Source organism: Taudactylus pleione, unplaced genomic scaffold (genome assembly GCF_031769625.1).
Source record: "Taudactylus pleione unplaced genomic scaffold, aTauple2 ptg001129l, whole genome shotgun sequence".
NCBI lineage: Eukaryota > Metazoa > Chordata > Amphibia > Anura > Myobatrachidae > Taudactylus > Taudactylus pleione.
The window spans coordinates 21,555-165,733 of record NW_028285530.1 but is presented as its reverse complement, the minus strand read 5'-3'; the positions used below and the strand labels follow the sequence as shown (position 1 = coordinate 165,733).

The window sequence follows — 144,179 nt, the reverse complement described above, 5'->3', positions numbered from 1 at the left end:
TTATGTACAGCACCTTCCTATATATCATAAATAACCAGGAGAGTACATACCTCCTGCAGTGTAATAATATATTTATGTACAGCACCTTCCTATATATTATAAATAACCAGGAGAGTACATACCTCTTGTAGTGTAATAATATATTTATGTACAGCACCTTCCTATATATCATAAATAACCAGGAGAGTATATACCTCCTGTAGTGTAATAATATATTTATGTACAGCACCTTCCTATATAGCATGGAGAACCTGGAGAGTACATACCTCCTGTAGTGTAATAATATAATTATGTACAGCACCTTCCTATATATTATAAATAACCAGGAGAGTACATACCTCCTGTAGTGTAATAATATATTTACGTACAGCACCTTCCTATATAGCATGGAGAACCTGGAGAGTATATACCTCCTGTAGTGTAATAATATATTTATGTACAGCACCTTCCTATATAGCATGGAGAACCGGGAGAGTATATACCTCCTGTAGTGTAATAATATATTTATGTACAGCACCTTCCTATATATTATAAATAACCAGGAGAGTATATACCTCCTGTAGCGTAATAATATATTTATGTACAGCACCTTCTTATATAGCATGGAGAACCTGCAGAGTATATACCTCCTGTAGTGTAATAATATATGTACAGCACCTTCTTATATAGGATGGAGAGTATATACCTCCTGTAGTGTAATAAAATATTTAACTACAGCACCTTCCTATATATCATAAATAACCAGGAGAGTATATACCTCCTGTAGTGTAATAATATATTTATGTACAGCACCTTCCTATATAGCATGGAGAACCTGGAGAGTACATACCTCCTGTAGTGTAATAATATATTTATGTACAGCACCTTCCTATATATCATAAATAACCAGGAGAGTACATACCTCCTGCAGTGTAATAATATATTTATGTACAGCACCTTCCTATATATTATAAATAACCAGGAGAGTACATACCTCCTGTAGTGTAATAATATATTTATGTACAGCACCTTCCTATATATCATAAATAACCAGGAGAGTATATACCTCCTGTAGTGTAATAATATATTTATGTACAGCACCTTCCTATATAGCATGGAGATCCTGGAGAGTACATACCTCCTGTAGTGTAATAATATAATTATGTACAGCACCTTCCTATATATTATAAATAACCAGGAGAGTACATACCTCCTGTAGTGTAATAATATATTTATGTACAGCACCTTCATATATATCATAAATAACCAGGAGAGTATATACCTCCTGTAGTGTAATAATATATTTATGTACAGCACCTTCCTATATATTATAAATCACCAGGAGAGTATATACCTCCTGTAGTGTAATAATATATTTATGTACAGCACCTTCCTATATAGCATGGAGAACCTAGAGAGTATATACCTCCTGTAGTGTAATAATATATTTATGTACAGCACCTTCCTATATAGCATGGAGAACCTGGGGAGTAAATACCTCCTGTAGTGTAATAATATATTTATGTAAAGCACCTTCTTATATAGTATGGAGAACCAGGAGAGTATATACCCCCTGTAGTGTAATAATATATTTATGTACAGCACCTTCTTATATAGTATGGAGAACCAGGAGAGTATATACTTCCTGTAGTGTAATAATATATTTATGTACAGCACCTTCCTATATAGCATGGAGAACCTGGAGAGTATATACCTTCTATAGTGTAATAATATATTTATGTACAGCACCTTCCTATATAGCATGGATAACCTGGAGAGTATATACCTCCTGTAGTGTAATAATATATATACAGCACCTTCTTATATAGCATGGAGAACCTGCAGAGTATATACCTCCTGTAGTGTAATAATATATTTATGTACAGCACCTTCCTATATAGCATGGAGAACCTGGAGAGTATATACCCCCTGTAGTGTAATAATATATTTATGTACAGCACCTTCCTATATATTATAAATAACCAGGAGAGTATATACCTCCTGTAGTGTAATAATATATTTATGTACAGCACCTTCCTATATAGCATGGAGATCCTGCAGAGTATATACCTCCTGTAGTGTAATAATATATTTATGTACAGCACCTTCCTATATAGCATGGAGAACCTGGGGAGTAAATACCTCCAGTAGTGTAATAATATATTTATGTACAGCAACTTCATATATAACATGGAGAACCGGGAGTGTATATACCTCCTGTAGTGTAATAATATATTTATGTACAGCACCTTCCTATATAGCATGGAGAACCTGGGGAGTATATACCTCCTGTAGTGTAATAATATAATTATGTACAGCACCTTCCTATATATTATAAATAACCAGGAGAGTATATACCTCCTGTAGTGTAATAATATATTTATGTACAGCACCTTCCTATATAGGATGGAGAACCGGGAGAGTATATACCTCCTGTAGTGTAATAATATCTACAGCACCTTCCTATATATCATAAATAACCAGGAGACTATATACCTCCTGTAGTGTAATAATATATTTACAGCACCTTCCTATATAGCATGGAGAACCTAGAGAGTATATACCTCCTGTAGTGTAATAATATATTTATGTACAGCACCTTCCTATATAGCATGGAGAACCTGGAGAGTATATACCTCCTGTAGTGTAATAATATATTTATGTACAGCACCTTCCTATATAGCATGGAGAACCGGGAGAGTATATACCTCCTGTAGTGTAATAATATATTTATGTACAGCACCTTCCTATATATTATAAATAACCAGGAGAGTATATACCTCCTGTAGCGTAATAATATATTTATGTACAGCACCTTCTTATATAGCATGGAGAACCTGCAGAGTATATACCTCCTGTAGTGTAATAATATATGTACAGCACCTTCTTATATAGGATGGAGAGTATATACCTCCTGTAGTGTAATAATATATTTAACTACAGCACCTTCCTATATATCATAAATAACCAGGAGAGTATATACCTCCTGTAGTGTAATAATATATTTATGTACAGCACCTTCCTATATAGCATGGAGAACCTGGAGAGTACATACCTCCTGTAGTGTAATAATATATTTATGTACAGCACCTTCCTATATATCATAAATAACCAGGAGAGTACATACCTCCTGCAGTGTAATAATATATTTATGTACAGCACCTTCCTATATATTATAAATAACCAGGAGAGTACATACCTCCTGTAGTGTAATAATATATTTATGTACAGCACCTTCCTATATATCATAAATAACCAGGAGAGTATATACCTCCTGTAGTGTAATAATATATTTATGTACAGCACCTTCCTATATAGCATGGAGAACCTGGAGAGTACATACCTCCTGTAGTGTAATAATATAATTATGTACAGCACCTTCCTATATATTATAAATAACCAGGAGAGTACATACCTCCTGTAGTGTAATAATATATTTATGTACAGCACCTTCCTATTTATCATAAATAACCAGGAGAGTATATACCTCCTGTAGTGTAATAATATATTTATGTACAGCACCTTCCTATATATTATAAATCACCAGGAGAGTATATACCTCCTGTAGTGTAATAATATATTTATGTACAGCACCTTCCTATATAGCATGGAGAACCTAGAGAGTATATACCTCCTGTAGTGTAATAATATATTTATGTACAGCACCTTCCTATATAGCATGGAGAACCTGGGGAGTAAATACCTCCTGTAGTGTAATAATATATTTATGTAAAGCACCTTCTTATATAGTATGGAGAACCAGGAGAGTATATACCCCCTGTAGTGTAATAATATATTTATGTACAGCACCTTCTTATATAGTATGGAGAACCAGGAGAGTATATACTTCCTGTAGTGTAATAATATATTTATGTACAGCACCTTCCTATATAGCATGGAGAACCTGGAGAGTATATACCTTCTATAGTGTAATAATATATTTATGTACAGCACCTTCCTATATAGCATGGATAACCTGGAGAGTATATACCTCCTGTAGTGTAATAATATATATACAGCACCTTCTTATATAGCATGGAGAACCTGCAGAGTATATACCTCCTGTAGTGTAATAATATATTTATGTACAGCACCTTCCTATATAGCATGGAGAACCTGGAGAGTATATACCCCCTGTAGTGTAATAATATATTTATGTACAGCACCTTCCTATATATTATAAATAACCAGGAGAGTATATACCTCCTGTAGTGTAATAATATATTTATGTACAGCACCTTCCTATATAGCATGGAGATCCTGCAGAGTATATACCTCCTGTAGTGTAATAATATATTTATGTACAGCACCTTCCTATATAGCATGGAGAACCTGGGGAGTAAATACCTCCAGTAGTGTAATAATATATTTATGTACAGCAACTTCATATATAGCATGGAGAACCGGGAGTGTATATACCTCCTGTAGTGTAATAATATATTTATGTACAGCACCTTCCTATATAGCATGGAGAACCTGGGGAGTATATACCTCCTGTAGTGTAATAATATAATTATGTACAGCACCTTCCTATATATTATAAATAACCAGGAGAGTATATACCTCCTGTAGTGTAATAATATATTTATGTACAGCACCTTCCTATATAGGATGGAGAACCGGGAGAGTATATACCTCCTGTAGTGTAATAATATCTACAGCACCTTCCTATATATCATAAATAACCAGGAGAGTATATACCTCCTGTAGTGTAATAATATATGTACAGCACCTTCCTATATAGCATGGAGAACCCGGAGAGTATATACCTCCTGTAGTGTAATAATATATTTATGTACAGCACCTACCTATATAGCATACATAACCAGGAGAGTATATTCCTCCTGTAGTGTAATAATATATTTATGTACAGCACCTTCCAATATAGCATGGAGAACCTGGGGAGTATATACCTCCTGAAGTGTAATAATATATTTATGTACAGCACCTTCCTATATAGCATGGAGAACCTGGAGAGTATATATCTCCTGTAGTGTAATAATATATTTATGTACAGCACCTTCCTATATAGCATGGAGAACCGGGAGAGTTCATACCTCCTGTAGTGTAATAATATATTTATGTACAGCACCTTCCTATATAGCACGGAGAACCTGGAGAGTATATACCTCCTGTAGTGTAAAAATATATTTATGTACAGCACCGTCCTATATATTCTAAATAACCAGGGGAGTATATACCTCCTGTAGAGTAATAATATATTTATGTACAGCTCCTTCTTATATAGCATACATAACCAGGAGAGTATATACCTCCTCTAGTGTAATAATATATTTATGTACAGCACTTTCTTATATAGCATTGAGATCCGGGAGAGTATATACCTCCTGTAGTGTAATAATATATTTATGTACAGCACCTTCCTATATAGCATGGAGAACCTGGGGAGTAAATACCTCCTGTAGTGTAATAATATATTTATGTACAGCACCTTCATATATAGCATGGAGAACCGGGAGAGTATATACCTCCTGTAGTGTAATAATATATTTATGTGCAGCACCTTCCTATATAGCATGGAGAACTGGGAGAGTATATACCTCCTGTAGTGTAATAATATATTTATGTACAGCACCTTCCTATATAGCATGGAGAACCTGCAGAGTATATACCTCCTGTAGTGTAATAATATATGTACAGCACCTTCTTATATAGCATGGAGAGTATATACCTCCTGTAGTGTAATAATATATTTATGTACAGCACCTTCCTATATAGCATGGAGAACCTGGAGAGTACATACCTCCTGTAGTGTAATAATATATTTATGTACAGCACCTTCCTATATATCATAAATAACCAGGAGAGTATATACCTCCTGTAGTGTAATAATATATTTATGTACAGCACCTTCCTATATAGCATGGAGAACCTGGAGAGTACATACCTCCTGTAGTGTAATAATATATTTATGTACAGCACCTTCCTATATATTATAAATAACCAGGAGAGTACATACCTCCTGTAGTGTAATAATATATTTATGTACAGCACCTTCCTATATATCATAAATAACCAGGAGAGTATATACCTCCTGTAGTGTAATAATATATTTATGTACAGCACCTTCCTATATATTATAAATAACCATGAGAGTATATACCTCCTGTAGTGTAATAATATATTTATGTACAGCACCTTCCTATATAGCATGGAGAACCTAGAGAGTATATACCTCCTGTAGTGTAATAATATATAAATGTACAGCACCTTCCTATATAGCATGGAGAACCTGGGGAGTAAATACCTCCTGTAGTGTAATAATATATTTATGTACAGCACCTTCTTATATAACATGGAGAACCGGGAGAGTATATACCTCCTGTAGTGTAATAATATATTTATGTACAGCACCTTCCTATATAGCATGGAGAACCGGGAGAGTATATACCTCCTGTAATATAATAATATATTTATATACAGCACCTTCCTATATATTATAAATAACCAGGAGAGTACATACCTCCTGTAGTGTAATAATATATTTATGTACAGCACCTTCCTATATATCATAAATAACCAGGAGAGTATATACCTCCTGTAGTGTAATAATATATTTATGTACAGCACCTTCCTATATATTATAAATAACCAGGAGAGTATATACCTCCTGTAGTGTAATAATATATTTATGTACAGCACCTTCCTATATAGCATGGAGAACCTAGAGACTATATACCTCCTGTAGTGTAATAATATATTTATGTACAGCACCTTCCTATATAGCATGGAGAACCTGGGGAGTAAATACCTCCTGTAGTGTAATAATATATTTATGTACAGCACCTTCTTATATAGTATGGAGAACCAGGAGAGTATATACCCCCTGTAGTGTAATAATATATTTGTGTACAGCACCTTCTTATATAGTATGGAGAACCAGGAGAGTATATACTTCCTGTAGTGTAATAATATATTTATGTACAGCACCTTCCTATATAGCATGGAGAACCTGGAGAGTATATACCTCCTATAGTGTAATAATATATTTATGTACAGCACCTTCCTATATAGCATGGAGAACCTGGAGAGTATATACCTCCTGTAGTGTAATAATATATATACAGCACCTTCTTATATAGCATGGAGAACCTGCAGAGTATATACCTCCTGTAGTGTAATAATATATTTATGTACAGCACCTTCCTATATAGCAAGGAGAACCTGGAGAGTATATACCCCCTGTAGTGTAATAATATATTTATGTACAGCACCTTCCTATATATTATAAATAACCAGGAGAGTATATACCTCCTGTAGTGTAATAATATATTTATGTACAGCACCTTCCTATATAGCATGGAGAACCTAGAGAGTATATACCTCCTGTAGTGTAATAATATATTTATGTACAGCACCTTCCTATATAGCATGGAGAACCTGGGGAGTAAATACCTCCTGTAGTGTAATAATATATTTATGTAGAGCACCTTCTTATATAGCATGGAGAACCGGGAGAGTATATACCTCCTGTAGTGTAATAATATATTTATGTACAGCACCTTCCTATATAGCATGGAGAACCGGGAGAGTATATACCTCCTGTAGTATAATAATATATTTATGTACAGCACCTTCCTATATATTATAAATAACCAGGAGAGTACATACCTCCTGTAGTGTAGTAATATATTTATGTACAGCACCTTCCTATATATTATAAATAACCAGGAGAGTATATATCTCCTGTAGTGTAATAATATATTTATGTACAGCTCCTTCCTATATATTATAAATAACCAGGAGCGTACTTACCTCCTGTAGTGTAATATAATATTTATGTACAGCACCTTCCTATATATTATAAATAACCAGGAGAGTATATACCTCCTGTAGTGTAATAATATATTTATGTACAGCACCTTCCTATATAGCATGGAGAACCTAGAGAGTATATACCTCCTGTAGAGCAATAATATATTTATGTACAGCACCTTACTATATAGCATGGAGAACCTGGAGAGTATATACCTCCTGTAGTGTAATAATATATTTATGTACAGCAACTTCCTATATATTATAAATAACCAGGAGAGTATATACCTCCTGTAGTGTAATAATATATTTATGTACAGCACCTTCCTATATAGCATGGAGAACCAGGAGAGTATATACCTCCTGTAGTGTAATAATATATTTATGTACAGCACCTTCCTATATATTATAAATAACCAGGAGAGTATATACCTCCTGTAGTGTAATAATATATTTATGTACAGCACCTTCCTATATAGCATGGAGAACCTGGGGAGTAAATACCTCCTGTAGTGTAATAATATATTTATGTACAGCACCTTCTTATATAGCATGGAGAACCGGGAGAGTATATACCTCCTGTAGTGTAATAATATATTTATGTACAGCACCTTCCTATATAGCATGGAGAACCGGGAGAGTATATACCTCCTGTAGTTTAATAATATATTTATGTACAGCACCTTCCTATATATCATAAATAACCAGGAGAGTACATTCCTCCTGTAGTGTAATAATATATTTATGTACAGCACCTTCCTATATATTATAAATAACCAGGAGAGTATATATCTTCTGTAGTGTAATAATATATTTATGTACAGCACCTTCCTATATATTATAAATAACCAGGAGAGTACTTACCTCCTGTAGTGTAATAATATATTTATGTACAGCACCTTCCTATATATTATAAATAACCAGGAGAGTATATACCTCCTGTAGTGTAATAATATATTTATGTACAGCACCTTCCTATATAGCATGGAGAACCTAGAGAGTATATACCTCCTGTAGAGCAATAATATATTTATGTACAGCACCTTCCTATATAGCATGGAGAACCTGGAGAGTTTATACCTCCTGTAGTGTAATAATATATGTACAGCACCTTCTTATATAGCATGGAGAGTATATACCTCCTGTAGTGTAATAATATATTTATCTACAGCACCTTCCTATATATCATAAATAACCAGGAGAGTATATACCTCCTGTAGTGTAATAATATATTTATGTACAGCACCTTCCTATATAGCATGGAGAACCTGGAGAGTACATACCTCCTGTAGTGTAATAATATATTTATGTACATCACCTTCCTATATATCATAAATAACCAGGAGAGTACATACCTCCTGCAGTGTAATAATATATTTATGTACAGCACCTTCCTATATATTATAAATAACCAGGAGAGTACATACCTCCTGTAGTGTAATAATATATTTATGTACAGCACCTTCCTATATATCATAAATAACCAGGAGAGTATATACCTCCTGTAGTGTAATAATATATTTATGTACAGCACCTTCCTATATAGCATGGAGAACCTGGAGAGTACCTACCTCCTGTAGTGTAATAATATAATTATGTACAGCACCTTCCTATATATTATAAATAACCAGGAGAGTACATACCTCCTGTAGTGTAATAATATATTTATGTACAGCACCTTCCTATATATTATAAATAACCAGGAGAGTACATACCTCCTGTAGTGTAATAATATATTTATGTACAGCAGCTTCCTATATATCATAAATAACCAGGAGAGTATATAACTCCTGTAGTGTAATAATATATTTATGTACAGCACCTTCCTATATATTATAAATAACCAGGAGAGTATATACCTCCTGTAGTGTAATAATATATTTATGTACAGCACCTTCCTATATAGCATGGAGAACCTAGAGAGTATATACCTCCTGTAGTGTAATAATATATTTATGTACAGCACCTTCCTATATAGCATGGAGAACCTGGGGAGTAAATACCTCCTGTAGTGTAATAATATATTTATGTACAGCACCTTCTTATATAGTATGGAGAACCAGGAGAGTATATACCCCCTGTAGTGTAATAATATATTTATGTACAGCACCTTCTTATATACTATGGAGAACCAGGAGAGTATATACTTCCTGTAGTGTAATAATATATTTATGTACAGCACCTTCCTATATAGCATGGAGAACCTGGAGAGTATATACCTCCTATAGTGTAATAATATATTTATGTACAGCACCTTCCTATATAGCATGGATAACCTGGAGAGTATATACCTCCTGTAGTGTAATAATATATATACAGCACCTTCTTATATAGCATGGAGAACCTGCAGAGTATATACCTCCTGTAGTGTAATAATATATTTATGTACAGCACCTTCCTATATAGCATGGAGAACCTGGAGAGTATATACCCCCTGTAGTGTAATAATATATTTATGTACAGCACCTTCCTATATATTATAAAAAACCAGGAGAGTATATACCTCCTGTAGTGTAATAATATATTTATGTACAGCACCTTCCTATATAGCATGGAGATCCTGCAGAGTATATACCTCCTGTAGTGTAATAATATATTTATGTACAGCACCTTCCTATATAGCATGGAGAACCTGGGGAGTAAATACCTCCTGTAGTGTAATAATATATTTATGTACAGCAACTTCATATATAGCATGGAGAACCGGGAGAGTATATACCTCCTGTAGTGTAATAATATATTTAGGTACAGCACCTTCCTATATAGCATGGAGAACCTGGGGAGTATATACCTCCTGTAGTGTAATAATATATTTATGTACAGCACCTTCCTATATATTATAAATAACCATGAGAGTATATACCTCCTGTAGTGTAATAATATATTTATGTACAGCACCTTCCTATATAGGATGGAGAACCGGGAGAGTATATACCTCCTGTAGTGTAATAATATCTACAGCACCTTCCTATATATCATAAATAACCAGGAGAGTATATACCTCCTGTAGTGTAATAATATATGTACAGCACCTTCCTATATAGCATGGAGAACCCGGAGAGTATATACCTCCTGTAGTGTAATAATATATTTATGTACAGCACCTACCTATATAGCATACATAACCAGGAGAGTATATACCTCCTGTAGTGTAATAATATATTTATGTACAGCACCTTCCAATATAGCATGGAGAACCTGGGGAGTATATACCTCCTGAAGTGTAATAATATATTTATGTACAGCACCTTCCTATATAGCATGGAGAACCTGGAGAGTATATACCTCCTGTAGTGTAATAATATATTTATGTACAGCACCTTCCTATATAGCATGGAGAACCGGGAGAGTTTATACCTCCTGTAGTGTAATAATATATTTATGTACAGCACCTTCCTATATAGCATGGAGAACCTGGAGAGTATATACCTCCTGTAGTGTAAAAATATATTTATGTACAGCACCTTCCTATATATTCTAAATAACCAGGGGAGTATATACCTCCTGTAGTGTAATAATATATTTATGTACAGCACCTTCTTATATAGCATACATAACCAGGAGAGTATATACCTCCTGTAGTGTAATAATATATTTATGTACAGCACTTTCTTATATAGCATTGAGAACCGGGAGAGTATATACCTCCTGTAGAGTAATAATATATTTATGTACAGCACCTTCCTATATAGCATGGAGAACCAGGGGAGTAAATACCTCCTGTAGTGTAATAATATATTTATGTACAGCACCTTCATATATAGCATGGAGAACCGGGAGAGTATATACCTCCTGTAGTGTAATAATATATTTATGTACAGCACCTTCCTATATAGCATGGAGAACTGGGAGAGTATATACCTCCTGTAGTGTAATAATATATTTATGTACAGCACCTTCCTATATAGCATGGAGAACCTGCAAAGTATATACCTCCTGTAGTGTAATAATATATGTACAGCACCTTCTTATATAGCAAGGAGAGTATATACCTCCTGTAGTGTAATAATATATTTATGTACAGCACCTTCCTATATAGCATGGAGAACCTGGAGAGTACATACCTCCTGTAGTGTAATAATATATTTATGTACAGCACCTTCCTATATATCATAAATAACCAGGAGAGTATATACCTCCTGTAGTGTAATAATATATTTATGTACAGCACCTTCCTATATAGCATGGAGAACCTGGAGAGTACATACCTCCTGTAGTGTAATAATATATTTATGTACAGCACCTTCCTATATATTATAAATAACCAGGAGAGTACATACCTCCTGTAGTGTAATAATATATTTATGTACAGCACCTTCCTATATATCATAAATAACCAGGAGAGTATATACCTCCTGTAGTGTAATAATATATTTATGTACAGCACCTTCCTATATATTATAAATAACCAGGAGAGTATATACCTCCTGTAGTGTAATAATATATTTATGTACAGCACCTTCCTATATAGCATGGAGAACCTAGAGAGTATATACCTCCTGTAGTGTAATAATATATTTATGTACAGCACCTTCCTATATAGCATGGAGAACCTGGGGAGTAAATACCTCCTGTAGTGTAATAATATATTTATGTACAGCACCTTCTTATATAGCATGGAGAACCGGGAGAGTATATACCTCCTGTAGTGTAATAATATATTTATGTACAGCACCTTCCTATATAGCATGGAGAACCGGGAGAGTATATACCTCCTGTAGTATAATAATATATTTATGTACAGTACCTTCCTATATATTATAAATAACCAGGAGAGTACATACCTCCTGTAGTGTAAAAATATATTTATGTACAGCACCTTCCTATATATCATAAATAACCAGGAGAGTATATACCTCCTGTAGTGTAATAATATATTTATGTACAGCACCTTCCTATATATTATAAATAACCAGGAGAGTATATACCTCCTGTAGTGTAATAATATATTTATGTACAGCACCTTCCTATATAGCATGGAGAACCTAGAGAGTATATACCTCCTGTAGTGTAATAATATATTTATGTACAGCACCTTCCTATATAGCATGGAGAACCTGGGGAGTAAATACCTCCTGTAGTGTAATAATATATTTATGTACAGCACCTTCTTATATAGCATGGAGAACCAGGAGAGTATATACCTCCTGTAGTGTAATAATATATTTATGTACAGCACCTTCCTATATAGCATGGAGAACCGGGAGAGTATATACCTCCTGTAGTATAATAATATATTTATGTACAGCACCTTCCTATATATCATAAATAACCAGGAGAGTACATACCTCCTGTAGTGTAGTAATATATTTATGTACAGCACCTTCCTATATATTATAAATAACCAGGAGAGTATATATCTCCTGTAGTGTAATAATATATTTATGTACAGCTCCTTCCTATATATTATAAATAACCAGGAGAGTACTTACCTCCTGTAGTGTAATATAATATTTATGTACAGCACCTTCCTATATATTATAAATAACCAGGAGAGTATATACCTCCTGTAGTGTAATAATATATTTATGTACAGCACCTTCCTATATAGCATGGAGAACCTAGAGAGTATATACCTCCTGTAGAGCAATAATATATTTATGTACAGCACCTTCCTATATAGCATGGAGAACCTGGAGAGTATATACCTCCTGTAGTGTAATAATATATTTATGTACAGCACCTTCCTATATATCATAAATAACCAGGAGAGTATATACCTCCTGTAGTGTAATAATATATTTATGTACAGCACCTTCCTATATAGCATGGAGAACCTGGAGAGTATATACCTCCTGTAGTGTAATAATATATTTATGTACAGCACCTTCCTATATAGCATGGAGAACCGGGAGAGTATATACCTCCTGTAGTGTAATAATATATTTATGTACAGCACCTTCCTATATATTATAAATAACCAGGAGAGTACATACCTCCTGTAGTGTAATAATATATTTATGTACAGCACCTTCCTATATATTATAAATAACCAGGAGAGTATATACCGCCTGTAGCGTAATAATATATTTATGTACAGCACCTTCTTATATAGCATGGAGAACCTGCAGAGTATATACCTCCTGTAGTGTAATAATATATGTACAACACCATCTTATATAGCATGGAGAGTATATACCTCCTGTAGTGTAATAATATATTTATCTACAGCACCTTCCTATATATCATAAATAACCAGGAAAGTATATACCTCCTGTAGTGTAATAATATATTTATGTACAGCACCTTCCTATATAGCATGGAGAACCTGGAGAGTACATACCTCCTGTAGTGTAATAATATATTTATGTACAGCACCTTCCTATATATCATAAATAACCAGGAGAGTACATACCTCCTGCAGTGTAATAATATATTTATATACAGCACCTTCCTATATATTATAAATAACCAGGAGAGTACATACCTCCTGTAGTGTAATAATATATTTATGTACAGCACCTTCCTATATATCATAAATAACCAGGAGAGTATATACCTCCTGTAGTGTAATAATATATTTATGTACAGCACCTTCCTATATAGCATGGAGAACCTGGAGAGTACATACCTCCTGTAGTGTAATAATATAATTATGTACAGCACCTTCCTTTATATTATAAATAACCAGGAGAGTACATACCTCCTGTAGTGTAATAATATATTTATGTACAGCACCTTCCTATATATTATAAATAACCAGGAGAGTACATACCTCCTGTAGTGTAATAATATATTTATGTACAGCACCTTCCTATATATCATAAATAACCAGGAAAGTATATACCTCCTGTAGTGTAATAATATATTTATATACAGCACCTTCCTATATATTATAAATAACCAGGAGAGTATATACCTCCTCTAGTGTAATAATATATTTATGTACAGCACCTTCCTATATAGCATGGAGAACCTAGAGAGTATATACCTCCTGTAGTGTAATAATATATTTATGTACAGCACCTTCCTATATAGCATGGAGAACCTGGGGAGTAAATACCTCCTGTAGTGTAATAATATATTTATGTACAGCACCTTCCTATATAGCATGGAGAACCGGGAGAGTATATACCTCCTGTAGTATAATAATCTATTTATGTACAGCACCTTCCTATATATCCTAAATAACCAGGAGAGTACATACCTCCTGTAGTGTAATAATATATTTATGTACAGCACCTTCCTATATATCATAAATAACCAGGAGAGTACATACCTCCTGTAGTGTAATAATATATTTGTGTTCAGCACCTTCCTATATATTATAAATAACCATGAGAGTACATACCTCCTGTAGTGTAATAATATATTTATGTACAGCACCTTCCTATATATTATAAATAACCATGAGAGTATATATCTCCTGTAGTGTAATAATATATTTATGTACAGCTCCTTCCTATATATTATAAATAACCAGGAGAGTACTTACCTCCTGTAGTGTAATATAATATTTATGTAGAGCACCTTCCTATATATTATAAATAACCAGGAGAGTATATACCTCCTGTAGTGTAATAATATATTTATGTACAGCACCTTCCTATATAGCATGGAGAACCTAGAGAGTATATACCTCCTGTAGAGCAATAATATATTTATGTACAGCACCTTCCTATATAGCATGGAGAACCTGGAGAGTATATACCTCCTGTAGTGTAATAATATATTTATGTACAGCACCTTCCTATATATCATAAATAACCAGGAGAGTATATACCTCCTGTAGTGTAATAATATATTTATGTACAGCACCTTCCTATATAGCATGGAGAACCTGGAGAGTATATACCTCCTGTAGTGTAATAATATATTTATGTACAGCACCTTCCTATATAGCATGGAGAACCGGGAGAGTATATACCTCCTGTAGTGTAATAATATATTTATGTACAGCACCTTCCTATATATTATAAATAACCAGGAGAGTACATACCTCCTGTAGTGTAATAATATATTTATGTACAGCACCTTCCTATATATTATAAATAACCAGGAGAGTATATACCTCCTGTAGCGTAATAATATATTTATGTACAGCACCTTCTTATATAGCATGGAGAACCTGCAGAGTATATACCTCCTGTAGTGTAATAATATATGTACAGCACCATCTTATATAGCATGGAGAGTATATACCTCCTGTAGTGTAATAATATATTTATCTACAGCACCTTCCTATATATCATAAATAACCAGGAGAGTATATACCTCCTGTAGTGTAATAATATATTTATGTACAGCACCTTCCTATATAGCATGGAGAACCTGGAGAGTACATACCTCCTGTAGTGTAATAATATATTTATGTACAGCACCTTCCTATATATCATAAATAACAAGGAGAGTACATACCTCCTGCAGTGTAATAATATATTTATATACAGCACCTTCCTATATATTATAAATAACCAGGAGAGTACATACCTCCTGTAGTGTAATAATATATTTATGTACAGCACCTTCCTATATATCATAAATAACCAGGAGAGTATATACCTCCTGTAGTGTAATAATATATTTATGTACAGCACCTTCCTATATAGCATGGAGAACCTGGAGAGTACATACCTCCTGTAGTGTAATAATATAATTATGTACAGCACCATCCTATATATCCTAAATAACCAGGAGAGTACATACCTCCTGTAGTGTAATAATATATGTACAGCACCTTCCTATATATCATAAATAACCAGGAGAGTATATACCTCCTGTAGTGTAATAATATATGTACAGCACCTTCCTATATAGCATGGAGAACCCGGAGAGTATATACCTCCTGTAGTGTAATAATATATTTATGTACAGCACCTTCCTATATAGCATGGAGAACCTAGAGAGTATATACCTCCTGTAGTGTAATAATATATTTATGTACAGCACCTTCCTATATAGCATGGAGAACCTGGGGAGTAAATACCTCCTGTAGTGTAATAATATATTTATGTACAGCACCTTCTTATATAGCATGGAGAACCGGGAGAGTGTAGACCTCCTGTAGTGTAATAATATATTTATGTACAGCACCTTCCTATATAGCATGGAGAACCGGGAGAGTATATACCTCCTGTAGTATAATAATCTATTTATGTACAGCACCTTCCTATATATCCTAAATAACCAGGAGAGTACATACCTCCTGTAGTGTAATAATATATTTATGTACAGCACCTTCCTATATATCATAAATAACCAGGAGAGTACATACCTCCTGTAGTGTAATAATATATTTATGTACAGCACCTTCCTATATATTATAAATAACCATGAGAGTACATACCTCCTGTAGTGTAATAATATATTTATGTACAGCACCTTCCTATATATTATAAATAACCAGGAGAGTATATACCTCCTGTAGTGTAATAATATATTTATGTACAGCACCTTCCTATATATCATAAATAACCAGGAGAGTATATACCTCCTGTAGTGTAATAATATATTTATGTACAGCACCTTCCTATATATTATAAAAAACCAGGAGAGTATATACCTCCTGTAGTGTAATAATATATTTATGTACAGCACCTTCCTATATATTATAAATAACCAGGAGAGTATATACCTCCTGTAGTGTAATAATATATTTATGTACAGCCCCTTCCTATATAGCACGGAGCACCTAGAGAGTATATACCTCCTGTAGTGCAATAATATATTTATGTACAGCACCTTCCTATATAGCATGGAGAACCTGGAGAGTATATACCTCCTGTAGTGTAATAATATATTTATGTACAGCACCTTCCTATATATCATAAATAACCAGGAGTGTATATACCTCCTGTAGTGTAATAATATATTTATGTACAGCACCTTCCTATATAGCATGGAGAACCTGGGGAGTAAATACCTCCAGTAGTGTAATAATATATTTATGTACAGCAACTTCATATATAGCATGGAGAACCGGGAGAGTATATACCTCCTGTAGTGTAATAATATATTTATGTACAGCACCTTCTTATATAGCATGGAGAACCTGGGGAGTATATACCTCCTGTAGTGTAATAATATATTTATGTACAGCACCTTCCTATATATTATAAATAACCAGGAGAGTATATACCTCCTGTAGTGTAATAATATATTTATGTACAGCACCTTCCTATATAGGATGGAGAACCGGGAGAGTATATACCTCCTGTAGTGTAATAATATCTACAGCACCTTCCTATATATCATAAATAACCAGGAGAGTATATACCTCCTGTAGTGTAATAATATATGTACAGCACCTTCCTATATAGCATGGAGAACCCGGAGAGTATATACCTCCTGTAGTGTAATAATATATTTATGTACAGCACCTACCTATATAGCATACATAACCAGGAGAGTATATACCTCCTGTAGTGTAATAATATATTTATGTACAGCACCTTCCAATATAGCATGGAGAACCTGGGGAGTATATACCTCCTGAAGTGTAATAATATATTTATGTACAGCACCTTCCTATATAGCATGGAGAACCTGGAGAGTATATACCTCCTGTAGTGTAATAATATATTTATGTACAGCACCTTCCTATATAGCAGGGAGAACCGGGAGAGTTTATACCTCCTGTAGTGTAATAATATATTTATGTACAGCACCTTCCTATATAGCATGGAGAACCTGGAGAGTATATACCTCCTGTAGTGTAAAAATATATTTATGTACAGCACCTATCTATATATTCTAAATAACCAGGGGAGTATATACCTCCTGTAGTGTAATAATATATTTATGTACAGCACCTTCTTATATAGCATACATAACCAGGAGAGTATATACCTCCTGTAGTGTAATAATATATTTATGTACAGCACTTTCTTATATAGCATTGAGAACCGGGAGAGTATATACCTCCTGTAGTGTAATAATATATTTATGTACAGCACCTTCCTATATATTATAAATAACCAGGAGAGTACATACCTCCTGTAGTGTAATAATATATTTATGTACAGCACCTTCCTATATATTATAAATAACCAGGAGAGTATATACCTCCTGTAGCGTAATAATATATTTATGTACAGCACCTTCTTATATAGCATGGAGAACCTGCAGAGTATATACCTCCTGTAGTGTAATAATATATGTACAGCACCATCTTATATAGCATGGAGAGTATATACCTCCTGTAGTGTAATAATATATTTATCTACAGCACCTTCCTATATATCATAAATAACCAGGAGAGTATATACCTCCTGTAGTGTAATAATATATTTATGTACAGCACCTTCCTATATAGCATGGAGAACCTGGAGAGTACATACCTCCTGTAGTGTAATAATATATTTATGTACAGCACCTTCCTATATATCATAAATAACAAGGAGAGTACATACCTCCTGCAGTGTAATAATATATTTATATACAGCACCTTCCTATATATTATAAATAACCAGGAGAGTACATACCTCCTGTAGTGTAATAATATATTTATGTACAGCACCTTCCTATATATCATAAATAACCAGGAGAGTATATACCTCCTGTAGTGTAATAATATATTTATGTACAGCACCTTCCTATATAGCATGGAGAACCTGGAGAGTACATACCTCCTGTAGTGTAATAATATAATTATGTACAGCACCATCCTATATATCCTAAATAACCAGGAGAGTACATACCTCCTGTAGTGTAATAATATATGTACAGCACCTTCCTATATATCATAAATAACCAGGAGAGTATATACCTCCTGTAGTGTAATAATATATGTACAGCACCTTCCTATATAGCATGGAGAACCCGGAGAGTATATACCTCCTGTAGTGTAATAATATATTTATGTACAGCACCTTCCTATATAGCATGGAGAACCTAGAGAGTATATACCTCCTGTAGTGTAATAATATATTTATGTACAGCACCTTCCTATATAGCATGGAGAACCTGGGGAGTAAATACCTCCTGTAGTGTAATAATATATTTATGTACAGCACCTTCTTATATAGCATGGAGAACCGGGAGAGTGTAGACCTCCTGTAGTGTAATAATATATTTATGTACAGCACCTTCCTATATAGCATGGAGAACCGGGAGAGTATATACCTCCTGTAGTATAATAATCTATTTATGTACAGCACCTTCCTATATATCCTAAATAACCAGGAGAGTACATACCTCCTGTAGTGTAATAATATATTTATGTACAGCACCTTCCTATATATCATAAATAACCAGGAGAGTACATACCTCCTGTAGTGTAATAATATATTTATGTACAGCACCTTCCTATATATTATAAATAACCATGAGAGTACATACCTCCTGTAGTGTAATAATATATTTATGTACAGCACCTTCCTATATATTATAAATAACCAGGAGAGTATATACCTCCTGTAGTGTAATAATATATTTATGTACAGCACCTTCCTATATATCATAAATAACCAGGAGAGTATATACCTCCTGTAGTGTAATAATATATTTATGTACAGCACCTTCCTATATATTATAAAAAACCAGGAGAGTATATACCTCCTGTAGTGTAATAATATATTTATGTACAGCACCTTCCTATATATTATAAATAACCAGGAGAGTATATACCTCCTGTAGTGTAATAATATATTTATGTACAGCCCCTTCCTATATAGCACGGAGCACCTAGAGAGTATATACCTCCTGTAGTGCAATAATATATTTATGTACAGCACCTTCCTATATAGCATGGAGAACCTGGAGAGTATATACCTCCTGTAGTGTAATAATATATTTATGTACAGCACCTTCCTATATATCATAAATAACCAGGAGTGTATATACCTCCTGTAGTGTAATAATATATTTATGTACAGCACCTTCCTATATAGCATGGAGAACCTGGGGAGTAAATACCTCCAGTAGTGTAATAATATATTTATGTACAGCAACTTCATATATAGCATGGAGAACCGGGAGAGTATATACCTCCTGTAGTGTAATAATATATTTATGTACAGCACCTTCTTATATAGCATGGAGAACCTGGGGAGTATATACCTCCTGTAGTGTAATAATATATTTATGTACAGCACCTTCCTATATATTATAAATAACCAGGAGAGTATATACCTCCTGTAGTGTAATAATATATTTATGTACAGCACCTTCCTATATAGGATGGAGAACCGGGAGAGTATATACCTCCTGTAGTGTAATAATATCTACAGCACCTTCCTATATATCATAAATAACCAGGAGAGTATATACCTCCTGTAGTGTAATAATATATGTACAGCACCTTCCTATATAGCATGGAGAACCCGGAGAGTATATACCTCCTGTAGTGTAATAATATATTTATGTACAGCACCTACCTATATAGCATACATAACCAGGAGAGTATATACCTCCTGTAGTGTAATAATATATTTATGTACAGCACCTTCCAATATAGCATGGAGAACCTGGGGAGTATATACCTCCTGAAGTGTAATAATATATTTATGTACAGCACCTTCCTATATAGCATGGAGAACCTGGAGAGTATATACCTCCTGTAGTGTAATAATATATTTATGTACAGCACCTTCCTATATAGCAGGGAGAACCGGGAGAGTTTATACCTCCTGTAGTGTAATAATATATTTATGTACAGCACCTTCCTATATAGCATGGAGAACCTGGAGAGTATATACCTCCTGTAGTGTAAAAATATATTTATGTACAGCACCTATCTATATATTCTAAATAACCAGGGGAGTATATACCTCCTGTAGTGTAATAATATATTTATGTACAGCACCTTCTTATATAGCATACATAACCAGGAGAGTATATACCTCCTGTAGTGTAATAATATATTTATGTACAGCACTTTCTTATATAGCATTGAGAACCGGGAGAGTATATACCTCCTGTAGTGTAATAATATATTTATGTACAGCACCTTCCTATATAGCATGGAGAACCTGGGGAGTAAATACCTCCTGTAGTGTAATAATATATTTATGTACAGCACCTTCATATATAGCATGGAGAACCGGGAGAGTATATACCTCCTGTAGTGTAATAATATATTTATGTACAGCACCTTCCTATGTAGCATGGAGAACTGGGAGAGTATATACCTCCTGTAGTGTAATAATATATTTATGTACAGCACCTTCCTATATAGCATGGAGAACCTGCAGAGTATATACCTCCTGTAGTGTAATAATATATGTACAGCACCTTCTTATATAGCATGGAGAGTATATACCTCCTGTAGTGTAATAATATATTTATGTACAGCACCTTCCTATATAGCATGGAGAACCTGGAGAGTACATACCTCCTGTAGTGTAATAATATATTTATGTACAGCACCTTCCTATATATCATAAATAACCAGGAGAGTATATACCTCCTGTAGTGTAATAATATATTTATGTACAGCACCTTCCTATATAGCATGGAGAACCTGGAGAGTACATACCTCCTGTAGTGTAATAATATATTTATGTACAGCACCTTCCTATATATTATAAATAACCAGGAGAGTACATACCTCCTGTAGTGTAATAATATATTTATGTACATCACCTTCCTATATATCATAAATAACCAGGAGAGTATATACCTCCTGTAGTGTAATAATATATTTATGTACAGCACCTTCCTATATATTATAAATAACCATGAGAGTACATACCTCCTGTAGTGTAATAATATATTTATGTACAGCTCCTTCCTATATATTATAAATAACCATGAGAGTATATATCTCCTGTAGTGTAATAATATATTTATGTACAGCTCCTTCCTTTATATTATAAATAACCAGGAGAGTACTTACCTCCTGTAGTGTAATATAATATTTATGTAGAGCACCTTCCTATATATTGTAAATAACCAGGAGAGTATATACCTCCTGTAGTGTAATAATATATTTATGTACAGCACCTTCCTATATAGCATGGAGAACCTAGAGAGTATATACCTCCTGTAGAGCAATAATATATTTATGTACAGCACCTTCCTATATAGCATGGAGAACCTGGAGAGTATATACCTCCTGTAGTGTAATAATATATTTATGTACAGCACCTTCCTATATATCATAAATAACCAGGAGAGTATATACCTCCTGTAGTGTAATAATATATTTATGTACAGCACCTTCCTATATAGCATGGAGAACCTGGAGAGTATATACCTCCTGTAGTATAATAATATATTTATGTACAGCACCTTCTTATATAGCATGGAGAACCTGGAGAGTATATACCTCCTGTAGTGTAATAATATATTTATGTACAGCACCTTCCTATATAGCATGGAGAACCGGGAGAGTATATACCTCCTGTAGTGTAATAATATATTTATGTACAGCACCTTCCTATATATTATAAATAACCAGGAGAGTACATACCTCCTGTAGTGTAATAATATATTTATGTACAGCACCTTCCTATATATTATAAATAACCAGGAGAGTATATACCTCCTGTAGCGTAATAATATATTTATGTACAGCACCTTCTTATATAGCATGGAGAACCTGCAGAGTATATACCTCCTGTAGTGTAATAATATATGTACAGCACCATCTTATATAGCATGGAGAGTATATACCTCCTGTAGTGTAATAATATATTTATCTACAGCACCTTCCTATATATCATAAATAACCAGGAGAGTATATACCTCCTGTAGTGTAATAATATATTTATGTACAGCACCTTCCTATATAGCATGGAGAACCTGGAGAGTACATACCTCCTGTAGTGTAATAATATATTTATGTACAGCACCTTCCTATATATCATAAATAACCAGGAGAGTACATACCTCCTGCAGTGTAATAATATATTTATATACAGCACCTTCCTATATATTATAAATAACCAGGAGAGTACATACCTCCTGTAGTGTAATAATATGTTTATGTACAGCACCTTCCTATATATCATAAATAACCAGGAGAGTATATACCTCCTGTAGTGTAATAATATATTTATGTACAGCACCTTCCTATATAGCATGGAGAACCTGGAGAGTACATACCTCCTGTAGTGTAATAATATAATTATGTACAGCACCTTCCTATATATCCTAAATAACCAGGAGAGTACATACCTCCTGTAGTGTAATAATATATGTACAGCACCTTCCTATATATCATAAATAACCAGGAGAGTATATACCTCCTGTAGTGTAATAATATATGTACAGCACCTTCCTATATAGCATGGAGAACCCGGAGAGTATATACCTCCTGTAGTGTAATAATATATTTATGTACAGCACCTTCCTATATAGCATGGAGAACCTAGAGAGTATATACCTCCTGTAGTGTAATAATATATTTATGTACAGCACCTTCCTATATAGCATGGAGAACCTGGGGAGTAAATACCTCCTGTAGTGTAATAATATATTTATGTACAGCACCTTCTTATATAGCATGGAGAACCGGGAGAGTGTAGACCTCCTGTAGTGTAATAATATATTTATGTACAGCACCTTCCTATATAGCATGGAGAACCGGGAGAGTATATACCTCCTGTAGTATAATAATCTATTTATGTACAGCACCTTCCTATATATCCTAAATAACCAGGAGAGTACATACCTCCTGTAGTGTAATAATATATTTATGTACAGCACCTTCCTATATATCATAAATAACCAGGAGAGTACATACCTCCTGTAGTGTAATAATATATTTATGTACAGCACCTTCCTATATATTATAAATAACCATGAGAGTACATACCTCCTGTAGTGTAATAATATATTTATGTACAGCACCTTCCTATATATTATAAATAACCAGGAGAGTATATACCTCCTGTAGTGTAATAATATATTTATGTACAGCACCTTCCTATATATCATAAATAACCAGGAGAGTATATACCTCCTGTAGTGTAATAATATATTTATGTACAGCACCTTCCTATAAATTATAAAAAACCAGGAGAGTATATACCTCCTGTAGTGTAATAATATATTTATGTACAGCACCTTCCTATATATTATAAATAACCAGGAGAGTATATACCTCCTGTAGTGTAATAATATATTTATGTACAGCCCCTTCCTATATAGCACGGAGCACCTAGAGAGTATATACCTCCTGTAGTGCAATAATATATTTATGTACAGCACCTTCCTATATAGCATGGAGAACCTGGAGAGTATATACCTCCTGTAGTGTAATAATATATTTATGTACAGCACCTTCCTATATATCATAAATAACCAGGAGAGTATATACCTCCTGTAGTGTAATAATATATTTATGTACAGCACCTTCCTATATAGCATGGAGAACCTGGGGAGTAAATACCTCCAGTAGTGTAATAATATATTTATGTACAGCAACTTCATATATAGCATGGAGAACCGGGAGAGTATATACCTCCTGTAGTGTAATAATATATTTATGTACAGCACCTTCTTATATAGCATGGAGAACCTGGGGAGTATATACCTCCTGTAGTGTAATAATATATTTATGTACAGCACCTTCCTATATATTATAAATAACCAGGAGAGTATATACCTCCTGTAGTGTAATAATATATTTATGTACAGCACCTTCCTATATAGGATGGAGAACCGGGAGAGTATATACCTCCTGTAGTGTAATAATATCTACAGCACCTTCCTATATATCATAAATAACCAGGAGAGTATATACCTCCTGTAGTGTAATAATATATGTACAGCACCTTCCTATATAGCATGGAGAACCCGGAGAGTATATACCTCCTGTAGTGTAATAATATATTTATGTACAGCACCTACCTATATAGCATACATAACCAGGAGAGTATATACCTCCTGTAGTGTAATAATATATTTATGTACAGCACCTTCCAATATAGCATGGAGAACCTGGGGAGTATATACCTCCTGAAGTGTAATAATATATTTATGTACAGCACCTTCCTATATAGCATGGAGAACCTGGAGAGTATATACCTCCTGTAGTGTAATAATATATTTATGTACAGCACCTTCCTATATAGCAGGGAGAACCGGGAGAGTTTATACCTCCTGTAGTGTAATAATATATTTATGTACAGCACCTTCCTATATAGCATGGAGAACCTGGAGAGTATATACCTCCTGTAGTGTAAAAATATATTTATGTACAGCACCTTCCTATATATTCTAAATAACCAGGGGAGTATATACCTCCTGTAGTGTAATAATATATTTATGTACAGCACCTTCTTATATAGCATACATAACCAGGAGAGTATATACCTCCTGTAGTGTAATAATATATTTATGTACAGCACTTTCTTATATAGCATTGAGAACCGGGAGAGTATATACCTCCTGTAGTGTAATAATATATTTATGTACAGCACCTTCCTATATAGCATGGAGAACCTGGGGAGTAAATACCTCCTGTAGTGTAATAATATATTTATGTACAGCACCTTCATATATAGCATGGAGAACCGGGAGAGTATATACCTCCTGTAGTGTAATAATATATTTATGTACAGCACCTTCCTATGTAGCATGGAGAACTGGGAGAGTATATACCTCCTGTATTGTAATAATATATTTATGTACAGCACCTTCCTATATAGCATGGAGAACCTGCAGAGTATATACCTCCTGTAGTGTAATAATATATGTACAGCACCTTCTTATATAGCATGGAGAGTATATACCTCCTGTAGTGTAATAATATATTTATGTACAGCACCTTCCTATATAGCATGGAGAACCTGGAGAGTACATACCTCCTGTAGTGTAATAATATATTTATGTACAGCACCTTCCTATATATCATAAATAACCAGGAGAGTATATACCTCCTGTAGTGTAATAATATATTTATGTACAGCACCTTCCTATATAGCATGGAGAACCTGGAGAGTACATACCTCCTGTAGTGTAATAATATATTTATGTACAGCACCTTCCTATATATTATAAATAACCAGGAGAGTACATACCTCCTGTAGTGTAATAATATATTTATGTACAGCACCTTCCTATATATCATAAATAACCAGGAGAGTATATACCTCCTGTAGTGTAATAATATATTTATGTACAGCACCTTCCTATATATTATAAATAACCATGAGAGTACATACCTCCTGTAGTGTAATAATATATTTATGTACAGCACCTTCCTATATATTATAAATAACCATGAGAGTATATATCTCCTGTAGTGTAATAATATATTTATGTACAGCTCCTTCCTATATATTATAAATAACCAGGAGAGTACTTACCTCCTGTAGTGTAATATAATATTTATGTAGAGCACCTTCCTATATATTATAAATAACCAGGAGAGTATATACCTCCTGTAGTGTAATAATATATTTATGTACAGCACCTTCCTATATAGCATGGAGAACCTAGAGAGTATATACCTCCTGTAGTGTAATAATATATTTATGTACAGCACCTTCCTATATAGCATGGAGAACCTGGAGAGTACATACCTCCTGTAGTGTAATAATATATTTATGTACAGCACCTTCCTATATATTATAAATAACCAGGAGAGTACATACCTCCTGTAGTGTAATAATATATTTATGTACAGCACCTTCCTATATATCATAAATAACCAGGAGAGTATATACCTCCTGTAGTGTAATAATATATTTATGTACAGCACCTTCCTATATATTATAAATAACCAGGAGAGTATATACCTCCTGTAGTGTAATAATATATTTATGTACAGCACCTTCCTATATAGCATGGAGAACCTAGAGAGTATATACCTCCTGTAGTGTAATAATATATTTATGTACAGCACCTTCCTATATAGCATGGAGAACCTGGGGAGTAAATACCTCCTGTAGTGTAATAATATATTTATGTACAGCACCTTCTTATATAGCATGGAGAACCGGGAGAGTATATACCTCCTGTAGTGTAATAATATATTTATGTACAGCACCTTCCTATATAGCATGGAGAACCGGGAGAGTATATACCTCCTGTAGTATAATAATATATTTATGTACAGCACCTTCCTATATATTATAAATAACCAGGAGAGTACATACCTCCTGTAGTGTAATTATATATTTATGTACAGCACCTTCCTATATATCATAAATAACCAGGAGAGTATATACCTCCTGTAGTGTAATAATATATTTATGTACAGCACCTTCCTATAAATTATAAATAACCAGGAGAGTATATACCTCCTGTAGTGTAATAATATATTTATGTACAGCACCTTCCTATATAGCATGGAGAACCTGGGGAGTAAATACCTCCTGTAGTGTAATAATATATTTATGTACAGCACCTTCTTATATAGTATGGAGAACCAGGAGAGTATATACCCCCTGTAGTGTAATAATATATTTATGTACAGCACCTTCTTATATAGTATGGAGAACCAGGAGAGTATATACTTCCTGTAGTGTAATAATATATTTATGTACAGCACCTTCCTATATAGCATGGAGAACCTGGAGAGTATATACCTCCTATAGTGTAATAATATATTTATGTACAGCACCTTCCTATATAGCATGGATAACCTGGAGAGTATATACCTCCTGTAGTGTAATAATATATATACAGCACCTTCTTATATAGCATGGAGAACCTGCAGAGTATATACCTCCTGTAGTGTAATAATATATTTATGTACAGCACCTTGCTATATATTATAAATAACCAGGAGAGTATATACCTCCTGTAGTGTAATAATATATTTATGTACAGCACCTTCCTATATAGGATGGAGAACCGGGAGAGTATATACCTCCTGTAGTGTAATAATATCTACAGCACCTTCCTATATATCATAAATAACCAGGAGAGTATATACCTCCTGTAGTGTAATAATATATGTACAGCACCTTCCTATATAGCATGGAGAACCCGGAGAGTATATACCTCCTGTAGTGTAATAATATATTTATGTACAGCACCTACCTATATAGCATACATAACCAGGAGAGTATATACCTCCTGTAGTGTAATAATATATTTATGTACAGCACCTTCCAATATAGCATGGAGAACCTGGGGAGTATATACCTCCTGAAGTGTAATAATATATTTATGTACATTACCTTCCTATATAGCATGGAGAACCTGGAGAGTATATACCTCCTGTAGTGTAATAATATATTTATGTACAGCACCTTCCTATATAGCATGGAGAACCGGGAGAGTTTATACCTCCTGTAGTGTAATAATATATTTATGTACAGCACCTTCCTATATAGCATGGAGAACCTGGAGAGTATATACCTCCTGTAGTGTAAAAATATATTTATTTACAGCACCTTCCTATATATTCTAAATAACCAGGGGAGTATATACCTCCTGTAGTGTAATAATATATTTATGTACAGCACCTTCTTATATAGCATACATAACCAGGAGAGTATATACCTCCTGTAGTGTAATAATATATTTATGTACAGCACTTTCTTATATAGCATTGAGAACCGGGAGAGTATATACCTCCTGTAGTGTAATAATATATTTATGTACAGCACCTTCCTATATAGCATGGAGAACCTGGGGAGTAAATACCTCCTGTAGTGTAATAATATATTTATGTACAGCACCTTCATATATAGCATGGAGAACCGGGAGAGTATATACCTCCTGTAGTGTAATAATATATTTATGTACAGCACCTTCCTATATAGCATGGAGAACTGGGAGAGTATATACCTCCTGTAGTGTAATAATATATTTATGTACAGCACCTTCCTATATAGCATGGAGAACCTGCAGAGTATATACCTCCTGTAGTGTAATAATATATGTACAGCACCTTCTTATATAGCATGGAGAGTATATACCTCCTGTAGTGTAATAATATATTTATGTACAGCACCTTCCTATATAGCATGGAAAACCTGGAGAGTACATACCTCCTGTAGTGTAATAATATATTTATGTACAGCACCTTCCTATATATCATAAATAACCAGGAGAGTATATACCTCCTGTAGTGTAATAATATATTTATGTACAGCACCTTCCTATATAGCATGGAGAACCTGGAGAGTACATACCTCCTGTAGTGTAATAATATATTTATGTACAGCACCTTCCTATATATTATAAATAACCAGGAGAGTACATACCTCCTGTAGTGTAATAGTATATTTATGTACAGCACCTTCCTATATATCATAAATAACCAGGAGAGTATATACCTCCTGTAGTGTAATAATATATTTATGTACAGCACCTTCCTATATATTATAAATAACCAGGAGAGTATATACCTCCTGTAGTGTAATAATATATTTATGTACAGCACCTTCCTATATAGCATGGAGAACCTAGAGAGTATATACCTCCTGTAGTGTAATAATATATTTATGTACAGCACCTTCCTATATAGCATGGAGAACCTGGGGAGTAAATACCTCCTGTAGTGTAATAATATATTTATGTACAGCACCTTCTTATATAGCATGGAGAACCGGGAGAGTATATACCTCCTGTAGTGTAATAATATATTTATGTACAGCACCTTCTTATATAGCATGGAGAACCGGGAGAGTATATACCTCCTGTAGTGTAATAATATATTTATGTACAGCACCTTCCTATATAGCATGGAGAACCGGGAGAGTATATACCTCCTGTAGTATAATAATATATTTATGTACAGCACCTTCCTATATATTATAAATAACCAGGAGAGTACATACCTCCTGTAGTGTAGTAATATATTTATGTACAGCACCTTCCTATATATTATAAATAACCAGGAGAGTATATATCTCCTGTAGTGTAATAATATATTTATGTACAGCTCCTTCCTATATATTATAAATAACCAGGAGAGTACTTACCTCCTGTAGTGTAATATAATATTTATGTACAGCACCTTCCTATATATTATAAATAACCAGGAGAGTATATACCTCCTGTAGTGTAATAATATATATTATGTACAGCACCTTCCTATATAGCATGGAGAACCTAGAGAGTATATACCTCCTGTAGAGCAATAATATATTTATGTACAGCACCTTCCTATATAGCATGGAGAACCTGGAGAGTATATAGCTCCTGTAGTGTAATAATATATTTATGTACAGCACCTTCCTATATATTATAAATAACCAGGAGAGTATATACCTCCTGTAGTGTAATAATATATTTATGTACAGCACCTTCCTATATAGCATGAAGAACCTGGAGAGTATATACCTCCTGTAGTGTAATAATATATTTATGTACAGCACCTTCCTATATATTATAAATAACCAGGAGAGTATATACCTCCTGTAGTGTAATAATATATTTATGTACAGCACCTTCCTATATAGCATGGAGAACCTGGGGAGTAAATACCTCCTGTAGTGTAATAATATATTTATGTACAGCACCTTCTTATATAGCATGGAGAACCGGGAGAGTATATACCTCCTGTAGTGTAATAATATATTTATGTACAGCACCTTCCTATATAGCATGGAGAACCGGGAGAGTATATACCTCCTGTAGTATAATAATATATTTATGTACAGCACCTTCCTATATATCATAAATAACCAGGAGAGTACATACCTCCTGTAGTGTAATAATATATTTAAGTACAGCACCTTCCTATATATTATAAATAACCAGGAGAGTATATATCTCCTGTAGTGTAATAATATATTTATGTACAGCACCTTCCTATATATTATAAATAACCAGGAGAGTACTTACCTCCTGTAGTGTAATAATATATTTATGTACAGCACCTTCCTATATATTATAAATAACCAGGAGAGTATATACCTCCTGTATTGTAATAATATATTTATGTACAGCACCTTCCTATATAGCATGGAGAACCTAGAGAGTATATACCTCCTGTAGAGCAATAATATATTTATGTACAGCACCTTCCTATATAGCATGGAGAACCTGGAGAGTATATACCTCCTGTAGTGTAATAATATATTTATTTACAGCACCTTCCTATATATCATAAATAACCAGGAGAGTATATACCTCCTGTAGTGTAATAATATATTTATGTACAGCACCTTCCTATATAGCATGGAGAACCTGGAGAGTATATACCTCCTGTAGTGTAATAATATATTTATGTACAGCACCTTCCTATATAGCATGGAGAACCGGGAGAGTATATACCTCCTGTAGTGTAATAAAATATTTATGTACAGCACCTTCCTATATATTATAAATAACCAAGAGAGTACATACCTCCTGTAGTGTAATAATATATTTATGTACAGCACCTTCCTATATATTATAAATAACCAGGAGAGTATATACCTCCTGTAGCGTAATAATATATTTATGTACAGCACCTTCTTATATAGCATGGAGAACCTGCAGAGTATATACCTCCTGTAGTGTAATAATATATGTACAGCACCTTCTTATATAGTATTGAGAGTATATACCTCCTGTAGTGTAATAATATATTTATCAACAGCACCTTCCTATATATCATAAATAACCAGGAGAGTATATACCTCCTGTAGTGTAATAATATATTTATGTACAGCACCTTCCTATATAGCATGGAGAACCTGGAGAGTACATACCTCCTGTAGTGTAATAATATATTTATGTACAGCACCTTCCTATATATCATAAATAACCAGGAGAGTACATACCTCCTGCAGTGTAATAATATATTTATGTACAGCACCTTCCTATATATTATAAATAACCAGGAGAGTACATACCTCCTGTAGTGTAATAATATATTTATGTACAGCACCTTCCTATATATCATAAATAACCAGGAGAGTATATACCTCCTGTAGTGTAATAATATATTTATGTACAGCACCTTCCTATATAGCATGGAGAACCTGGAGAGTACATACCTCCTGTAGTGTAATAATATAATTATGTACAGCACCTTCCTATATATTATAAATAACCAGGAGAGTACATACCTCCTGTAGTGTAATAATATATTTATGTACAGCACCTTCCTATATATTATAAATAACCAGGAGAGTACATACCTCCTGTAGTGTAATAATATATTTATGTACAGCACCTTCCTATATAGCATAAATAACCAGGAGAGTATATACCTCCTGTAGTGTAATAATATATTTATGTACAGCACCTTCCTATATATTATAAATAACCAGGAGAGTATATACCTCCTGTAGTGTAATAATATATTTATGTACAGCACCTTCCTATATAGCATGGAGAACCTAGAGAGTATATACCTCCTGTAGTGTAATAATATATTTATGTACAGCACCTTCCTATATAGCATGGAGAACCTGGGGAGTAAATACCTCCTGTAGTGTAATAATATATTTATGTACAGCACCTTCTTATATAGTATGGAGAACCAGGAGAGTATATACCCCCTGTAGTGTAATAATATATTTATGTACAGCACCTTCTTATATAGTATGGAGAACCAGGAGAGTATATACTTCCTGTAGTGTAATAATATATTTATGTACAGCACCTTCCTATATAGCATGGAGAACCTGGAGAGTATATACCTCCTATAGTGTAATAATATATTTATGTACAGCACCTTCCTATATAGCATGGATAACCTGGAGAGTATATACCTCCTGTAGTGTAATAATATATATACAGCACCTTCTTAAATAGCATGGAGAACCTGCAGAGTATATACCTCCTGTAGTGTAATAATATATTTATGTACAGCACCTTCCTATATAGCATGGAGAACCTGGAGAGTATATACCCCCTGTAGTGTAATAATATATTTATGTACAGCACCTTCCTATATATTATAAATAACCAGGAGAGTATATACCTCCTGTAGTGTAATAATATATTTATGTACAGCACCTTCCTATATAGCATGGAGATCCTGCAGAGTATATACCTCCTGTAGTGTAATAATATATTTATGTACAGCACCTTCCTATATAGCATGGAGAACCTGGGGAGTAAATACCTCCTGTAGTGTAATAATATATTTATGTACAGCACCTTCCTATATATTATAAATAACCAGGAGAGTATATACCTCCTGTAGTGTAATTATATTTTTATGTACAGCAACTTCATATATAGCATGGAGAACCGGGAGAGTATATACCTCCTGTAGTGTAATAATATATTTATGTACAGCACCATCCTATATAGCATGGAGAACCTGGGGAGTATATACCTCCTGTAGTGTAATAATATATTTATGTACAGCACCTTCCTATATATTATAAATAACCAGGAGAGTATATACCTCCTGTAGTGTAATAATATATTTATGTACAGCACCTTTTCTATATTGGATGGAGAACTGGGAGAGTATATACCTCCTGTAGTGTAATAATATCTTCAGCACCTTCCTATATATCATAAATAACCAGGAGAGTATATACCTCCTGTAGTGTAATAATATATGTACAGCACCTTCCTATATAGCATGGAGAACCCGGAGAGTATATACCTCCTGTAGTGTAATAATATATTTATGTACAGCACCTACCTATATTTCATACATAACCAGGAGAGTATATACCTCCTGTAGTGTAATAATATATTTATGTACAGCACCTTCCAATATAGCATGGAGAACCTGGGGAGTATATACCTCCTGAAGTGTAATAATATATTTATGTACAGCACCTTCCTATATAGCATGGAGATCCTGGAGAGTATATACCTCCTGTAGTGTAATAATATATTTATGTACAGCACCTTCCTATATAGCATGGAGAACCGGGAGAGTTTATACCTCCTGTAGTGTAATAATATATTTATGTACAGCACCTTCCTATATAGCATGGAGAACCTGGAGAGTATATACCTCCTGTAGTGTAAAAATATATTTATGTACAGCACCTTCCTATATATTCTAAATAACCAGGGGAGTATATACCTCCTGTAGTGTAATAATATATTTATGTACAGCACCTTCTTATATAGCATACATAACCAGGAGAGTATATACCTCCTGTAGTGTAATAATATATTTATGTACAGCACTTTCTTATATAGCATTGAGAACCGGGAGAGTATATACCTCCTGTAGTGTAATAATATATTTATGTACAGCACCTTCCTATATAGCATGGAGAACCTAGAGAGTATATACCTCCTGTAGTGTAATAATATATTTATGTACAGCACCTTCCTATATAGCATGGAGAACCTGGGGAGTAAATACCTCCTGTAGTGTAATAATATATTTATGTACAGCACCTTCATATATAGCATGGAGAACAGGGAGAGTATATACCTCCTGTAGTGTAATAATATATTTATGTACAGCACCTTCCTATATAGCATGGAGAACTGGGAGAGTATATACCTCCTGTAGTGTAATAATATATTTATGTACAGCACCTTCCTATATAGCATGGAGAACCTGCAGAGTATATACCTCCTGTAGTGTAATAATATATGTACAGCACCTTCTTATATAGCATGGAGAGTATATACCTCCTGTAGTGTAATAATATATTTATGAACAGCACCTTCCTATATAGCATGGAGAACCTGGAGAGTACATACCTCCTGTAGTGTAATAATATATTTATGTACAGCACCTTCCTATATATCATAAATAACCAGGAGAGTATATACCTCCTGTAGTGTAATAATATATTTATGTACAGCACCTTCCTATATAGCATGGAGAACCTGGAGAGTACATACCTCCTGTAGTTTAATAATATATTTATGTACAGCACCTTCCTATATATTATAAATAACCAGGAGAGTACATACCTCCTGTAGTGTAATAATATATTTATGTACAGCACCTTCCTATATAGCATGGAGAACCTGGAGAGTACATACCTCCTGTAGTGTAATAATATATTTATGTACAGCACCTTCCTATATATCATAAATAACCAGGAGAGTATATACCTCCTGTAGTGTAATAATATATTTATGTACAGCACCTTCCTATATATTATAAATAACCAGGAGAGTATATACCTCCTGTAGTGTAATAATATATTTATGTACAGCACCTTCCTATATAGCATGGAGAACCTAGAGAGTATATACCTCCTGTAGTGTAATAATATATTTATGTACAGCACCTTCCTATATAGCATGGAGAACCTGGGGAGTAAATACCTCCTGTAGTGTAATAATATATTTATGTACAGCACCTTCTTATATAGCATGGAGAACCGGGAGAGTATATACCTCCTGTAGTGTAATAATATATTTATGTACAGCACCTTCCTATATAGCATGGAGAACCGGGAGAGTATATACCTCCTGTAGTATAATAATATATTTATGTACAGCACCTTCCTATATATTATAAATAACCAGGAGAGTACATACCTCCTGTAGTGTAATAATATATTTATGTACAGCACCTTCCTATATATCATAAATAACCAGGAGAGTATATACCTCCTGTAGTGTAATAATTTATTTATGTACAGCACCTTCCTATATATTATAAATAACCAGGAGAGTATATACCTCCTGTAGTGTAGTAATATATTTATGTACAGCACCTTCCTATATATTATAAATAACCAGGAGAGTATATATCTCCTGTAGTGTAATAATATATTTATGTACAGCTCCTTCCTATATATTATAAATAACCAGGAGAGTACTTACCTCCTGTAGTGTAATATAATATTTATGTACAGCACCTTCCTATATATTATAAATAACCTGGAGAGTATATACCACCTGTAGTGTAATAATATATTTATGTACAGCACCTTCCTATATAGCATGGAGAACCTAGAGAGTATATACCTCCTGTAGATCAATAATATATTTATGTACAGCACCTTCCTATATAGCATGGAGAACCTGGAGAGTATATACCTCCTGTAGTGTAATAATATATTTATGTACAGCACCTTCCTATATATCATAAATAACCAGGAGACTATATACCTCCTGTAGTGTAATAATATATTTATGTACAGCACCCCTTCGTATATAGCATGGAGAACCTGGAGAGTATATACCTCCTGTAGTGTAATAATATATTTATGTACAGCACCTTCCTATATAGCATGGAGAACCGGGACAGTATATACCTCCTGTAGTGTAATAATATATTTATGTACAGCACCTTCCTATATATTATAAATAACCAGGAGAGTACATACCTCCTGTAGTGTAATAATATATTTATGTACAGCACCTTCCTATATATTATAAATAACCAGGAGAGTATATACCTCCTGTAGCGTAATAATATATTTATGTACAGCACCTTCTTATATAGCATGGAGAACCTGCAGAGTATATACCTCCTGTAGTGTAATAATATATGTACAGCACCATCTTATATAGCATGGAGAGTATATACCTCCTGTAGTGTAATAATATATTTATCTACAGCACCTTCCTATATATCATAAATAACCAGGAGAGTATATACCTCCTGTAGTGTAATAATATATTTATGTACAGCACCTTCCTATATAGCATGGAGAACCTGGAGAGTACATACCTCCTGTAGTGTAATAATATATTTATGTACAGCACCTTCCTATATATCATAAATAACCAGGAGAGTACATACCTCCTGCAGTGTAATAATATATTTATATACAGCACCTTCCTATATATTATAAATAACCAGGAGAGTACATACCTCCTGTAGTGTAATAATATATTTATGTACAGCACCTTCCTATATATCATAAATAACCAGGAGAGTATATACCTCCTGTAGTGTAATAATATATTTATGTATAGCACCTTCCTATATAGCATGGAGAACCTGGAGAGTACATACCTGCTGTAGTGTAATAATATAATTATGTACAGCACCTTCCTATATATTATAAATAACCAGGAGAGTACATACCTCCTGTAGTGTAATAATATATTTATGTACAGCACCTTCCTATATATTATAAATAACCAGGAGAGTACATACCTCCTGTAGTGTAATAATATATTTATGTACAGCACCTTCCTATATATTATAAATAACCAGGAGAGTACATACCTCCTGTAGTGTAATAATATATTTATATACAGCACCTTCCTATATATCATAAATAACCAGGAGAGTATATACCTCCTGTAGTGTAATAATATATTTATATACAGCACCTTCCTATATATTATAAATAACCAGGAGAGTATATACCTCCTGTAGTGTAATAATATATTTATGTACAGCACCTTCCTATATAGCATGGAGAACCTAGAGAGTATATACCTCCTGTAGTGTAATAATATATTTATGTACAGCACCTTCCTATATAGCATGGAGAACCTGGGGAGTAAATACCTCCTGTAGTGTAATAATATATTGATGTACAGCACCTTCTTATATAGCATGGAGAACCGGGAGAGTGTAGACCTCCTGTAGTGTAATAATATATTTATGTACAGCACCTTCCTATATAGCATGGAGAACCGGGAGAGTATATACCTCCTGTAGTATAATAATCTATTTATGTACAGCACCTTCCTATATATCCTAAATAACCAGGAGAGTACATACCTCCGGTAGTGTAATAATATATTTATGTACAGCACCTTCCTATATATTATAAATAACCATGAGAGTACATACCTCCTGTAGTGTAATAATATATTTATGTACAGCACCTTCCTATATATTATAAATAACCTGGAGAGTATATACCCCCTGTAGTGTAATAATATATTTATGTACAGCACCTTCCTATATATCATAAATAACCAGGAGAGTATATACCTCCTGTAGTGTAATAATATATTTATGTACAGCACCTTCCTATATATTATAAAAAACCAGGAGAGTATATACCTCCTGTAGTGTAATAATATATTTATGTACAGCACCTTCCTATATATTATAAATATCCAGGAGAGTATATACCTCCTGTAGTGTAATAATATATTTATGTACAGCCCCTTCCTATATAGCATGGAGAACCTAGAGAGTATATAACTCCTGTAGTGCAATAATATATTTATGTACAGCACCTTCCTATATAGCATGGAGAACCTGGAGAGTATATACCTCCTGTAGTGTAATAATATATTTATGTACAGCACCTTCCTATATATTATAAATAACCAGGAGAGTATATACCTCCTGTAGTGTAATAATATATTTATGTACAGCACCTTCATATATAGCATGGAGAACCTGGAGAGTATATACCTCCTGTAGTGTAATAATATATTTATGTACAGCACCTTCCTATATAGCATGGAGAACCGGGAGAGTATATACCTCCTCTAGTGTAATAATATATTTATGTACAGCACCTTCCTATATATTATAAATTACCAGGAGAGTACATACCTCCTGTAGTGTAATAATATATTTATGTACAGCACCTTCCTATATATTATAAATAACCAGGAGAGTATATACCTCCGGTAGCGTAATAATATATTTATGTACAGCACCTTCTTATATAGTATGGAGAACCAGGAGAGTATATACCTCCTGTAGTGTAATAATATATTTATGTACAGCACCTTCTTATATAGTATGGAGAACCAGGAGAGTATATACCTCCTTTAGTGTAATAATATATTTATGTACAGCACCTTCTTATATAGTATGGAGAACCAGGAGAGTATATACTTCCTGTAGTGTAATAATATATTTATGTACAGCACCTTCCTATATAGCATGGAGAACCTGGAGAGTATATACCTCCTGTAGTGTAATAATATATTTATGTACAGCACCTTCCTATATAGCATACACAACCAGGAGAGTATATACCTCCTGTAGTGTAATAATATATTTATGTACAGCACCTTCCTATATCGCATGGAGAACCAGGAGAGTATATACCTCCTGTAGTGTAATAATATAATTATGTACAGCACCTTCCTATATAGCATAAATAACCAGGAGAGTATATACCTCCTGTAGTGTAATAATATATTTATGTACAGCACCTTCCTATGTATCATAAATAACCAGGAGAGTACATACCTCCTATAGTGTAATAATATATTTATGTACAGCACCTTCTTATATATTATTAATAACCAGGAGAGTATATACCTCCTGTAGTGTAATAATATATTTATGTACAGCACCTTCCTATATATTATAAATAACCAGGAGAGTACATGCCTCCTGTAGTGTAATAATATATTTATGTACAGCACCTTCCTATATAGCATGGAGAACCTGGAGAGTATATACATCCTGTAGTGTAATAATATATTTATGTACAGCACCTTCCTATATATTTTAAATAACCAGGAGAGTATATACCTCCTGTAGTGTAATAATATATTTATGTACAGCACCTTCCTATATAGCATGGAGAACCTGGAGAGTACATACCTCCTGTAGTGTAATAATATAATTATGTACAGCACCTTCCTATATATTATAAATAACCAGGAGAGTACATACCTCCTGTAGTGTAATAATATATTTATGTACAGCACCTTCCTATATATTATAAATAACCAGGAGAGTACATACCTCCTGTAGTGTAATAATATATTTATGTACAGCACCTTCCTATATATTATAAATAACCAGGAGAGTACATACCTCCTGTAGTGTAATAATATATTTATATACAGCACCTTCCTATATATCATAAATAACCAGGAGAGTATATACCTCCTGTAGTGTAATAATATATTTATATACAGCACCTTCCTATATATTATAAATAACCAGGAGAGTATATACCTCCTGTAGTGTAATAATATATTTATGTACAGCACCTTCCTATATAGCATGGAGAACCTAGAGAGTATATACCTCCTGTAGTGTAATAATATATTATGTACAGCACCTTCCTATATAGCATGGAGAACCTGGGGAGTAAATACCTCCTGTAGTGTAATAATATATTGATGTACAGCACCTTCTTATATAGCATGGAGAACCGGGAGAGTGTAGACCTCCTGTAGTATAATAATCTATTTATGTACAGCACCTTCCTATATATCCTAAATAACCAGGAGAGTACATACCTCCTGTAGTGTAATAATATATTTATGTACAGCACCTTCCTATATATCATAAATAACCAGGAGAGTACATACCTCCGGTAGTGTAATAATATATTTATGTACAGCACCTTCCTATATATTATAAATAACCATGAGAGTACATACCTCCTGTAGTGTAATAATATATTTATGTACAGCACCTTCCTATATATTATAAATAACCTGGAGAGTATATACCCCCTGTAGTGTAATAATATATTTATGTACAGCACCTTCCTATATATCATAAATAACCAGGAGAGTATATACCTCCTGTAGTGTAATAATATATTTATGTACAGCACCTTCCTATATATTATAAAAAACCAGGAGAGTATATACCTCCTGTAGTGTAATAATATATTTATGTACAGCACCTTCCTATATATTATAAATAACCAGGAGAGTATATACCTCCTGTAGTGTAATAATATATTTATGTACAGCCCCTTCCTATATAGCATGGAGAACCTAGAGAGTATATACCTCCTGTAGTGCAATAATATATTTATGTACAGCACCTTCCTATATAGCATGGAGAACCTGGAGAGTATATACCTCCTGTAGTGTAATAATATATTTATGTACAGCACCTTCCTATATATTATAAATAACCAGGAGAGTATATACCTCCTGTAGTGTAATAATATATTTATGTACAGCACCTTCCTATATAGCATGGAGAACCTGGAGAGTATATACCTCCTGTAGTGTAATAATATATTTATGTACAGCACCTTCCTATATAGCATGGAGAACCGGGAGAGTATATACCTCCTCTAGTGTAATAATATATTTATGTACAGCACCTTCCTATATATTATAAATTACCAGGAGAGTACATACCTCCTGTAGTGTAATAATATATTTATGTACAGTACCTTCCTATATATTATAAATAACCAGGAGAGTATATACCTCCGGTAGCGTAATAATATATTTATGTACAGCACCTTCTTATATAGTATGGAGAACCAGGAGAGTATATACCTCCTGTAGTGTAATAATATATTTATGTACAGCACCTTCTTATATAGTATGGAGAACTAGGAGAGTATATACCTCCTTTAGTGTAATAATATATTTATGTACAGCACCTTCTTATATAGTATGGAGAACCAGGAGAGTATATACTTCCTGTAGTGTAATAATATATTTATGTACAGCACCTTCCTATATAGCATGGAGAACCTGGAGAGTATATACCTCCTGTAGTGTAATAATATATTTATGTACAGCACCTTCCTATATAGCATACATAACCAGGAGAGTATATACCTCCTGTAGTGTAATAATATATTTATGTACAGCACCTTCCTATATCGCATGGAGAACCAGGAGAGTATATACCTCCTGTAGTGTAATAATATAATTATGTACAGCACCTTCCTATATAGCATAAATAACCAGGAGAGTATATACCTCCTGTAGTGTAATAATATATTTATGTACAGCACCTTCCTATGTATCATAAATAACCAGGAGAGTACATACCTCCTATAGTGTAATAATATATTTATGTACAGCACCTTCTTATATATTATTAATAACCAGGAGAGTATATACCTCCTGTAGTGTAATAATATATTTATGTACAGCACCTTCCTATATATTATAAATAACCAGGAGAGTACATGCCTCCTGTAGTGTAATAATATATTTATGTACAGCATCTTCCTATATAGCATGGAGAACCTGGAGAGTATATACATCCTGTAGTGTAATAATATATTTATGTACAGCACCTTCCTATATATTTTAAATAACCAGGAGAGTATATACCTCCTGTAGTGTAATAATATATTTATGTACAGCAACTTCCTATATAGCATGGAGAACTTGGAGAGTATATACCTCCTGTAGTGTAATAATATATTTATGTACAGCACCTTCCCGTATAAATAACCAGGAGAGTATATACCTCCTGTAGTGTAATAATATATTTATGTACAGCACCTTCCTATATAGCATGGAGAACCTGGAGAGTATATACCTCCTGTAGTGTAATAATATATATACAGCACCTTCCTATATAGCATGGAGAACCTGGAGAGTATATACCTCCTGTAGTGTAATAATATATTTATGTACAGCACCTTCCTATATAGCATGGAGAACCTGGAGCGTATATACCTCCTGTAGTGTAATAATATATTTATGTACAGCACCTTCCTATATAGCAAGGAGAACCTGGAGAGTATATTCCCCCTGTAGTGTAATAATATATTTATGTACAGCACCTTCCTATATATTATAAATAACCAGGAGAGTATATACCTCCTGTAGTGTAATAATATATTTATGTACAGCACCTTCCTATATAGCATACATAACCAGGAGAGGATACACCTCCTGTAGTGTAATAATATATTTATGTACAGCACCTTCCTATATAGCATGGAGAACCTGGGGAGTATATACCTCCTGTAGTGTAATAATATATTTATGTACAGCACCTTCCTATATATTATAAATAACCAGGAGAGTACATACCTCCTGTAGTGTAATAATATATTTATGTACAGCACCTTCCTATATATTATAAATAACCAGGAGAGTACATACCTCCTGTAGTGTAATAATATATTTATATACAGCACCTTCCTATATATCATAAATAACCAGGAGAGTATATACCTCCTGTAGTGTAATAATATATTTATATACAGCACCTTCCTATATATTATAAATAACCAGGAGAGTATATACCTCCTGTAGTGTAATAATATATTTATGTACAGCACCTTCCTATATAGCATGGAGAACCTAGAGAGTATATACCTACTGTAGTGTAATAATATATTTATGTACAGCACCTTCCTATATAGCATGGAGAACCTGGGGAGTAAATACCTCCTGTAGTGTAATAATATATTGATGTACAGCACCTTCTTATATAGCATGGAGAACCGGGAGAGTGTAGACCTCCTGTAGTGTAATAATATATTTATGTACAGCACCTTCCTATATAGCATGGAGAACCGGGAGAGTATATACCTCCTGTAGTATAATAATCTATTTATGTACAGCACCTTCCTATATATCCTAAATAACCAGGAGTGTACATACCTCCTGTAGTGTAATAATATATTTATGTACAGCACCTTCCTATATATCATAAATAACCAGGAGAGTACATACCTCCGGTAGTGTAATAATATATTTATGTACAGCACCTTCCTATATATTATAAATAACCATGAGAGTACATACCTCCTGTAGTGTAATAATATATTTATGTACAGCACCTTCCTATATATTATAAATAACCTGGAGAGTATATACCCCCTGTAGTGTAATAATATATTTATGTACAGCACCTTCCTATATATCATAAATAACCAGGAGAGTATATACCTCCTGTAGTGTAATAATATATTTATGTACAGCACCTTCCTATATATTATAAAAAACCAGGAGAGTATATACCTCCTGTAGTGTAATAATATATTTATGTACAGCACCTTCCTATATATTATAAATAACCAGGAGAGTATATACCTCCTGTAGTGTAATAATATATTTATGTACAGCCCCTTCCTATATAGCATGGAGAACCTAGAGAGTATATACCTCCTGTAGTGCAATAATATATTTATGTACAGCACCTTCCTATATAGCATGGAGAACCTGGAGAGTATATACCTCCTGTAGTGTAATAATATATTTATGTACAGCACCTTCCTATATAGCATGGAGAACCTGGAGAGTATATACCTCCTGTAGTGTAATAATATATATACAGCACCTTCCTATATAGCATGGAGAACCTGGAGAGTATATACCTCCTGTAGTGTAATAATATATTTATGTACAGCACCTTCCTATATAGCATGGAGAACCTGGAGCGTATATACCTCCTGTAGTGTAATAATATATTTATGTACAGCACCTTCCTATATAGCATGGAGAACCTGGAGAGTATATTCCCCCTGTAGTGTAATAATATATTTATGTACAGCACCTTCCTATATATTATAAATAACCAGGAGAGTATATACCTCCTGTAGTGTAATAATATATTTATGTACAGCACCTTCCTATATAGCATACATAACCAGGAGAGGATACACCTCCTGTAGTGTAATAATATATTTATGTACAGCACCTTCCTATATAGCATGGAGAACCTGGGGAGTATATACCTCCTGTAGTGTAATAATATATTTATGTACAGCACCTTCCTATATATTATAAATAACCAGGAGAGTACATACCTCCTGTAGTGTAATAATATATTTATGTACAGCACCTTCCTATATATTATAAATAACCAGGAGAGTACATACCTCCTGTAGTGTAATAATATATTTATATACAGCACCTTCCTATATATCATAAATAACCAGGAGAGTATATACCTCCTGTAGTGTAATAATATATTTATATACAGCACCTTCCTATATATTATAAATAACCAGGAGAGTATATACCTCCTGTAGTGTAATAATATATTTATGTACAGCACCTTCCTATATAGCATGGAGAACCTAGAGAGTATATACCTACTGTAGTGTAATAATATATTTATGTACAGCACCTTCCTATATAGCATGGAGAACCTGGGGAGTAAATACCTCCTGTAGTGTAATAATATATTGATGTACAGCACCTTCTTATATAGCATGGAGAACCGGGAGAGTGTAGACCTCCTGTAGTGTAATAATATATTTATGTACAGCACCTTCCTATATAGCATGGAGAACCGGGAGAGTATATACCTCCTGTAGTATAATAATCTATTTATGTACAGCACCTTCCTATATATCCTAAATAACCAGGAGTGTACATACCTCCTGTAGTGTAATAATATATTTATGTACAGCACCTTCCTATATATCATAAATAACCAGGAGAGTACATACCTCCGGTAGTGTAATAATATATTTATGTACAGCACCTTCCTATATATTATAAATAACCATGAGAGTACATACCTCCTGTAGTGTAATAATATATTTATGTACAGCACCTTCCTATATATTATAAATAACCTGGAGAGTATATACCCCCTGTAGTGTAATAATATATTTATGTACAGCACCTTCCTATATATCATAAATAACCAGGAGAGTATATACCTCCTGTAGTGTAATAATATATTTATGTACAGCACCTTCCTATATATTATAAAAAACCAGGAGAGTATATACCTCCTGTAGTGTAATAATATATTTATGTACAGCACCTTCCTATATATTATAAATAACCAGGAGAGTATATACCTCCTGTAGTGTAATAATATATTTATGTACAGCCCCTTCCTATATAGCATGGAGAACCTAGAGAGTATATACCTCCTGTAGTGCAATAATATATTTATGTACAGCACCTTCCTATATAGCATGGAGAACCTGGAGAGTATATACCTCCTGTAGTGTAATAATATATTTATGTACAGCACCTTCCTATATATTATAAATAACCAGGAGAGTATATACCTCCTGTAGTGTAATAATATATTTATGTACAGCACCTTCCTATATAGCATGGAGAACCTGGAGAGTATATACCTCCTGTAGTGTAATAATATATTTATGTACAGCACCTTCCTATATAGCATGGAGAACCGGGAGAGTATATACCTCCTCTAGTGTAATAATATATTTATGTACAGCACCTTCCTATATATTATAAATTACCAGGAGAGTACATACCTCCTGTAGTGTAATAATATATTTATGTACAGTACCTTCCTATATATTATAAATAACCAGGAGAGTATATACCTCCGGTAGCGTAATAATATATTTATGTACAGCACCTTCTTATATAGTATGGAGAACCAGGAGAGTATATACCTCCTGTAGTGTAATAATATATTTATGTACAGCACCTTCTTATATAGTATGGAGAACTAGGAGAGTATATACCTCCTTTAGTGTAATAATATATTTATGTACAGCACCTTCTTATATAGTATGGAGAACCAGGAGAGTATATACTTCCTGTAGTGTAATAATATATTTATGTACAGCACCTTCCTATATAGCATGGAGAACCTGGAGAGTATATACCTCCTGTAGTGTAATAATATATTTATGTACAGCACCTTCCTATATAGCATACATAACCAGGAGAGTATATACCTCCTGTAGTGTAATAATATATTTATGTACAGCACCTTCCTATATCGCATGGAGAACCAGGAGAGTATATACCTCCTGTAGTGTAATAATATAATTATGTACAGCACCTTCCTATATAGCATAAATAACCAGGAGAGTATATACCTCCTGTAGTGTAATAATATATTTATGTACAGCACCTTCCTATGTATCATAAATAACCAGGAGAGTACATACCTCCTATAGTGTAATAATATATTTATGTACAGCACCTTCTTATATATTATTAATAACCAGGAGAGTATATACCTCCTGTAGTGTAATAATATATTTATGTACAGCACCTTCCTATATATTATAAATAACCAGGAGAGTACATGCCTCCTGTAGTGTAATAATATATTTATGTACAGCACCTTCCTATATAGCATGGAGAACCTGGAGAGTATATACATCCTGTAGTGTAATAATATATTTATGTACAGCACCTTCCTATATATTTTAAATAACCAGGAGAGTATATACCTCCTGTAGTGTAATAATATATTTATGTACAGCACCTTCCTATATAGCATGGAGAACCTGGAGAGTACATACCTCCTGTAGTGTAATAATATAATTATGTACAGCACCTTCCTATATATTATAAATAACCAGGAGAGTACATACCTCCTGTAGTGTAATAATATATTTATGTACAGCACCTTCCTATATATTATAAATAACCAGGAGAGTACATACCTCCTGTAGTGTAATAATATATTTATGTACAGCACCTTCCTATATATTATAAATAACCAGGAGAGTACATACCTCCTGTAGTGTAATAATATATTTATATACAGCACCTTCCTATATATCATAAATAACCAGGAGAGTATATACCTCCTGTAGTGTAATAATATATTTATATACAGCACCTTCCTATATATTATAAATAACCAGGAGAGTATATACCTCCTGTAGTGTAATAATATATTTATGTACAGCACCTTCCTATATAGCATGGAGAACCTAGAGAGTATATACCTCCTGTAGTGTAATAATATATTTATGTACAGCACCTTCCTATATAGCATGGAGAACCTGGGGTGTAAATACCTCCTGTAGTGTAATAATATATTGATGTACAGCACCTTCTTATATAGCATGGAGAACCGGGAGAGTGTAGACCTCCTGTAGTGTAATAATATATTTATGTACAGCACCTTCCTATATAGCATGGAGAACCGGGAGAGTATATACCTCCTGTAGTATAATAATCTATTTATGTACAGCACCTTCCTATATATCCTAAATAACCAGGAGAGTACATACCTCCTGTAGTGTAATAATATATTTATGTACAGCACCTTCCTATATATCATAAATAACCAGGAGAGTACATACCTCCGGTAGTGTAATAATATATTTATGTACAGCACCTTCCTATATATTATAAATAACCATGAGAGTACATACCTCCTGTAGTGTAATAATATATTTATGTACAGCACCTTCCTATATATTATAAATAACCTGGAGAGTATATACCCCCTGTAGTGTAATAATATATTTATGTACAGCACCTTCCTATATATCATAAATAACCAGGAGAGTATATACCTCCTGTAGTGTAATAATATATTTATGTACAGCACCTTCCTATATATTATAAAAAACCAGGAGAGTATATACCTCCTGTAGTGTAATAATATATTTATGTACAGCACCTTCCTATATATTATAAATAACCAGGAGAGTATATACCTCCTGTAGTGTAATAATATATTTATGTACAGCCCCTTCCTATATAGCATGGAGAACCTAGAGAGTATATACCTCCTGTAGTGCAATAATATATTTATGTACAGCACCTTCCTATATAGCATGGAGAACCTGGAGAGTATATACCTCCTGTAGTGTAATAATATATTTATGTACAGCACCTTCCTATATATTATAAATAACCAGGAGAGTATATACCTCCTGTAGTGTAATAATATATTTATGTACAGCACCTTCCTATATAGCATGGAGAACCTGGAGAGTATATACCTCCTGTAGTGTAATAATATATTTATGTACAGCACCTTCCTATATAGCATGGAGAACCGGGAGAGTATATACCTCCTCTAGTGTAATAATATATTTATGTACAGCACCTTCCTATATATTATAAATTACCAGGAGAGTACATACCTCCTGTAGTGTAATAATATATTTATGTACAGTACCTTCCTATATATTATAAATAACCAGGAGAGTATATACCTCCGGTAGCGTAATAATATATTTATGTACAGCACCTTCTTATATAGTATGGAGAACCAGGAGAGTATATACCTCCTGTAGTGTAATAATATATTTATGTACAGCACCTTCTTATATAGTATGGAGAACTAGGAGAGTATATACCTCCTTTAGTGTAATAATATATTTATGTACAGCACCTTCTTATATAGTATGGAGAACCAGGAGAGTATATACTTCCTGTAGTGTAATAATATATTTATGTACAGCACCTTCCTATATAGCATGGAGAACCTGGAGAGTATATACCTCCTGTAGTGTAATAATATATTTATGTACAGCACCTTCCTATATAGCATACATAACCAGGAGAGTATATACCTCCTGTAGTGTAATAATATATTTATGTACAGCACCTTCCTATATCGCATGGAGAACCAGGAGAGTATATACCTCCTGTAGTGTAATAATATAATTATGTACAGCACCTTCCTATATAGCATAAATAACCAGGAGAGTATATACCTCCTGTAGTGTAATAATATATTTATGTACAGCACCTTCCTATGTATCATAAATAACCAGGAGAGTACATACCTCCTATAGTGTAATAATATATTTATGTACAGCACCTTCTTATATATTATTAATAACCAGGAGAGTATATACCTCCTGTAGTGTAATAATATATTTATGTACAGCACCTTCCTATATATTATAAATAACCAGGAGAGTACATGCCTCCTGTAGTGTAATAATATATTTATGTACAGCACCTTCCTATATAGCATGGAGAACCTGGAGAGTATATACATCCTGTAGTGTAATAATATATTTATGTACAGCACCTTCCTATATATTTTAAATAACCAGGAGAGTATATACCTCCTGTAGTGTAATAATATATTTATGTAGAGCACCTTCCTATATAGCATGGAGAACTTGGAGAGTATATACCTCCTGTAGTGTAATAATATATTTATGTACAGCACCTTCCCGTATAAATAACCAGGAGAGTATATACCTCCTGTAGTGTAATAATATATTTATGTACAGCACCTTCCTATATAGCATGGAGAACCTGGAGAGTATATACCTCCTGTAGTGTGATAATATATATACAGCACCTTCCTATATAGCATGGAGAACCTGGAGAGTATATACCTCCTGTAGTGTAATAATATATTTATGTACAGCACCTTCCTATATAGCATGGAGAACCTGGAGCGTATATACCTCCTGTAGTGTAATAATATATTTATGTACAGCACCTTCCTATATAGCATGGAGAACCTGGAGAGTATATTCCCCCTGTAGTGTAATAATATATTTATGTACAGCACCTTCCTATATATTATAAATAACCAGGAGAGTATATACCTCCTGTAGTGTAATAATATATTTATGTACAGCACCTTCCTATATAGCATACATAACCAGGAGAGGATACACCTCCTGTAGTGTAATAATATATTTATGTACAGCACCTTCCTATATAGCATGGAGAACCTGGGGAGTATATACCTCCTGTAGTGTAATAATATATTTATGTACAGCACCTTCCTATATATTATAAATAACCAGGAGAGTACATACCTCCTGTAGTGTAATAATATATTTATGTACAGCACCTTCCTATATATTATAAATAACCAGGAGAGTACATACCTCCTGTAGTGTAATAATATATTTATATACAGCACCTTCCTATATATCATAAATAACCAGGAGAGTATATACCTCCTGTAGTGTAATAATATATTTATATACAGCACCTTCCTATATATTATAAATAACCAGGAGAGTATATACCTCCTGTAGTGTAATAATATATTTATGTACAGCACCTTCCTATATAGCATGGAGAACCTAGAGAGTATATACCTCCTGTAGTGTAATAATATATTTATGTACAGCACCTTCCTATATAGCATGGAGAACCTGGGGAGTAAATACCTCCTGTAGTGTAATAATATATTGATGTACAGCACCTTCTTATATAGCATGGAGAACCGGGAGAGTGTAGACCTCCTGTAGTGTAATAATATATTTATGTACAGCACCTTCCTATATAGCATGGAGAACCGGGAGAGTATATACCTCCTGTAGTATAATAATCTATTTATGTACAGCACCTTCCTATATATCCTAAATAACCAGGAGAGTACATACCTCCTGTAGTGTAATAATATATTTATGTACAGCACCTTCCTATATATCATAAATAACCAGGAGAGTACATACCTCCGGTAGTGTAATAATATATTTATGTACAGCACCTTCCTATATATTATAAATAACCATGAGAGTACATACCTCCTGTAGTGTAATAATATATTTATGTACAGCACCTTCCTATATATTATAAATAACCTGGAGAGTATATACCCCCTGTAGTGTAATAATATATTTATGTACAGCACCTTCCTATATATCATAAATAACCAGGAGAGTATATACCTCCTGTAGTGTAATAATATATTTATGTACAGCACCTTCCTATATATTATAAAAAACCAGGAGAGTATATACCTCCTGTAGTGTAATAATATATTTATGTACAGCCCCTTCCTATATAGCATGGAGAACCTAGAGAGTATATACCTCCTGTAGTGCAATAATATATTTATGTACAGCACCTTCCTATATAGCATGGAGAACCTGGAGAGTATATACCTCCTGTAGTGTAATAATATATTTATGTACAGCACCTTCCTATATATTATAAATAACCAGGAGAGTATATACCTCCTGTAGTGTAATAATATATTTATATACAGCACCTTCCTATATATCATAAATAACCAGGAGAGTATATACCTCCTGTAGTGTAATAATATATTTATATACAGCACCTTCCTATATATTATAAATAACCAGGAGAGTATATACCTCCTGTAGTGTAATAATATATTTATGTACAGCACCTTCCTATATAGCATGGAGAACCTAGAGAGTATATACCTCCTGTAGTGTAATAATATATTTATGTACAGCACCTTCCTATATAGCATGGAGAACCTGGGGAGTAAATACCTCCTGTAGTGTAATAATATATTGATGTACAGCACCTTCTTATATAGCATGGAGAACCGGGAGAGTGTAGACCTCCTGTAGTGTAATAATATATTTATGTACAGCACCTTCCTATATAGCATGGAGAACCGGGAGAGTATATACCTCCTGTAGTATAATAATCTATTTATGTACAGCACCTTCCTATATATCCTAAATAACCAGGAGAGTACATACCTCCTGTAGTGTAATAATATATTTATGTACAGCACCTTCCTATATATCATAAATAACCAGGAGAGTACATACCTCCGGTAGTGTAATAATATATTTATGTACAGCACCTTCCTATATATTATAAATAACCATGAGAGTACATACCTCCTGTAGTGTAATAATATATTTATGTACAGCACCTTCCTATATATTATAAATAACCTGGAGAGTATATACCCCCTGTAGTGTAATAATATATTTATGTACAGCACCTTCCTATATATCATAAATAACCAGGAGAGTATATACCTCCTGTAGTGTAATAATATATTTATGTACAGCACCTTCCTATATATTATAAAAAACCAGGAGAGTATATACCTCCTGTAGTGTAATAATATATTTATGTACAGCCCCTTCCTATATAGCATGGAGAACCTAGAGAGTATATACCTCCTGTAGTGCAATAATATATTTATGTACAGCACCTTCCTATATAGCATGGAGAACCTGGAGAGTATATACCTCCTGTAGTGTAATAATATATTTATGTACAGCACCTTCCTATATATTATAAATAACCAGGAGAGTATATACCTCCTGTAGTGTAATAATATATTTATGTACAGCACCTTCCTATATATTATAAATAACCAGGAGAGTATATACCTCCTGTAGTGTAATAATATATTTATGTACAGCACCTTCCTATATAGCATGGAGAACCTGGAGAGTATATACCTCCTGTAGTGTAATAATATATTTATGTACAGCACCTTCCTATATAGCATGGAGAACCGGGAGAGTATATACCTCCTCTAGTGTAATAATATATTTATGTACAGCACCTTCCTATATATTATAAATTACCAGGAGAGTACATACCTCCTGTAGTGTAATAATATATTTATGTACAGTACCTTCCTATATATTATAAATAACCAGGAGAGTATATACCTCCGGTAGCGTAATAATATATTTATGTACAGCACCTTCTTATATAGTATGGAGAACCAGGAGAGTATATACCTCCTGTAGTGTAATAATATATTTATGTACAGCACCTTCTTATATAGTATGGAGAACTAGGAGAGTATATACCTCCTTTAGTGTAATAATATATTTATGTACAGCACCTTCTTATATAGTATGGAGAACCAGGAGAGTATATACTTCCTGTAGTGTAATAATATATTTATGTACAGCACCTTCCTATATAGCATGGAGAACCTGGAGAGTATATACCTCCTGTAGTGTAATAATATATTTATGTACAGCACCTTCCTATATAGCATACATAACCAGGAGAGTATATACCTCCTGTAGTGTAATAATATATTTATGTACAGCACCTTCCTATATCGCATGGAGAACCAGGAGAGTATATACCTCCTGTAGTGTAATAATATAATTATGTACAGCACCTTCCTATATAGCATAAATAACCAGGAGAGTATATACCTCCTGTAGTGTAATAATATATTTATGTACAGCACCTTCCTATATAGCATGGAGAACCTGGAGAGTATATACATCCTGTAGTGTAATAATATATTTATGTACAGCACCTTCCTATATATTTTAAATAACCAGGAGAGTATATACCTCCTGTAGTGTAATAATATATTTATGTACAGCACCTTCCTATATAGCATGGAGAACTTGGAGAGTATATACCTCCTGTAGTGTAATAATATATTTATGTACAGCACCTTCCCGTATAAATAACCAGGAGAGTATATACCTCCTGTAGTGTAATAATATATTTATGTACAGCACCTTCCTATATAGCATGGAGAACCTGGAGAGTATATACCTCCTGTAGTGTAATAATATATATACAGCACCTTCCTATATAGCATGGAGAACCTGGAGAGTATATACCTCCTGTAGTGTAATAATATATTTATGTACAGCACCTTCCTATATAGCATGGAGAACCTGGAGAGTATATTCCCCCTGAAGTGTAATAATATATTTATGTACAGCACCTTCCTATATATTATAAATAACCAGGAGAGTATATACCTCCTGTAGTGTAATAATATATTTATGTACAGCACCTTCCTATATAGCATACATAACCAGGAGAGGATACACCTCCTGTAGTGTAATAATATACTTATGTACAGCACCTTCCTATATAGCATGGAGAACCTGGGGAGTATATACCTCCTGTAGTGTAATAATATATTTATGTACAGCACCTTCCTATATAGCATGGAGAACCTGCAGAGTATATACCTCCTGTAGTGTAATAATATATTTATGTACAGCACCTTCCTATATAGCATGGAGAACCTGGAGAGTATATACCTCCTGTAGTGTAATAGTATATTTATGTACAGCACCTTCCTATATAGCATGGATAACGTGGAGAGTATATACCTCCTGTAGTGTAATAATATATATACAGCACCTTCTTATATAGCATGGAGAACCTGCAGAGTATATACCTCCTGTAGTGTAATAATATATTTGTGTACAGCACCTTCTTATATAGCATGGAGAACCTGGAGCGTATATACCTCCTGTAGTGTAATAATATATTTATGTACAGCACCTTCCTATATAGCATGGAGAACCTGGAGAGTATATACCCCCTGTAGTGTAATAATATATTGATGTACAGCACCTTCCTATATATTATAAATAACCAGGAGAGTATATACCTCCTGTAGTGTAATAATATATTTATGTACAGCACCTTCCTATATATCATAAATAACCAGGAGAGTACATACCTCCTGTAGTGTAATAATATATTTATGTACAGCACCTTCCTATATATCATAAATAACCAGGAGAGTACATACCTCCTGCAGTGTAATAATATATTTGTGTACAGCACCTTCCTATATAACATAAATAACCAGGAGAGTATATACCTCCTGTAGTGTAATAATATATTTATGTACAGCACCTTCCTATATATTATAAATAACCAGGAGAGTATATACCTCCTGTAGTGTAATAATATATTTATGTACAGCACCTTCCTATATAGCATGGAGAACCTAGAGAGTATATACCTCCTGTAGTGTAATAATATATTTATGTACAGCACCTTCCTATATAGCATGGAGAACCTGGGGATTAAATACCTCCTGTAGTGTAATAATATATTTATGTACAGCACCTTCTTATATAGCATGGAGAACCGGGAGAGTATATACCTCCTGTAGTGAAATAATATATTTATGTACAGCACCTTCCTATATAGCATGGAGAACCGGGAGAGTATATACCTCCTGTAGTATAATAATATATTTATGTACAGCACCTTCCTATATATCATAAATAACCAGGAGAGTACATACCTCCTTTAGTGTAATAATATATTTATGTACAGCACCTTCCTATATATTATAAATAACCAGGAGAGTACATACCTCCTGTAGTGTAATAATATATTTATGTACAGCACCTTCCTATATATTATAAATAACGAGGAGAGTATATACCTCCTGTAGTGTAATAATATATTTATGAACAGCACCTTCCTATATATTATAAATAACCAGGAGAGTACATACCTCCTGTAGTGTAATAATATATTTATGTACAGCACCTTCCTATATATTATAAATAACCAGGAGAGTATATACCTCCTGTAGTGTAATAATATATTTATGTACAGCACCTTCCTATATAGCATGGAGAACCTGGAGAGTATATACCTCCTGTAGTGTAATAATATATTTATGTACAGCACCTTCCTATATATCATAAATAACCAGGAGAGTATATACCTCCTGTAGTGTAATAATATATTTATGTACAGCACATTCCTATATAGCATGGAGAACCTGGAGAGTATATACCTCCTGTAGTGTAATAATATATTTATGTACAGCACCTTCCTATATAGCATGGAGAACCTGGGGAGTAAATACCTCCTGTAGTGTAATAATATATTTATGTACTGCACCTTCCTATATAGCATGGAGAACCTGCAGAGTATATACCTCCTGTAGTGTAATAATATATGTACAGCACCTTCTTATATAGCATGGAGAGTATATACCTCCGGTAGTGTAATAATATATTTATGTACAGCACTTTCCTATATAGCATACATAACCTGGAGTGTATATACCTCCTGTAGTGTAATAATATCTACAGCACCTTCCTATATATATTATAAATAACAAGGAGAGTATATACCTCCTGTAGTGTAATAATATATTTATGTACAGCACCTTCCTATATATCATAAATAACCAGGAGAGTACATACCTCCTGCAGTGTAATAATATATTTATGTACAGCACCTTCCTATATAATATAAATAACCAGGAGAGTAGATACCTCCTGTAGTGTAATAATATATGTACAGCACCTTCCTATATATTATAAATAACCAGGAGAGTACATACCTCCTGCAGTGTAATAATATATTTATGTACAGCACCTTCCTATATATTATAAATAACCAGGAGAGTACATACCTCCTGTAGTGTAATAATATATTTATGTACAGCAGTTTCCTATATATTATAAATAACCAGGAGAGTATATACCTCCTGTAGTGTAATAATATATTTATGTACAGCACCTTCCTATATAGCATGGAGAACCTGGGGAGTATAGTTATCTGCCCCCTGTTATGTAAAGAATATACAGTATAATTAATTGCTCATAGTAACATATAAAGGATATAGATTTATTTTGTGCACAATGACAGGTGTGACGTATAGTAGAACCCTCGGCTCCTATGACTACTCTCTGGGGTCCCGGCAGTGTATATTGTGGGGGAGGGGGGATTGTATAAAAGAGATTTGCAGTGATGGGAGTATTATGGCAAGGTATCAGACAGGTATCAGTACTCCATGAGTGGAGTGTAGCCTTGGCTCTGGGGTATCATTGGAACATTACTCAGTATGGTGGTCTGGGCAGTGGTGACGGTGGACCATTCACCCCTCCGCTTGATCTCTCTGGCAATCTGACACCAGGTGCAGGTATAGCAGCAGCAGGACCGGACACAGTCATCACAGATGGAGCCCTGAGAGAGAGGAAGGACTAGGTATTATTACTGCATGTACAGTAGGTACCGAGGGTCTCCCTGGGCGCCCAAAAGCAGGGCCACCTGTGGTATAATGTCACGGTGAGTCCTGGTATGGTGTCACGGTGAGTCCTGGTATAGTGTCACAGAGAGTCCTGGTATAGTGTCACAGAGAGTCATGGTATAGTGTCACAGAGAGTCATGGTATAGTGTCACAGTGAGTCCTGGTATAGTGTCACGGTGAGTCCTGGTATAGTGTCACGGTGAGTCCTGGTATAGTGTCACAGAGAGTCCTGGTATGGTGTCACGGTGAGTCCTGGTATGGTGTCACGGTGAGTCCTGGTATGGTGTCACGGTGAGTCCTGGTATGGTGTCACGGTGAGTCCTGGTATGGTGTCACGGTGAGTCCTGGTATGGTGTCACGGTGAGTCCTGGTATGGTGTCACGGTGAGTCCTGGTATGGTGTCACGGTGAGTCCTGGTATAGTGTCACGGTGAGTCCTGGTATGGTGTCACGGTGAGTCCTGGTATGGTGTCACGGTGAGTCCTGGTATAGTGTCACGGTGAGTCCTGGTATAGTGTCACGGTGAGTCATGGTATAGTGTCACTGTGAGTCATGGTATAGTGTCACAGTGAGTCCTGGTATAAAGTCACAGTGAGTCCTGGTATCTTTCTCAGTTATAGGATAACTCTGGGACCCTTTCTAGCTGAATTGTGTACATACACCATAAATACCTGAATTTTGTATCTCTCACGGACAGATGATCTCATCGCTATTGTTATTGGAGGGCAGGTTCCACTGCATACGATATATCCCATCAGCATCGGATCCAATAGGGGGAGACAGAAACACTCTCCAAACTCACTCACTGTGTTACACTGCATGCAAGGGAAGCACCACAAGGCACAGCAACCTGGGGGTACAGGATATACAGTAATGATATAGGGGACACACCACAAGGCACAGCAACCTGGGGGTACGGGATATACAGTAATGATACAGGGGACGCACCACAAGGCACAGCAACCTGGGGGTACGGGATATACAGTAATGATACAGGGGACACACCACAAGGCACAGCAACCTGGGGGTACGGGATATACAGTAATGATATAGGGGACACACTACAAGGCACATCAACCTGGGGGTACGGGATATACAGTAATGATACAGGGGACACACCACAAGGCACAGCAACCTGGGGGTACGGGATATACAGTAATGATACAGGGGACACACCACAAGGTACAGCAACCTGGGGGTACGGGATATACAGTAATGATATACTGGGGATGTAGTTAGCAGATGGGGGGCCAGGATTCCGCCTGTCTAAATCCCAAAGCCAGAATAAATACAAGACGCCAGCCCAAATGAGGTAATTTCCGGGGCATCTTAGCTGTGGTGAGAGGGGGGGGGGGGAGAGTGTTAGGTTTTAGTAGCATAGTGGGGTTAACATTAGGTTTTGGGGGGGTTAGGGTTAGGTTTTGGGGGGGTTAGGGTTAGGCACCACGGGGGGGGGGGTGGAATTAGGCACTAAGGAGGGAGGGTTAAGTTTAGCCACGAAAGAGGGAGACAGGTTTAGGAACTAACGGGGAGGGTTAGGGTGCGGGGTGGGGAGGGTAAGTATACTTTTGCGACCCCTGTTGGGATACCAAACATCGGGATGCCGCAGTTGGTATTTTGACAGGAAGCACCCGCCAGCCGGCATTACATACCCATTCCCTATACCAGGGGTGGGGAACCTTTTTTCTACCGAGGGCCATTTTGTTATATATAACATTATTTGCGGGCCCAGTGTAGGCCACACCCCCTCCGTGTGATGTCACATGGGGAAGATGCCACAATCGCCGGTGATTACAGCAATGCCCGGAGCATCCAGATGATGCTCTGGGAGCTGTAAGGGCAGCGGTGTGAGGACGCTCCAGACGGCTCTGCTGCATAGATTCTGGCTGCAGGGGGACATTCTAGGCCAGATGAGGCTCGTAGAAAAAATCTTAGAGGGCCAGACCAAATGATTCCAGGGGCCTTATATGGCCGGAGCTTCCCCATCCCTGCCCTATACTGAGATGAATGCTTCCTGCAGTATAGCATAGCAATCCATCCCTGACATAACTACATAGAGAAGGGGACACAGAGTCATGAATTAGATAGAAATGTCTCTGTAATAGATACTTTGTACCGGACGCCTCCTGATGTACCAGCGAGAGGTGTGTACTAGGGGAACGGGGCAGCTATAAACAATCTGCTCCACACAGAGGACCTCATTCAGAGTCGGTCGTTGCGGCCGCTCGGTCGTACGCAGCCGATGTTCGCTAAACTGCGCACGCATAAAATTCGCAATGCGCGTGCGCAAACTAGCTGCTACAATCAGAAATTTCTCTCTCCTTGAACTTGGCCAGGTCGTTAGTTTGAGTGACAGGATGAGGCGTTTGTGGGTGGTAAAAGGGGAAGGTGCTTGAAAACGGGGGAGTGGAGATCCGAACGCAGGCGTGCCTAATTATGCGAACAGCGTTTTATGGGAGTGCATAATTAACAAAGTAGTGTCATGGCACATGTGGCATGGGAGGTTATTGCACTGACCTGATCGTAGAGCTTAAGAGAGGGTATGGTCAGCCTTAAGCTCTGCGATCAGCTCCGATGGGTCCTGATGGTCGCGATTAATCCTTATATCCCAGGAGATGACGTGTGTTGTGATCGAGAAGGGGGCGTGATTTAGTCTTACGAACGCTTCTTACCCTCGGTCGTTCAGCGAACGATCTCATCTTAGCGACGCAACTTGCGATCGCTTCATTTGCATATCCGGCCCCTTTCCCCTACGACCGTGTGGCCGCAACGACCCTTCCCTTTCATGCACCTGAAATAAGTACTACCAGATTGATTGAGCAGCTGCCATTTTTTTGTTTGAGATACAGATTAGACTAAGAAGGGACTTCCCAAATCCATAAACTGGCTGCCCGCTTGGGAGTTGGCATTCATGTCATTGAAGGATGCTCTGGTACCAGCTCCAATTTCAGGAGCAGGACATTGCGGCATGAACTAATGCGTCATTGCACAGACTGGGAGCAGTATGGAGCCAGGAGGGGTCCTATCGGCAGGAGCACCCTGTGCCCAGTATGGTGGGAGGTGGGGTATACCACAATTAGAAATTATTGATTGGAAATTGTATGAGCATTGGAACAACTGCAGCACTATTTGTGCAACTGGCCCCCCACAGTGGAGAAAGACCACCAACCTTTTCAGTGGCTGCAACCTACCTTGGGGAGACTGACAGACTGTTGTGGTGGAGCCTCAGACTTCAATGTCCCTATTTAAAATAAAATTTACCCCCCCCAGCACCTATGCCAGCCCCAGCTGCCACCTCCCACTTATGCAGTTCCTTTTATACAGTGCCTCCAGTAGTAGTCCCCTCTATGCAGTGCCTCCAGTAGTGGTCCCCCTATGCAGTGCCTCCAGTAGTGGTCCCCCTATGCAGTGCCTCCAGTAGTGGTCCCCCTATGCAGTGCCTCCAGTAGTGGTCCCCCTATGCAGTGCCTCCAGTAGTGGTCCCCCTATGCAGTGCCTCCAGTAGTGGTCCCCCTATGCAGTGCCTCCAGTAGTGGTCCCCCTATGTAGTGCCCCCAGTAGTAAGCCCACTCTAGTGCCCCCAGTAGTAAGCCCACTCTAGTGCCCCCAGTAGTAAGCCCACTCTAGTGCCCCCAGTAGTAAGCCCACTCTAGTGCCCCCAGTAGTAAGCCCACTCTAGTGCCCCCAGTAGTAAGCCCACTCTAGTGCCCCCAGTAGTAAGCCCACTCTAGTGCCCCCAGTAGTAAGCCCACTCTAGTGCCCCCTGTAGTGCCTCCAGTAGTAAGCCCCAGTAGTAAGCCCCCTGTAGTGCCCCCAGTAGTAAGCCCCCTGTAGTGCCCCCACTGCCGTGTAATGCCTGCGCCTCTGTGTGTACACACCATGTGATACATGCCTCTCTGCGTCAGGCCCCGACCCAGTGTGCGCACCTCTGCGTCAGGCCCTGACCCAGTGTGCGCTCCTCTGTGTCAGGCCCTGTGTGTGCGCTCCTCTGTGTCAGGCCCTGTGTGTGTGCCCCTCTGTGTCAGGCCCTGTGTGTGCTCCTCTGTGTCAGGCCCTGTGTGTGCTCCTCTGTGTCACTCCCTGTGTGTGCAGCTCCTCTGTGTCACTCCCTGTGTGCTCCTCTGTGTCACTCCCTGTGTGTGTGCTCCTCTATGTCACTCCCTGTGTGTGTGCTCCTCTGTGTCACTCCCTGTGTGTGCAGCTCCTCTGTGTCACTCCCTGTGTGCAGCTCCTCTGTGTCAGGGACTGTGTGTGCTCCTCTGTGTCACTCCCTGTGTGTGTGCTCCTCTGTGTCACTCCCTGTGTGCAGCTCCTCTGTGTCACTCCCTGTGCGTGTGCTCCTCTGTGTCACTCCCTGTGTGCTCCTCTGTGTCAGGCCCTGTGTGTGCGCTCCTCTGTGTCAGGCCCTGTGTGTGCGCTCCTCTGTGTCAGGCCCTGTGTGTGTGCTCCTCTGTGTCACGCCCTGTGTGTGCAGCTCCTCTGTGTCACGCCCTGTGTGTGCAGCTCCTCTGTGTCACGCCCTGTGTGTGCGCTCCTCTGTGTCAGGCCCTGTGTGTGCGCTCCTCTGTGTCAGGCCCTGTGTGTGCGCTCCTCTGTGTCAGGCCCTGTGTGTACTCCTCTGTGTCACTCCCTGTGTGCAGCTCCTCTGTGTCACTCCCTGTGTGTGTGCTCCTCTGTGTCACTCCCTGTGTGCTCCTCTGTGTCACTCCCTGTGTGCTCCTCTGTGTCAGGCCCTGTGTGTGCGCTCCTCTGTGTCAGGCCCTGTGTGTGCGCTCCTCTGTGTCACGCCCTGTGTGTGCAGCTCCTCTGTGTCACGCCCTGTGTGTGCAGCTCCTCTGTGTCACGCCCTGTGTGTGCGCTCCTCTGTGTCACGCCCTGTGTGTGCGCTCCTCTGTGTCAGGTCCTGTGTGTGCGCTCCTCTGTGTCAGGCCCTGTGTGTGCGCTCCTCTGTGTCAGGCCCTGTGTGTGCGCTCCTCTGTGTCACTCCCTGTGTGTGCGCTCCTCTGTGTCACTCCCTGTGTGCTCCTCTGTGTCACTCCCTGTGTGCTCCTCTGTGTCAGGCCCTGTGTGTGCGCTCCTCTGTGTCAGGCCCTGTGTGTGCGCTCCTCTGTGTCAGGCCCTGTGTGTGCAGCTCCTCTGTGTCACTCCCTGTGTGCAGCTCCTCTGTGTCACTCCCTGTGTGTGTGCTCCTCTGTGTCACTCCCTGTGTGCTCCTCTGTGTCACTCCCTGTGTGCTCCTCTGTGTCACTCCCTGTGTGCTCCTCTGTGTCACTCCCTGTGTGCTCCTCTGTGTCAGGCCCTGTGTGTGCGCTCTTCTGTGTCAGGCCCTGTGTGTGCGCTCCTCTGTGTCAGGCCCTGTGTGTGTGCTCCTCTGTGTCACTCCCTGTGTGTGTGCTCCTCTGTGTCACTCCCTGTGTGTATGCTCCTCTGTGTCACTCCCTGTGTGTGTGCTCCTCTGTGTCACTCCCTGTGTGTGTGCTCCTCTGTGTCACTCCCTGTGTGTGTGCTCCTCTGTGTCTCTCCCTGTGTGTGTGCTCCTCTGTGTCACTCCCTGTGTGTGCAGCTCCTCTGCCTCCTCTCCTGGAAGGGTGACAGTTAAGCCCTAGACATGTTATAATGATCTGTTATTACGCACATATTCCGCAGTCCTCGCAGCAGTCGCACATGTCGCTGCTCCAGCGCGGCCCCTGTGTCACCGTCACCGTCTGACTGGTGATGAGTCCTGGCTGAGATATGATGGGCTCCATGTCCTACAGGAGACAGAGGGGAAGGCAGCGTCATGGCTGGGATGTAATCAGGGGATAAGGAAATATATAACAGATTACACACATACAGATATAAACTCGTATTCCAGTGACCCCAGGGCGTAGCGAGCATAAACCAGCATCAAGGGGCTTGTATGGGAATATCTGGGAATATTGCTTGTCACCCACGGTGTACATGTACAACCATATGGGGGGGGTCCTTCTCTCCACCCCCAGGATCACAGAGATAATTCATCACCGCAGGATAAGTGGTACATTCAGCAAGGAAAACAGATGGTAATACACAGAACATCGCCCGATTGTTGCGTTCTGCGCAGGTGTATGTATCAGTGTGCGCGCACGAGCTACATCTGCGATGGGAAAGGCGATTGCAGAGGCTGCGCAGACCCCGAGCGCAGTCAGTGACAGGCAGTGCCGCTTGTGGCGGGGGATGGGCAAATGCAGGCGTACCAGTGCGTTGAAACACCGTTGCAGGGGCGCGCATGAATTATCCACCGCGTGGCCATAAGCAGCCTCAGCACTAATAGCGTATGTGACTGGCCGCAATTTCTGAGTAAGGTCAGGGCTTGTGTAAGTGTGCGTATGGGTCCGATGTTACTGATTGTTTAGCTATGTTCCCCTAGTATATGGATATGAGTAAGGTCAGGGCTTGTGTAAGTGCGTATGGGTCCGATGTTACCGATTGTTTAGCTATGTTCCCCTAGTATACGGATATGAGTAAGGTCAGGGCTTGTGTAAGTGCGTATGGGTCCGATGTTACCGATTGTTTAGCTATGTCCCCCTAGTATACGGATATGAGTAAGGTCAGGGCTTGTGTAAGTGTGCGTATGGGTCCGATGTTACCGATGGTTTAGCTATGTTGCCCTAGTATACGGATATGAGTAAGGTTAGTGCTTGTGTAAGTGTGCGTATGGGTCCGATGTTACCGATGGTTTAGCTATGTTCCCCTAGTATACGGATATGAGTAAGGTCAGGGCTTGTGCTAGTGTGCATATGGGTCCGATGTTACCGAATGTTTGGCTATGTTCCCCTAGTATACGGATATGAGTAAGGTCAGGGCTTGTGTAAGTGTGCGTATGGGTCCGATGTTACTGATTGTTTTGCTATGTTGCCCTAGTATACAGATATGAGTAAGGTCAGGGCTTGTGTAAGTGTGCGTATGGGTCCGATGTTACCGATGGTTTGGCTATGTTGCCCTAGTATATGGATGTCAGTAAGGGGAAGTGTGCGTATGGATCCGATGTTACCGATTGTTTAGCTATGTTCCCCTAGTATACGGATATGAGTAAGGTCAGGGCTTGTGTAAGTGTGCGTATGGGTCCGATGTTACCGATGGTTTAGCTATGTTGCCCTAGTATACGGATATGAGTAAGGTCAGGGCTTGTGCTAGTGTGCGTATGGGTCCGATGTTACCGAATGTTTGGCTATGTTGCCCTAGTATACGGATATGAGTAAGGTCAGGGCTTGTGTAAGTGTGCATATGGATCCGATGTTACCGATTGTTTGGCTATGTTGCCCTAGTATATGGATATGAGTAAGGTCAGGGCTTGTGTAAGTGTGTGTATGGGTCCGATGTTACTGATTGTTTAGCTATGTTGCCCTAGTATACGGATATGAGTAAGGTCAGGGCTTGTGCTAGTGTGCGTATGGGTCCGATGTTACCGAATGTTTGGCTATGTTGCCCTAGTATACGGATATGAGTAAGGTCAGGGCTTGTGTAAGTGTGCATATGGATCCGATGTTACCGATTGTTTGGCTATGTTGCCCTAGTATATGGATATGAGTAAGGTCAGGGCTTGTGTAAGTGTGTGTATGGGTCCGATGTTACTGATTGTTTAGCTATGTTGCCCTAGTATACGGATATGAGTAAGGTCAGGGCTTGTGTAAGTGTGCGTATGGGTCCGATGTTACCAATGGTTTAGCTATGTTCCCCTAGTATACGGACATGAGTAAGGTCAGGGCTTGTGTAAGTGTGCGTATGGGTCCGATATTACCGATTGTTTGGCTATGTTGCCCTAGTATACGGATGTCAGTAAGGGGAAGTGTGCGTATGGGTCCGATGTTACCAATTGTTTGGCTATGTTGCCCTAGTATACGGATATGAGTAAGGTCAGGGCTTGTGTAAGTGTGCATATGGGTCCGATGTTACTGATTGTTTAGCTATGTTCCCCTAGTATACGGATATGAGTAAGGTCAGGGCTTGTGTAAGTGTGCGTATGGGTCCGATGTTACCGATTGTTTAGCTATGTTCCCCTAGTATATGGATTTGAGTAAGGTCAGTGCTTGTGTAAGTGTGCATATGGGCCCGATGTTACCGATTGTTTAGCTATGTTGCCCTAGTATACGCATGTGAGTAAGGTCAGTGCTTGTGTAAGTGTGCATATGGACCCGATGTTACCGATGGTTTGGCTATGTTCCCCTAGTATACAGATATGAGGTCAGGGCTTGTGTAAGTGTGCATATGGGTCCGATGTTACCGATTGTTTAGCTATGTTGCGCTAGTATACGGATATGAGTAAGGTCAGGGCTTGTGTAAGTGTGCATATGGGTCCGATGTTACTGATTGTTTAGCTATGTTGCCCTAGTATACGGATATGAGTAAGGTCAGGGCATGTGTAAGTGTGCGTATGGGTCCGATAATACCGATTGTTTCGCTATGTTCCCCTAGTATACGGATATGAGTAAGGTCAGTGCTTGTGTAAGTGTGCATATGGATCCGATGTTACCGATGGTTTGGCTATGTTCCCCTAGTATACAGATATGAGGTCAGGGCTTGTGTAAGTGTGCATATGGGTCCGATGTTACTGATTGTTTAGCTATGTTGCCCTAGTATACGGATATGAGTAAGGTCAGGGCTTGTGTAAGTGTGCGTATGGGTCCGATGATACCGATTGTTTAGCTATGTTCCCCTAGTATATGGATATGAGTAAGGTCAGTGCTTCTGTAAGTGTGCATATGGGTCCGATGTTACCGATTGTTTAGCTATGTTCCCCTAGTATACGCATGTGAGTAAGGTCAGTGCTTGTGTAAGTGTGCGTATGGGTCCGATGTTACCGATTGTTTGGCTATGTTCCCCTAGTATACAGATATGAGTAAGGTCAGGGCTTGTGTAAGTGTGCGTATGGGTCCGATGTTACCGATTGTTTCGCTATGTTCCCCTAGTATACGGATATGAGTAAGGTCAGGGCTTGTGTAAGTGTGCGTATGGGTCCGATGTTACTGATTGTTTAGCTATGTTCCCCTAGTATATGGATATGAGTAAGGTCAGGGCTTGTGTAAGTGTGCGTATGGGTCCGATGTTACCGATTGTTTAGCTATGTTCCCTTAGTATATGGATGTGAGTAAGGTCAGTGCTTGTGTAAGTGTGCGTATTGGTCCGATGTTACTGATTTTTTAGCTATGTTCCCCTAGTATACGGATATGAGTAAGGTCAGGGCTTGTGTAAGTGTGCGTATGGGTCCGATGTTACCGATTGTTTGGCTATGTTGCGCTAGTATACGGATGTGAGAAAGGTCAGGGCTTGTGCTTGTGTGCATATGCGTCCGATGTTACCGATGGTTTGGCTATGTTGCCCTAGTATACGCATGTGAGTAAGGTCAGGGCTTGTGCTTGTGTGCGTATGGGTCCAATGTTACCGATTGTTTGGCTATGATGCCCTAGTATACGGATGTCAGTAAGGGGAAGTGTGCGTATGGGTCCGATGTTACCGATGGTTTAGCTATGTTGCCCTAGTATACGGATATGAGTAAGGTCAGGGCTTGTGTAAGTGTGCGTATGGGTCCGATGTTACCGATGGTTTGGCTATGCTCCCCTAGTATACAGATGAAAGGTCACTGCTTGTGTAAGTGTGAGTATGGGTCCGATGTTACCGATGGTTTGGCTATGTTGCCCTAGTTTATGGATGTCAGTAAGGGGAAGTGTGCGTATTGATCCGATGTTACCGTTTGTTTAGCTATGTTGCCCTAGTATACGGATGTGAGTAAGGTCAGGGCTTGTGTAAGTGTGCGTAAGGGACCGATGTTACCGATGGTTTAGCTATGTTCCCCTAGTATATGGATGTGAGTAAGGTCATGGCTTGTGTAAGTGTGCGTATGGGTCCGATGTTACCGATGGTTTGGCTATGTTCCCCTAGTATATGGATGTGAGTAAGGTCAGGGCTTGTGTAAGTGTGCGTATGGGTCCGATGTTACCGATTGTTTTGCTATGTTGCCATAGTATACGGATATGAGTAAGGTCAGGGCTTGTGTAAGTGTGCGTATGGGTCAGATGTTACCGATGGTTTGGCTATGTTCCCCTAGTATACGGATATGAGTAAGGTCAGGGCTTGTGTAAGTGTGCGTATGGGTCCGATGTTACCGATGGTTTGGCTATGATGCCCTAGTATACAGATGAAAGGTCAGTGCTTGTGTAAGTGTGCGTATGGGTCCGATGTTACTGATTGTTTGGCTATGTTGCCCTAGTATACAGATATGAGTAAGGTCATGGCTTGTGTAAGTGTGCGTATGGGTCCAATGTTACCGATAGATTGGCTATGTTGCCCTAGTATATGGATGTCAGTAAGGGGAAGTGTGCGTATGGATCCGATGTTACCGATTGTTTAGCTATGTTCCCCTAGTATACAGATGAAAGGTCAGTGCTTGTGCAAGTGTGCGTATGGGTCCGATGTTACAGATTGTTTGGCTATGTTGCTCTAGTATACAGATATGAGTAAGGTCATGGCTTGTGTAAGTGAGCGTATGGATCTGATGTTACCGATTGTTTGGCTATGTTGCCCTAGTATATGGATGTCAGTACGGGGAAGTGTGCGTATCGATCCGATGTTACCGATTGTTTAGCTATGTTCCCCTAGTATACAGACGAAAGGTCAGTGCTTGTGTAAGTGTGCGTATGGGTCCGATACTACCGATTGTTTGGCTATGTTGCCCTAGTATACGCATGTGAGTAAGGTCAGGGCTTGTGCTAGTGTGCATATGGGTCCGATGTTACCGATTGTTTCGCTATGTTGCCCTAGTATACGGATATGAGTAAGGTCAGGGCTTGTGTAAGTGTGCGTATGGGTCCGATGTTACCGATTGTTTAGCTATGTTCCCCTAGTATACAGATGAAAGGTCAGTGATAGTGTAAGTGTGCGTATGGGTCCGATGTTACCGATTGTTTAACTATGTTCCCCTAGTATACAAATGAAAGGTCAGTGCTTGTGTAAGTGTGCGTATGGGTCCGATGTTACTGATTGATTGGCTATGTTGCCCTAGTAATACAGATTTGAGTAAGGTCATGGCTTGTGTAAGTGTGCGTATGGGTCCGATGTTACCGATTGTTTGGCGATGTTCCCCTAGTATACGGATATGAGTAAGGTCAGGGCTTGTGCTAGTGTGCATATGGGTCCGATATTACCGATGGTTTGGCTATGTTGCCCTAGTATATGGATATGAGTAAGGTCAGGGCTTGTGTAAGTGTGCGTATGGGTCCGATGTTACTGATTGTTTAGCTATGTTCCCCTAATATACGGATATGAGTAAGGTCAGTGCTTCTGTAAGTGTGCTATGGAATCGATGTTAGCGATGGTTTGGCTATGTTCCCCTAGTATACAGATATGAGGTCAGGGCTTGTGCTAGTGTGCATATGGGTCCGATGTTACCGATTGTTTGGCTATGTTCCCCTAGTATATGGATATGAGTAAGGTCAGTGCTTGTGTAAGTGTGAGTATGGATCTGATGTTACCAATTGTTTGGCTATGTTGCCCTGGTATACGGATATGAGTAAGGTCTGGGCTTGTGTAAGTGTGCGCATGGGTCCGATGTTACCGATGGTTTGGCTATGATGCCCTAGTATACAGATGAAAGTTCAGTGCTTGTGTAAGTTTGCGTATGGATCCGATGTTACCGATGGTTTGGCTATGTTCCCCTAGTATACGGATATGAGTAAGGTCAGGGCTTGTGTAAGTGTGCGTATGGGTCCGATGTTACCGATGGTTTGGCTATGTTGCCCTAGTATACAGATGAAAGGTCAGTGCTTGTGTAAGTGTGCGTATGGGTCCGATGTTACCGATTGTTTGGCTATGTTGCCCTAGTATATGGATGTCAGTACGGGGAAGTGTGCGTATGGATCCGATGTTACCGATTGTTTAGCTATGTTCCCCTAGTATACGCATGTGAGTAAGGTCAGTGCTTGTGTAAGTTTGCACATAGGTCCGATGTTACTGATTGTTTAGCTATGTTGCCCTAGTATACGGATATGAGTAAGGTCATGGCTTGTGTAAGTGAGTGTATGGATCCGATGTTACCGATTGTTTGGCTATGTTGCCCTAGTATATGGATGTCAGTACGGGGAAGTGTGCGTATGGATCCGATGTTACCGATTGTTTAGCTTTGTTCCCCTAGTATACAGATGAAAGGTCAGTGCTTGTGTAAGTGTGCGTATGGGTCCGATGTTACTGATTGTTTGGCTATGTTGCCCTAGTATACAGATATGAGTAAGGTCAGGGCTTGTGTAAGTGTGCGTATATGTCCGATATTACTGATTGTTTGGCTATGTTCCCCTAGTATACAGATATGAGGTCAGGGCTTGTGTAAGTGTGCGTATGGATCCGATGTTACCGATTGTTTGGATATGTTGCCCTAGTATACGGATATGAGTAAGGTCAGGGCTTGTGTAAGTGTGCGTATGGGTCCGATGTTACCGATGCTTTGGCTGTGTTCCCCTAGTATACGGATGTCAGTAAGGGTAAGTGTGCGTATGGATCCGATGTTACCGATTGTTTGGCTATGTTGCCCTAGTATACGGATATGAGTAAGGTCAGGGCTTGTGTAAGTGTGCGTATGGGTCCGATGTTACCGATGCTTTGGCTGTGTTCCCCTAGTATACGGATGTCAGTGAGGTTAAGTGTGCGTATGGATCCGATGTTACCGATGGTTTGGCTGTGTTCCCCTAGTATACAGATGTCAGTAAGGGGAAGTGTGCGTATAGGTCCGATGTTACTGATTGTTTGGCTATGTTCCCCTAGTATACAGATATGAGGTCAGGGCTTGTGTAAGTGTGCGTATGGGTCCGATGATACCGATTGTTTAGCTATGTTCCCCTAGTATACGGATATGAGTAAGGTCAGGGCTTGTGTAAGTGTGCATATGGATCCGATGTTACCGATGGTTTGGCTATGTTCCCCTAGTATACAGATATGAGGTCAGGGCTTGTGTAAGTGTGCGTATGGGTCCGATGATACCGATTGTTTAGCTATGTTCCCCTAGTATACGCATGTGAGTAAGGTCAGTGCTTGTGTAAGTGTGCGTATGGGTCCGATGTTACCGATTGTTTGGCTATTTTCCCCTAGTATACAGATATGAGTAAGGTCAGGGCTTGTGTAAGTGTGCGTATGGGTCCGATGTTACCGATTGTTTCGCTATGTTCCCCTAGTATACGGATATGAGTAAGGTCAGGGCTTGTGTAAGTGTGCGTATGGGTTTGATGTTACCGATTGTTTAGCTATGTTCCCCTAGTATACAGATATGAGTAAGGTCAGGGCTTGTGTAAGTGTGCATATGGGTCCGATGTTACTGATTGTTTAGCTATGTTCCCCTAGTATATGGATATGAGTAAGGTCAGTGCTTGTGTAAGTGTGCATATGGGTCCGATGTTACCGATTGTTTAGCTATGTTCCCCTAGTATACGCATGTGAGTAAGGTCAGTGCTTGTGTAAGTGTGCGTATTGGTCCGATGTTACTGATTTTTTAGCTATGTTCCCCTAGTATACGGATATGAGTAAGGTCAGGGCTTGTGTAAGTGTGCGTATGGGTCCGATGTTACCGATTGTTTGGCTATGTTGCGCTAGTATACGGATGTGAGAAAGGTCAGGGCTTGTGCTTGTGTGCATATGCGTCCGATGTTACCGATGGTTTGGCTTTGTTGCCCTAGTATACGCATGTGAGTAAGGTCAGGGCTTGTAATTGTGTGCGTATGGGTCCAATGTTACCGATTGTTTGGCTATGATGCCCTAGTATACGGATGTCAGTAAGGGGAAGTGTGCGTATGGGTCCGATGTTACCGATGGTTTAGCTATGTTGCCCTAGTATACGGATATGAGTAAGGTCAGGGCTTGTGTAAGTGTGTGTATGGGTCCGATGTTACCGATGGTTTGGCTATGCTCCCCTAGTATACAGATGAAAGGTCACTGCTTGTGTAAGTGTGAGTATGGGTCCGATGTTACCGATGGTTTGGCTATGTTGCCCTAGTTTATGGATGTCAGTAAGGGGAAGTGTGCGTATTGATCCGATGTTACCGATGGTTTGGCTATGTTCCCCTAGTATACGGATATGAGTAAGGTCAGGGCTTGTGTAAGTGTGCGTATGGGTCCGATGTTACCGATGGTTTGGCTATGATGCCCTAGTATACAGATGAAAGGTCAGTGCTTGTGTAAGTTTGCGTATGGATCCGATGTTACCGATTGTTTAGCTATGTTCCCCTAGTATACAGATGAAAGGTCAGTGCTTGTGTAAGTTTGCGTATGGATCCGATGTTACCGATTGTTTAGCTATGTTCCCCTAGTATACAGATGAAAGGTCAGTGCTTGTGTAAGTGTGCGTATGGGTCCGATGTTACTGATTGTTTGGCTATGTTCCCCTAGTATACGGATATGAGTAAGGTCAGGGCTTGTGCTAGTGTGCATATGGGTCCGATATTACCGATTGTTTGGCTATGTTGCCCTAGTATATGGAAATGAGTAAGGTCAGTGCTTGTGTAAGTGTGTGTATGGATCCAATGTTACCGATTGTTTAGCTATGTTGCCCTAGTATACAGATGAAAGGTCAGTGCTTGTGTAAGTGTGCGTATGGGTCCGATGTTACCGATTGTTTAGCTATGTTGCCCTAGTATACGGATGTCAGTAAGGGGAAGTGTGCATATGGATCCGATGTTACCGATTGTTTAGCTATGTTCCCCTGTATACAGATATGAGTAAGGTCAGTGCTTGTGTAAGTGTGCATATGGGTCCAATGTTACTGATTTTCTAGCTATGTTCCCCAAGTATACGGATATGAGTAAGGTCAGGGCTTGTGTAAGTGTGCTTATGGGTCAGATGTTACCGATTGTTTAGCTATGTTCCCCTAGTATACGGATATGAGTAAGGTCAGGGCTTGTGTAAGTGTGCGTATGGGTCCGATGTTACCGATTGTTTAGCTATGTTGCCCTAGTATACGGATATGAGTAAGGTCAGGGCTTGTGTAAGTGTGCGTATGGGTCCAATGTTACCGATAGATTGGCTATGTTGCCCTAGTATATGGATGTCAGTAAGGGGAAGTGTGCGTATGGATCCGATGTTACCGACTGTTTAGCTATGTTCCCCTAGTATACAGATGAAAGGTCAGTGCTTGTGTAAGTGTGCGTATGGGTCCGATGTTACTGATTGTTTCGCTATGTTGCCCTAGTATACAGATATGAGTAAGGTCAGGGCTTGTGTAAGTGTGCGTATATGTCCGATATTACTGATTGTTTGGCTATGTTCCCCTAGTATACAGATATGAGGTCAGGGCTTGTGTAAGTGTGCGTATGGATCCGATGTTACCGATTGTTTGGATATGTTCCCCTAGTATACGGATATGAGTAAGGTCAGGGCTTGTGTAAGTGTGCGTATGGGTCCGATGTTACCGATGGTTTAGCTATGTTCCCCTAGTATATGGATGTGAGTAAGGTCATGGCTTGTGTAAGTGTGCGTATGGGTCCGATGTTACCGATGGTTTGGCTATGTTCCCCTAGTATATGGATGTGAGTAAGGTCAGGGCTTGTGTAAGTGTGCGTATGGGTCCGATGTTACCGATTGTTTTGCTATGTTGCCATAGTATACGGATATGAGTAAGGTCAGGGCTTGTGTAAGTGTGCGTATGGGTCAGATGTTACCGATGGTTTGGCTATGTTCCCCTAGTATACGGATATGAGTAAGGTCAGGGCTTGTGTAAGTGTGCGTATGGGTCCGATGTTACCGATGGTTTGGCTATGATGCCCTAGTATACAGATGAAAGGTCAGTGCTTGTGTAAGTGTGCGTATGGGTCCGATGTTACTGATTGTTTGGCTATGTTGCCCTAGTATACAGATATGAGTAAGGTCATGGCTTGTGTAAGTGTGCGTATGGGTCCAATGTTACCGATAGATTGGCTATGTTGCCCTAGTATATGGATGTCAGTAAGGGGAAGTGTGCGTATGGATCCGATGTTACCGATTGTTTAGCTATGTTCCCCTAGTATACAGATGAAAGGTCAGTGCTTGTGCAAGTGTGCGTATGGGTCCGATGTTACAGATTGTTTGGCTATGTTGCTCTAGTATACAGATATGAGTAAGGTCATGGCTTGTGTAAGTGAGCGTATGGATCTGATGTTACCGATTGTTTGGCTATGTTGCCCTAGTATATGGATGTCAGTACGGGGAAGTGTGCGTATCGATCCGATGTTACCGATTGTTTAGCTATGTTCCCCTAGTATACAGACGAAAGGTCAGTGCTTGTGTAAGTGTGCGTATGGGTCCGATACTACCGATTGTTTGGCTATGTTGCCCTAGTATACGCATGTGAGTAAGGTCAGGGCTTGTGCTAGTGTGCATATGGGTCCGATGTTACCGATTGTTTCGCTATGTTGCCCTAGTATACGGATATGAGTAAGGTCAGGGCTTGTGTAAGTGTGCGTATGGGTCCGATGTTACCGATTGTTTAGCTATGTTCCCCTAGTATACAGATGAAAGGTCAGTGATAGTGTAAGTGTGCGTATGGGTCCGATGTTACCGATTGTTTAACTATGTTCCCCTCGTATATGGATGTGAGTAAGGTCAGGGCTTGTGTAAGTGTGCGTATAGGTCCGATGTTACCAATTGTTTGGCTATGTTCCCCTAGTATACGGATATGAGTAAGGTCAGGGCTTGAGTAAGTGTGCGTATGGGTCCGATGTTACCGATGGTTTGGCTATGATGCCCTAGTATACAGATGAAAGGTCAGTGCTTGTGTAAGTTTGCATATGGGTCCGATGTTACTGATTGTTTAGCTATGTTCCCCTAGTATACGGATATGAGTAAGGTCAGGGCTTGTGTAAGTGTGCGTATGGGTCCGATGTTACCGATAGATTGGCTATGTTGCCCTAGTATATGGATGTCAGTAAGGGGAAGTGTGCGTATGGATCCGATGTTACCGATTGTTTAGCTATGTTCCCCTAGTATACAAATGAAAGGTCAGTGCTTGTGTAAGTGTGCGTATGGGTCCGATGTTACTGATTGATTGGCTATGTTGCCCTAGTAATACAGATTTGAGTAAGGTCATGGCTTGTGTAAGTGTGCGTATGGGTCCGATGTTACCGATTGTTTGGCGATGTTCCCCTAGTATACGGATATGAGTAAGGTCAGGGCTTGTGCTAGTGTGCATATGGGTCCGATATTACCGATGGTTTGGCTATGTTGCCCTAGTATATGGATATGAGTAAGGTCAGGGCTTGTGTAAGTGTGCGTATGGGTCCGATGTTACTGATTGTTTAGCTATGTTCCCCTAATATACGGATATGAGTAAGGTCAGTGCTTCTGTAAGTGTGCGTATGGAATCGATGTTACCGATGGTTTGGCTATGTTCCCCTAGTATACAGATATGAGGTCAGGGCTTGTGCTAGTGTGCATATGGGTCCGATGTTACCGATTGTTTGGCTATGTTCCCCTAGTATATGGATATGAGTAAGGTCAGTGCTTGTGTAAGTGTGAGTATGGATCTGATGTTACCAATTGTTTGGCTATGTTGCCCTGGTATACGGATATGAGTAAGGTCAGGGCTTGTGTAAGTGTGCGCATGGGTCCGATGTTACCGATGGTTTGGCTATGATGCCCTAGTATACAGATGAAAGTTCAGTGCTTGTGTAAGTTTGCGTATGGGTCCGATGTTACCGATTGTTTGGCTATGTTGCCCTAGTATATGGATGTCAGTACGGGGAAGTGTGCGTATGGATCCGATGTTACCGATTGTTTAGCTATGTTCCCCTAGTATACGCATGTGAGTAAGGTCAGTGCTTGTGTAAGTTTGCACATAGGTCCGATGTTACTGATTGTTTAGCTATGTTGCCCTAGTATACGGATATGAGTAAGGTCATGGCTTGTGTAAGTGAGTGTATGGATCCGATGTTACCGATTGTTTGGCTATGTTGCCCTAGTATATGGATGTCAGTACGGGGAAGTGTGCGTATGGATCCGATGTTACCGATTGTTTAGCTTTGTTCCCCTAGTATACAGATGAAAGGTCAGTGCTTGTGTAAGTGTGCGTATGGGTCCGATGTTACTGATTGTTTGGCTATGTTGCCCTAGTATACAGATATGAGTAAGGTCAGGGCTTGTGTAAGTGTGCGTATATGTCCGATATTACTGATTGTTTGGCTATGTTCCCCTAGTATACAGATATGAGGTCAGGGCTTGTGTAAGTGTGCGTATGGATCCGATGTTACCGATTGTTTGGATATGTTGCCCTAGTATACGGATATGAGTAAGGTCAGGGCTTGTGTAAGTGTGCGTATGGGTCCGATGTTACCGATGCTTTGGCTGTGTTCCCCTAGTATACGGATGTCAGTGAGGTTAAGTGTGCGTATGGATCCGATGTTACCGATGGTTTGGCTGTGTTCCCCTAGTATACAGATGTCAGTAAGGGGAAGTGTGCGTATAGGTCCGATGTTACTGATTGTTTGGCTATGTTCCCCTAGTATACAGATATGAGGTCAGGGCTTGTGTAAGTGTGCGTATGGGTCCGATGATACCGATTGTTTAGCTATGTTCCCCTAGTATACGGATATGAGTAAGGTCAGGGCTTGTGTAAGTGTGCATATGGATCCGATGTTACCGATGGTTTGGCTATGTTCCCCTAGTATACAGATATGAGGTCAGGGCTTGTGTAAGTGTGCGTATGGGTCCGATGATACCGATTGTTTAGCTATGTTCCCCTAGTATACGCATGTGAGTAAGGTCAGTGCTTGTGTAAGTGTGCGTATGGGTCCGATGTTACCGATTGTTTGGCTATTTTCCCCTAGTATACAGATATGAGTAAGGTCAGGGCTTGTGTAAGTGTGCGTATGGGTCCGATGTTACCGATTGTTTCGCTATGTTCCCCTAGTATACGGATATGAGTAAGGTCAGGGCTTGTGTAAGTGTGCGTATGGGTTTGATGTTACCGATTGTTTAGCTATGTTCCCCTAGTATACAGATATGAGTAAGGTCAGGGCTTGTGTAAGTGTGCATATGGGTCCGATGTTACTGATTGTTTAGCTATGTTCCCCTAGTATATGGATATGAGTAAGGTCAGTGCTTGTGTAAGTGTGCATATGGGTCCGATGTTACCGATTGTTTAGCTATGTTCCCCTAGTATACGCATGTGAGTAAGGTCAGTGCTTGTGTAAGTGTGCGTATTGGTCCGATGTTACTGATTTTTTAGCTATGTTCCCCTAGTATACGGATATGAGTAAGGTCAGGGCTTGTGTAAGTGTGCGTATGGGTCCGATGTTACCGATTGTTTGGCTATGTTGCGCTAGTATACGGATGTGAGAAAGGTCAGGGCTTGTGCTTGTGTGCATATGCGTCCGATGTTACCGATGGTTTGGCTTTGTTGCCCTAGTATACGCATGTGAGTAAGGTCAGGGCTTGTAATTGTGTGCGTATGGGTCCAATGTTACCGATTGTTTGGCTATGATGCCCTAGTATACGGATGTCAGTAAGGGGAAGTGTGCGTATGGGTCCGATATTACCGATGGTTTAGCTATGTTGCCCTAGTATACGGATATGAGTAAGGTCAGGGCTTGTGTAAGTGTGTGTATGGGTCCGATGTTACCGATGGTTTGGCTATGCTCCCCTAGTATACAGATGAAAGGTCACTGCTTGTGTAAGTGTGAGTATGGGTCCGATGTTACCGATGGTTTGGCTATGTTGCCCTAGTTTATGGATGTCAGTAAGGGGAAGTGTGCGTATTGATCCGATGTTACCGATGGTTTGGCTATGTTCCCCTAGTATACGGATATGAGTAAGGTCAGGGCTTGTGTAAGTGTGCGTATGGGTCCGATGTTACCGATGGTTTGGCTATGATGCCCTAGTATACAGATGAAAGGTCAGTGCTTGTGTAAGTTTGCGTATGGATCCGATGTTACCGATTGTTTAGCTATGTTCCCCTAGTATACAGATGAAAGGTCAGTGCTTGTGTAAGTTTGCGTATGGATCCGATGTTACCGATTGTTTAGCTATGTTCCCCTAGTATACAGATGAAAGGTCAGTGCTTGTGTAAGTGTGCGTATGGGTCCGATGTTACTGATTGTTTGGCTATGTTCCCCTAGTATACGGATATGAGTAAGGTCAGGGCTTGTGCTAGTGTGCATATGGGTCCGATATTACCGATTGTTTGGCTATGTTGCCCTAGTATATGGAAATGAGTAAGGTCAGTGCTTGTGTAAGTGTGTGTATGGATCCAATGTTACCGATTGTTTAGCTATGTTGCCCTAGTATACAGATGAAGGTCAGTGCTTGTGTAAGTGTGCGTATGGGTCCGATGTTACCGATTGTTTAGCTATGTTGCCCTAGTATACGGATGTCAGTAAGGGGAAGTGTGCATATGGATCCGATGTTACCGATTGTTTAGCTATGTTCCCCTGTATACAGATATGAGTAAGGTCAGTGCTTGTGTAAGTGTGCATATGGGTCCAATGTTACTGATTTTCTAGCTATGTTCCCCAAGTATACGGATATGAGTAAGGTCAGGGCTTGTGTAAGTGTGCTTATGGGTCAGATGTTACCGATTGTTTAGCTATGTTCCCCTAGTATACGGATATGAGTAAGGTCAGGGCTTGTGTAAGTGTGCGTATGGGTCCGATGTTACCGATTGTTTAGCTATGTTGCCCTAGTATACGGATATGAGTAAGGTCAGGGCTTGTGTAAGTGTGCGTATGGGTCCAATGTTACCGATAGATTGGCTATGTTGCCCTAGTATATGGATGTCAGTAAGGGGAAGTGTGCGTATGGATCCGATGTTACCGACTGTTTAGCTATGTTCCCCTAGTATACAGATGAAAGGTCAGTGCTTGTGTAAGTGTGCGTATGGGTCCGATGTTACTGATTGTTTCGCTATGTTGCCCTAGTATACAGATATGAGTAAGGTCAGGGCTTGTGTAAGTGTGCGTATGGATCCGATGATACCGATTGTTTGGATATGTTGCCCTAGTATATGGATGTCAGCAAGGGGAAGTGTGCGTATGAATCCGATGTTACCGATTGTTTGGCTATATTCCCCTAGTATACGGATATGAGTAAGGTCAGGGCTTGTGTAAGTGTGCGTATAGGTCCGATGTTACCGATTGGTTGGCTATGTTCCCCTAGTATACTGATATGAGTAAGGTCAGGGCTTGTGCTAGTGTGCATATGGGTCCGATATTACCGATTGTTTGGCTATGTTGCCCTAGTATACGCATGTGAGTAAGGTCAGTGCTTGTGCTAGTGTGCATATGGGTCCGATGTTACCGATTGTTTGGCTATGTTCCCCTAGTATATGGATATGAGTAAGGTCAGTGCTTGTGTAAGTGTGTGTATGGGTCCGATGTTACCGATTGTTTAGCTATGTTCCCCTAGTATACGGATATGAGTAAGGTCAGGGCTTGTGCTAGTGTGCGTATGGGTCCGATGTTACCGATTGTTTAGCTATGTTGCGCTAGTATACGGATGTGAGTAAGGTTAGGGCTTGTGTAAGTGTGCGTATGGGTCTGATGTTACCGATGCTTTGGCTGTGTTCCCCTAGTATACGGATGTCAGTAAGGGGAAGTGTGCGTATGGATCCGATGTTACCGATTGTTTGGCTATGTTGCCCTAGTATATGGATGTCAGCAAGGGGAAGTGTGCGTATGGATCCGATGTTACCAATTGTTTGGCTATGTTGCCCTAGTATACGCATGTGAGTAAGGTCAGGGCTTGTGCTAATGTGCATATGGGTCCGATGTTACTGATTGTTTAGCTATGTTCCCCTAGTATACGGATATGAGTAAGGTCAGGGCTTGTGTAAGTGTGTGTATGGGTCCGATGTTACCGATTCTTTAGCTATGTTCCCCTAGTATACAGATGAAAGGTCAGTGCTTGTGTAAGTGTGCGTATGGGTCTGATGTTACCGATTGTTTAGCTATGTTCCCCTAGTATACGGATATGAGTAAGGTCAGGGCTTGTGTAAGTGTGCGTATGGGTCCGATGTTACCGATAGTTTGGCTATGTTGCCCTAGTATATGGATGTCAGTAAGGGAAGTGAGTGTATGGATCCGATGTTACCGATTGTTTGGCTATGTTGCCCTAGTATATGGATGTCAGTAAGGTTAGGGCTTGTGTAAGTGTGCGTATGGGTCCGATGTTACCGATTGTTTGGCTATTTCCCCTAGTATACGGATATGAGTAAGGTCAGGGCTTGTGTAAGTGTGCGTATAGGTCCGATGTTACCGATTGTTTGGCTATGTTCCCCTAGTATACGGATATGAGTAAGTTCAGGGCTTGTGTAAGTGTGCGTATAGGTCCGATGTTACCGATTGTTTGGCTATGTTCCCCTAGTATACGGATATGAGTAAGGTCAGGGCTTGTGTAAGTGTGCGTATGGGTCCGATGTTACCGAATGTTTGGCTATGTTGCCCTAGTATACGCATGTGAGTAAGGTCAGTGCTTGTGCTAGTGTGCATATGTGTCCAATGTTACCGATTGTTTGGCTATGTTCCCCTAGTATACGGATATGAGTAAGGTCAGGGCTTGTGTAAGTGTGCGTATAGGTCCGATGTTACCGATTGTTTGGCTATGTTCCCCTAGTATACGGATATGAGTAAGGTCAGGGCTTGTGTAAGTGTGCGTATGGGTCCGATGTTACCGATTGTTTAGCTATGTTCCCCTAGTATACGGATATGAGTAAGGTCAGGGCTTGTGTAAGTGTGCGTATGGGTCCGATGTTACCGATTGTTTGGCTATGTTGCCCTAGTATACGGATATGAATAAGGTCAGGGCTTGTGTAAGTGTGCGTATGGGTCCGATGTTACTGATTGTTTAGCTATGTTGCCCTAGTATACGGATATGAGTAAGGTCAGGGCTTGTGTAAGTGTGCGTATAGGTCCGATATTACCGATGGTTTGGCTATGTTGCCCTAGTATATGGATATGGGTAAGGTCAGGGCTTGTGTAAGTGTGCGTATGGATCCGATGTTACCAATTGTTAGGCTATGTTGCCCTAGTATACGGATATGATTACGGTTAGGGCTTGTGTAAGTGTGCGTATGGATCCGATGTTACCGATTGTTTGGCTATGTTGCCCTAGTATATGGATGTCAGCAAGGGGAAGTGTGCGTATGAATCCGATGTTACCGATTGTTTGGCTATGTTCCCCTAGTATACGGATATGAGTAAGGTCAGGGCTTGTGTAAGTGTGCGTATGGGTCCGATGTTACTGATTGTTTAGCTATGTTCCCCTAGTATATGGATATGAGTAAGGTCAGGGCTTGTGTAAGTGTGCGTATGGGTCCGATGTTACTGATTGTTTAGCTATGTTCCCCTAGTATACGGATATGAGTAAGGTCAGGGCTTGTGTAAGTGTGCGAATGGGTCCGATGTTACCGATTGTTTAGCTATGTTCCCCTAGTATACAGATGAAAGGTCAGTGCTTGTGTAAGTGTGCATATGGGTCCGATGTTACTGATTGTTTAGCTATGTTCCCCTAGTATACGGATATGAGTAAGGGCAGGGCTTGTGTAAGTGTGCATATGGGTCCGATGTTACCGATTGTTTAGCTATGTTCCCCTAGTATACAGATGAAAGGTCAGTGCTTGTGTAAGTGTGCGTAGGGGTCTGATATTACCGATTGTTTGGCTATGTTGCCCTAGTATACGGATATGAGTAAGGTCAGGGCTTGTGTAGGTGTGTGTATAGGTCCGATTTTACCGATTGTTTAGCTATGTTCCCCTAGTATACAGATGAAAGGTCAGGGCTTGTGTAAGTGTGCGTATGGGTCTGATGTTACTGATTGTTTGGCTATGTTGCCCTAGTATACGGATGTCAGTAAGGGGAAGTGTGCGTATGGATCCGATGTTTCCGATGGTTTGGCTGTGTTCCACTAGTATATGGATGTGAGTAAGATTAGGGCTTGTGTAAGTGTGCATATGGGTCCGATGTTACCAATTGTTTGGCTATGATGCCCTAGTATATGGATTTCAGTAAGGGGAAGTGTGCGTATGGATCCGATGTTACCGATTGTTTGGCTATGTTGCCCTAGTATATGGATGTCAGTAAGGGGAAGTGTGCGTATGGATCCGATGTTACCGATTGTTTGGCTATGTTGCCCTAGTATATGGATGTCAGTAAGGGGAAGTGTGCGTATGGATCCGATGTTACCGATTGTTTGGCTATGTTGCCCTAGTATATGGATATGAGTAAAGTCAGGGCTTGTGTAAGTGTGCATATGGGTCCGATGTTACTGATTGTTTGGTTATGTAGCCCTAGTATACGGATACGAGTAAGGTCAGGGCTTGTGTAAGTGTGCGTATGGATCCGATGTTACCAATTGTTAGGCTATGTTGCCCTAGTATACGGATATGATTACGTTTAGGGCTTCTGTAAGTGTGCGTATGGGTCCGATGTTACTGATTGTTTGGCTATGTTGCCCTAGTATACGGATATGAGTAAGGTCAGGGCTTGTGTAAGTGTGCGTATGGATCCGATGTTACCGATTGTTTGGCTATGTTGCCCTAGTATATGGATGTCAGCAAGGGTAAGTGTGCGTATGGGTCCGATGTTACTGATTGTTTAGCTATGTTCCCCTAGTATACGGATATGAGTAAGGTCAGGGCTTGTGTAAGTGTGCGTATGGGTCCGATGTTACTGATTGTTTAGCTATGTTCCCCTAGTATACGGATATGAGTAAGGTCAGGGCTTGTGTAAGTGTGCGTATGGGTCTGATGTTACCGATTGTTTAGCTATGTTCCCCTAGTATACAGATGAAAGGTCAGTGCTTGTGTAAGTGTGCGTATGGGTCCGATAATACCGATTGTTTGGCTATGTTGCCCTAGTATATGGATATGAGTAAGGTCAGGGCTTGTGTAAGTGTGCGTATGGGTCCGATGTTACCGATTGTTTAGCTATGTTCCCCTAGTATACGCATGTGAGTAAGGTCAGTGCTTGTGTAAGTGTGCGTATGGGTCCGATGTTACCGATTGTTTGGCTATGTTCCCCTAGTATACAGATATGAGTAAGGTCAGGGCTTGTGTAAGTGTGCGTATGGGTCCGATGTTACCGATTGTTTCGCTATGTTCCCCTAGTATACGGATATGAGTAAGGTCAGGGCTTGTGTAAGTGTGCGTATGGGTCCGATGTTACCGATTGTTTAGCTATGTTCCCCTAGTATATGGATGTGAGTAAGGTCAGTGCTTGTGTAAGTGTGCGTATTGGTCCGATGTTACTGATTTTTTAGCTATGTTCCCCTAGTATACGGATATGAGTAAGGTCAGGGCTTGTGTAAGTGTGCGTATGGGTCCGATGTTACCGATTGTTTGGCTATGTTGCGCTAGTATACGGATGTGAGAAAGGTCAGGGCTTGTGCTTGTGTGCATATGCGTCCGATGTTACCGATGGTTTGGCTATGTTCCCCTAGTATACGCATGTGAGTAAGGTCAGGGCTTGTGCTTGTGTGCGTATGGGTCCAATGTTACCGATTGTTTGGCTATGATGCCCTAGTATACGGATGTCAGTAAGGGGAAGTGTGCGTATGGGTCCGATGTTACCGATGGTTTAGCTATGTTGCCCTAGTATACGGATATGAGTAAGGTCAGGGCTTGTGTAAGTGTGCGTATGGGTCCGATGTTACCGATGGTTTGGCTATGCTCCCCTAGTATACAGATGAAAGGTCACTGCTTGTGTAAGTGTGAGTATGGGTCCGATGTTACCGATGGTTTGGCTATGTTGCCCTAGTTTATGGATGTCAGTAAGGGGAAGTGTGCGTATTGATCCGATGTTACCGTTTGTTTAGCTATGTTGCCCTAGTATACGGATGTGAGTAAGGTCAGGGCTTGTGTAAGTGTGCGTAAGGGACCGATGTTACCGATGGTTTAGCTATGTTCCCCTAGTATATGGATGTGAGTAAGGTCATGGCTTGTGTAAGTGTGCGTATGGGTCCGATGTTACCGATGGTTTGGCTATGTTCCCCTAGTATATGGATGTGAGTAAGGTCAGGGCTTGTGTAAGTGTGCGTATGGGTCCGATGTTACCGATTGTTTTGCTATGTTGCCATAGTATACGGATATGAGTAAGGTCAGGGCTTGTGTAAGTGTGCGTATGGGTCAGATGTTACCGATGGTTTGGCTATGTTCCCCTAGTATACGGATATGAGTAAGGTCAGGGCTTGTGTAAGTGTGCGTATGGGTCCGATGTTACCGATTGTTTAGCTATGTTCCCCTAGTATACAGATGAAAGGTCAGTGCTTGTGCAAGTGTGCGCATGGGTCCGATGTTACAGATTGTTTGGCTATGTTGCTCTAGTATACAGATATGAGTAAGGTCATGGCTTGTGTAAGTGAGCGTATGGATCCGATGTTACCGATTGTTTGGCTATGTTGCCCTAGTATATGGATGTCAGTACGGGGAAGTGTGCGTATGGATCCGATGTTACCGATTGTTTAGCTATGTTCCCCTAGTATACAGACGAAAGGTCAGTGCTTGTGTAAGTGTGTGTATGGGTCCGATACTACCGATTGTTTGGCTATGTTGCCCTAGTATACGCATGTGAGTAAGGTCAGGGCTTGTGCTAGTGTGCATATGGGTCCGATGTTACCGATTGTTTCGCTATGTTGCCCTAGTATACGGATATGAGTAAGGTCAGGGCTTGTGTAAGTGTGCGTATGGGTCCGATGTTACCGATTGTTTAGCTATGTTCCCCTAGTATACAGATGAAAGGTCAGTGATAGTGTAAGTGTGCGTATGGGTCCGATGTTACCGATTGTTTAACTATGTTCCCCTCGTATATGGATGTGAGTAAGGTCAGGGCTTGTGTAAGTGTGCGTATAGGTCCGATGTTACCAATTGTTTGGCTATGTTCCCCTAGTATACGGATATGAGTAAGGTCAGGGCTTGAGTAAGTGTGCGTATGGGTCCGATGTTACCGATGGTTTGGCTATGATGCCCTAGTATACAGATGAAAGGTCAGTGCTTGTGTAAGTTTGCATATGGGTCCGATGTTACTGATTGTTTAGCTATGTTCCCCTAGTATACGGATATGAGTAAGGTCAGGGCTTGTGTAAGTGTGCGTATGGGTCCGATGTTACCGATAGATTGGCTATGTTGCCCTAGTATATGGATGTCAGTAAGGGGAAGTGTGCGTATGGATCCGATGTTACCGATTGTTTAGCTATGTTCCCCTAGTATACAGATGAAAGGTCAGTGCTTGTGTAAGTGTGCGTATGGGTCCGATGTTACTGATTGTTTGGCTATGTTGCCCTAGTATACAGATATGAGTAAGGTCAGGGCTTGTGTAAGTGTGCGTATATGTCCGATATTACTGATTGTTTGGCTATGTTCCCCTAGTATACAGATATGAGGTCAGGGCTTGTGTAAGTGTGCGTATGGATCCGATGTTACCGATTGTTTGGATATGTTGCCCTAGTATACGGATATGAGTAAGGTCAGGGCTTGTGTAAGTGTGCGTATGGGTCCGATGTTACCGATGCTTTGGCTGTGTTCCCCTAGTATACGGATGTCAGTAAGGTTAAGTGTGCGTATGGATCCGATGTTACCGATTGTTTGGCTATGTTGCCCTAGTATACGGATATGAGTAAGGTCAGGGCTTGTGTAAGTGTGCGTATGGGTCCGATGTTACCGATGCTTTGGCTGTGTTCCCCTAGTATACGGATGTCAGTGAGGTTAAGTGTGCGTATGGATCCGATGTTACCGATGGTTTGGCTGTGTTCCCCTAGTATACAGATGTCAGTAAGGGGAAGTGTGCGTATAGGTCCGATGTTACTGATTGTTTGGCTATGTTCCCCTAGTATACAGATATGAGGTCAGGGCTTGTGTAAGTGTGCGTATGGGTCCGATGATACCGATTGTTTAGCTATGTTCCCCTAGTATACGGATATGAGTAAGGTCAGGGCTTGTGTAAGTGTGCATATGGATCCGATGTTACCGATGGTTTGGCTATGTTCCCCTAGTATACAGATATGAGGTCAGGGCTTGTGTAAGTGTGCGTATGGGTCCGATGATACCGATTGTTTAGCTATGTTCCCCTAGTATACGCATGTGAGTAAGGTCAGTGCTTGTGTAAGTGTGCGTATGGGTCCGATGTTACCGATTGTTTGGCTATGTTCCCCTAGTATACAGATATGAGTAAGGTCAGGGCTTGTGTAAGTGTGCGTATGGGTCCGATGTTACCGATTGTTTCGCTATGTTCCCCTAGTATACGGATATGAGTAAGGTCAGGGCTTGTGTAAGTGTGCGTATGGGTTTGATGTTACCGATTGTTTAGCTATGTTCCCCTAGTATACAGATATGAGTAAGGTCAGGGCTTGTGTAAGTGTGCATATGGGTCCGATGTTACTGATTGTTTAGCTATGTTCCCCAAGTATACGGATATGAGTAAGGTCAGGGCTTGTGTAAGTGTGCTTATGGGTCAGATGTTACCGATTGTTTAGCTATGTTCCCCTAGTATACGGATATGAGTAAGGTCAGGGCTTGTGTAAGTGTGCGTATGGGTCCGATGTTACCGATTGTTTAGCTATGTTGCCCTAGTATACGGATATGAGTAAGGTCAGGGCTTGTGTAAGTGTGCGTATGGGTCCAATGTTACCGATAGATTGGCTATGTTGCCCTAGTATATGGATGTCAGTAAGGGGAAGTGTGCGTATGGATCCGATGTTACCGACTGTTTAGCTATGTTCCCCTAGTATACAGATGAAAGGTCAGTGCTTGTGTAAGTGTGCGTATGGGTCCGATGTTACTGATTGTTTCGCTATGTTGCCCTAGTATACAGATATGAGTAAGGTCAGGGCTTGTGTAAGTGTGCGTATGGATCCGATGTTACCGATTGTTTGGATATGTTGCCCTAGTATATGGATGTCAGCAAGGGGAAGTGTGCGTATGAATCCGATGTTACCGATTGTTTGGCTATATTCCCCTAGTATACGGATATGAGTAAGGTCAGGGCTTGTGTAAGTGTGCGTATGGGTCCAATGTTACCGATAGATTGGCTATGTTGCCCTAGTATATGGATGTCAGTAAGGGGAAGTGTGCGTATGGATCCGATGTTACCGACTGTTTAGCTATGTTCCCCTAGTATACAGATGAAAGGTCAGTGCTTGTGTAAGTGTGCGTATGGGTCCGATGTTACTGATTGTTTCGCTATGTTGCCCTAGTATACAGATATGAGTAAGGTCAGGGCTTGTGTAAGTGTGCGTATGGATCCGATGTTACCGATTGTTTGGATATGTTGCCCTAGTATATGGATGTCAGCAAGGGGAAGTGTGCGTATGAATCCGATGTTACCGATTGTTTGGCTATATTCCCCTAGTATACGGATATGAGTAAGGTCAGGGCTTGTGTAAGTGTGCGTATAGGTCCGATGTTACCGATTGGTTGGCTATGTTCCCCTAGTATACGCATGTGAGTAAGGTCAGTGCTTGTGCTAGTGTGCATATGGGTCCGATGTTACCGATTGTTTGGCTATGTTCCCCTAGTATATGGATATGAGTAAGGTCAGTGCTTGTGTAAGTGTGTGTATGGGTCCGATGTTACCGATTGTTTAGCTATGTTCCCCTAGTATACGGATATGAGTAAGGTCAGGGCTTGTGCTAGTGTGCGTATGGGTCCGATGTTACCGATTGTTTAGCTATGTTGCGCTAGTATACGGATGTGAGTAAGGTTAGGGCTTGTGTAAGTGTGCGTATGGGTCTGATGTTACCGATGCTTTGGCTGTGTTCCCCTAGTATACGGATGTCAGTAAGGGGAAGTGTGCGTATGGATCCGATGTTACCGATTGTTTGGCTATGTTGCCCTAGTATATGGATGTCAGCAAGGTTAAGTGTGCGTATGGATCCGATGTTACCAATTGTTTGGCTATGTTGCCCTAGTATACGCATGTGAGTAAGGTCAGGGCTTGTGCTAATGTGCATATGGGTCCGATGTTACTGATTGTTTAGCTATGTTCCCCTAGTATACGGATATGAGTAAGGTCAGGGCTTGTGTAAGTGTGCGTATGGGTCCGATGTTACCGATTGTTTGGCTATTTCCCCTAGTATACGGATATGAGTAAGGTCAGGGCTTGTGTAAGTGTGCGTATAGGTCCGATGTTACCGATTGTTTGGCTATGTTCCCCTAGTATACGGATATGAGTAAGTTCAGGGCTTGTGTAAGTGTGCGTATAGGTCCGATGTTACCGATTGTTTGGCTATGTTCCCCTAGTATACGGATATGAGTAAGGTCAGGGCTTGTGTAAGTGTGCGTATGGGTCCGATGTTACCGAATGTTTGGCTATGTTGCCCTAGTATACGCATGTGAGTAAGGTCAGTGCTTGTGCTAGTGTGCATATGTGTCCAATGTTACCGATTGTTTGGCTATGTTCCCCTAGTATACGGATATGAGTAAGGTCAGGGCTTGTGTAAGTGTGCGTATAGGTCCGATGTTACCGATTGTTTGGCTATGTTCCCCTAGTATACGGATATGAGTAAGGTCAGGGCTTGTGTAAGTGTGCGTATGGGTCCGATGTTACCGATTGTTTAGCTATGTTCCCCTAGTATACGGATATGAGTAAGGTCAGGGCTTGTGTAAGTGTGCGTATGGGTCCGATGTTACCAATTGTTTGGCTATGTTGCCCTAGTATACGGATATGAATAAGGTCAGGGCTTGTGTAAGTGTGCGTATGGGTCCGATGTTACTGATTGTTTAGCTATGTTGCCCTAGTATACGGATATGAGTAAGGTCAGGGCTTGTGTAAGTGTGCGTATAGGTCCGATATTACCGATGGTTTGGCTATGTTGCCCTAGTATATGGATATGGGTAAGGTCAGGGCTTGTGTAAGTGTGCGTATGGATCCGATGTTACCAATTGTTAGGCTATGTTGCCCTAGTATACGGATATGATTACGGTTAGGGCTTGTGTAAGTGTGCGTATGGATCCGATGTTACCGATTGTTTGGCTATGTTGCCCTAGTATATGGATGTCAGCAAGGGGAAGTGTGCGTATGAATCCGATGTTACCGATTGTTTGGCTATGTTCCCCTAGTATACGGATATGAGTAAGGTCAGGGCTTGTGTAAGTGTGCGTATGGGTCCGATGTTACTGATTGTTTAGCTATGTTCCCCTAGTATATGGATATGAGTAAGGTCAGGGCTTGTGTAAGTGTGCGTATGGGTCCGATGTTACTGATTGTTTAGCTATGTTCCCCTAGTATACGGATATGAGTAAGGTCAGGGCTTGTGTAAGTGTGCGAATGGGTCCGATGTTACCGATTGTTTAGCTATGTTCCCCTAGTATACAGATGAAAGGTCAGTGCTTGTGTAAGTGTGCATATGGGTCCGATGTTACTGATTGTTTAGCTATGTTCCCCTAGTATACGCATATGAGTAAGGGCAGGGCTTGTGTAAGTGTGCATATGGGTCCGATGTTACCGATTGTTTAGCTATGTTCCCCTAGTATACAGATGAAAGGTCAGTGCTTGTGTAAGTGTGCGTAGGGGTCTGATATTACCGATTGTTTGGCTATGTTGCCCTAGTATACGGATATGAGTAAGGTCAGGGCTTGTGTAGGTGTGTGTATAGGTCCGATTTTACCGATTGTTTAGCTATGTTCCCCTAGTATACAGATGAAAGGTCAGGGCTTGTGTAAGTGTGCGTATGGGTCTGATGTTACTGATTGTTTGGCTATGTTGCCCTAGTATACGGATGTCAGTAAGGGGAAGTGTGCGTATGGATCCGATGTTTCCGATGGTTTGGCTGTGTTCCACTAGTATATGGATGTGAGTAAAATTAGGGCTTGTGTAAGTGTGCATATGGGTCCGATGTTACCAATTGTTTGGCTATGATGCCCTAGTATATGGATTTCAGTAAGGGGAAGTGTGCGTATGGATCCGATGTTACCGATTGTTTGGCTATGTTGCCCTAGTATATGGATGTCAGTAAGGGGAAGTGTGCGTATGGATCCGATGTTACCGATTGTTTGGCTATGTTGCCCTAGTATATGGATGTCAGCAAGGGTAAGTGTGCGTATGGGTCCGATGTTACTGATTGTTTAGCTATGTTCCCCTAGTATACGGATATGAGTAAGGTCAGGGCTTGTGTAAGTGTGCGTATGGGTCCGATGTTACTGATTGTTTAGCTATGTTCCCCTAGTATACGGATATGAGTAAGGTCAGGGCTTGTGTAAGTGTGCGTATGGGTCTGATGTTACCGATTGTTTAGCTATGTTCCCCTAGTATACAGATGAAAGGTCAGTGCTTGTGTAAGTGTGCGTATGGGTCCGATAATACCGATTGTTTGGCTATGTTGCCCTAGTATATGGATATGAGTAAGGTCAGGGCTTGTGTAAGTGTGCGTATGGGTCCGATGTTACCGATTGTTTAGCTATGTTCCCCTAGTATACGCATGTGAGTAAGGTCAGTGCTTGTGTAAGTGTGCGTATGGGTCCGATGTTACCGATTGTTTGGCTATGTTCCCCTAGTATACAGATATGAGTAAGGTCAGGGCTTGTGTAAGTGTGCGTATGGGTCCGATGTTACCGATTGTTTCGCTATGTTCCCCTAGTATACGGATATGAGTAAGGTCAGGGCTTGTGTAAGTGTGCGTATGGGTCCGATGTTACTGATTGTTTAGCTATGTTCCCCTAGTATATGGATATGAGTAAGGTCAGGGCTTGTGTAAGTGTGCGTATGGGTCCGATGTTACCGATTGTTTAGCTATGTTCCCCTAGTATATGGATGTGAGTAAGGTCAGTGCTTGTGTAAGTGTGCGTATTGGTCCGATGTTACTGATTCTTTAGCTATGTTCCCCTAGTATACGGATATGAGTAAGGTCAGGGCTTGTGTAAGTGTGCGTATGGGTCCGATGTTACCGATTGTTTGGCTATGTTGCGCTAGTATACGCATGTGAGTAAGGTCAGGGCTTGTGCTTGTGTGCGTATGGGTCCAATGTTACCGATTGTTTGGCTATGATGCCCTAGTATACGGATGTCAGTAAGGGGAAGTGTGCGTATGGGTCCGATGTTACCGATGGTTTAGCTATGTTGCCCTAGTATACGGATATGAGTAAGGTCAGGGCTTGTGTAAGTGTGCGTATGGGTCCGATGTTACCGATGGTTTGGCTATGCTCCCCTAGTATACAGATGAAAGGTCACTGCTTGTGTAAGTGTGAGTATGGGTCCGATGTTACCGATGGTTTGGCTATGTTGCCCTAGTTTATGGATGTCAGTAAGGGGAAGTGTGCGTATTGATCCGATGTTACCGTTTGTTTAGCTATGTTGCCCTAGTATACGGATGTGAGTAAGGTCAGGGCTTGTGTAAGTGTGCGTAAGGGACCGATGTTACCGATGGTTTAGCTATGTTCCCCTAGTATATGGATGTGAGTAAGGTCATGGCTTGTGTAAGTGTGCGTATGGGTCCGATGTTACCGATGGTTTGGCTATGTTCCCCTAGTATATGGATGTGAGTAAGGTCAGGGCTTGTGTAAGTGTGCGTATGGGTCCGATGTTACCGATTGTTTTGCTATGTTGCCATAGTATACGGATATGAGTAAGGTCAGGGCTTGTGCAAGTGTGCGTATGGGTCAGATGTTACCGATGGTTTGGCTATGTTCCCCTAGTATACGGATATGAGTAAGGTCAGGGCTTGTGTAAGTGTGCGTATGGGTCCGATGTTACCGATGGTTTGGCTATGATGCCCTAGTATACAGATGAAAGGTCAGTGCTTGTGTAAGTGTGCGTATGGGTCCGATGTTACTGATTGTTTGGCTATGTTGCCCTAGTATACAGATATGAGTAAGGTCATGGCTTGTGTAAGTGTGCGTATGGGTCCAATGTTACCGATAGATTGGCTATGTTGCCCTAGTATATGGATGTCAGTAAGGGGAAGTGTGCGTATGGATCCGATGTTACCGATTGTTTAGCTATGTTCCCCTAGTATACAGATGAAAGGTCAGTGCTTGTGCAAGTGTGCGCATGGGTCCGATGTTACAGATTGTTTGGCTATGTTGCTCTACTATACAGATATGAGTAAGGTCATGGCTTGTGTAAGTGAGCGTATGGATCCGATGTTACCGATTGTTTGGCTATGTTGCCCTAGTATATGGATGTCAGTACGGGGAAGTGTGCGTATGGATCCGATGTTACCGATTGTTTAGCTATGTTCCCCTAGTATACAGACGAAAGGTCAGTGCTTGTGTAAGTGTGCGTATGGGTCCGATACTACCGATTGTTTGGCTATGTTGCCCTAGTATACGCATGTGAGTAAGGTCAGGGCTTGTGCTAGTGTGCATATGGGTCCGATGTTACCGATTGTTTCGCTATGTTGCCCTAGTATACGGATATGAGTAAGGTCAGGGCTTGTGTAAGTGTGCGTATGGGTCCGATGTTACCGATTGTTTAGCTATGTTCCCCTAGTATACAGATGAAAGGTCAGTGATAGTGTAAGTGTGCGTATGGGTCCGATGTTACCGATTGTTTAACTATGTTCCCCTCGTATATGGATGTGAGTAAGGTCAGGGCTTGTGTAAGTGTGCGTATAGGTCCGATGTTACCAATTGTTTGGCTATGTTCCCCTAGTATACGGATATGAGTAAGGTCAGGGCTTGAGTAAGTGTGCGTATGGGTCCGATGTTACCGATGGTTTGGCTATGATGCCCTAGTAAACAGATGAAAGGTCAGTGCTTGTGTAAGTTTGCATATGGGTCCGATGTTACTGATTGTTTAGCTATGTTCCCCTAGTATACGGATATGAGTAAGGTCAGGGCTTGTGTAAGTGTGCGTATGGGTCCGATGTTACCGATAGATTGGCTATGTTGCCCTAGTATATGGATGTCAGTAAGGGGAAGTGTGCGTATGGATCCGATGTTACCGATTGTTTAGCTATGTTCCCCTAGTATACGGATATGAGTAAGGTCAGTGCTTGTGTAAGTGTGCGTATGGGTCCGATGTTACTGATTGTTTGGCTATGTTGCCCTAGTATACGGATATGAGTAAGGTCAGGGCTTGTGTAAGTGTGCGTATATGTCCGATATTACTGATTGTTTGGCTATGTTCCCCTAGTATACAGATATGAGGTCAGGGCTTGTGTAAGTGTGCGTATGGATCCGATGTTACCGATTGTTTGGATATGTTGCCCTAGTATACGGATATGAGTAAGGTCAGGGCTTGTGTAAGTGTGCGTATGGGTCCGATGTTACCGATGCTTTGGCTGTGTTCCCCTAGTATACGGATGTCAGTAAGGGTAAGTGTGCGTATGGATCCGATGTTACCGATTGTTTGGCTATGTTGCCCTAGTATACGGATATGAGTAAGGTCAGGGCTTGTGTAAGTGTGCGTATGGGTCCGATGTTACCGATGCTTTGGCTGTGTTCCCCTAGTATACGGATGTCAGTGAGGTTAAGTGTGCGTATGGATCCGATGTTACCGATGGTTTGGCTGTGTTCCCCTAGTATACAGATGTCAGTAAGGGGAAGTGTGCGTATAGGTCCGATGTTACTGATTGTTTGGCTATGTTCCCCTAGTATACAGATATGAGGTCAGGGCTTGTGTAAGTGTGCGTATGGGTCCGATGATACCGATTGTTTAGCTATGTTCCCCTAGTATACGGATATGAGTAAGGTCAGGGCTTGTGTAAGTGTGCATATGGATCCGATGTTACCGATGGTTTGGCTATGTTCCCCTAGTATACAGATATGAGGTCAGGGCTTGTGTAAGTGTGCGTATGGGTCCGATGATACCGATTGTTTAGCTATGTTCCCCTAGTATACGCATGTGAGTAAGGTCAGTGCTTGTGTAAGTGTGCGTATGGGTCCGATGTTACCGATTGTTTGGCTATGTTCCCCTAGTATACAGATATGAGTAAGGTCAGGGCTTGTGTAAGTGTGCGTATGGGTCCGATGTTACCGATTGTTTCGCTATGATCCCCTAGTATACGGATATGAGTAAGGTCAGGGCTTGTGTAAGTGTGCGTATGGGTTTGATGTTACCGATTGTTTAGCTATGTTCCCCTAGTATACAGATATGAGTAAGGTCAGGGCTTGTGTAAGTGTGCATATGGGTCCGATGTTACTGATTGTTTAGCTATGTTCCCCTAGTATATGGATATGAGTAAGGTCAGTGCTTGTGTAAGTGTGCATATGGGTCCGATGTTACCGATTGTTTAGCTATGTTCCCCTAGTATACGCATGTGAGTAAGGTCAGTGCTTGTGTAAGTGTGCGTATTGGTCCGATGTTACTGATTTTTTAGCTATGTTCCCCTAGTATACGGATATGAGTAAGGTCAGGGCTTGTGTAAGTGTGCGTATGGGTCCGATGTTACCGATTGTTTCGCTATGTTGCGCTAGTATACGGATGTGAGAAAGGTCAGGGCTTGTGCTTGTGTGCATATGCGTCCGATGTTACCGATGGTTTGGCTTTGTTGCCCTAGTATATGCATGTGAGTAAGGTCAGGGCTTGTGCTTGTGTGCGTATGGGTCCAATGTTACCGATTGTTTGGCTATGATGCCCTAGTATACGGATGTCAGTAAGGGGAAGTGTGCGTATGGGTCCGATGTTACCGATGGTTTAGCTATGTTGCCCTAGTATACGGATATGAGTAAGGTCAGGGCTTGTGTAAGTGTGTGTATGGGTCCGATGTTACCGATGGTTTGGCTATGCTCCCCTAGTATACAGATGAAAGGTCACTGCTTGTGTAAGTGTGAGTATGGGTCCGATGTTACCGATGGTTTGGCTATGTTGCCCTAGTTTATGGATGTCAGTAAGGGGAAGTGTGCGTATTGATCCGATGTTACCGATGGTTTGGCTATGTTCCCCTAGTATACGGATATGAGTAAGGTCAGGGCTTGTGTAAGTGTGCGTATGGGTCCGATGTTACCGATGGTTTGGCTATGATGCCCTAGTATACAGATGAAAGGTCAGTGCTTGTGTAAGTTTGCGTATGGATCCGATGTTACCGATTGTTTAGCTATGTTCCCCTAGTATACAGATGAAAGGTCAGTGCTTGTGTAAGTTTGCGTATGGATCCGATGTTACCGATTGTTTAGCTATGTTCCCCTAGTATACAGATGAAAGGTCAGTGCTTGTGTAAGTGTGCGTATGGGTCCGATGTTACTGATTGTTTGGCGATGTTCCCCTAGTATACGGATATGAGTAAGGTCAGGGCTTGTGTAAGTGTGCGTATGGGTCCGATGTTACCGATTGTTTGGCGATGTTCCCCTAGTATACGGATATGAGTAAGGTCAGGGCTTGTGCTAGTGTGCATATGGGTCCGATATTACCGATTGTTTGGCTATGTTGCCCTAGTATATGGAAATGAGTAAGGTCAGTGCTTGTGTAAGTGTGTGTATGGATCCAATGTTACCGATTGTTTAGCTATGTTGCCCTAGTATACAGATGAAAGGTCAGTGCTTGTGTAAGTGTGCGTATGGGTCCGATGTTACCGATTGTTTAGCTATGTTGCCCTAGTATACGGATGTCAGTAAGGGGAAGTGTGCATATGGATCCGATGTTACCGATTGTTTAGCTATGTTCCCCTGTATACAGATATGAGTAAGGTCAGGGCTTGTGTAAGTGTGCATATGGGTCCAATGTTACTGATTTTCTAGCTATGTTCCCCAAGTATACGGATATGAGTAAGGTCAGGGCTTGTGTAAGTGTGCTTATGGGTCAGATGTTACCGATTGTTTAGCTATGTTCCCCTAGTATACGGATATGAGTAAGTTCAGGGCTTGTGTAAGTGTGCGTATGGGTCCGATGTTACCGATTGTTTAGCTATGTTGCCCTAGTATACGGATATGAGTAAGGTCAGGGCTTGTGTAAGTGTGCGTATGGGTCCAATGTTACCGATAGATTGGCTATGTTGCCCTAGTATATGGATGTCAGTAAGGGGAAGTGTGCGTATGGATCCGATGTTACCGACTGTTTAGCTAGGTTCCCCTAGTATACAGATGAAAGGTCAGTGCTTGTGTAAGTGTGCGTATGGGTCCGATGTTACTGATTGTTTCGCTATGTTGCCCTAGTATACAGATATGAGTAAGGTCAGGGCTTGTGTAAGTGTGCGTATGGGTCTGATGTTACCGATGCTTTGGCTGTTTTCCCCTAGTATACGGATGTCAGTAAGGGGAAGTGTGCGTATGGATCCGATGTTACCGATTGTTTGGCTAGGTTGCCCTAGTATATGGATGTCAGCAAGGGGAAGTGTGCGTATGGATCCGATGTTACCAATTGTTTGGCTATGTTGCCCTAGTATACGCATGTGAGTAAGGTCAGGGCTTGTGCTTAAGTGCATATGGGTCCGATGTTACTGATTGTTTAGCTATGTTCCCCTAGTATACGGATATGAGTAAGGTCAGGGCTTGTGTAAGTGTGTGTATGGGTCCGATGTTACCGATTCTTTAGCTATGTTCCCCTAGTATACAGATGAAAGGTCAGTGCTTGTGTAAGTGTGCGTATGGGTCTGATGTTACCGATTGTTTAGCTATGTTCCCCTAGTATACGGATATGAGTAAGGTCAGGGCTTGTTTAAGTGTGCGTATGGGTCCGATGTTACCGATAGTTTGGCTATGTTGCCCTAGTATATGGATGTCAGTAAGGGAAGTGAGTGTATGGATCCGATGTTACCGATTGTTTGGCTATGTTGCCCTAGTATATGGATGTCAGTAAGGTTAGGGCTTGTGTAAGTGTGCGTATGGGTCCGATGTTACTGATTGTTTGGCTATTTCCCCTAGTATACGGATATGAGTAAGGTCAGGGCTTGTGTAAGTGTGCGTATAGGTCCGATGTTACCGATTGTTTGGCTATGTTCCCCTAGTATACGGATATGAGTAAGTTCAGGGCTTGTGTAAGTGTGCGTATAGGTCCGATGTTACCGATTGTTTGGCTATGTTCCCCTAGTATACGGATATGAGTAATGTCAGGGCTTGTGTAAGTGTGCGTATGGGTCCGATGTTACCGAATGTTTGGCTATGTTCCCCTAGTATACGGATATGAGTAAGGTCAGGGCTTGTGTAAGTGTGCGTATGGGTCCGATGTTACCAATTGTTTGGCTATGTTGCCCTAGTATACGGATATGAATAAGGTCAGGGCTTGTGTAAGTGTGCGTATGGGTCCGATGTTACTGATTGTTTAGCTATGTTGCCCTAGTATACGGATATGAGTAAGGTCAGGGCTTGTGTAAGTGTGCGTATAGGTCCGATATTACCGATGGTTTGGCTATGTTGCCCTAGTATATGGATATGGGTAAGGTCAGGGCTTGTGTAAGTGTGCGTATGGATCCGATGTTACCAATTGTTAGGCTATGTTGCCCTAGTATACGGATATGATTACGGTTAGGGCTTGTGTAAGTGTGCGTATGGATCCGATGTTACCGATTGTTTGGCTATGTTGCCCTAGTATATGGATGTCAGCAAGGGGAAGTGTGCGTATGAATCCGATGTTACCGATTGTTTGGCTATGTTCCCCTAGTATACGGATATGAGTAAGGTCAGGGCTTGTGTAAGTGTGCGTATGGGTCCGATGTTACTGATTGTTTAGCTATGTTCCCCTAGTATATGGATATGAGTAAGGTCAGGGCTTGTGTAAGTGTGCGTATGGGTCCGATGTTACTGATTGTTTAGCTATGTTCCCCTAGTATACGGATATGAGTAAGGTCAGGGCTTGTGTAAGTGTGCGAATGGGTCCGATGTTACCGATTGTTTAGCTATGTTCCCCTAGTATACAGATGAAAGGTCAGTGCTTGTGTAAGTGTGCATATGGGTCCGATGTTACTGATTGTTTAGCTATGTTCCCCTAGTATACGGATATGAGTAAGGGCAGGGCTTGTGTAAGTGTGCATATGGGTCCGATGTTACCGATTGTTTAGCTATGTTCCCCTAGTATACAGATGAAAGGTCAGTGCTTGTGTAAGTGTGCGTAGGGGTCTGATATTACCGATTGTTTGGCTATCTTGCCCTAGTATACGGATATGAGTAAGGTCAGGGCTTGTGTAGGTGTGTGTATAGGTCCGATTTTACCGATTGTTTAGCTATGTTCCCCTAGTATACAGATGAAAGGTCAGGGCTTGTGTAAGTGTGCGTATGGGTCTGATGTTACTGATTGTTTGGCTATGTTGCCCTAGTATACGGATGTCAGTAAGGGGAAGTGTGCGTATGGATCCGATGTTTCCGATGGTTTGGCTGTGTTCCACTAGTATATGGATGTGAGTAAGATTAGGGCTTGTGTAAGTGTGCATATGGGTCCGATGTTACCAATTGTTTGGCTATGATGCCCTAGTATATGGATTTCAGTAAGGGGAAGTGTGCGTATGGATCCGATGTTACCGATTGTTTGGCTATGTTGCCCTAGTATATGGATGTCAGTAAGGGGAAGTGTGCGTATGGATCCGATGTTACCGATTGTTTGGCTATGTTGCCCTAGTATATGGATGTCAGTAAGGGGAAGTGTGCGTATGGATCCGATGTTACCGATTGTTTGGCTATGTTGCCCTAGTATATGGATATGAGTAAAGTCAGGGCTTGTGTAAGTGTGCATATGGGTCCGATGTTACTGATTGTTTGGTTATGTAGCCCTAGTATACGGATACGAGTAAGGTCAGGGCTTGTGTAAGTGTGCGTATGGATCCGATGTTACCAATTGTTAGGCTATGTTGCCCTAGTATACGGATATGATTACGTTTAGGGCTTCTGTAAGTGTGCGTATGGGTCCGATGTTACTGATTGTTTGGCTATGTTGCCCTAGTATACGGATATGAGTAAGGTCAGGGCTTGTGTAAGTGTGCGTATGGATCCGATGTTACCGATTGTTTGGCTATGTTGCCCTAGTATATGGATGTCAGCAAGGGTAAGTGTGCGTATGGGTCCGATGTTACTGATTGTTTAGCTATGTTCCCCTAGTATACGGATATGAGTAAGGTCAGGGCTTGTGTAAGTGTGCGTATGGGTCCGATGTTACTGATTGTTTAGCTATGTTCCCCTAGTAAACGGATATGAGTAAGGTCAGGGCTTGTGTAAGTGTGCGTATGGGTCTGATGTTACCGATTGTTTAGCTATGTTCCCCTAGTATACAGATGAAAGGTCAGTGCTTGTGTAAGTGTGCGTATGGGTCCGATAATACCGATTGTTTGGCTATGTTGCCCTAGTATATGGATATGAGTAAGGTCAGGGCTTGTGTAAGTGTGCGTATGGGTCCGATGTTACCGATTGTTTAGCTATGTTCCCCTAGTATACGCATGTGAGTAAGGTCAGTGCTTGTGTAAGTGTGCGTATGGGTCCGATGTTACCGATTGTTTGGCTATGTTCCCCTAGTATACAGATATGAGTAAGGTCAGGGCTTGTGTAAGTGTGCGTATGGGTCCGATGTTACCGATTGTTTCGCTATGTTCCCCTAGTATACGGATATGAGTAAGGTCAGGGCTTGTGTAAGTGTGCGTATGGGTCCGATGTTACTGATTGTTTAGCTATGTTCCCCTAGTATATGGATATGAGTAAGGTCAGGGCTTGTGTAAGTGTGCGTATGGGTCCGATGTTACCGATTGTTTAGCTATGTTCCCCTAGTATATGGATGTGAGTAAGGTCAGTGCTTGTGTAAGTGTGCGTATTGGTCCGATGTTACTGATTCTTTAGCTATGTTCCCCTAGTATACGGATATGAGTAAGGTCAGGGCTTGTGTAAGTGTGCGTATGGGTCCGATGTTACCGATGGTTTGGCTATGCTCCCCTAGTATACAGATGAAAGGTCACTGCTTGTGTAAGTGTGAGTATGGGTCCGATGTTACCGATGGTTTGGCTATGTTGCCCTAGTTTATGGATGTCAGTAAGGGGAAGTGTGCGTATTGATCCGATGTTACCGTTTGTTTAGCTATGTTGCCCTAGTATACGGATGTGAGTAAGGTCAGGGCTTGTGTAAGTGTGCGTAAGGGACCGATGTTACCGATGGTTTAGCTATGTTCCCCTAGTATATGGATGTGAGTAAGGTCATGGCTTGTGTAAGTGTGCGTATGGGTCCGATGTTACCGATGGTTTGGCTATGTTCCCCTAGTATATGGATGTGAGTAAGGTCAGGGCTTGTGTAAGTGTGCGTATGGGTCCGATGTTACCGATTGTTTTGCTATGTTGCCATAGTATACGGATATGAGTAAGGTCAGGGCTTGTGCAAGTGTGCGTATGGGTCAGATGTTACCGATGGTTTGGCTATGTTCCCCTAGTATACGGATATGAGTAAGGTCAGGGCTTGTGTAAGTGTGCGTATGGATCCGATGTTACCGATTGTTTAGCTATGTTCCCCTAGTATACAGATGAAAGGTCAGTGCTTGTGCAAGTGTGCGCATGGGTCCGATGTTACAGATTGTTTGGCTATGTTGCTCTACTATACAGATATGAGTAAGGTCATGGCTTGTGTAAGTGAGCGTATGGATCCGATGTTACCGATTGTTTGGCTATGTTGCCCTAGTATATGGATGTCAGTACGGGGAAGTGTGCGTATGGATCCGATGTTACCGATTGTTTAGCTATGTTCCCCTAGTATACAGACGAAAGGTCAGTGCTTGTGTAAGTGTGCGTATGGGTCCGATACTACCGATTGTTTGGCTATGTTGCCCTAGTATACGCATGTGAGTAAGGTCAGGGCTTGTGCTAGTGTGCATATGGGTCCGATGTTACCGATTGTTTCGCTATGTTGCCCTAGTATACGGATATGAGTAAGGTCAGGGCTTGTGTAAGTGTGCGTATGGGTCCGATGTTACCGATTGTTTAGCTATGTTCCCCTAGTATACAGATGAAAGGTCAGTGATAGTGTAAGTGTGCGTATGGGTCCGATGTTACCGATTGTTTAACTATGTTCCCCTCGTATATGGATGTGAGTAAGGTCAGGGCTTGTGTAAGTGTGCGTATAGGTCCGATGTTACCAATTGTTTGGCTATGTTCCCCTAGTATACGGATATGAGTAAGGTCAGGGCTTGAGTAAGTGTGCGTATGGGTCCGATGTTACCGATGGTTTGGCTATGATGCCCTAGTAAACAGATGAAAGGTCAGTGCTTGTGTAAGTTTGCATATGGGTCCGATGTTACTGATTGTTTAGCTATGTTCCCCTAGTATACGGATATGAGTAAGGTCAGGGCTTGTGTAAGTGTGCGTATGGGTCCGATGTTACCGATAGATTGGCTATGTTGCCCTAGTATATGGATGTCAGTAAGGGGAAGTGTGCGTATGGATCCGATGTTACCGATTGTTTAGCTATGTTCCCCTAGTATACAGATGAAAGGTCAGTGCTTGTGTAAGTGTGCGTATGGGTCTGATGTTACTGATTGTTTGGCTATGTTGCCCTAGTATACGGATATGAGTAAGGTCAGGGCTTGTGTAAGTGTGCGTATATGTCCGATATTACTGATTGTTTGGCTATGTTCCCCTAGTATACAGATATGAGGTCAGGGCTTGTGTAAGTGTGCGTATGGATCCGATGTTACCGATTGTTTGGATATGTTGCCCTAGTATACGGATATGAGTAAGGTCAGGGCTTGTGTAAGTGTGCGTATGGGTCCGATGTTACCGATGCTTTGGCTGTGTTCCCCTAGTATACGGATGTCAGTAAGGGTAAGTGTGCGTATGGATCCGATGTTACCGATTGTTTGGCTATGTTGCCCTAGTATACGGATATGAGTAAGGTCAGGGCTTGTGTAAGTGTGCGTATGGGTCCGATGTTACCGATGCTTTGGCTGTGTTCCCCTAGTATACGGATGTCAGTGAGGTTAAGTGTGCGTATGGATCCGATGTTACCGATGGTTTGGCTGTGTTCCCCTAGTATACAGATGTCAGTAAGGGGAAGTGTGCGTATAGGTCCGATGTTACTGATTGTTTGGCTATGTTCCCCTAGTATACAGATATGAGGTCAGGGCTTGTGTAAGTGTGCGTATGGGTCCGATGATACCGATTGTTTAGCTATGTTCCCCTAGTATACGGATATGAGTAAGGTCAGGGCTTGTGTAAGTGTGCATATGGATCCGATGTTACCGATGGTTTGGCTATGTTCCCCTAGTATACAGATATGAGGTCAGGGCTTGTGTAAGTGTGCGTATGGGTCCGATGATACCGATTGTTTAGCTATGTTCCCCTAGTATACGCATGTGAGTAAGGTCAGTGCTTGTGTAAGTGTGCGTATGGGTCCGATGTTACCGATTGTTTGGCTATGTTCCCCTAGTATACAGATATGAGTAAGGTCAGGGCTTGTGTAAGTGTGCGTATGGGTCCGATGTTACCGATTGTTTCGCTATGTTCCCCTAGTATACGGATATGAGTAAGGTCAGGGCTTGTGTAAGTGTGCGTATGGGTTTGATGTTACCGATTGTTTAGCTATGTTCCCCTAGTATACAGATATGAGTAAGGTCAGGGCTTGTGTAAGTGTGCATATGGGTCCGATGTTACTGATTGTTTAGCTATGTTCCCCTAGTATATGGATATGAGTAAGGTCAGTGCTTGTGTAAGTGTGCATATGGGTCCGATGTTACCGATTGTTTAGCTATGTTCCCCTAGTATACGCATGTGAGTAAGGTCAGTGCTTGTGTAAGTGTGCGTATTGGTCCGATGTTACTGATTTTTTAGCTATGTTCCCCTAGTATACGGATATGAGTAAGGTCAGGGCTTGTGTAAGTGTGCGTATGGGTCCGATGTTACCGATTGTTTGGCTATGTTGCGCTAGTATACGGATGTGAGAAAGGTCAGGGCTTGTGCTTGTGTGCATATGCGTCCGATGTTACCGATGGTTTGGCTTTGTTGCCCTAGTATATGCATGTGAGTAAGGTCAGGGCTTGTGCTTGTGTGCGTATGGGTCCAATGTTACCGATTGTTTGGCTATGATGCCCTAGTATACGGATGTCAGTAAGGGGAAGTGTGCGTATGGGTCCGATGTTACCGATGGTTTAGCTATGTTGCCCTAGTATACGGATATGAGTAAGGTCAGGGCTTGTGTAAGTGTGTGTATGGGTCCGATGTTACCGATGGTTTGGCTATGCTCCCCTAGTATACAGATGAAAGGTCACTGCTTGTGTAAGTGTGAGTATGGGTCCGATGTTACCGATGGTTTGGCTATGTTGCCCTAGTTTATGGATGTCAGTAAGGGGAAGTGTGCGTATTGATCCGATGTTACCGATGGTTTGGCTATGTTCCCCTAGTATACGGATATGAGTAAGGTCAGGGCTTGTGTAAGTGTGCGTATGGGTCCGATGTTACCGATGGTTTGGCTATGATGCCCTAGTATACAGATGAAAGGTCAGTGCTTGTGTAAGTTTGCGTATGGATCCGATGTTACCGATTGTTTAGCTATGTTCCCCTAGTATACAGATGAAAGGTCAGTGCTTGTGTAAGTTTGCGTATGGATCCGATGTTACCGATTGTTTAGCTATGTTCCCCTAGTATACAGATGAAAGGTCAGTGCTTGTGTAAGTGTGCGTATGGGTCCGATGTTACTGATTGTTTGGCGATGTTCCCCTAGTATACGGATATGAGTAAGGTCAGGGCTTGTGTAAGTGTGCGTATGGGTCCGATGTTACCGATTGTTTGGCGATGTTCCCCTAGTATACGGATATGAGTAAGGTCAGGGCTTGTGCTAGTGTGCATATGGGTCCGATATTACCGATAGTTTGGCTATGTTGCCCTAGTATATGGAAATGAGTAAGGTCAGTGCTTGTGTAAGTGTGTGTATGGATCCAATGTTACCGATTGTTTAGCTATGTTGCCCTAGTATACAGATGAAAGGTCAGTGCTTGTGTAAGTGTGCGTATGGGTCCGATGTTACCGATTGTTTAGCTATGTTGCCCTAGTATACGGATGTCAGTAAGGGGAAGTGTGCATATGGATCCGATGTTACCGATTGTTTAGCTATGTTCCCCTGTATACAGATATGAGTAAGGTCAGGGCTTGTGTAAGTGTGCATATGGGTCCAATGTTACTGATTTTCTAGCTATGTTCCCCAAGTATACGGATATGAGTAAGGTCAGGGCTTGTGTAAGTGTGCTTATGGGTCAGATGTTACCGATTGTTTAGCTATGTTCCCCTAGTATACGGATATGAGTAAGTTCAGGGCTTGTGTAAGTGTGCGTATGGGTCCGATGTTACCGATTGTTTAGCTATGTTGCCCTAGTATACGGATATGAGTAAGGTCAGGGCTTGTGTAAGTGTGCGTATGGGTCCAATGTTACCGATAGATTGGCTATGTTGCCCTAGTATATGGATGTCAGTAAGGGGAAGTGTGCGTATGGATCCGATGTTACCGACTGTTTAGCTATGTTCCCCTAGTATACAGATGAAAGGTCAGTGCTTGTGTAAGTGTGCGTATGGGTCCGATGTTACTGATTGTTTCGCTATGTTGCCCTAGTATACAGATATGAGTAAGGTCAGGGCTTGTGTAAGTGTGCGTATGGGTCTGATGTTACCGATGCTTTGGCTGTTTTCCCCTAGTATACGGATGTCAGTAAGGGGAAGTGTGCGTATGGATCCGATGTTACCGATTGTTTGGCTATGTTGCCCTAGTATATGGATGTCAGCAAGGGGAAGTGTGCGTATGGATCCGATGTTACCAATTGTTTGGCTATGTTGCCCTAGTATACGCATGTGAGTAAGGTCAGGGCTTGTGCTTAAGTGCATATGGGTCCGATGTTACTGATTGTTTAGCTATGTTCCCCTAGTATACGGATATGAGTAAGGTCAGGGCTTGTGTAAGTGTGTGTATGGGTCCGATGTTACCGATTCTTTAGCTATGTTCCCCTAGTATACAGATGAAAGGTCAGTGCTTGTGTAAGTGTGCGTATGGGTCTGATGTTACCGATTGTTTAGCTATGTTCCCCTAGTATACGGATATGAGTAAGGTCAGGGCTTGTGTAAGTGTGCGTATGGGTCCGATGTTACCGATAGTTTGGCTATGTTGCCCTAGTATATGGATGTCAGTAAGGGAAGTGAGTGTATGGATCCGATGTTACCGATTGTTTGGCTATGTTGCCCTAGTATATGGATGTCAGTAAGGTTAGGGCTTGTGTAAGTGTGCGTATGGGTCCGATGTTACTGATTGTTTGGCTATTTCCCCTAGTATACGGATATGAGTAAGGTCAGGGCTTGTGTAAGTGTGCGTATAGGTCCGATGTTACCGATTGTTTGGCTATGTTCCCCTAGTATACGGATATGAGTAAGTTCAGGGCTTGTGTAAGTGTGCGTATAGGTCCGATGTTACCGATTGTTTGGCTATGTTCCCCTAGTATACGGATATGAGTAAGGTCAGGGCTTGTGTAAGTGTGCGTATGGGTCCGATGTTACCGAATGTTTGGCTATGTTGCCCTAGTATACGCATGTGAGTAAGGTCAGTGCTTGTGCTAGTGTGCATATGTGTCCGATGTTACCGATTGTTTGGCTATGTTCCCCTAGTATACGGATATGAGTAAGGTCAGGGCTTGTGTAAGTGTGCGTATAGGTCCGATGTTACCGATTGTTTGGCTATGTTCCCCTAGTATACGGATATGAGTAAGGTCAGGGCTTGTGTAAGTGTGCGTATGGGTCCGATGTTACCGATTGTTTAGCTATGTTGCCCTAGTATACGGATATGAGTAAGGTCAGGGCTTGTGTAAGTGTGCGTATAGGTCCGATATTACCGATGGTTTGGCTATGTTGCCCTAGTATATGGATATGGGTAAGGTCAGGGCTTGTGTAAGTGTGCGTATGGATCCGATGTTACCAATTGTTAGGCTATGTTGCCCTAGTATACGGATATGATTACGGTTAGGGCTTGTGTAAGTGTGCGTATGGATCCGATGTTACCGATTGTTTGGCTATGTTGCCCTAGTATATGGATGTCAGCAAGGGGAAGTGTGCGTATGAATCCGATGTTACCGATTGTTTGGCTATGTTCCCCTAGTATACGGATATGAGTAAGGTCAGGGCTTGTGTAAGTGTGCGTATGGGTCCGATGTTACTGATTGTTTAGCTATGTTCCCCTAGTATATGGATATGAGTAAGGTCAGGGCTTGTGTAAGTGTGCGTATGGGTCCGATGTTACTGATTGTTTAGCTATGTTCCCCTAGTATACGGATATGAGTAAGGTCAGGGCTTGTGTAAGTGTGCGAATGGGTCCGATGTTACCGATTGTTTAGCTATGTTCCCCTAGTATACAGATGAAAGGTCAGTGCTTGTGTAAGTGTGCATATGGGTCCGATGTTACTGATTGTTTAGCTATGTTCCCCTAGTATACGGATATGAGTAAGGGCAGGGCTTGTGTAAGTGTGCATATGGGTCCGATGTTACCGATTGTTTAGCTATGTTCCCCTAGTATACAGATGAAAGGTCAGTGCTTGTGTAAGTGTGCGTAGGGGTCTGATATTACCGATTGTTTGGCTATGTTGCCCTAGTATACGGATATGAGTAAGGTCAGGGCTTGTGTAGGTGTGTGTATAGGTCCGATTTTACCGATTGTTTAGCTATGTTCCCCTAGTATACAGATGAAAGGTCAGGGCTTGTGTAAGTGTGCGTATGGGTCTGATGTTACTGATTGTTTGGCTATGTTGCCCTAGTATACGGATGTCAGAAAGGGGAAGTGTGCGTATGGATCCGATGTTTCCGATGGTTTGGCTGTGTTCCACTAGTATATGGATGTGAGTAAGATTAGGGCTTGTGTAAGTGTGCATATGGGTCCGATGTTACCAATTGTTTGGCTATGATGCCCTAGTATATGGATTTCAGTAAGGGGAAGTGTGCGTATGGATCCGATGTTACCGATTGTTTGGCTATGTTGCCCTAGTATATGGATGTCAGTAAGGGGAAGTGTGCGTATGGATCCGATGTTACCGATTGTTTGGCTATGTTGCCCTAGTATATGGATATGAGTAAAGTCAGGGCTTGTGTAAGTGTGCATATGGGTCCGATGTTACTGATTGTTTGGTTATGTAGCCCTAGTATACGGATACGAGTAAGGTCAGGGCTTGTGTAAGTGTGCGTATGGATCCGATGTTACCAATTGTTAGGCTATGTTGCCCTAGTATACGGATATGATTACGGTTAGGGCTTCTGTAAGTGTGCGTATGGGTCCGATGTTACTGATTGTTTGGCTATGTTGCCCTAGTATACGGATATGAGTAAGGTCAGGGCTTGTGTAAGTGTGCGTATGGATCCGATGTTACCGATTGTTTGGCTATGTTGCCCTAGTATATGGATGTCAGCAAGGGTAAGTGTGCGTATGGGTCCGATGTTACTGATTGTTTAGCTATGTTCCCCTAGTATACGGATATGAGTAAGGTCAGGGCTTGTGTAAGTGTGCGTATGGGTCCGATGTTACTGATTGTTTAGCTATGTTCCCCTAGTATACGGATATGAGTAAGGTCAGGGCTTGTGTAAGTGTGCGTATGGGTCCGATGTTACCGATTGTTTAGCTATGTTCCCCTAGTATACAGATGAAAGGTCAGTGCTTGTGTAAGTGTGCGTATGGGTCCGATAATACCGATTGTTTGGCTATGTTGCCCTAGTATATGGATATGAGTAAGGTCAGGGCTTGTGTAAGTGTGCGTATGGGTCCGATGTTACCGATTGTTTAGCTATGTTCCCCTAGTATACAGATGAAAGGTCAGGGCTTGTGTAAGTGTGCGTATGGGTCCGATAATACCGATTGTTTGGCTATGTTCCCCTAGTATACGGATATGAGTAAGGTCAGGGCTTGTGTAAGTGTGCGTATGGGTCCGATGTTACTGATTGTTTAGCTATGTTCCCCTAGTATATGGATATGAGTAAGGTCAGGGCTTGTGTAAGTGTGCGTATGGGTCCGATGTTACTGATTGTTTAGCTATGTTCCCCTAGTATACGGATATGAGTAAGGTCAGGGCTTGTGTAAGTGTGCGAATGGGTCCGATGTTACCGATTGTTTAGCTATGTTCCCCTAGTATACAGATGAAAGGTCAGTGCTTGTGTAAGTGTGCATATGGGTCCGATGTTACTGATTGTTTAGCTATGTTCCCCTAGTATACGGATATGAGTAAGGGCAGGGCTTGTGTAAGTGTGCATATGGGTCCGATGTTACCGATTGTTTAGCTATGTTCCCCTAGTATACAGATGAAAGGTCAGTGCTTGTGTAAGTGTGCGTAGGGGTCTGATATTACCGATTGTTTGGCTATGTTGCCCTAGTATACGGATATGAGTAAGGTCAGGGCTTGTGCAAGTGTGCGTATGGGTCAGATGTTACCGATGGTTTGGCTATGTTCCCCTAGTATATGGATATGAGTAAGGTCAGGGCTTGTGTAGGTGTGTGTATAGGTCCGATTTTACCGATTGTTTAGCTATGTTCCCCTAGTATACAGATGAAAGGTCAGGGCTTGTGTAAGTGTGCGTATGGGTCTGATGTTACTGATTGTTTGGCTATGTTGCCCTAGTATACGGATGTCAGAAAGGGGAAGTGTGCGTATGGATCCGATGTTTCCGATGGTTTGGCTGTGTTCCACTAGTATATGGATGTGAGTAAGATTAGGGCTTGTGTAAGTGTGCATATGGGTCCGATGTTACCAATTGTTTGGCTATGATGCCCTAGTATATGGATTTCAGTAAGGGGAAGTGTGCGTATGGATCCGATGTTACCGATTGTTTGGCTATGTTGCCCTAGTATATGGATGTCAGTAAGGGGAAGTGTGCGTATGGATCCGATGTTACCGATTGTTTGGCTATGTTGCCCTAGTATATGGATATGAGTAAAGTCAGGGCTTGTGTAAGTGTGCATATGGGTCCGATGTTACTGATTGTTTGGTTATGTAGCCCTAGTATACGGATACGAGTAAGGTCAGGGCTTGTGTAAGTGTGCGTATGGATCCGATGTTACCAATTGTTAGGCTATGTTGCCCTAGTATACGGATATGATTACGGTTAGGGCTTCTGTAAGTGTGCGTATGGGTCCGATGTTACTGATTGTTTGGCTATGTTGCCCTAGTATACGGATATGAGTAAGGTCAGGGCTTGTGTAAGTGTGCGTATGGATCCGATGTTACCGATTGTTTGGCTATGTTGCCCTAGTATATGGATGTCAGCAAGGGTAAGTGTGCGTATGGGTCCGATGTTACTGATTGTTTAGCTATGTTCCCCTAGTATACGGATATGAGTAAGGTCAGGGCTTGTGTAAGTGTGCGTATGGGTCCGATGTTACTGATTGTTTAGCTATGTTCCCCTAGTATACGGATATGAGTAAGGTCAGGGCTTGTGTAAGTGTGCGTATGGGTCCGATGTTACCGATTGTTTAGCTATGTTCCCCTAGTATACAGATGAAAGGTCAGTGCTTGTGTAAGTGTGCGTATGGGTCCGATAATACCGATTGTTTGGCTATGTTGCCCTAGTATATGGATATGAGTAAGGTCAGGGCTTGTGTAAGTGTGCGTATGGGTCCGATGTTACCGATTGTTTAGCTATGTTCCCCTAGTATACAGATGAAAGGTCAGGGCTTGTGTAAGTGTGCGTATGGGTCCGATAATACCGATTGTTTGGCTATGTTGCCCTAGTATATGGATATGAGTAAGGTCAGGGCTTGTGTAAGTGTGCGTATGGGTCCGATGTTACCGATGGTTTGGCTATGTTGCCCTAGTATACGGATATGAGTAAGGTCAGGGCTTGTGCTAGTGTGCGTATGGGTCCGATGTTACTGATTGTTTAGCTATGTTCCCCTAGTATACGGATATGAGTAAGGGCAGTGCTTGTGTAAGTGTGCATATGGGTCCGATGTTACCGGTTGTTTGGCTATGTTGCCCTAGTATACGGATATGAGTAAGGTCAGGGCTTGTGTAAGTGTGCGTATGGGTCCGATGTTACCGATAGTTTGGCTATGTTGCCCTAGTATATGGATGTGAGTAAGGTCAGGGCTTGTGTAAGTGTGCGTATGGTTCCGATGTTACCGATTGTTTGGCTATGTTGCCCTAGTATATGGATGTCAGTAAGGGGAAGTGTGCGTATGGATCCGATGTTACCGATTGTTTGGCTATGTTGCCCTAGTATATGGATATGAGTAAGGTCAGGGCTTGTGCTAGTGTGCGTATGGGTCCGATATTACTGATTGTTTGGCTATGTTGCCCTAGTATACGGATATGAGTAAGGTCAGGGCTTGTGTAAGTGTGCGTATGGGTCCGATGTTACTGATTGTTTAGCTATGTTGCCCTAGTATACGGATATGAGTAAGGTCAGGGCTTGTGTAAGTGTGCGTATAGGTCCGATATTACCGATGGTTTGGCTATGTTGCCCTAGTATATGGATATGGGTAAGGTCAGGGCTTGTGTAAGTGTGCGTATGGGTCCGATGTTACCGATTGTTTGGCTATGTTCCCCTAGTATACGGATGTGAGTAAGGTAAGGGCTTGTGCAAGTGTGCGTATGGGTCCGATGTTACCGATTGTTTAGCTATGTTGCCCTAGTATACGGATATGAGTAAGGTCAGGGCTTGTGTAAGTGTGCATATGGGTCCGATGTTACCGATGGTTTAGCTATGTTGCCCTAGTATAAAGATATGAGTAAGGTCAGGGCTTGTGTAAGTGTGCGTATGGGTCCGATGTTACCGATGGTTTAGCTATGTTGCCCTAGTATACGGATATGAGTAAGGTCAGGGCTTGTGTAAGTGTGCGTATGGGTCCGATGTTACCGATTGTTTAGCTATGTTCCCCTAGTATACAGATGAAAGGTCAGTGCTTGTTTAAGTGTGCGTATAGATCCGATGTTACTGATTGTTTGGCTATGTTGCCCTAGTATACGGATATGAGTAAGGTCAGGGCTTGTGTAAGTGTGCATATGGGTCCGATGTTACCGATTGTTTGGCTATGTTGCCCTAGTATATGGATGTCAGTAAGGGGAAGTGTGCGTATGGGTCCGATGTTACCGATTGTTTGGCTATGTTCCCCTAGTATACAGATATGAGTAATGTTTTTTTCAACTACGCATGCGTGTACATGGCAGTGCGCGAGAGCAAGCCTGTCTTTCCAACCGCAATCCTCTTGCTCGCTAGTCACTACGAGGTCATAGCTGTGATTGACATTTCGTGCCGTTTGTGGGTGGTTACAGGGGAAGGTGCTTGTGAACGGGGGTGTGGTGTTGCGCACGCAGGCTTGGTTGACCTTAAAAAGGGCGGTTTAAGGGAGTGCATATATTACTGAGTGAGTCATCACACACATCATCTCGTTGCACTAACGACGCTACTGCTCGCAGAGCTAAGGGCAGCCCAGGGTCTACCCTAAGCATTGCGAGTGCAGGCGATGGTTTCTGACTCAACCGATGTCTGTAGGCAATTAACAATGTAACAGGTGTTAATCGTGCTGACGTAGGCTGCCGCCTGTGACCGACTCTGAATTAGGCCGTAGAGATAGGTGTGCTTTCATTGTTGTGGGTGTTTCCGCGCTTACGATGTGCGTTGCGATTGAGCGCTCGTTTTGCATATTCTCGATCACTTTGGGTGCGACCTATCGCTCCCGTGCGACCGCCTCTGAATGAGGTCCTATATTGTTGGCATCGTTATACAGACCAGGGGGGTTTCTGATGATTAACTCTTTGTCTTCATAGAGGTTCATGTGACTGCACAGTGAGACAGGGGGTACATCTAGGGAGGACCCCCATAATTACTCCAGCCTATCAGGGGGGGGGCAGCCCCCAGTGATGCAGAGTTTCTTTGGGTTTTTAGGGTGACCTACAGGTGTATTAAGCCTCATCTTTGCTGCGAAGCCCCCGCACGTGCGTACGCCTCTCGGCAAAGAGCAGCAGTCGCCAGGCTGCGAGCGCTCATAGCCAGCGATTACCCCATTGTAGTGTGGTGTAGGCGAGCATATGCACGCCATAGATGCGGGCACACTAGTTGCACCATCCCTGCCGCCATGCGCTCGCAGCGTGGGATCGATGAGCGTGGGTAAGAAGTATTATGGCATTACCACGCTAATCACGGGACGGCGATAGAACCAGAGTCTGAGATAAAAAGCTTCATATAAATCATTTGAGGAGATGCAACTGGCCATTTAGGGGGTGGGCCGGGCTCGTTACATCATTAGGCCTCACCCTCATTAGGCCACACAATTAAAAATCGTGAGTCTATCACAGCACCCTACAGAGAGGTGACTATGGCTGATACAGAGCAGTTTTTTCCTAATAAAAATGACAACTTACTGATTACATTTTGTTTTCTGCATTATTTTATGACCGTGGACCTGGAAGCTGAAATCCGGGCGCACAGAGCACCCGGCGGCTCCTTCCTCCTATTACCAGTTATTGTGGTGACTAAATCTATAAGGATTCGATTCAAGTATCTTGTGGTTTCCTGTGTGTAAATGGGGAAGTTGTAGAGAAGATAATATGGGGAATGTATGTACATGTGGTGTGTGTGTGTGGGGTGTGTATGTGGAAGGAGGAGCTTGTATGTGTGTGTATGTGGTGTGTGTGTGGTGTGTGTGCGGTGTGTATGGGTGTGTGTGTGTGTGGTGTGTATGGGTGTGTATGTGGTGTGTGTGTGGTGTGTGTGTGTGTGTGGTGTGTGTGTGGTGTGTATGGGTGTGTGTGTGTGTGGTGTGTATGGGTGTGTGTGTGGTGTGTATGGGTGTGTGTGTGTGTGTGTGTGTGTATGGGTGTGGTGTGTGTGTGTGTGGTGTGTATGGGTGTGTGTGGTGTGTGTGTGGTGTGTATGGGTGTGTGTGGTGTGTGTGTGGTGTGTATGGGTGTGTGTGGTGTGTGTGTGGTGTGTATGGGTGTGTGTGTGTGTGGTGTGCATGGGTGTGTGTGTGTGTGTGGTGTGCATGGGTGTGTGTGTGTGTGTGGTGTGTATGGGTGTGTGTGTGTGTGTGGTGTGTATGGGTGTGTGTGTGTGTGGTGTGTATGGGTGTGTGTGGTGTGTGTGTGGTGTGTATGGGTGTGTGTGGTGTGTGTGTGGTGTGTATGGGTGTGTGTGGTGTGTGTGTGGTGTGTATGGGTGTGTGTGTGTGTGGTGTGCATGGGTGTGTGTGTGTGTGTGGTGTGCATGGGTGTGTGTGTGTGTGTGGTGTGTATGGGTGTGTGTGTGTGTGTGGTGTGTATGGGTGTGTGTGTGTGTGGTGTGTGTGTATGTGTGTGTGGTGCTCAGTGCCAGATTAAGGTCCTCATAGGCCTGGAGCTGTAATTTATGAAGGGCCTATTGTATACCGCCGCAGGGGGTGTGACTACTAATGTGGAGGTGTAACCAGTGATGTGAGGGTGTGGTCTGTGCCATGGGGTGTGGCTAACACCACGGAGGGCATAGCTACCGCGCCAACATTCTACCACATCAATCCTCTCCCGTCTGTGCTTATATGCAGCATACACCACCTGTTATATTATCACCGCTGAATAATCGCTACATACAGAGAACAATCTATGGTTTATACAATAAAGTGCTTTAACAGAAACATACCTGACAATTGCTAGTTTTCCAATATGTAATTATGATCAAAGTAAATATTAAATACAACTAAAATATGTGACCTGCACTTAAATTAAGCACAATGGGCCTCATTCAGAGTTGGTCGTTTGTTGCAAGCGGTCGCTCTGAATCAGGGTGGCCGCTTGCTTCCTGAATGGCCGCCTCCTTGTCGATCGTTAAGCTGTGGGTTAACACCCACAACTGTAACGACCGACATGGGTGATGGTCAAGACCATCGGGGCTTACGACCAGACCCTAGGGTAGGGTCTGGGCACTCGTAAGCCCCAGGGAGCTTCCTGCTCTGTTCGAGCAGGAAGTTCCCCTCTGAGATCAGCAATGATGGCCGCCCCCAAACGGCAAGCGTTCCGACTGGAACGCCTCCGTTTGGCCGGGCACGCCCCCGACCCACCCAGCAAATGGGACGAGCTGTCACTCAACATCGACAGCTCGCCCCGTCTGCTACGAGACCCCTAACGACGGAGCACCCGTCGTTAGCCGGGTCTCGCGCATGCGCACGACGGAGCCGGCTCCGTCGTGCGCGTGCGCTGTGGGGCAACATCGAGTCGGTTGTGAGTGCTCAGCGCTCATGACCGACTGAATGAGACCCAATGTGCCATCCAGACCTTACAGAGTGTAAAACCACAGGTAGTATTTGTAACCGGGAAAGTGCGGTCATGCTGCAGGGACCTCGCTCTTCATTGTATAGGTCCCTAGGACTCAATGTAATCACCAGAGATATTATCCCCTAACATAAAGCAGCGTGCTACCCCAATGCCCCTCCGTGGTGACGTATGGCGCTGCTCCGCACTGTTGTGGCTTTAGCAACCCCAGACGCCTGCAACTGCCCGTCGTGTGCGATGGAGAGAAGCCATGATGTGCCAGTCTGCCCGTCGTGTGCGATGAAGAGAGAAGCCATGATGTGCCACTCTGCCCGTCGTGTGCGATGGAGAGAAGCCATGATGTGCCAGTCTGCCCGTCGTGTGTGATGAAGAGAGAAGCCATGACGTGCCAGTCTGCCCGTCGTGTGCGATGGAGAGAAGCCATGATGTGCCAGTCTGCCCGTCATGTGATGAAGAGAGAAGCCATGATGTGCCAGTCTGCCCGTCGTGTGTGATGAAGAGAGAAGCCATGACGTGCCAGTCTGCCCGTCGTGTGTGATGAAGAGAGAAGCCATGATGTGCCAGTCTGCCCGTCGTGTGTGATGAAGAGAGAAGCCATGATGTGCCAGTCTGCCCGTCGTGTGCGATGAAGAGAGAAGCCATGATGTGCCAGTCTGCCCGTCGTGTGTGATGAAGAGAGAAGCCATGATGTGCCAGTCTGCCAGGCATGAATATAAAGATGGAAGCATAGAAACTTTGAGCCACATACTTGGGCTGGGTACAAAGTAAGGACCCGATATATTGGGCCATCGGTAAACACTGCATGATCCGGTGACCGAAGGCCCAATATACTGTTCACCGGCACCATGAACCCTTGCCGGCTTTGGCTGCTGGGTTGCTCCATTGGCTGTACATGCAGGCAGCCCCGATGAACAACCCGATATGTCGGACTGATCTACGGGAACAGACGACATATCGTCTAGTGTGTACCCGGTATGAGATGATGGAAAGTGACAACAAGGACAGAATATTCTTCCAGCACTTTGCAAATAGGCCAGTAAGGAGATTTGCATCCTATATAGTAAGAGCAGAGATCTCTGTACATACATATGCAAACATAAGGATAAGCCACCAGCCACGCCAAGGCATCCCTACTTTCTGGGATTGTACGCATTATAATAATAGCACCCACTTTGTATCATATGTTTATGTATTTCTAAAGTGAGAGCTAAATAACCTGGAGGCACCCCGAGAACCCCCAATATCGCACTAAAAGGATCAGCACACCCTCCAACTACTGATCCCATCCATGGAAAGTGACCGAAAAAACACATGCCAGCCGTGAAAACAAAATACCTACATACATACATACATACATATCTATATGCAGGCATACATGCATACATACAGGCATACATGCATACATACATACATACATACATGCATGCATACATACATACATGCATGCATACATACATACATGCATACATACATGCATACATACATGCATACATACATGCATACATACATACATACATACATACATACATACATACATGCATACATACCTACAGTACCAGGCAAAAGTTTGGGCACCTTCTCATTCAATGGTTTTTGTTCATTTCAATTATTTTCAACCTAGTAGATTAATACTGAAGACATGAAAACTATGAGAGACCACATATGGGATTATGTTGTAAACAAAAAAGGGTTAAACAAGTCAAAATATGTTGTATATTTTAGATTCCTCAGAGTATCCCCCTTCTGCTTGGATGACAGCTGGGCACACTTGGCTTTCTCTATATCAGCTCCATGACGTGGTCTCCTGGGATGGGTATGGAGTAACAGGTGTTGCCTCGTCAGGGGTCAGTCCATGGAATTACCCTCTTAATGTGTGTGAGAGCATCAGTTGTGTTGTGCAGAGGTAGGGTTAGTACATAGCGGATAAAGATGTGAAAATAATACATATATATGATTGGTTTTAAGCAGGGATCTGGCATTTTGTCTACACTATAACAAGAGGCACAATCCTAGGTAAGTCCTAATAATGTTTATACTGTAGTGCAGCTTAGGGGTGATATTTGGGGCGTGGGTCCCCTGGATTGCTTTGGTTGGGCGGCCTCAGGGCATGGCATTATAATCACATTTTCCTTTCTTGCACATTTAGCACCTCTATTGTTTGTGTAATATATATATATATTATTCTCACATCTTTGTCTGTCACCTCCCTACATGCAGCTGCTGCTCTTATCTATCCTGCAGCTTCATACACCGCACCTTTCCTTATTATAGCGGTGACCTGGGGCGGCTTAGCTGGGCTGGTTTGGGGGGTCCTGCGCTCTGGATTTGAACTCTAGTCTGTTAGGGACCTGCCCGAAAGAGGTTACCTGGATATGGTGGGTAGGCCCATAACCCTGGCCATGATTATGCTAAAAACCTCTATTTATTGCAAAATGTATTATTATATACAGTATAATGAGTAATGTGGGAGTTGTGCATCTGTAAATCTTTTTTGTATGTTTGCAACAATAGTCTCCACAGGTAGCACCTCCAATTATATATATATTATAACATTTTCAGCGTGTGCAGTCTAGGGCCCCCTTTCTACATACATACCATACTTGCCGACTTCCGGGAGGAAGCAGCCAGATCGGCATTACTGGGGGGGGGCGTGGCCAGCAAACGGGGGCAGAGCCAGCCAGATGACACATTTTGTGGGTGGAGAAGGGGCGGAGCCATGCGAGCGTGTCATTTTGGCCCCGCCCCCACTACACACTGCTGATATTACAGTGTGATGCAGGGGGCGGTGCCAAAATGACGCTAATCACGTCACCGCCCCCCTTTGCTGCCGCGGGTTTTACAAACAATTGGGGTGGGCCAGGAGGGGTTGGCGGCAGCCGGGAGACTTGACCGCTTCCCGGGAGGTCGGGAGCGGCACCCGATTTTCGGGAGGCTCCCAACCAAATCCGGAGGGTAGGTAAGTAAGATACATACCTATATATATACATACATACATACATTCTCACACTGGACCATCCATGGCGCTGCTTCACTACATGTGATGGGTCTCAGGAGATTTGGCGTAATGGAACACACACCACAAGGGAGCTGTACACAGAGAATGTGATTGGGATCTTACGGCACCATAGACGGTCCAGACTGGGTATTTAGCCTGGTAAGTATTATAGTTATATGCACTCTTCCTATGCCATACAAATATCACTCAATTATTTGCCATTGTATTATATTTACATATGTTTACAATATATATATACACAGTATAATATCTGTATTTATTTATATTACATATTTATTTTTTCTAACAGCGCTGATATATATATAATGATGTAATCAGTAGCGCCTCAGGCTGCCGTGCATTCTGCTTACTACTATATCAGTTAATAGCAGCAGCCAGACAGCAGGACCTGCATCTCGCCTCACTCGGGAGGATCACACACGCTGCCGGCCGGCCGTGCCTGTGCTAGTCTGACTGTGCACACGGCCGGGCTGCATCAAGAGTGCGGTGGTGGCGGGGCAGAACGTCCATGACATCACACGCCATGACATCACACGCCATGACATCACACGCCATGACATCTCGCAGCACGTAGGAGGTGCTGAGTGACTGTATGTAGGCGGCACATGGAGGGATAGTGAAGCCTTCCACTGCACCGCCAATATGCCGGCGGCCTGCAACCCCATGGCCCGCAGCCGGGAGGAGCGTGGACTCAGGCGGCAACAGCAGAATTCTGCAACAGTAAGAAAAAAAAAATCGGTCATGCTGTTCAGGGGCCTATTTTAATGGTGGGCCTGGAGCTACCACTCTAACCAGCTCCATTATTAATCCGGCTCTGGATTAATACAACAACTACACACTGTGACTTACAGCTCTGATATCACCATCACCAACTTCACACTGTGACTTACAGCTCTGATATTACCATCACCAACTTCACACTGTGACTTACAGCTCTGATATTACCATCACCAACTACACACTGTGACTTACAGCTCTGATATCACCAACACCAACTACACACTGTGACTTACAGCGCTGATATTACCATCACCAGCTTCACACTGTGACTTACAGCGCTGATATTACCATCACCAACTACACACTGTGACTTACAGCTCTGATATCACCATCACCAACTTCACACTGTGACTTACAGCTCTGATACTACCAACACCAACTTCACACTGTGACTTACAGCGCTGATATTACCATCACCAGCTTCACACTGTGACTTACAGCGCTGATATTACCATCACCAACTTCACACTGTGACTTACAGCTCTGATATTACCATCACCAACTACACACTGTGACTTACAGCTCTGATATCACCAACACCAACTACACACTGTGACTTACAGCGCTGATATTACCATCACCAGCTTCACACTGTGACTTACAGCGCTGATATTACCATCACCAACTACACACTGTGACTTACAGCTCTGATATCACCATCACCAACTTCACACTGTGACTTACAGCTCTGATATCACCATCACCAACTTCACACTGTGACTTACAGCTCTGATACTACCAACACCAACTACACACTGTGACTTACAGCGCTGATATTACCATCACCAGCTTCACACTGTGACTTACAGCGCTGATATTACCATCACCAACTACACACTGTGACTTACAGCTCTGATATTACCATCACCAACTACACACTGTGACTTACAGCGCTGATATCACCATCACCAACTACACACTGTGACTTACAGCTCTGATATTACCATCACCAACTACACACTGTGACTTACAGCTCTGATATTACCATCACCAACTTCACACTGTGACTTACAGCGCTGATATTACCATCACCAACTACACACTGTGACTTACAGCTCTGATATCACCATCACCAACTACACACTGTGACTTACAGCTCTGATATTACCATCACCAACTACACACTGTGACTTACAGCGCTGATATCACCATCACCAACTTCACACTGTGACTTACAGCGCTGATATTACCATCACCAACTTCACACTGTGACTTACAGCTCTGATATTACCATCACCAACTACACACTGTGACTTACAGCGCTGATATTACCATCACCAACTTCACACTGTGACTTACAGCTCTGATATTACCATCACCAACTTCACACTGTGACTTACAGCTCTGATATTACCATCACCAACTACACACTGTGACTTACAGCTCTGATATCACCAACACCAACTACACACTGTGACTTACAGCGCTGATATTACCATCACCAGCTTCACACTGTGACTTACAGCGCTGATATTACCATCACCAACTACACACTGTGACTTACAGCTCTGATATTACCATCACCAACTACACACTGTGACTTACAGCGCTGATATCACCATCACCAACTTCACACTGTGACTTACAGCTCTGATATCACCATCACCAACTTCACACTGTGACTTACAGCTCTGATACTACCAACACCAACTACACACTGTGACTTACAGCGCTGATATTACCATCACCAGCTTCACACTGTGACTTACAGCGCTGATATTACCATCACCAACTACACACTGTGACTTACAGCACTGATATCACCATCACCAACTTCACACTGTGACTTACAGCTCTGATACTACCAACACCAACTACACACTGTGACTTACAGCGCTGATATTACCATCACCAGCTTCACACTGTGACTTACAGCGCTGATATTACCATCACCAACTACACACTGTGACTTACAGCACTGATATCACCATCACCAACTTCACACTGTGACTTACAGCGCTGATATCACCATCACCAACTACACACTGTGACTTACAGCTCTGATATTACCATCACCAACTACACACTGTGACTTACAGCTCTGATATTACCATCACCAACTTCACACTGTGACTTACAGCGCTGATATTACCATCACCAACTACACACTGTGACTTACAGCTCTGATATCACCATCACCAACTACACACTGTGACTTACAGCTCTGATATTACCATCACCAACTACACACTGTGACTTACAGCGCTGATATCACCATCACCAACTTCACACTGTGACTTACAGCGCTGATATTACCATCACCAACTACACACTGTGACTTACAGCGCTGATATCACCATCACCAACTACACACTGTGACTTACAGCGCTGATATTACCATCACCAACTTCACACTGTGACTTACAGCTCTGATATTACCATCACCAACTACACACTGTGACTTACAGCGCTGATATTACCATCACCAACTACACACTGTGACTTACAGCTCTGATATTACCATCACCAACTTCACACTGTGACTTACAGCTCTGATATTACCATCACCAACTACACACTGTGACTTACAGCTCTGATATTACCATCACCAACTACACACTGTGACTTACAGCGCTGATATTACCATCACCAACTTCACACTGTGACTTACAGCTCTGATATTACCATCACCAACTTCACACTGTGACTTACAGCTCTGATATTACCATCACCAACTTCACACTGTGACTTACAGCTCTGATATTACCATCACCAACTTCACACTGTGACTTACAGCTCTGATATTACCATCACCAACTACACACTGTGACTTACAGCTCTGATATTACCATCACCAACTTCACACTGTGACTTACAGCTCTGATATTACCATCACCAACTTCACACTGTGACTTACAGCTCTGATATTACCATCACCAACTTCACACTGTGACTTACAGCTCTGATATTACCATCACCAACTTCACACTGTGACTTACAGCTCTGATATTACCATCACCAACTTCACACTGTGACTTACAGCTCTGATATTACCATCACCAACTACACACTGTGACTTACAGCTCTGATATTACCATCACCAACTTCACACTGTGACTTACAGCTCTGATATTACCATCACCAACTACACACTGTGACTTACAGCTCTGATATTACCATCACCAACTACACACTGTGACTTACAGCTCTGATATTACCATCACCAACTTCACACTGTGACTTACAGCTCTGACATTACCATCACCAACTTCACACTGTGACTTACAGCTCTGATATTACCATCACCAACTTCACACTGTGACTTACAGCGCTGATATTACCATCACCAACTACACACTGTGACTTACAGCTCTGATATTACCATCACCAACTACACACTGTGACTTACAGCGCTGATATTACCATCACCAACTTCACACTGTGACTTACAGCTCTGATATCACCATCACCAACTACACACTGTGACTTACAGCTCTGATATTACCACCATCACACTGTGACTTACAGCGCTGATATTACCATCACCAACTTCACACTGTGACTTACAGCTCTGATATTACCATCACCAACTACACACTGTGACTTACAGCTCTGATATCACCTTCACCAACTTCATACTGTGACTTACAGCTCTGATATTACCATCACCAACTTCACACTGTGACTTACAGCTCTGATATTACCATCACCAACTTCACACTGTGACTTACAGCGCTGATATTACCATCACCAACTTCACACTGTGACTTACAGCGCTGATATTACCATCACCAACTTCACACTGTGACTTACAGCGCTGATATCACCATCACCAACTTCATACTGTGACTTACAGCGCTGATATTACCATCACCAACTTCACACTGTGACTTACAGCTCTGATATTACCATCACCAACTACACACTGTGACTTACAGCGCTGATATTACCATCACCAACTTCACACTGTGACTTACAGCGCTGATATTACCATCACCAACTTCACACTGTGACTTACAGCGCTGATATCACCATCACCAACTACACACTGTGACTTACAGCGCTGATATTACCATCACCAACTTCACACTGTGACTTACAGCTCTGATATTACCATCACCAACTTCACACTGTGACTTACAGCGCTGATATTACCATCACCAACTTCACACTGTGACTTACAGCGCTGATATTACCATCACCAACTTCACACTGTGACTTACAGCGCTGATATCACCATCACCAACTACACACTGTGACTTACAGCTCTGATATCACCATCACCAACTACACACTGTGACTTACAGCGCTGATATTACCATCACCAACTTCACACTGTGACTTACAGCGCTGATATCACCATCACCAACTTCACACTGTGACTTACAGCTCTGATATCACCATCACCAACTTCACACTGTGACTTACAGCGCTGATATTACCATCACCAACTTCACACTGTGACTTACAGCTCTGATATTACCATCACCAACTTCACACTGTGACTTACAGCGCTGATATTACCATCACCAACTTCACACTGTGACTTACAGCGCTGATATTACCATCACCAACTTCACACTGTGACTTACAGCTCTGATATTACCATCACCAACTTCACACTGTGACTTACAGCGCTGATATTACCATCACCAACTTCACACTGACTTACAGCGCTGATATTACCATCACCAACTTCACACTGACTTACAGCGCTGATATCACCATCACCAACTTCACACTGTGACTTACAGCGCTGATATCACCAACACCAACTTCACACTGTGACTTACAGCGCTGATATCACCATCACCAACTTCACACTGTGACTTACAGCTCTGATATCACCATCACCAACTTCACACTGTGACTTACAGCTCTGATATTACCATCACCAACTTCACACTGTGACTTACAGCTCTGATATCACCATCACCAACTTCACACTGTGACTTACAGCTCTGATATCACCATCACCAACTTCACACTGTGACTTACAGCTCTGATATCACCATCACCAACTTCACACTGTGACTTACAGCGCTGATATTACCATCACCAACTTCACACTGTGACTTACAGCGCTGATATTACCATCACCAACTTCACACTGTGACTTACAGCGCTGATATTACCATCACCAACTTCACACTGTGACTTACAGCGCTGATATTACCATCACCAACTACACACTGTGACTTACAGCGCTGATATTACCAACTTCACACTGTGACTTACAGCTCTGATATTACCATCACCAACTACACACTGTGACTTACAGCTCTGATATTACCATCACCAACTTCACACTGTGACTTACAGCGCTGATATTACCATCACCAACTACACACTGTGACTTACAGCTCTGATATCACCATCACCAACTTCACACTGTGACTTACAGCTCTGATATTACCAACTTCACACTGTGACTTACAGCTCTGATATTACCATCACCAACTTCACACTGTGACTTACAGCGCTGATATCACTATCACCAACTACAAACTGTGACTTACAGCGCTGATATTACCATCACCAACTTCACACTGTGACTTACAGCGCTGATATCACCAACTTCACACTGTGACTTACAGCGCTGATATCACTATCACCAACTACAAACTGTGACTTACAGCGCTGATATCACCATCACCAACTTCACACTGTGACTTACAGCGCTGATATCACCAACTTCACACTGTGACTTACAGCGCTGATATCACCATCACCAACTTCACACTGTGACTTACAGCGCTGATATCACCATCACCAACTACACACTGTGACTTACAGCTCTGATATTACCATCACCAACTACACACTGTGACTTACAGCTCTGATATTACCATCACCAACTTCACACTGTGACTTACAGCTCTGATATTACCATCACCAACTACACACTGTGACTTACAGCGCTGATATCACCATCACCAACTACACACTGTGACTTACAGCTCTGATATTACCATCACCAACTTCACACTGTGACTTACAGCGCTGATATTACCATCACCAACTACACACTGTGACTTACAGCTCTGATATTACCATCACCAACTTCACACTGTGACTTACAGCGCTGATATCACCATCACCAACTTCACACTGTGACTTACAGCGCTGATATCACCATCACCAACTTCACACTGTGACTTACAGCGCTGATATTACCATCACCAACTACACACTGTGACTTACAGCGCTGATATTACCATCACCAACTTCACACTGTGACTTACAGCTCTGATATTACCATCACCAACTTCACACTGTGACTTACAGCTCTGATATTACCATCACCAACTTCACACTGTGACTTACAGCGCTGATATCACTATCACCAACTACACACTGTGACTTACAGCTCTGATATTACCATCACCAACTTCACACTGTGACTTACAGCTCTGATATTACCAACTTCACACTGTGACTTACAGCGCTGACATTACCATCACCAACTACACACTGTGACTTACATAGCTGATATTACCATCACCAACTTCACACTGTGACTTACAGCTCTGATATTACCAACTTCACACTGTGACTTACAGCGCTGATATCACTATCACCAACTACAAACTGTGACTTACAGCGCTGATATTACCATCACCAACTTCACACTGTGACTTACAGCGCTGATATCACTATCACCAACTACACACTGTGACTTACAGCTCTGATATTACCATCACCAACTTCACACTGTGACTTACAGCTCTGATATTACCATCACCAACTTCACACTGTGACTTACAGCTCTGATATTACCATCACCAACTACACACTGTGACTTACAGCTCTGATATTACCATCACCAACTTCACACTGTGACTTACAGCGCTGATATTACCATCACCAACTACACACTGTGACTTACAGCGCTGATATTACCATCACCAACTACACACTGTGACTTACAGCGCTGATATTACCAACACCAACTTCACACTGTGACTTACAGCTCTGATATTACCATCACCAACTACACACTGTGACTTACAGCGCTGATATTACCATCACCAACTACACACTGTGACTTACAGCGCTGATATTACCAACACCAACTTCACACTGTGACTTACAGCTCTGACATCACCATCACCAACTTCACACTGTGACTTACAGCGCTGATATTAACGTCAACTACACACTGTGACTTACAGCGCTGATATTAACGTCAACTTCACACTGTGACTTACAGCTCTGATATTACCATCACCAACTACACACTGTGACTTACAGCTCTGACATTACCATCACCAACTTCACACTGTGACTTACAGCTCTGATATTACCATCACCAACTACACACTGTGACTTACAGCTCTGATATTACCATCACCAACTTCACACTGTGACTTACAGCGCTGACATTACCATCACCAACTTCACACTGTGACTTACAGCGCTGATATTACCATCACCAACTTCACACTGTGACTTACAGCGCTGATATTACCAACACCAACTTCACACTGTGACTTACAGCTCTGACATCACCATCACCAACTTCACACTGTGACTTACAGCGCTGATATTAACGTCAACTACACACTGTGACTTACAGCGCTGATATTAACGTCAACTTCACACTGTGACTTACAGCTCTGATATTACCATCACCAACTACACACTGTGACTTACAGCGCTGACATTACCATCACCAACTTCACACTGTGACTTACAGCGCTGATATTACCATCACCAACTTCACACTGTGACTTACAGCGCTGATATTAACGTCAACTACACACTGTGACTTACAGCGCTGATATTAACGTCAACTTCACACTGTGACTTACAGCTCTGATATTACCATCACCAACTACACACTGTGACTTACAGCTCTGATATTACCATCACCAACTACACACTGTGACTTACAGCGCTGATATTACCATCACCAACTACACACTGTGACTTACAGCGCTGACATTACCATCACCAACTACACACTGTGACTTACAGCTCTGATATTACCATCACCAACTACACACTGTGACTTACAGCTGTGATATTACCATCACCAACTTCACACTGTGACTTACAGCTCTGATATTACCATCACCAACTTCATACTGTGACTTACAGCGCTGATATCACCATCACCAACTACACACTGTGACTTACAGCGCTGATATCACCAACACCAACTTCACACTGTGACTTACAGCTCTGATATTACCAACTTCACACTGTGACTTACAGCTCTGATATTACCATCACCAACTTCACACTGTGACTTACAGCTCTGATATTAACGTCAACTTCACATTGCAACAGTGGCACGGCACCTACTGAAAGTAATTGTTTAGCACAGTACCTCTGCCTGGCCTGCCTGCACAGTACCTCTGCCTGGCCTGCCTGCACAGAACCTCTGCCTGGCCTGCCTGCACAGTACCTCTGCCTGGCCTGCCTGCACAGTACCTCTGCCTGGCCTGCCTGCACAGTACCTCTGCCTGGCCTGCCTGCACAGTACCTCTGCCTGGCCTGCCTGCACAGTACCTCTGCCTGGCCTGCCTGCACAGTACCTCTGCCTGGCCTGCCTGCACAGAACCTCTGCCTGGCCTGCCTGCACAGTACCTCTGCCTGGCCTGCCTTCACAGTACCTCTGCCTGGCCTGCCTGCACAGTACCTCTGCCTGGCCTGCCTGCACAGTACCTCTGCCTGGCCTGCCTGCACAGCGTTCACACACAAGACAAGTTTTTTTTAATTTTTTTTTTTCTTTTTAAACAAATGACCACAAGATCAGACAGGTGTGGTATGGGATGTGCCAACGCTCGGGATCCCGGTGGTTAGAATCCCGATGCCAGCATCCCAACAGGGTTAGCATACTGAGACTTGTTGGTTTGTATGCTAACCCTCCCCATCTCCGTACCCTATCCCACCCTCACTGGTACCTGACCCCAACCCATACATGCCTAGCCTCCCGAAATGGTGGGGAGCCTCCCGAAAATCGGTTTGTAGCTCCCGACCTGCCAGAAGAGGGGGCAAGTCCACCTGCACACACCTCTTGCGTCCGCTCCCCCCATCGTCATCACCACTTACCTGGTCAAAGTGGCTGGGCCAGGGATTCTGATAACGCGATTTACGCTGAATCGCGCCATCCTGGCCCCGCTCCTGGCAACACAACGCCGATAATATATGCGTTGTGTAGCAGGGGCAGGGCCGTGATGACACGATGATGTGGCCACGCCCCCTGTTCCGCCCCCGAAAATGGGTCATGCCCCCTTTCTCCCCCACTGCTGTGCCGAGCTGGCTGCCTCCCGGAAGAGGCAGCCACATTGCCGTCAAGTATGCCCTAACCTAGTGCCTAAACCTAAACCTCCCCCTCCCCACACCCTAAATTTAACCCTCCCCTTAATGCCTAACCCTAACCCATAAACTTAACCCTCCTACTTACCTTCTGTATCCCGGCGGTCGGGATCCTAGCACTGGGATTCTGACGGGCCGAGATTCCGGTGCTAGTAATGTTTTTTTTTTAATAACACACACAACGTCCCTTGGAAAAAAGAGGCACAAGGCTAATGACACTGTTATTAATTACACACAGTGCCTGAGGCTTGTACACAATGTTCCCAGAGTTTATCTGTAATGAATGTCAGACACAGCGTCCCAGCTATTACTGGCTTTAGGTACAATACTGCGGCTGAGTAACCACTAACCACACTTTGTTTTCCCAAAATTTCAGGGAGCCCTTCCCGCCCACCCTATCTCCATCGGATCTCCTTGCCAAATGGCGCCCAAACACGAAGGAGGGACTTTTCCATGCTATCCAAAATACTGCAAGAGCCGACGCCAAGAAGATTATGTTTTGCCTCGTTTTGGGTTCCGAGCCTGATGGAGATAAAAAAGTCAGTAATTGTATCCCGTCATATAATGTCGCTGAAATGTGAGGGGGGGTTCGGTTACAAGAAAACTAAACTCACTCATCTCTACTAGTATTATTATTATTACTACTATTATTACCATTATTATTTACTATTATTACAATTATTACTTACTATTACAATTATTATTATTACTATTATTATTATTATTATTATTACTATTATTACCATTATTATTTACTATTATTACAATTATTACTATTATTAGTATTATTACCATTATTATTTACTATTATTACAATTATTATTACTATTATTACCATTATTATTACCATTATTATTACCATTATTATTTACTATTATTATTATTATTACAATTACTATTATTATTACTATTAGTAAAACTGCTATTAATTATTATTATTATTATTATTACTATTACCATTATTATTGCTATTATTATTATTATTATTATTATTATTATTATTACTATTACTATTTACTATTATTATTATTACAATTACTATTATTATTACTATTAGTAAAACTGCTATTATTACTATTATTATTATTATTATTATTACAATTACTATTATTATTACTATTAGTAAAACTGCTATTATTATTACTATTACCATTATTATTTACTATTATTATTATTACAATTACTATTATTATTGCTATTATTATTATTATTATTATTATTATTATTACTATTACCATTATTATTGCTATTAATATTATTATTATTATTATTACTATTACTATTTACTATTATTATTATTACAATTACTATTATTATTACTATTAGTAAAACTGCTATTAATTACTATTATTATTATTATTATTATTATTACTATTACCATTATTATTGCTATTATTATTATTATTACTATTACTATTTACTATTATTATTATTACAATTACTATTATTATTACTATTAGTAAAACTGCTATTACTATTATTATTATTATTACTATTACCATTATTATTTACTATTATTATTATTACAATTACTATTATTATTACTATTAGTAAAACTGCTATTATTACTATTATTATTATTACTATTACCATTATTATTTACTATTATTATTATTACAATTACTATTATTATTACTATTAGTAAAACTGCTATTACTATTATTATTATTATTATTATTACTACTATTACCATTATTATTGCTATTATTATTAATTTTACTATTACTACTATTATTATCATCCCAGTGTCATTGTCTGTGCCTCTGGGTTAGGAATGGCCATCGGTGGGCTAACTATCGATGATACCATTGGTGGTTAACCTTGATGGTATGAAACCATTGACAGGGAACCATGGATAGTCGGGAATGTGCGCAGGTGTCTGACCCGTTCTGTGCATGTGCAGTACGGGGTGATGCGTGATCACATGGAGAGCAGCAGCAGTGATTGGGGGCGGCGACAGCCTCCGTTTCCCAAAACAGAGACGTGTTGCTGCCATTGGGGGGGGAGAAGAGGCCCGAATCTCCATCGGCTGATAGAGATTTCCTGGCCTCATTCTTGTATCTGCGGCGCCTGTCTTTGCGTGACCCCATGAGTCACTTAGCCGGCTAATGTTGCCGCAGATTATCCAATGCCGCGTCCTTGGATGCAGCTCGGAGAAGTAATGCATGCAGCAGGCGTGACTCCTCCTTCTGCATTACCATAATTGCAAGGACGGGATTGTGTGCAGCTGCTTGTGTCCAGCTTTGCGATTCTGTGCCCCTAACTAATAACTATGCCCTCACCTGCCCCAGACAACGTGTGCAATAATGAGGCTGCGTGATAATATAATACTCTCACTATGATAATACAATACTCTCACCATGATAATACAAACACGTTATAATGCTACAGCTTACACACAGGACTGGCAGAGGTCACTCCTATCCCAGGACTCTCCGGGGACTTACACATCTCTCTCTGCTGGAAGGATTTCCTAGTCTTGGCCAGTTGCACGTTAGATGTTCAGTTCTCCGGCTACTCTACTTCTGAGTACTTATTTATCCGGACCAGGGACTGTGCCGGGAGAGCAGGGACTGTGCCGGGAGACCAGGGACTGTGCCGGGAGACCAGGGACTGTGCCGGGAGACCAGGGACTGTGCCGGGAGACCAGGCAGCTGCTGACTGAGCCCAGAAGCTATTCCTTGTATATAGATAACTTTGTGGGTAGACTCCTGTGTGCAGGGTCTGTGTCTCTGGGTATACCTCATGTTTAGGGCACGTACCTGTAGGCAGGTGTGTAACAGGCTGCTGGCCCCTCTGCTGTCGGATAATGATGGTCTCACACTGCGATGCTGGGGAACAGTACCTGACACATGGGGCTAAACTCTCGGTTTCGTTTCCTACATTCAGCCTCCTAGTTTCTCCCCCTCCCTTCCACAAACCACCGTACCTCCCTCTCCCCACATCCTCTCTACTAACTGTCCCTGCCAGCCAGACACACACGCCATTGCCTGGGGGCTGAAATACAGCATTATATTATATACACACATATAACACACACACACACACACACACACACACACACACATTATGTATATATATATTAGAGATGTGCGCAGTTTTAAATTTAAAGGAGACCTGAGCTGGGACTCGGTAACTCGGATGCCCAAAGTTCGGGTGTGTATGATTTTCAGCAATACTGAACCGCACCTACAGTATATATAATATATATCAGAGATGAGCGGTTCGGTTCTACTCAGTTCTTTTCGCCATAGAACCAAAAGTTTGGAATTGCTGTATGTTAGTGGTTAGAGCACGGGAGAGCTGGACAGACAATAAGGTGCACATGTAATACACACACACACATATGTGCAAACAGACATGCAGTATATAGAATTATGCAAACATACAGTATACAGGGCATCCGGAAAGTATTCACAGCGCTTCACTTTTTCCACATTTTGTTATGTTACAGCCTTACTCCAAAATGGAATAAATTAATTTTTGTCCTCAAAATACTACACACACTACCCATAATGACAACGTGTAAAAAGATTTGAGTTATAATTTATAAACACAACTAATGAATCCAATTACACACACACACACGGGTATACCGCCACATACTAGAGGTCAGATTAGTTGCAGCAAACAGCTCAATAAATGGACGCTCTGGGGGCTGCATACGCTGGACGTCTGCAGCATCTACAGGACACTCTGGGAGGGACTGCAGCAGGGGGCCATTCCAAACACCCTGTTACCCAGATCCATGTACCGTGGGACAGTAACAAGGCTCTGCTTTCTGTGCTGCGGAACCGCTCGTACACCCACTTACAACAAATTGTAACATCATTATTTATTCATAGATTACACTGCGCAGGACGCCTGCGATATATATCACACAGAATAACACATGAGCAGGAAGCAGAACGAGTACTGTATGCTATAACACATTACACTGCGCAGGACGCCTGCGATATATATCACACAGAATAACACATGAGCAGGAAGCAGAACGAGTACTGTATGCTATAACACATTACACTGCGCAGGACGCCTGCGTTATATATATCACACAGAATAACACATGAGCAGGAAGCAGAACGAGTACTGTATGCTATAACACATTACACTGCGCAGGACGCCTGCGTTATATATATCACACAGAATAACACATGAGCAGGAAGCAGAACGAGTACTGTATGCTATAACACATTACACTGCGCAGGACGCCTGCGTTATATATCACACAGAATAACACATGAGCAGGAAGCAGAACGAGTACTGTATACTATAACACATTACACTGCGCAGGACGCCTGCATTATATATATCACACAGAATAACACATGAGCAGGAAGCAGAACGAGTACTGTATACTATAACACATTACACTGCGCAGGATGCCTGCATTATATATCACACAGAATAACACATGAGCAGGAAGCAGAAGGAGTACTGTATTCTATAACACATTACACTGCACAGGACGCCTGCATTATATATCACACAGAATAACACATGAGCAGGAAGCAGAACGAGTACTGTATTCTATAACACATTACACTGCGCAGGATGCCTGCGTTATATATCACACAGAATAACACATGAGCAGGAAGCAGAAGGAGTACTGTATTCTATAACACATTACACTGCACAGGACGCCTGCGTTATATATCACACAGAATAACACATGAGCAGGAAGCAGAACGAGTACTGTATGCTATAACACATTACACTGCTCAGGACGCCTGCATTATATATATCACACAGAATAACACAAGAGCAGGAAGCAGAACGAGTACTGTATACTATAACACATTACACTGCGCAGGACGCCTGCGTTATATATCACACAGAATAACACATGAGCAGGAAGCAGAACGAGTACTGTATGCTATAACACATTACACTGCGCAGGACGCCTGCGTTATATATCACACAGAATAACACATGAGCAGGAAGCAGAACGAGTACTGTATGCTATAACACATTACACTACGCAGGACGCCTGCATTATATATATCACACAGAATAACACATGAGCAGGAAGCAGAACGAGTACTGTATACTATAACACATTACACTGCTCAGGACGCCTGCGTTATATATATCACACAGAATAACACATGAGCAGGAAGCAGAACGAGTACTGTATACTATAACACATTACACTGCACAGGACGCCTGCGTTATATATCACACAGAATAACACATGAGCAGGATGCAGAACGAGTACTGTATGCTATAACACATTACACTGCACAGGACGCCTGCATTATATATCACACAGAATAACACATGAGCAGGAAGCAGAACGAGTACTGTATGCTATAACACATTACACTGCGCAGGACGCCTGCGTTATATATCACACAGAATAACACATGAGCAGGAAGCAGAACGAGTACTGTATGCTATAACACATTACACTGCGCAGGACGCCTGCATTATATATATCACACAGAATAACACATGAGCAGGAAGCAGAAGGAGTACTGTATGCTATAACACATTACACTGCGCAGGACGCCTGCGTTATATATATCACACAGAATAACACATGAGCAGGAAGCAGAACGAGTACTGTATGCTATAACACATTACACTGCGCAGGACGCCTGCGTTATATATATCACACAGAATAACACATGAGCAGGAAGCAGAACGAGTACTGTATGCTATAACATATTATACTGCGCAGGACGCATGCGTTATATATCACACAGAATAACACAAGAGCAGGAAGCAGAACGAGTACTGTATGCTATAACACATTACACTGCGCAGGACGCCTGCGTTATATATCACACAGAATAACACATGAGCAGGAAGCAGAAGGAGTACTGTATACTATAACACATTACACTGCGCAGGACGCCTGCGTTATATATCACACAGAATAACACATGAGCAGGAAGCAGAAGGAGTACTGTATGCTATAACACATTACACTGCTCAGGACGCCTGCGTTATATATATCACACAGAATAACACATGAGCAGGAAGCAGAAGGAGTACTGTATGCTATAACACATTACACTGCGCAGGACGCCTGCGTTATATATATCACACAGAATAACACATGAGCAGGAAGCAGAACGAGTACTGTATGCTATAACACATTACACTGCGCAGGACGCCTGCGTTATATATATCACACAGAATAACACATGAGCAGGAAGCAGAACGAGTACTGTATACTATAACACATTACACTGCGCAGGACGCCTGCATTATATATATCACACAGAATAACACATGAGCAGGAAGCAGAACGAGTACTGTATGCTATAACACATTACACTGCGCAGGACGCCTGCATTATATATCACACAGAATAACACATGAGCAGGAAGCAGAACGAGTACTGTATGCTATAACACATTACACTGCGCAGGACGCCTGCGTTATATATCACACAGAATAACACATGAGCAGGAAGCAGAACGAGTACTGTATGCTATAACACATTACACTGCGCAGGACGCCTGCGATATATATCACACAGAATAACACATGAGCAGGAAGCAGAACGAGTACTGTATGCTATAACACATTACACTGCGCAGGACGCCTGCGTTATATATATCACACAGAATAACACATGAGCAGGAAGCAGAACGAGTACTGTATGCTATAACACATTACACTGCGCAGGACGCCTGCGTTATATATCACACAGAATAACACATGAGCAGGAAGCAGAACGAGCACTGTATGCTATAACACATTACACTGCGCAGGACGCCTGCGTTATATATCACACAGAATAACACATGAGCAGGAAGCAGAACGAGTACTGTATACTATAACACATTACACTGCGCAGGACGCCTGCGTTATATATCACACAGAATAACACATGAGCAGGAAGCAGAACGAGTACTGTATGCTATAACATATTACACTGCGCAGGACGCCTGCGTTATATATATCACACAGAATAACACATGAGCAGGAAGCAGAACGAGTACTGTATACTATAACACATTACACTGCGCAGGACGCCTGCGTTATATATCACACAGAATAACACATGAGCAGGAAGCAGAACGAGTACTGTATGCTATAACACATTACACTGCGCAGGACGCCTGCATTATATATATCACACAGAATAACACATGAGCAGGAAGCAGAACGAGTACTGTATACTATAACACATTACACTGCACAGGACGCCTGCATTATATATCACACAGAATAACACATGAGCAGGAAGCAGAACGAGTACTGTATGCTATAACACATTACACTGCGCAGGACGCCTGCGTTATATATCACACAGAATAACACATGAGCAGGAAGCAGAACGAGTACTGTATACTATAACACATTACACTGCGCAGGACGCCTGCGATATATATCACACAGAATAACACATGAGCAGGAAGCAGAACGAGTACTGTATGCTATAACACATTACACTGCGCAGGACGCCTGCGATATATATCACACAGAATAACACATGAGCAGGAAGCAGAACGAGTACTGTATGCTATAACACATTACACTGCGCAGGACGCCTGCGTTATATATATCACACAGAATAACACATGAGCAGGAAGCAGAACGAGTACTGTATGCTATAACACATTACACTGCGCAGGACGCCTGCGTTATATATCACACAGAATAACACATGAGCAGGAAGCAGAACGAGTACTGTATACTATAACACATTACACTGCGCAGGACGCCTGCATTATATATATCACACAGAATAACACATGAGCAGGAAGCAGAACGAGTACTGTATACTATAACACATTACACTGCGCAGGACGCCTGCATTATATATCACACAGAATAACACATGAGCAGGAAGCAGAAGGAGTACTGTATGCTATAACACATTACACTGCGCAGGACGCCTGCGTTATATATATCACACAGAATAACACATGAGCAGGAAGCAGAACGAGCACTGTATTCTATAACACATTACACTGCGCAGGATGCCTGCATTATATATCACACAGAATAACACATGAGCAGGAAGCAGAACGAGTACTGTATTCTATAACACATTACACTGCGCAGGACGCCTGCGTTATATATCACACAGAATAACACATGAGCAGGAAGCAGAAGGAGTACTGTATTCTATAACACATTACACTGCACAGGACGCCTGCGTTATATATCACACAGAATAACACATGAGCAGGAAGCAGAACGAGTACTGTATGCTATAACACATTACACTGCTCAGGACGCCTGCATTATATATATCACACAGAATAACACAAGAGCAGGAAGCAGAACGAGTACTGTATACTATAACACATTACACTGCGCAGGACGCCTGCGTTATATATCACACAGAATAACACATGAGCAGGAAGCAGAACGAGTACTGTATGCTATAACACATTACACTGCGCAGGACGCCTGCGTTATATATCACACAGAATAACACATGAGCAGGAAGCAGAACGAGTACTGTATGCTATAACACATTACACTACGCAGGACGCCTGCATTATATATATCACACAGAATAACACATGAGCAGGAAGCAGAACGAGTACTGTATACTATAACACATTACACTGCTCAGGACGCCTGCGTTATATATATCACACAGAATAACACATGAGCAGGAAGCAGAACGAGTACTGTATACTATAACACATTACACTGCACAGGACGCCTGCGTTATATATCACACAGAATAACACATGAGCAGGAAGCAGAACGAGTACTGTATACTATAACACATTACACTGCACAGGACGCCTGCGTTATATATCACACAGAATAACACATGAGCAGGATGCAGAACGAGTACTGTATGCTATAACACATTACACTGCACAGGACGCCTGCATTATATATCACACAGAATAACACATGAGCAGGAAGCAGAACGAGTACTGTATGCTATAACACATTACACTGCGCAGGACGCCTGCGTTATATATCACACAGAATAACACATGAGCAGGAAGCAGAACGAGTACTGTATGCTATAACACATTACACTGCGCAGGACGCCTGCGTTATATATATCACACAGAATAACACATGAGCAGGAAGCAGAACGAGTACTGTATGCTATAACATATTATACTGCGCAGGACGCATGCGTTATATATCACACAGAATAACACAAGAGCAGGAAGCAGAACGAGTACTGTATGCTATAACACATTACACTGCGCAGGACGCCTGCGTTATATATCACACAGAATAACACATGAGCAGGAAGCAGAAGGAGTACTGTATACTATAACACATTACACTGCGCAGGACGCCTGCGTTATATATCACACAGAATAACACATGAGCAGGAAGCAGAAGGAGTACTGTATGCTATAACACATTACACTGCTCAGGACGCCTGCGTTATATATATCACACAGAATAACACATGAGCAGGAAGCAGAAGGAGTACTGTATGCTATAACACATTACACTGCGCAGGACGCCTGCGTTATATATATCACACAGAATAACACATGAGCAGGAAGCAGAACGAGTACTGTATGCTATAACACATTACACTGCGCAGGACGCCTGCGTTATATATATCACACAGAATAACACATGAGCAGGAAGCAGAACGAGTACTGTATACTATAACACATTACACTGCGCAGGACGCCTGCATTATATATATCACACAGAATAACACATGAGCAGGAAGCAGAACGAGTACTGTATGCTATAACACATTACACTGCGCAGGACGCCTGCATTATATATCACACAGAATAACACATGAGCAGGAAGCAGAACGAGTACTGTATGCTATAACACATTACACTGCGCAGGACGCCTGCGTTATATATCACACAGAATAACACATGAGCAGGAAGCAGAACGAGTACTGTATGCTATAACACATTACACTGCGCAGGACGCCTGCGATATATATCACACAGAATAACACATGAGCAGGAAGCAGAACGAGTACTGTATGCTATAACACATTACACTGCGCAGGACGCCTGCGTTATATATATCACACAGAATAACACATGAGCAGGAAGCAGAACGAGTACTGTATGCTATAACACATTACACTGCGCAGGACGCCTGCGTTATATATCACACAGAATAACACATGAGCAGGAAGCAGAACGAGCACTGTATGCTATAACACATTACACTGCGCAGGACGCCTGCGTTATATATCACACAGAATAACACATGAGCAGGAAGCAGAACGAGTACTGTATACTATAACACATTACACTGCGCAGGACGCCTGCGTTATATATCACACAGAATAACACATGAGCAGGAAGCAGAACGAGTACTGTATGCTATAACATATTACACTGCGCAGGACGCCTGCGTTATATATCACACAGAATAACACATGAGCAGGAAGCAGAACGAGTACTGTATACTATAACACATTACACTGCGCAGGACGCCTGCGTTATATATCACACAGAATAACACATGAGCAGGAAGCAGAACGAGTACTGTATGCTATAACACATTACACTGCGCAGGACGCCTGCATTATATATATCACACAGAATAACACATGAGCAGGAAGCAGAACGAGTACTGTATACTATAACACATTACACTGCACAGGACGCCTGCATTATATATCACACAGAATAACACATGAGCAGGAAGCAGAACGAGTACTGTATGCTATAACACATTACACTGCACAGGACGCCTGCATTATATATATCACACAGAATAACACATGAGCAGGAAGCAGAACGAGCACTGTATGCTATAACACATTACACTGCACAGGACGCCTGCGTTATATATCACACAGAATAACACATGAGCAGGAAGCAGAACGAGTACTGTATACTATAACACATTACACTGCACAGGACGCCTGCGTTATATATCACACAGAATAACACATGAGCAGGAAGCAGAACGAGTACTGTATGCTATAACACATTACACTGCGCAGGACGCCTGCGTTATATATCACACAGAATAACACATGAGCAGGAAGCAGAACGAGTACTGTATGCTATAACACATTACACTGCTCAGGACGCCTGCGTTATATATATCACACAGAATAACACATGAGCAGGAAGCAGAACGAGTACTGTATGCTATAACACATTACACTGCGCAGGACGCCTGCGTTATATATCACACAGAATAACACATGAGCAGGAAGCAGAACGAGTACTGTATGCTATAACACATTACACTGCTCAGGACGCCTGCGTTATATATATCACACAGAATAACACATGAGCAGGAAGCAGAAGGAGTACTGTATGCTATAACACATTACACTGCGCAGGACGCCTGCGTTATATATATCACACAGAATAACACATGAGCAGGAAGCAGAACGAGTACTGTATGCTATAACACATTACACTGCGCAGGACGCCTGCGTTATATATATCACACAGAATAACACATGAGCAGGAAGCAGAACGAGTACTGTATACTATAACACATTACACTGCGCAGGACGCCTGCATTATATATATCACACAGAATAACACATGAGCAGGAAGCAGAACGAGTACTGTATGCTATAACACATTACACTGCGCAGGACGCCTGCATTATATATCACACAGAATAACACATGAGCAGGAAGCAGAACGAGTACTGTATGCTATAACACATTACACTGCGCAGGACGCCTGCGTTATATATATCACACAGAATAACACATGAGCAGGAAGCAGAACGAGTACTGTATGCTATAACACATTACACTGCGCAGGACGCCTGCGTTATATATCACACAGAATAACACATGAGCAGGAAGCAGAACGAGTACTGTATGCTATAACACATTACACTGCGCAGGACGCCTGCGTTATATATCACACAGAATAACACATGAGCAGGAAGCAGAACGAGTACTGTATGCTATAACACATTACACTGCGCAGGACGCCTGCGTTATATATCACACAGAATAACACATGAGCAGGAAGCAGAACGAGTACTGTATACTATAACACATTACACTGCTCAGGACGCCTGCGTTATATATCACACAGAATAACACATGAGCAGGAAGCAGAACGAGCACTGTATGCTATTACACATTACACTGCTCAGGACGCCTGCATTATATATATCACACAGAATAACACATGAGCAGGAAGCAGAACGAGTACTGTATGCTATAACACATTACACTGCGCAGGACGCCTGCGTTATATATCACACAGAATAACACAAGAGCAGGAAGCAGAACGAGTACTGTATGCTATAACACATTACACTGCGCAGGACGCCTGCGTTATATATCACACAGAATAACACAAGAGCAGGAAGCAGAACGAGTACTGTATGCTATAACACATTACACTGCGCAGGACGCCTGCGTTATATATCACACAGAATAATACATGAGCAGGAAGCAGAACGAGTACTGTATGCTATAACACATTACACTACGCAGGACGCCTGCGTTATATATCACACAGAATAACACATGAGCAGGAAGCAGAACGAGTACTGTATGCTATAACACATTACACTGCGCAGGACGCCTGCGTTATATATCACACAGAATAACACAAGAGCAGGAAGCAGAACGAGTACTGTATGCTATAACACATTACACTGCGCAGGACGCCTGCGTTATATATCACACAGAATAATACATGAGCAGGAAGCAGAACGAGTACTGTATGCTATAACACATTACACTACGCAGGACGCCTGCGTTATATATCACACAGAATAACACATGAGCAGGAAGCAGAACGAGCACTGTATGCTATAACACATTACACTACGCAGGACGCCTGCGTTATATATCACACAGAATAACACATGAGCAGGAAGCAGAACGAGTACTGTATGCTATAACACATTACACTGCACAGGACGCCTGCGTTATATATCACACAGAATAACACATGAGCAGGAAGCAGAACGAGTACTGTATACTATAACACATTACACTGCGCAGGACGCCTGCATTATATATATCACACAGAATAACACATGAGCAGGAAGCAGAACGAGCACTGTATGCTATAACACATTACACTGCACAGGACGCCTGCGTTATATATCACACAGAATAACACATGAGCAGGAAGCAGAACGAGTACTGTATGCTATAACACATTACACTGCGCAGGACGCCTGCGTTATATATCACACAGAATAACACATGAGCAGGAAGCAGAACGAGTACTGTATGCTATAACACATTACACTGCGCAGGACGCCTGCGTTATATATATCACACAGAATAACACATGAGCAGGAAGCAGAACGAGCACTGTATGCTATAACACATTACACTGCGCAGGACGCCTGCGTTATATATCACACAGAATAACACATGAGCAGGAAGCAGAACGAGTACTGTATGCTATAACACATTACACTGCGCAGGACGCCTGCGTTATATATCACACAGAATAACACATGAGCAGGAAGCAGAACGAGTACTGTATACTATAACACATTACACTGCGCAGGACGCCTGCATTATATATCACACAGAATAACACATGAGCAGGAAGCAGAACGAGTACTGTATGCTATAACACATTACACTGCTCAGGACGCCTGCGTTATATATATCACACAGAATAACACATGAGCAGGAAACAGAAGGAGTACTGTATGCTATAACACATTACACTGCGCAGGACGCCTGCGTTATATATCACACAGAATAACACAAGAGCAGGAAGCAGAACGAGTACTGTATGCTATAACACATTACACTGCGCAGGACGCCTGCGTTATATATCACACAGAATAACACATGAGCAGGAAGCAGAACGAGTACTGTATACTATAACACATTACACTGCGCAGGACGCCTGCGTTATATATCACACAGAATAACACAAGAGCAGGAAGCAGAACGAGTACTGTATGCTATAACACATTACACTGCGCAGGATGCCTGCATTATATATATCACACAGAATAACACAAGAGCAGGAAGCAGAACGAGTACTGTATACTATAACACATTACACTGCGCAGGACGCCTGCGTTATATATATCACACAGAATAACACATGAGCAGGAAGCAGAACGAGTACTGTATGCTATAACACATTACACTGCGCAGGAAGCCTGCGTTATATATCACACAGAATAACACATGAGCAGGAAGCAGAACGAGTACTGTATGCTATAACACATTACACTGCGCAGGACGCCTGCGTTATATATCACACAGAATGCGTGCTTCCGCTGGTCGTTTCCGACATCTGTCATGGGCTGAACATGCCGGAAAAATTTGCCGATAATAACAGATTGACCATGTTCGGGGATGAGGGATGCACCGGATGAGTAATCGTACAGTGTAGACACTGCAGGGGATGGGGAACGGCGGTAAGATTACAGTGTCGTAATCTTTCTGTTTCTACTTCAGGGTACATAGGGGGTCCACAGGGTTGACCTTTGGGTATAGCTGGTTTTGGATTCACGGGCACCACGCAGTTAAAGCTTTGCTGCTCCCAGGATGCACTTGGGTCCGTCCTCCACTATACCCCGCCCCCGGCCACATGCACCTCAGTTTTAGTTGGTGCCCGGTCGGAGTCGGGTCACCCTGCGCAGTGGGGCTGCATAAGCAGCCCCTAAGCTTTATTTATTTTTTTTTTAAAAACGAAGATTTTATTATTTATTTTTACTGTCTTCAGAGCGGCAGCATCAGACTGTCCATCTGGACGTCTACGCTGCCGCTCCAACAGCCCCGCTGGCGCTGCGACGCCGGTACTGATCCGGGGATCGCAGCGGGTCCCCGGAGTCAGTACTAGCGTGGCTCCGGGAGCTCCCACTGACTGCTGCCAGACTGAAGGGGCCAGCTAAGCCGCGTGCAGCGCTGTCAGCGCTGCACGCGGGGATAATGCAGTCTTCATGCCGCCGGTCTCTGGGGACAGACTGGCAGCGCTAGTAGCGGCGGCGGGCTCCCCCTCTTCAGGAATACCCCGCGTGACCGCTGGCCCCCGGGGTGTAAGTGCCGGCGGGGAACCGGGGGCAGCCTTCCCTGCTTCAGCGCTCCTCCCCTCAGCCCAGCGCGCCTTCTCTCATGTGTGCTGGCGTCGCTGGGCTGTAATCTCCTGGCCACTCCTCCTCAGAGCTCTCCGGCGGCCATCTTCCTCAGGCAGCATCGCAGAGCTCCCAGGCGTTATCAAGTGGACCAGTCCCCCTGTGTACCTCTCCCCTGATCAGGACGGTGTTCGCAGCGCTATAGCCCTCCCAGACACTAAATCTGGGAGGGTGATTGTAGCGGAAGGTGCAGTGAGTATAACTTCTCTGCATGGTATGTGACTATTGCTAGTGCTGCTGTCTGTGCTTATTTCTACTTACTGTCAGCTTATACCTATCCCTTTCCTTCTCCTACGGCCCGCAGGTGCGTGGGGGAGGGGTGTTCTTTCTGTGTAACCTCACTTATATAAATCTACGTATTTGTGAGGTCCGTCACATACTGCAGTGTGCTCCTCAGTACCATATTGTGGGCTGTTTGGGTTGCATACTTGGGAGTGCGTGGGTGTTATACGCCTTACCTCGTTTCAGTGAGACACTTTTATTGCAAAAAAAAAGTTTGTGTCATGTCTGATGAGGGGAATGAGTGCTCCGAGGCTCCTGTGTTGTTTTCCTGCCGACGCTGTTCGGCAGGGGTTGACGGGGCAGATTTGTCTCAGGACTGTCTGTGTGGGCGGTGCCAGTTGGTACCTGGACCCTCTAATCCCCCGGTGGCGCAGGACCCTCCGTGGGCGATGTTTACGCAAGTGCTGGTGTCAATCGCGGACCGACTTGCGGTCCCGACTGCGGCCCCTTCTAGGGCGTTGCCCCAGCCTACCATCCCCCGTTCCCCGGGTGTGACTCGTCTGGTGCAGTCTCCTCCCGGGTCTCAGACTGTGGGTCCTTATGCGGGTTTGCCGGTATATGTGCAATCCCCCACGGTGCCGCAGCAGTCGATGCTACCTTTTCAGGGGTATCCTCAGGCAGTGCCCCCGCCTTGGGTGGACGTCCTCTCCAGCTCTGTTCAGAGTCTGGCGGCTTCGTCATCGGCTTTTCAAAATATGTTGCACAGTGATTTGCCCCCATGGGCGTCCAAGCGTTCCGTTCCGGCTTCACTGGCGGCTCAGTTCACGGACACGGACGTGTCTTCGGATGACGGGGAGATCCTTGAGGACTCTGACTCGGATGCCGGGGCCCAGGAGATGGAGGCTAAGTCCTCCATTAATGTGCCGGCATTGGTTAGGGCGGTGCGAGCCATCCTTCACATTGAGGAGGATGTGCCCGCCCCCAGGTCAAAATACCCAAATTTTAAAAAGGCCAAGGTAGCTTCGACGGTTTTTCCCCTGTCCGATCAATTGACGAATCATATGGCAGGGGCCTGGCAGTTGCCCAGCAAGAGGTTCCAACCGCAGAAGCGGTTGGCTTCGAACTATCTAACTTCCGGAGGCTCATTGCAGGAAGTGGGAAACTCCTCCAGCGGTGGATTCCCACGTTACCCGCTTAATTAAAAGCGCTACGCTGCCTTTGCCGTCGATCTCCTCCCTGAAAGATCCCATGGACAGGAAGGTGGAGACTTGTTTGAAGTCTATCTACTCTCTCTCGGGGGCGGTGGCCAGTCCGTCCATGGCCATCTCTTGGGTGGCTAAGGCCATCGAGATCTGGGCCAATGCTTTAGAGGATACCTTTCCGGAAGATGCTCCGGAGATCCAGAGAGCATTGATAGGTCAAATGAGGGATGCGGCTTCCTACATTGGGGAAGCATCATTAGACACAAGCCTGCTAACCTCTCGGGTGTCGGCTGCAGCTGTGTCGGCGTGTCGGTCCTTGTGGCTGAGGTCTTGGAGAGCTGACGCTGACTCCAAAAAGGGACTGGAGGCCTTACCTTTTAATGGGGAGTTGCTTTTTGGTCCAGACTTGGACAAAATTGTGGACACTCTGGCTAAGTCTAAATCAGCCTTCCTCCCTTCGGCTTCTGCTCCTACCAAGGTACGGAGCTCTGCTTTTCGGTCCTTTCGGGTTCAGGGCAAGGCCAAAGGTCAGTCCTTCCCGAGGCAGTCGACGACCAAGGCCGCTTCTAAGCCCAAGAAGCAGCCCTGGAGTGCCAGGCGCCCTTCTTCCAAGCAGGAAGATAAACCTTCTGCCTGATGGGACGGGCCTCCCTCTGGGGGACCCCAGAGTGGGAGGCCGACTTCTTCTATTTGCCCAGTGCTGGCACAATACCACCACGGATGCCTGGGTTCGAGAAGTGGTCTCCCAGGGGTACGCCCTGTCTTTTCGGCACAGACCGCCCCACCAGTTTTTCTGCATGAGTCCTTCTCAGGATACGACCAAGTCTTTACAGATTCAGGAAGCTATAGAGTCCTTGCTGACAGCAGGGGTCATTGTTCCCGTTCCTCAATTACAACGAGGGACGGGGTACTATTCTTCTCTGTTTCTGGTGCAGAAACCAAATGGTTCTCATCGCCCTATCCTCAACTTGAAGTCTCTGAACAAATTCCTCAGAGTTCCCAAGTTCAGGATGGAAACGTTACGTTCCATCATTCTGGCGATGGAACCGGGGGGATTACATGGTATCCCTGGATATCCAGGACGCCTACCTCCATGTTCCAATAGCACCTTCGCACCAGCGGTATCTGAGGTTCGCTATCCTTCAACACCATTACCAGTTCCGGGCGCTACCCTTTGGTCTCTCCACGGCACCAAGGGTGTTCACGAAGATTATGGCGGTCATGGCCGCACATCTTCGGAACCAGAATGTACGGCTACTACCATATCTGGACGACCTCCTGTTGCTGGCGAGTTCCCCGGAGGTACTGCTTCATCATCTCCACTTAACGGTCGCTTGCCTGCAAGCGCACGGGTGGCTGATAAATTGGAAAAAGTCCTCCCTGATTCCATCTCAGCGGATGGTTCATTTGGGAGCCCTGCTGGATTCTCGTCAGCAAAGGATCTTCCTGACCCCGGAGAAGGTCTCCTCCCTGCAGCTGAGAATACACAGTTGCCTGAGCAGTTGCCGCCTGTCGGTCCATTCGGCTATGAGGGTTTTGGGCTCCATGGTGTCAACATTCGACATGGTGGAATTTG

At 41.1% G+C, this 144,179-nt stretch overlaps 1 protein-coding gene across 2 annotated transcripts; it reads right to left on the bottom strand.

The window, feature by feature from the left end:
* Positions 1-56,782: 56,782 nt before the first annotated feature.
* Positions 56,783-129,031, bottom strand: LOC148453569 (cornifelin homolog). 2 transcript variants are annotated; one of them, XM_088461980.1, is made up of 4 exons: positions 128,954-129,031; positions 62,807-62,921; positions 57,843-58,021; positions 56,783-57,108 (listed from the first exon to the last, which is right to left on the bottom strand). In XM_088461980.1, the coding sequence occupies exons 2-4, from the start codon at positions 62,916-62,918 to the stop codon at positions 56,926-56,928; spliced, it is 474 nt and encodes a 157-aa protein (XP_088318106.1). In that variant the 5' UTR covers positions 62,919-62,921; positions 128,954-129,031; the 3' UTR covers positions 56,783-56,925. The 2 variants fall into 2 exon arrangements, with proteins under 2 accessions (XP_088318106.1, XP_088318107.1); XM_088461981.1 differs by lacking the exon at positions 128,954-129,031 and adding an exon at positions 126,280-126,325.
* Positions 129,032-144,179: the final 15,148 nt, after the last annotated feature.

Excerpts from the sequence above, each read along its gene's own strand:
- LOC148453569 (XM_088461980.1), bottom strand. The coding sequence starts at position 62,918 with ATGGAGCCCATCATATCTCAGCCAGGACTCATCACCAGTCAGACGGTG. Across the intron at positions 58,022-62,806 it reads CTGCGAGGACTGCGGAATAT|GTTGCTGTGCCTTGTGGTGC; the intron begins GTGCGTAATAAC and ends CTGTACCCCCAG. Across the intron at positions 57,109-57,842 it reads GTGAGAGATACAAAATTCAG|GGCTCCATCTGTGATGACTG; the intron begins GTATTTATGGTG and ends CCTCTCTCTCAG.